Source organism: Camellia sinensis, chromosome 11 (genome assembly GCF_055761805.1).
Source record: "Camellia sinensis isolate YWXY chromosome 11, ASM5576180v1, whole genome shotgun sequence".
NCBI classification, from domain to species: domain Eukaryota; kingdom Viridiplantae; phylum Streptophyta; class Magnoliopsida; order Ericales; family Theaceae; genus Camellia; species Camellia sinensis.
In genome coordinates, this window is record NC_138971.1 from 52535235 (window position 1) to 52679413 (window position 144179).

The window sequence follows — 144179 nt, forward strand, 5'->3', positions numbered from 1 at the left end:
TGAGACATTTAGTCATTTATTTGGTAGAAAATTTAGGACCTCTAGCATTTTCCCTTAATTAATATAACCCCTCTCTACAAGTGGTTCTGACCTTCTTGGAAAATAACTTGTGGAATTAAATACAGTAAGTTGTTTTCCAACAACACATAGTAGTTTTGAGCAATAGACCTTCTTGGAAAATAACTTGTGGAATTAAATACAGTAAGTTGTTTTCCAACAACACATAGTAGTTTTGAGCAATAGGCCAATAGCATTTAAATTGAATGGGTAAATTTTTTTTAAATAAACATGAATAGCAATTTCATAATAAAATACCAAACGGTAAAAGAGAATAATATATATATATATATATAAAACTTCTGTAGGAGTGATTTCGAAAAGGATGAATAAATTCTCCTGATAAAAAATTGATAGGAATTCATTTACCTTGTTTGGTTTTGATTGATTTTTTGAAAATTGAGTTTTTTTTTCGTATTTTTTTTAATTTTTAGTGATTTTTTTAATATTTTAAATAATTTTTTTTACTTTTTAGATGCACATAACTTATGCACCTAAAAGGTAATATTTATGAAAAAATATTTAAAAATTTCAATAAATATACAATAATACAAAAATGTATTGAATTTTTATATTTTTTTTGTATTTGATAATTTTTTTAAAGATTTTTTCTATAAATATTATACTTTTTAAGTGTATTTAGGTTGATTAGGTGCATCTAAAACATTAAAAAATTCTTGAAATATTAAAAAATTTGACTAAAAAAAAACATGGGAAAAAAAATCAATTTTCTGAAAAATTGGCTCAATTTTTTGAAACCCAAACAAGGTGATTGGTTTTTCTTGGGTAAAGTAGGACAAATTGGTTATTTTCTAAATTTTTAGATCTCCATTTGTGCGAAAAATAAATAAATGAAAAAGTTTTTTCATGTAAACGATTTACGGTAAAAAAACATTTTGAAATAAGACATTAAACAAATAGTGTTTAAATTAGAGTTGACTCTTACATTATGAGTAATAGTGTAATTAACATCTATGAGAAATGATAGTATTGGAAGAAAGTACACTATTAATTAAGTTTTGCACTACTTTGGAATAAATTATTAAGTATATGACTCAATTGTTCAAGTAGAAAGTTGATAAGACTTGATTGTTATTGGTTATTTTTCTTTTTTAAAAAAAAATGATTTACCCAAGGTCCCAATTAAACTCTAATCTTGGAAACACCACGTGGCTATAGCAGCAGTAGAGGCGGCTCGAGTGCTATAAAAATAAAATAATATTAGATATTTTGAAAATTTTACCAAAAATTTTATCAAATATCTAAGTCTCGTATGAGTCTCACACTCATATAAGACATTTAATAAAAATTTTAATAAAATTTTTAAGATCTCTAATAATTTTAATAAAAATAAAACTTCTACCTAAGGTGAGGCAAAAGATGATTTACCTAAGGTCGAGATATCCACTGGGTGGAGCCAGAACTACTTTGTCTCTTGAAGGAGGTAAGGGGCAAATTTTGCTGGATAGATGGTGGGTTAGGCTGAGTTTTAATAGAATAAATTATTATTAAAATATTAATTAATATATACCAATTGGTCTAATAAAAAATTATAGGACAGCAGTTTCAATTTAAATATGCTAGTCATTTCTAATGCATATGTAATTAAAAAAATGTTTGGTGGTCCGAATTTATGTAATTTGAATAACTCGAATATGTCAAAATGTTGTCGTTTTGAGACATTCGAATTATTCGAGCCATGCAAATTCGGATCAATTAACATTGTTGATGTAATTATTTACATAATTAATACTCAATGTTCATAGACTTATAAAGCTTCACAAGTGATACAATTAAATAACTATAGCTCCACAAATGGTCCAATCAAGAACTATGTAACAGACCAATATCTTTTCTTTATTTTAATTGTTTTTCAATTAAAAATAATAATCTTAACTGCTTTTTATGAAAGTTGTATTGTTTAATATGATTCATATCAATTAAATAGTCGATATTTTTAATTAGTAAAAGAAATATAGAGTATATATTCTTATTTATCAGGATATTTTTTTAACATGTGATTGTCAATAAATTTTTAAGGAGGGCCAAATTAAATTTGTAGGGTTTATTTAGTAATTCCATTTGGCTACGATCTTATTCTAGCAAATCTCAGTATTGGTTTTTTTTTTTTTTTAAGTTTGCCATTTCAAGTATTGCTCCTGTTGGTATCATAAGGTGTTGGGTTAAGTCTTGCAACGGGCGCAACCTTCGTGTTTAGTTGCCATCATTGAGTTTGAAACTCTGAACAGATTGTTGGTGATAAGTTTTATCATAAAATTTCTTCAATTTGTAGCTGGTATGGATATATGGAATTGATTCAATTATGGAATCGTGAATAATTATTGGTTCGGTCGGTACATTTAACATGAGGTATTATTAAATTTTGAAAAGCAAACCGGCTATAAAATGGATTTTTCAATTTTTTTTTTAGAGATGCCAAATTTAATGTGGGAGGTCAATAGATGGGGTATATAATAACTTGGGCAAATTACACAAATAGTCCCTATAGTTTGGAACTCATGTCACTTTGGTCCCTGACTTTTCAATTGTGACACATTTGACCTTGAATTTCGAATCTTGTTCCAAATAAGGATAATTAAAAATACCATTGTTTAATTTCAAGGATAAAATCGTCAATTTAATAAAATATAAACTAATTTGACAAAAATAAATGTCAAAAAAATATTTTTAATTTTTTAAAAATTATTTTTATCCACCAATGATAAAATTATGTAAACTTGATAAAAATTAATAAAAATTACATGATTAATTTGTTTAATTAATTTTACATGACCACCATCCAAACACATAATAAAAATTAATTTGGTAAAAAAAATTAATAAATGTCTAAAAGATTTATCAATTTTACATAATTTTATTTTTAGTGGGTAGAAATAATTTTTAGAATTTCAAAAATATTTGTTTAACATATATTTTTGCCAAATTAGTTTATATTTTATGAAATTGACGATTTTACCCTTAAAAAATCTAATGATATCTTCAATTGTCCTTATTTGGAAAAAGATTCAAAATCCAAGATTAAATATGTTACAATTGAAAAGTCAAGGAGCAAAGTGAAACAAACTTTAAATTATAGGGACTATTAGTATAATTCACCCTAATAACTTTTACAGGATTATAATCTGCTGCCTTTGTTAGATGGGGTATATAATAACTTTTTTACTAACATACTCTAAAGTTGAAGTAACAAGTTGGTGATCTTACTGTGCTGCCTTTGTTAAATACAGATTTATCTTATATTTTGTTGGACGAATTACGTTAACAGTTTCTGAAAGATATTATTTGATTATGATATTATTTGATTATTTTGTCTTTTTGTAATTTGGAACTTATATTATTTTAATCTCAAATTTTTTAATTATGATATATTTGATTCTGAATTTTGAATTTTGTTTCAAAAAAAGACAACGAAAGATATTTCATTTGCAAACGGTCCATTTTAAGGGCAAAGTCTCATGTAACTTATTTTGTGTTAGTTAACTTATATGTTGTTTGACATGTAATGGCATTTTTTTAATGAATAATGTTGAAACTTTCTTAATTATAAAGTTATGTTTGATTTGGTTTTCACAATCTATTTTCAAAAAAAAAAAAAATTAAGAAATTAAAAATTAAATTGGTGAAAAAAAATTAAAAACATATTTATATAACTTTGTCTTTTAGGAGGGTATAAATAATTTTTTTTAAATAATTTTTTTTGATATTTATTTTCGTTAAATTAGTTTCTATTTTTTCAAAAGTTTATGGTGACAATTTTGATATTATTATTAAACCAATTCATTAAATCAAAAAATCCCAAACTAAAAATATTTCATATATTAAACATATCGATTACACATTAAAAGCCTAATAACCATCTATTACATGATAATCATCCAAAAATATCTATTAACAACAAATGCAACCATCTACTACATGATAACCATACAAAAATACCAACAAAAATAATCACCTATTACATGATCATCATCTAAACACATATTAAAAATTAATTTGGTAAAAAAATAAAAATGTGAAAGATTTATCATTTTTATATAATTTTATCTTTGGTGGGTAGAAATAATTTTTAAGAAATCAAAAATATTTTTTTGACATTTATTTTTATTAAATTAGTTTATATTTAATTAAGTTGACAACTTTATCCTTGAAATGGAGTAACAGCGTTTTCAATTATTCTTATTTGAAACGGGATTCAAAATTCAGAGTCAAATGTATCACAATTGAAAGATTAGGAATTAAAGTGATACAAACTCCAAATTACAAAGACCGTTAGTATAATTCACCCTATTTTGTTTCAATGAAAAATAAATAAACAAATAAATTTAGTCTTAGTTGTACGAGACTCTCACCACTACGGCCAGAAGAAGGTCAGATATACACAACCTTATTCTCTAAGAGAGAGACTATTTTCGTGATTTAAACTTATGATTCCCAATCACAATATAACAACTTTAGTGTTACTTACGCCAAGGCCCACCCCCTATCAATCTGTATAAATTATAACCACTCATTAGTAAATGGGCATTATTATACAAATTCAAAAATTAGACTCAATTTTCAAGCCCTATGATATGACAATCAATTAAGATATCTAAAGTAACACACTCTTCCTCATATTTTTTCTATTATCAACTAATTATATCACTTACACATTGTTGAATCTAAAAAATGAGTTTAAAAATTAGATTTGTACATCATTTTCCTTAGTAAATTTTATCACTCATCTCTACCAAACTGCAGCTCAGAGAATCAAACCTAAAGAAAAGTATTCTTAACATTTTCTTGAAATCAAATCTTAAAAATAATTAGTGTAGAACTAGATGTGAAAAGGTTTTATGCTTACAGCTTATTGATTCCAACACAAGCACCTGCGGTCATTTAAAGACAGACAAAAGAATCAGTATATATTTGCCCATTTACCACTTCTCTTTTTGCTTCTCTGTTGACTTCTATTATATATAGGAAAAATTACACTTTGCACCCCAATATTTCACATCTAATCCCACTTTATCCTTTGACCTTTTAATTATTTTAATCAATCCTCAAACTACAAGTCAAGTTACAATTTGACTCATTTATATAACCTCATTCTTAAAGTTAAAGGAGAACAACCACATGAAAGTATTAATTACATGTACTACCTTTATATTTTTATCAAAATCTCACTTTAACCCTACTTGATTCTTAGCATCCTTATATTTTTATTAAAATCTCATTTTAATCCGGACACTTCAGCTCCTCCGTCAATTTTTTAAATGAAATTATAAGACTAAGTCTAACTATTACTTGACTTAAAGTCTAGGGGATTGACTGTGATATTTAAAAGGTCAAGCGGCAAAGTAGAGATTGAATGTAAATTATAAAGGTGCAAAGTATAATTTATCCTTATGTATAGTATGACTGGTGTCAGTATGTGCTTGCATACCCTCAACACTATGGTAGCTTCAATAATTATGTGCATCATTTCTTACAATAACAAACAAAACATTCAATTACATAAAACAGTACAAAACACTCGTCGGAGTGGAGTGACCCAATTTTGGGATCCACTTTTTATGTCTGAGTTCTGTGTCTCACTTTTTATGCCATATATAATGATGCCCTACCACCAGTTTATCCAAATAACCTGAACCCAAAATGCTTAAACTAATGATAGTTACATACCCAAAATCATCAAGGCAAATCTTTAATATATCCTTCTCTTAATATTAATGGTAGTAGCTTCCTATTTGAAAAGAGGATATATGCCAGAGATATCAGTGATCAGGAATGGATTCCATAGAGAACAAGGCATCCACCTCCTTGACCTTTGGTGTTGGAATTAAGTCAATATGTAATTCCATTCCAATCCCTTTATTCTCCAATGCATGTCAATTAAAGTAAAGGCTACCCACAAGTATATAGCACGTGAAGTGTTATAAAGGGACTATAAATTCAAGAAATTTATTTGAAATTTTTATTTAGAAATAGTAATGTATGATCTAAATTTATATTATGTATAGACTCACGTTTTATCAATTTAATTTCCACTAATAAAAATTTGGAGACAAAAAATTAGATTAATAGAATTACACAGTATTATGGCACTACCGTTATTTTTTAATAGTCTCACCAACAAGAAGCATCTCAAGATTTAAAAGAATATCAATCAATGTTTATAATATATATACAGAATATAGATATTGGAGTGGATGTGTGGAGATTCTATTTACCTTGTAGCATGCATGGCATAACCTACACATTTCTCTACGTAAACCACTTGGCCACCTAAATTCAACTCTGCATATTATTTTTGAATTTAAAAGAATATCAATCAATTTTTATTAAGGTGAGCTCTATTGATTTGCGCCTAGAAGTGAGAAAATAAAACGAGAAATAAGATTATGCTTATCATTGCTCTTTGGCAAATTACAGACTTGCACTTTATTTGTTTTGGCAGATTTTTATTTTTTTATTTTTTTAGTATTTGATACAATGGAAACAAAAATTAAAAGAAAACATGTTTCATAGTCATTGAAAAAAAGCTTATTTGAAAATGTTTTCTAAACTGAATTCTTACCAAAACCACCACTGCTCTACCATCACCACTACTATTAAAATGTTAGATTTAAATGTGATATCACTTAGCGGTATCATTATCGTCCAATGAACATTATTGATTTATAATAGAGACCACAATATTATTAGATTAATGGGAGACGAGAGTTTTCACTTAATCCCATTTGTGACATTTTATTGAACAGTGACATTATGTAGAATGTCGTCACCGTTACACTCACAAACACTAATCATAAAAAAATTTATGCCATCCAGTAAAGATGAAAAATTAAACAGACCTGTGAACTATGGTAAGGTGAAATATTGACAAAGGGCCAAAAACATTGCTTGCTGTTTCTGGGTCATGCTCACTTAGTTGAAACTGTTACAATCATCAACTTCTGGTTAGGAGTTTGGATCTTCCATAAGATCAATTAATTATTTCAACAGAGCCTAGCCTTCAACAGTACCATCTCCATCTGTAGACCTAATTTTCAACTTCCAGAGATGGTATCTCACATAATTATGAATTGGAAAGACTTTAATGTATGGATTGGTTTATGGGTTTGTCACAGAAATTGAGGATGATCCTATATGATTCTGCTGTTTACAGCAGACACACATCCAGAAAGAAATTTTTTTTTTTTTTTTTTTTGTGTTGTAACTGGAACTGAGAGCTGCTAATCTTCATAATGATCAAAGTTGGAAGATTTCCTGTTCAGAAGGCATAAGAATGCATTAAACTTTGTGATCTAATATACATGAATGAAGTCATTTCAATATGGGATAAGGAAATGCTAAGAAAGATAGTCATAAATATAGAATTACATTGAGGTCTGCAGTATCAGTGAATGAAAAGGTCGCCTTCAGCAGAGTGGAGATTTTTCGATGTTCTGCTCTTGTTGAAAAAGAAATGGAATTCTTTAGTGGATGGGTGGGGAGGTTTGGTTCTTTGCAGAAATTTCATCATCTGAAATAGTGTATAGTAGAGTAGATCTCAAAGGTTTTTGGGATTCTCCATGCCAAAATTTCCAAATTTGAAGTTTTAATCCATCATCTGGATGCTTACAGAATTGAAGCTTTAAATCAGTTGCCAAAAAGGTCACTTCTTTCCAAGCTTTGCTGTTTATCCCAATATTTTTTGGCTGCTGCAATTGCATTTCGATTGGTTCTTGGGTATTTTTGATTGTTGTGTTTTTGCTGAGATTTAGCTGATAGGTACATCTTTTCTGTGTAATTTTCTTTTCTTTCTGGTTTTCTTCCAACTTTTGGAATGTCAAAACAATGTCATAAAGTGGAAAAAATCTCAGCCATAACAAAAATTACTCTAAAAAAATTACTTTAGAAGATCTGAACTAAAAAAAAAAATCTGTATTCCAAAAAAATTATCAAATGTTGTTGGACCATCATGTGGCTTGTCTGTGCCTAATATTACATAGCCCTATACTATTATTAGGTACATCACCACGAATCTAGATTTTCTGTTGTGCATGGTCTATATTGTACCCTATATAGTGCTCTAAAATGTCGTCATTTTAGGAGAAGGAAGAGAAAAGGGACATGTTTTGTTTTATTTATTTATTTTTTGTCCCAAAACGATGTCTTTTTGAGGTACTAAAGAGAATCCGAGTTTCCATGATAGTGCTATACGGAAACATCAAATGGGTGCAGAACATCATGTGATTGTGTGCCTGATCAATGGTATTTTATGATTTGTCTATAATTTTTTTTTTCCAAACCGTATAAGCATATAACCTATTGTAAATGGCCAGACAAAACCAATATAGTATTTCGAGAAGGCAAGATAATAACTCTTCGTTCATTAAAAGATTAAACTTCTGTTTTTGGTAGTTGTTGCACACCAACAATCCATAGAATTAGACTGTATGGTATTCCATGTCCATTCACAGTCACGAAATTAGAATTTTAATTAATTTTATTTAGAAAGATTAGATTGTATAATTGCGTGTAATGTACCAAACAAAGAGATGTCTTGTTGGGACAGAGGATCTTAATCCGAATTAGACAAACAAAAAACTTAGTAGACCTTGAGCAGTAAGTCGCTTATAGCATGGGAAGTATTATTACTAAACGTGCCTTACAAAAGGGACATATGATATACACTTACATATCAAAAAAATCTCATACTAAGGCCTCATTTGGGAACAGGCTAATTTAGTAACTTTTTGGCCATTTGGCTAAAAAGATAGGTAAAAGAAACTTGTATGTTTGGGATGACTTTTTAGCTAATTACGAAAAGATGTGCAAAAAGTAGAGAGAAAATAGAATCTTTGACTTTTTGGTATGAGTTGTTGGCTTTTTGGCTAATTTAATAACTTTTTGGCTAATTGGCTAAAATAGCCTCTTGCCAAACGAGGCCTAAAGCTATTTTAATTTATAAACAATGCATCACAAAGCCAAGATCATTTCAGTTCATAATCAAACACCCAACAACTTGTTTGGTGTAATTTTTAAAAATTCTTTTAGAGTTTTTTTTTTTTTTGGGGGGGGGGTCTTTTTTTCTTCATATTTTAGTCATAAAAAAAATTTTAAAAAAAGAGAAACACCTTTTAGATGCACCTAATGCTTCTAAAATAAATTTTTTTGTGAAAAAATCTTTTAAAAAAAAGTCACCAAAGACGAACAAAAAAAATATCCTTGTTTCTTTACTAAAAAGTTTTTAACGAATTGACTAAAATATAAAAATGTTCATTAAAAAACTTCAAAAAAAAAAAAAAAAAAAAAAAAAAAAAAAAAACCTCAAAAGCAATTTTTGAGTTTGGAAATAAATAATATTATTCATAACTAGGATTACAAATGAATAATGGTGTGAACTAGAGAATTTTCCTATCCGCAAAGTCTTTCATGGCCAAAACTTTGATTATTATTCCGAAGAGATAACATAGAATAATGTATGATGGTGATGCAGGTCGGATTCGATAAGGTTTTCCCAACACAAGTAGAGGGAAACCATCTCCATATAAATCCAATGATAGCTTCAACATTGTAAGAGAAGTGAGAAAGAAATCTACAAAACATTTGTCATATAAGTTAGATTGATCGGTAAAGTTTCCAACTGTCCTCAAAGGCTTCCAATATTCCCTTCAATATGGAATGTTGGGTCTTTGAGGGTGATTGAAGACTTTTTCTTCTGTGAATTATTGATATTTTTTCAGTTTACAGAATGCAATTGTTGTTAGACGTGCAATTCAGTCCTCATATGAAAATATTATCTGTTACAGAAGAGCCTAACAAGTCTCCATTGCAATATGGAGTTCAGATAAACCAAAGATACTGCAACAACATATTTTGTTCTTCTTCTTCTTCTTCTTCTTCTTCTTCTTCTTCTTCTTTATTTTTTTATTTTATTTTATAACTTTCCCAATGTATCTAAATTTGGTTTTTGAAAACACTAACTCACATATTTAGGTTCCCTTTGATTTGGCGGAAAATGCTATTATTAATGGAAAACAATTATAGGTTTTTGCATAAAATGTTGGGCACTCAGGTCATAAGATGAATCTTTTGGGCCATTAGGCCCAAGCTCTAATCTCTTTAGGCTAAAATGATACAATTTGTCCAAAAAAACAACAATATGATTCAAATCAACCTATCTGTCTATTTGTTGAAATTCACCAAACTAATTATCTGTTGAAATGTGACACATGTTACCCATTTAACAACCTATTTATTAAATATCACACATTTATCTACCTCACCACCACCCCCTACTACTGCCGCCGCTGGCGACTTTTTCAACCACGTTCTTATCACCAAACATGATTTTGCCTTAGATCTAATGCCTTATACCTCATTTGGGATGGACTTTTCACCAATTTTTCTAAAACGTCTTCCATTATTTGATTGCGACCTTAAAATTAATATACTAGTGGTGTAGTGATGATGGTGGTAGGGTGGTGGTAAGATAATGGCGATAGTGGTGGCGGTGGCCGCGAGGTGATAGAAAAGATGATAGAAGAAGGGGAGATGGAGTGGTGGTAGTGTAGTAACATTGATATAATTTAATTTGAAAAGTTTTTTTACCTTTCAAAAGTAAAAAATATTTTTCGCTCAAAGAAGTATTCTTTTAGTTGACTTTTGTTACCAAATACTAGAAAATGTGAAACAAACGTAGGTTTACATCTTCTAATTTGATACACTGCATACAAATATTTTCAAGTAGGTCCAAATTAGCCATAATCTTAGGTGATATTTGGCCACAATCTTAGGTGAAATTTGTTTGGATGGACTAGACTAAATGTGATTAGTACTCTTCAAACTATTAGTTATGAAATTATCAAGTCCTTTGGAATCTATATTCTATTCCATAATTGGATCGATCTAAGATAATACGAAGGGATTGAAAAAATCTTATTTAATCTTATGTTTGTTTGGAGAAACTGGAATGGATAGTATATGGAATACACGATATAATGACTATAATACCTCTATTATAATTAGTTTAGGACTGGTTAAACATCCAGCTAACCTGCTTAACCTAACCTCAAATGGACGGTTTCAATGTAACGAGGCAAACAGATGCGAGTCTAGTAATTTCAAAAAAAATCAGATTTCTAATGGGTGGTGAATATACAAGTTTCAATCCAGAAAACCCGACTCAACTGCATGGAATTAAAAAAAAATTCATAAATATTTATATACACAAATATTATTTATTTGTTCAATAAATAAAATACTAAAATTTAAGATGGATACTTTTCACTTTTAAAAAAAAATATTAACTGAACAATGAAGAGGAGTAAGGGTTCTATTTTTTTTCATTGTTCAGTTTTTTTTTTAATTTTTTTTTATAAATATGATTTTTTTAGTAAATAAATTAGAATTTTGAGAAATTTATTAGAAAATTCTCTTTCAATTCTGGAGTTGCACTTACTAAAACTCGTTTTGAAAGAGATTTCATTTTGGTCGAAAAATATTTTGTCCAAAACAGGCCATTAGAGGGTTTAAAGTTGGATCCTTAGAACTCCTACCGTAGAACTTGCACAAATTAAAACCCCTTGTTTTCATCATCGGGAGCTCAAAAGGGAGCACACAAGTCTAAAAGCTAGTAAAAAATGGAGTCTCTATAGTTGCCCCTCTTTGACAGAGTTTGGTGCGTTTTCATGATGTGGGTGAATGTCAAAACCCGAATATGACTCTTTTTTACAAGGCCATAAGACTTGGGCAAACAAACAAAATGCAGATAAAACTTGGTTGAACCTAAGGATTGCTTATGTATCCCTTTGCAATGAATCAAACCAGTGCAGCTTAGGGATAGAATGCAAATGTCATACTCGAAACATATTTTGAAAAGGTGGGCTTATGTAGCGCACGCTACCATGATTTGTTAATTAGGCTTACATGTACCACACTACTAGAGTTTGATGATGCGAACGCTACGGAAGGTGACAAGATGGAAAAATAGATAAATCTACAAAGATGACAAATGAAAGAGAAGAACCTCATGCAAATGACATGCAAATCAAGCTAACAACTGTGAAAAACATAATGAACGATGCGCAACACAAACAAGCATGTAGTGTATGAAATAAATACAACACCTATTCGCGCCGCGAAATGAGAGGAAAGAGAAAGGACGACCGCAGCCAAAGTCACCTATAACTGGCAGTCTCAACAACAAGGAACTCCACAGCACACTCCAAACATGCCTCGACATGGAGAAGGAAAAGATGGTGTTAACCGAGGGTGGTGTTAACCGCCAGCCTACGCAAGGAACGGTATTAACCAAGGGTGGTATTAACCGCTTGCCCCATAGAGGACAGTATTAACCGGATGGTGGTGTTAACTACCTGCCCCAAAAAGAATGGTATTAACTAGAGGGAGGTGTTAACCGCCAGCCCATGCAGGGGATGATATTAACCGAGAATGGTCGAGAGTGGTTATAACAGATAAGGAAACTCTTTCGGTGTGAGAAGGGGAGCTTAGTGGGAGTTGATTGAGAAAGAGTCCTCATCCATTGTAATCTCTTTGTAATTTCCATTATACAGTGAAAATGGTTACTCTCCCATGGACATAAGCAGTAATGCCGAACCATGTTAAATATTGTGTCTCTTTGTGAATCATACCAAGTGATTTACACCCCTCTCTCACTTTCATCAGTGGTATCAGAGTTTCTAAAGGAAATTTTTCATAATTGTTATACATGGTTTGAAGTTGTGTACACGGTTTGTACACAGATTGAAATCTATAAATAGATATTGTATTAGAATTATAGGAGGTGTAAGAATGTGTGAGATTGTAACAACCCCGACCTATGATTAACCGTTAAACCATGATTAAGAATTCTTAATGAGTAAGTAAGATGAAATTCTAAATTAATTGCATGTGTGTAGCATTATTTGTATTTCTATCTATCTATCGTAGAAAGATCTGTTCGTATTTCTATTTTGTAGGTGTCCAATAGCGAAATTGACTTGATTTATGTGTTATTTAGAATTTTTAGAATTTTATAGTAGGTTTAATTAAGATTCGATTTGGAACGAATTAAATTAAAATAATTAATAGCAATTAATTAGCCACTAATGACATTTCCTAATCAAACCTATATAAGACATAAGTAAGCTCTTGATTTTATTTTTTTACACTCTCATCCCCTCATCCTTGAGCTCAAAAACGTGAGAGAGAGAGAGAGAGAGAGAGAGAGAGAGAGAGACCAAGAGGGAAGTGATCAATAAGGGAATTGCTAGAGAACTTGGAGGTTTTGGCTTGGGACTTCAAACAATTAACCATTTAGAGTGTAATTGATCATCTAAGGTAAGAATTCAACCTTTTAGCTTTGGGATTGGGTCACTTAGCACATGAATTCAACGAATTAAGTTGTGTAAATGCTAGAACTGGTCTTAGATAGATGAACATGGGAGTATATCATACATGCATGCTCATTTTATCATGTTTTGGGGTTGTTTCCAAGAAATTTATACATGCATGTGTTCATTCTAGCATGGTTTTGACAATTGGTCTCATTTCACATCATTTGACATATTTGATCATGTTTTCAAAGTGTAGAACATGAACTAATACATGCATGTTATGGTTTTCACCATTTCAAATTTGGTTTGGTTCAATTGGCAAAGCTTTTGGACTTGATTTTGCGAAATACTTTTGAATTCACCATGTCTTATAAGTCTGTACAAGTTTCCTTCAGTTTTGACCCAAAAGATCATGAATTTCAGCTTTGAATTTGAGTTTTGAGCTTGGGAGGGCAATTTGGAAAATTCAGAATTTTGCCTCTCCGCTCGAGCGACAGACCCTGCGCTCGAGCGACCACAGCTGTTTTTGCACTTCCACTCGAGCGACCAAGAGTTGGCTCGAGCATAAATTGCATGCTCCCAGAAGTTCACACATTTTGCAGACCACTTGAGCAACAAGAGTTGCGCTCGAGCGAAAACCTCAGTCTCACACTCGAGCGACCATCGAGTGTGCTTCGAGCGGAAAAATCAAGCACAGTACTTTTGCAGAGTTTACAGACCGCTTGAGCAAAGGAAGTTGCGCTTGAGCGACCACACAAGAAGGAAGCTACGCTCGCAGGAGATCCTGTTTTCAGCAAATTTGTCTAAGTATTGAATAGCATGCCCTAGTTAAGACATAATAGTGAGGATAAGAAGTAGAAACATACCTAAAGAAGAAAGAACTGAGTTAATAATTTCGGGTGTGTTATTCAGTACGTATTTGTTTTGTAATTGTGTAGGTCATGTGCCGCAAGTTATCTGATTTGTCTACTCTGTTGTTTGCTTTGGAGCCATCTATGAGTAATAACTTAATAAAACTATGTTCAACTTTATTTACTTTCTATATATGGAATAAGATCTGTTTTATGAAATGTTATGTTCTATACAATGAATGAATGTCCAGTTTCTGACAAGTATTCGTGGCAATAATTTCGTGGCTCAAGTATGTTATCTGTTCCCGGTACTAGAGGTTCCTTTATGGAACTGGCAAATATGTTATTTGTTCCCAGTACTAGAGGTTCCTTTATGGAACTAGCAAGTATGTTATCCGTTCCCAGTACCAAAGGTTCTTTTATGGAACTGATAAATATGACCCTTAATGCTCTGTATTTGATATGTTAGCTCTAATGAATGTACCACATACGAACAAGAATGAATTCTGATTTCTATATATGATTCAAACAAGAATATGAATATGAATATGTTCTATTTTCTGTATTTGTTAGGGCATCATTCATTTAACTCTTTACTTTGTTATTATTCACTGGGCTTCCGCTCACTGTTTATATTATGTATGTAGGCGAGCAGGCTCATAACCAGGCCTAAGCTGCTACTTGAAAAGTCTTAGGGTCAGCCAGCCACCGTGCCTCCTGAGGAGGTTCCCATATACAGAAGTCGAGTTTTGTAGACCATGCTAAGAGTTATTTTGTGTATTATATTAAGAATGTTTATGTTTTGTTTTGTTTTTGTTTATCCGTACACTAGGCTAAGTCCCTTTTGAAAAATAAAAAAATAATAAATAAATAAAATAATCAATAAGTCTTACTTTCTTAAGGAAAAACAATCTAGTCCTAACAATTTTCAATTTTGAACAATTAAGTCCTGTACATAACAATTACACTATTACTTAATGTAATAATCAACTTTAATGTAGAACATGTTTGTTTGATGTTTTATTTCAAAATGTTTTTTATGTAAACCCGTTTACACGAAAGAACTTTTTCATTTACTTTTTTTCCCACAGATTGAGATCTAAACTTTTTTGAAGATATTATTATTTTTTCAATAATTGGCATGGTAAAACTTTCAAAACTAACTTTTATCAATAATGTATAAAGCCAACAACCCTTCTGGAATTAAATACAAAATGGTCTTGTTTTAATTAATATAATCCCTCTCTACAAGTGGTTCTGACCTTCTTGGAAAATAACTTGTGGAATTAAACACAAGAAGTTGGTTTCCAACAAAACATAGTAAAACATTTTTCTTGTAAAATCGTTTACTGAAATAAGTGTCAAAACTAAAAATTTGTGTTTGAAAATATTTTATGCCAAACAACTAGAATGTTAGTCTATAATCATAAATAGGATAATCAATATTTTTGCTGCCCATGTACCAAAAACATTGTGGTATACACTTCTCATTTCCCTGCCCGCTTGATTAGTAGTTTTGAGCAATAGGCCAATAGTATTTAAATTGAATGGGTAAAAAAAATTTAAATAAACATGAATAGCAATTTCATAATAAAATACCAAAGGGTAAAAGAGAAATATATATATATATATATATATAAATAGAACTTCTGTAGGAGTGATTTCGAAAAGTATGAATAAATTGTCCTAATAAAAAATTGATAGGACTTCATTTACTTTGTTTGGTTTTGATTGATTTTCTCAGAATTGAGATTTTTTATTTTTTTCGTATTTTTTTATTTTTAGTGAATTTTTTTTTAATATTTTAAGTAAATTTTTTACTTTTTAGATACACATAACTTATGCACCTAAAAATTAATATATTTGTGAAAAAAATATTTAAAAAATTCAATAAATATAAAATGTACTAAATTTTTATATTTTTTATTTGATGAATCCTTTAAAGATTTTTTTCTATAAATACTATACTTTTTAAGTGTATTTAAGATAGGTGCATCTAAAACATAAAAAAATCTTAAAATATTAAAAACTTTTGACTATAAATAAATAATAATAAAATAGGGGGCCAAAAAAAAAAAAAAAACTCAATTTTTGAAGCCCAAACAAAGTGATTGGGTTTTCTTGTGTAACGTAGGACAAACTGATTATTTTTCTAAATTTTTAGACCTCAATTTGTGGGAAAAAATAAATAAAAAAGTTTTTTTTTTCATGTAAACGATTTACGGAAAAAAACATTTTCAAATAATATATTAAACAAGCAGGGTCTAAATTAAAGTTGATTATTACATTATGGGTGTGTTTGATTGGACGGATTGGATAAGAGGGATTAGAATCCATAAGACTTGAATCCTGAAACTGTAAATCCCCCAAACTATTTGATTGGATTGGATATGTATCATGTGTTTGTTTTCTCATGGGATTAGATGTCTGGAAAGAACTATTTTTAGTGAATCCAATATTTGGTTGGACAGACTGGATAGAATAAATGAGGAAAAGACTATTTTACCATTTTTCAATTGTTTACTAAGTAATAGCAATATTAAACATATCTTTAATATTTTAATTATTTTTAGCTAGATTAAATAAAAAATTATTTTGTTTTATTTTTTACACAATTAAATAAATTTATTTTTAAAAAATTAAATAAATAAAATATCAATAAAAGTATATGTTATTTTTTTAATTAAAATTTTAAATAATTTTTTTAAAAAAATAATAATAATTAAACAATGAAATTAAATAAAACATCTGTTAAAATTTAAATAATGAAATTAAATAAAATATAAACAAAATTTTAAAATAAAACATCAATAAAATATCTATAAAAAATTATTTTAAAAAAATTAAATAAATAAAACATCAATAAAAAGTAAAGTAAAATAAAATTATTTTATTTTTAAATTGAAACATTTAAATTTTATTAAATTTTATTAAATATAATACATAATTAAATAGTAGAAGGTAAAAATGGTCATTTTACCACCTAATCCCAATAGTAAATAGTCCCTTCAAAATTGTCCCCCCCTCCCCGGGATAGTATAATCCCCCATATGGGGGATAAGGAGTCCGGCCAAACTCCATGTCCGGCGAACTAAAAAAAAAAAAAACAATGGACTTCTCACTCTTTCGAATAAGCAACCTGAACAATAAATAATCCTTTCCTAATCCTCCAATCAACATCTATAAGAAATGATAGTATTGGAAGAAAGTACACTATTAATTTTTAAACTACTTTGGAATAAATTATTAAGCATATGATTCAATTGTTCAGGTAGAAAGTTGATAGGACTTGATTATTTTTCTTTGACAAAAACATGATTTATTGGTTATTTAAAAATTTAAAAAAAAAAAAAGAAGAAGAAGAAGAAGAAGAAGATGATGAATCTAAACTTTTCACCTACTTCAACTCCCAGCAGAGGCATAGTGATTAAAAATTTTCAAGAGCTGTAGCAATAGCATAGGCGTTCGGGAGTTGCAGCATTAGCAGAGGCATGGTGATTAAAATATTGGGTTGTTGATATTGATGATTTAAAATCATGAGGCTTGCAGTTTAGGTGATTTAAATATTGGGTTGATTTTGGGTTGATTAGAGGATTTGCAGGAGCTGTTTGGGGGGTTTGGTGGGTTGATTTTGTGGGGTTTCATGTACTTTATTTTGTAGTTAAGTCCTTCTTAACTTTTTATTTAAAATTCGAGAGGCCAAGGGGTTGGTTGTATGGATGCGAGTAGCAGTAGTAGGGGTATTTTTGTACTTCCGAATCTCTCTCGATGCATGTCTTCTTCCTGTACCTTTAATTTCATGCTGTTAATGAAATTTTTCTTTGCTGATCAAAAAAAAGAAGATGATGATGATATAGCTAAGGTCCCAATTAAACTCTTATCTTTGAGACACCGCGTGGCTATGTACTGTTCAATACCAGCAGAAGTAGCTCGGGTGCTATAAAAATAGAATAATGTTAGAAATTTTAAAAATTTTATCAAAAATTCTATTAAATATCTCACATGGGTGTGGTCCTGTATGAGTCTCACACCTATGTGAGATATTTGATAAAAAATTTGAGATTTTTAGCATTTTTGATGAAAATAAAACTTCTGCCTATGGTGCAGCAAATGATTTACCTAAGGTCGAGATATCCACTGGGTGGAGCCAGAACTACTTTGTCTCTTGAAGGAGGTAAGGGGCAAATTTTGCTGGATAGATGGTGGGGTTAGGCTGAGTTTTAATAAAATAAATTATTATTAAAATATTAATTCATTTAGACCAATTGGCCTAATAAAAAATTATAGGATAACAGTTTCAATTTAGATATGCTAGTCATTTCTCAAGCATATGTAATTATTTCCATAATTAATACTCAATGTTCATATAGACTTATAAAGCTTCACAAGTGATACAATTAAATAACTACAGCTCCACAAATGGTCCAATCAAGAACTATATAACAAACCAATATCTTTTCTTTATTTTAATTGTTTTTCAATTAAAAATAATATTCTTAACTTCTTTTTAAAAAAAAAAAATTGTATTGTTTAATATGATTCATACTAATTAAATAGTCGATATTTTTAATTAGTAAAAGAAATATAGAGTATATATTTTTATTTATCAGAATATTTTTTAATATGTGATTGTCAATAAATTTTTAAGGAGGGCCAAATTAAATTTGTAAGGTTCATTTAGTAACTCCATTTGGCTACGGTCTTATTCTAGAAAATCTTAGTATTGGTGGTATTTTTTTTTTTTTCTTTTTCTTTTGTCAGTTTGTCATTTCAAGTATTGTTGATGTTGGTACCATAAGGTGTTGGGTCAAGTCTTGCAATGAGCGCAATCTTCATGTTTAGTTGCCATTGTTGAGTTTGGAACTCTGAACAGATTGTCGATGATTAATTTTACCATAACATTTCTTCAAGTTGTAGCTAGTATGGATATATGGAATTGATTCAATTATGAAATCGTGAATAATTATTGGTTCAGTCGGTATATTTTGCATGAGATATTATTAAATTTTGAAAAGCAATCCTTCTATAAAATGGATTTTTAAATTTTTTTGAGAGATGCCAAATTTAATGTGGGAGGTCAACAGATGGGGTATATAATAACTTTTACAGGATTATACTAATGTAAAAATGTGGTTTTTTTCTCCCGAAACCCCTAAGTTGACTTCATAACCAACATGAACAAGGGCAAAAATGTAACAAGGCCCCCCACAAATTCTTGTAATCCTAACATACTTTAAAGTTGAAATAACAAGTTGGTGATCTTACTGTCCGCCTTTGTTAAATGCAGATTTATCTTAGATTTTGTTGGACAAATTACGCTAACAGTTTTTGTAATTTGAAACTTGTATCATTTTAATTCCTGACTTTTCAATTGTGATATATTTAATCTTGAATTTTGAATCTTATTTCAAATAAGGACAATAAAATATATTTCCCTTGCAAATGCTCCATTTTAAGGGCAAAGTCTCATACAACTTATTTCTTGTCGGTTAATTTGTATGTTGTTTGAAATGTAATGGCATTTTTTTAATAAATAATGTATGAACTTTCTTGGTTATGACGTTATGTTTGATTTGGTTTTCATAATCTATTTTCAAAAAAAAATTTCTAAGAAATAAAAATTAAATTGATGAAAAAAAATTAAAAACATATCATTTTTATATAATTTTGTCTTTTAGGAGGGTATAAATAATTTTTTTTTATATTTATTTTCGTTAAATTAGTTTCTATTTTTTCAAAAGTCAAACATGACGACAACATTGATATCATTATTAAACCAATCCATTAAATCAAAAAATCCAAAACTAAAACTATTTCATATATTAAATATATCGATTACACATTAAAAGCCTAGTAACCATCTATTACATGATAACCATCCAAAAATATCTGTTAACAACAAATACAACCATCTAATAACCATACAAAAATATCAACAAAAACAATCACCTATTACATGATCATCATCAAAACACATACTAAAAATTAATTTGGTAAAAAAATAAATAAATAAAAATGTGAAATATTTATTATTTTTATATAATTTGGTGGGTAGAAATAATTTTTAAGAAATCAAAAATACTTTTTTGACATTTATTTTTATTAAATTAGTTTATATTTTATCAAATTGATGACTTTACCCTTGAAATGGAGCAACAGTGTCTTTAATTATCTTTATTTGGAATGAGATTTAAAATTCAGAATCAAATGTATCACAATTGAAATATTAGGAACTAAAGTGACACAAACTCTAAATTACAAGGACCGTTCATGTAATTCATCCTATTTTGTTTTAATGAAAAATAATTAAATAGCTAAATTTAGTCTTAGTTGTACGAAATTCTCACCATTACGGGCCAAAAGAGAGTCAGACATACACAACCTTATCCTCTAAGAGAGAGACTATTTTCGTGATTTGAACTCATGATTCCCAATCACAATAGAACAACTTTAGTGTTACGCCAAGGCCCACCCTCTACCAATCTGTATAAAATATAACCACTCATTAGTAAATGGGCATTGCTATGCAAGTTCAAAAATTAAACCCAATTTTCAACCCTTATAATGTGGCAATCAATTAAGATATCTAAAGTAACACACTCTCTCTCTCTCATATCTTCTCAATCATTAACTACTTATATTACTTACACATTATTAGATCTAAAAAATAAATTTAAAAAGTAGATTTATATATCATTTTCCTTAGTAAATTTTATCACTCATCTCTACCAAACTGCAGCTCAGAGAATCAAACTTAAAGAAAAGTATTCTTAACATTTTTTTGAAATCAAATCTTAAAATAATTAGTGCAGAACTACATGTGATAAGGTTTTATGCTTACAGCTTATTGATTCCAACACAAGCATATGTGGTCTTTTAAAGACAAACAAAAGAATCAGTATATATTTGCCCATTTACCACTTCTCTTTTTGCTTCTCTGTTGACTTCTATTATATAGGAAAAATTACACTTTGCACCCCAATATTTTACATCTAATCCCACTCTGTCCTTTGACCATTTAATTATTTTAGTCAATCCTCAAAATTCAAGTCCAGTTACAATTTAACTCATTTATATAGCCTCATTTTTAAAGTTAAAGGAGAACAACCACATGAAAGTGTTAATTACATGTAGTACCTTTATATTTTTTTATCAAAATCTCACTTTAACCCTACTTTGATTCTTAGCATCCTTATACTTTTACTAAAATCTCATTTTAATCCTTACACTTCAGCTCCTCTGTCAATATTTGAAATGACATTATAAGACTGAGTGTAACTATTACTTGACTTAAAGTTTAAGAGATTGACTGTGATATTTAAAAGTCAAGTGGCAAAGCAGGGATTGGATATAAATTATAAAGGTGCAAAGTATAATTTATCCATATGTATACTATGACTGGTGTCATTATGTGCTTGCATGCCCTCAACACTATGGTAGCTTCAATAACTATGTACATCATTTCTTACAATAATAAACAAAATATTCAATTACATAAAACAGTACAAAACACTCATATATAGGAGTGGAGTGACCCAATTTTGGTATCCACATCCTTATGGGTATTAAGAGCCACTTTTTATGTCTGAGTTCTGTGTCTCACTTTTTGTGCCATTTATAATGCCCTACCACCAGTTGATCCAAATAACCTGAACCCAAAATGCTTAAACCAAGTTACTTAATAACAAACTAATGATAGTTATATGCCCAAAATCATCAATGCAAATCTTTAATATATCATTATCTTAATATTAATGGTAGTAGCTTCCTATTTGAAAAGAGGATATATGCCAGACATATCAGTGATCAGGAATGGATTCCATAGAGAACAAGACATCCACTTCCTTGACCTTTGGTGTTGGAATTAAGTCAATATGTAATTCCATTCCAATCCCTTTATTCTCCAATGCATGTCAAAGTAAAGGCTACCTACAAGTATATAGCATATGAAGTATTATTATAGAGGGACTATAAATTCAAAAATTTTATTTAGAAATAGTAATATACGATTTAAATTTATTTTATGTATAGACTCACATTTCATCAATTTAATCTCTACCATATAAATCGATTCTGAATAGATTAATAAAATTACACAGTATTATGGCACTACCGTTGTTTTTTAATAGTCTCACCAACAAGAATCATCTCAAGATTTAAAAGAATATCAATCAATGTTTATAATATATATACAGAATATAGATATTGGAGTGGATGTGTGGAGATTCTATTTATCTTATAGCATGCATGGCATAACCTACACATTTCTCTACGTAAACCGCTTGGCCACCTAAATTCAACTCTGCATATTATTTTTGAATTTAAAAGAATATCAATCAATTTTTGTTAAGGTGAGCTCTATCGGTTTGTATCTAGAAGTGAGAAAATAAAACAAGAAATAAGATTATGCATATCATTGCTCTTTGGCAAATTACAGACTTGCACTTTATTTGTTTTGGCAGATATTTTATTTTTATTTTTGTTTTTTTAGTATTTGATACAATGGAAACAAAAATTAAAAGCAAACATGTTTCATAGTCGTTGAAAAAAAAGCTTATTTGAAAATGTTTTCACGTAGCGGTATCATCATCATGCAATGAACATTCTTGATTTATAATAGGGACCACAATATTATTAGATTAATGGGAGACAATAGTTTTTACTTAATCTCATTTGTGACATTTTATTGAACGGTGTCATTATGTAGAATGTTGTCACCATTACACTCACAAACACTAATCATAAAAAAATATATGCCATCCAGTAAATGAACTATGATAAGGTGAAATATTGACAAAGGGCAAGAAAACATTGCTTGCTGTTTCTGGGTCATGCTCACTTAGTTGAAACTGTTACAATCATCAACTTCTGGTTAGGAGTTTGGATCTTCCATAAGATCAATTATTTATTTCAACAGAGCCTAGCCTTCAACAGTACCATCTCTATCTATAGACAGTGCCAAATTGCAAATATTGATCCTAATTTTTTCAACTTCCAAAGATGGTATCTCACATGATTATGAATTGGAAAGACTTTAATGTATGGATTGGTTTATGGGTTTGTCACAGAATTTGAGGATGATCCTATATGATTCTGCTGTTTACAGCATACACACATCCAGAAAGAAATTGTTTTTTTGTGTTGTAACAGGAACTGAGAGCTGCTAATCTCCATAATGATCAAAGTTGGAAGATTTCCTGTTCAGAAGGCATAAGAATGCATTAAACTTTGTGATCTAATATACATGAATGAAGTCATTTCAATATGGGATAAGGAAATGCTAAGAAAGATAGTCATAAATATGGAATTACATTAAGGTCTGCAGTATCAGTGAATGAAAAGGTTGCCTTCGGAAGAGTGGAGATTTTTCGGTGTTCTGCTCTTGTTGAAAAGAAATGGAACACTTTAGTGGATGGGTGGGGAGGTTTAGTTCTTTAGCAGAAATTTCATCATCTGAAATAGTGTATAGTAGAGTAGATCTCCAAGGTTTTTGGGATTCTCCATGCCAAAATTTCCAAATTTGAAGTTTTAATCCATCATCTGGATGCTTACAGAATTGAAGCTTTAATCCATCATCAGTTGCCAAAAAGGTCACTTCTTTCCACGTTTCGCTGTTTATTCCACCATTTTTTGGCTGCTGCAATTGCATTTCGATTGGTTCTTGGGTATTTTTGATTGTTGTGTTTTTACTGAGATTTAGTATATAGGTACATCTTTTTGTGTAATTTTCCTTTCTTTCTGGTTTTCTTCCAACTTTTGGAATGTTAAAACAATGTCATGAAGTGGAAAAAAAAATCTCAGGCATACAAAAAATTACTCTAAAAAAATTACTTTAGAAGATCTTAACCAAAAAAAAAAAAAAAAAAAAGCCTGTATTCCAAAAAAATTATCAAATGTTGTTGGACCATCATGCAGCTTGTCTGTGACTAATATTACATAGCCCTATACTATTAGTAGGTTCGTCACCACAAATCTAAATTCTCTCTAGTGCATTGTCTATATTGTACCCTGTACAGGGGCGAAATATCCATTGCTTTCCGTACTCCTTGGACTCCAAGCTTCACGTGACGGCGTCTGACCTGGCAACACAGAGAACGGTGAGCTGCCCGGCGGTGGTGTGCCGGATAGACCCTCCGACGATCAAGTCAGATCACTTGAGGAAGAAGAAGGCTGTTAGAGAGAGAGCGTGTTTCAGATGGCGCAAATTGCTTACCTCTAACGTTCATCTTCCACCCCTATTTCTAGGCTGGCCATGCAGCCTCAATATTATGCGCGCACTACCTCTGTTGTCCTTCCCTGGACAGGTGGCAGTGCTCGCCTCTCACCACCTTATGCGTGTAAAGGCCTAGTCCTCCCACCAGTACACGCAGAACTGCCAAACGGTATTGACGCGTGCTTGGAGCAGATTTCCTCTCCCTCACGCCATTGGCCCAGGTGGCACACTCAACCGGAGTACCGCGACCGACCTATTCCTTGTGGAGAATTGCCATCACAGATAACAAAACCGAGCTATGTATCGCTGACCTGTCCCTTGATAAGGGGCAAGAGTGTGATGCTCATGGCCGAGCTGCGTAGGACCGGTCAGTCCTGGTTGACCGGCCGCGAGGCATGCCGGCCTTTCCCCGTTCTACCTTCATTCTTGGTTATATGAAGCTGGGCCATCTCGGCTGACGGGTTGGTGGCATGCCGACCCTCGCCTCGCCTTGAGTCTATCCCGGGCTGCCTTAGCTCGGCCACCTCAAATCACTGCGCGTCCAGCCGAATGCCTCCCCAGTCATAGCTCGGTCAAGCCTCAATCCATGCCTGGTCGACCAATCCCTTCGGATGTACACGACAGGTCGGGGGCCGCACCAACTGAGAACACAGCTCGGCACCGTGAGATTTTGACCAACCTGCGTTACCGTAGCTCGGCCGTACAGTCCGGTCCAAACCTCCCCTCTCAATTGCCCCTTAATCCCATCTGAGCTAATCGTGATTGGGGTTACCACCATAGCCGAGCTAACGGTCCTCTAGTTGCGCCAGTACCAAGCCGAGTGTGATCGGCTTCGAAGCCGTTACCAAGCCATCCCATTTGGTCGGCCAGTGCTTCAGCAGTCTTGTCAAGGGTCGCACAACTGTACTGACAGCCATCCTTTCGATGCCACGTGGCTTCATCCCATTGGCCCTGCGCAGCCCCAAAGCTGTCTTGTCATGCGCAAAATTCAAACGGTGCAGCCGTTTGGTTTTTCCCCCCCTTTTTATGCACAAACGAAGGGTCATTTGCACCCTAACTATTTACTTTCTTTCCAAGCAAAACCCTAGCCCCCAAGCATTCTAATCATTCCCTCCAAGCCTCCATCTCCACATTCATCCATTCTCGCTCCTGTAGAAGCCGTACTCAAGCCCGTGAGGCCTACTTTGCTTCGCATCTGCTTTTGGTAAGTTTTTCCATCCTTCATTCGTACTTTCGTACTCGAGTTCTTCGAGTTCTTCATTTTTTTGCCACTGTTCTTCGTGTTCTTCGCTTGGGGGTGTTGGGATCACAACAGTCCCCCTCCCTTTTAGACCAAAGATGATATACCCTAGAAAAACTAGAACTGTAGGAATGAATGGGGCCTTCGAGCCTCTACTTCTCCTTAGCTCGAATGAATGGGCCTTGAATTTAGGATGAACTAGATGAACACTGGACAGAACCGAGCTAGATATTAATTCAGATCCGCAAATCGGACTTAACCGAGCTAAAACTTGTTCGAGGTCTCTACTTGGGGCCTTGACCGAGCTAAATATTCAATGACATCCGTTTATACGACTGAACCGAGCTAAAGCTTGTTCGAGTTCTCTTCTTAGGTTTTGACCGAGCTGAAAATAGGGAGACAGAATCGAACTAGGAAGGCCAAATCGGCCAAGTTGTCTAGCCGAGATAGGGTCGAACCGGTCAAACACCCAAAAACCCTTCACCGAGCTAAAAAATCCACATTGAAGCCGTGCAATTTATGCCATGCTAACCCTTGGACTTGTTTCTTAACAATGCAGAACAAACTAGGACCGACCAGGCCAGTCCAGCACTATCACTGGTGGAGCTCAAAGTTCAAGCAAATACACCAAAATTTTTCACCGAGATTCAAATTAAATCACCGAATAAAACCGAGATAAATGGGGAAGTACCGATTTATGGTGAGCTCGCCCGGTGCTCTAGCCTAGTTTCGTAGGGAGTACAACATTCCAGACGATGTCATTTTAGAGCTGGCCAAGAAGGGAGATACCCCTTGGGGCGACCTAGACCGGTGCCCCTTCACGGTCGTGTCCATAGTCGAAGGAGGACTTTGCTTCCCAGTCCAACCCTTGATCTGCGAATTTTTGAGGCAGACAAGGCTTTGTCCAACCTAAGTGTCGAACAACACATACAAGATAATAAACGGCGTGGCCGAGCTAAACAGGAGGCTCGGTCTTAATCTCAGCCTCGCCGAGATATTTCATCAATACAGCCTCAGCAAGAGTAAAGGTGGGTTTTGCTGGTACCTAAAGGTAAAGAAGGGCCGAGCAAAACTCATCGAGGGCAACCCGAACAAGGAGACCAATGATGATGACTTCTTGTGGGTGTCCGGTCGCTACGAGGACACCGAGGCGCCCATACCGGGCTGGTATATTAGGAAAGATTTTGGCAGTGCTGGTGAGTAGCTCAGCTAACCGCACTATCTTTTTCCTGCATTGGTTTCTCTCTATGCCTGTCTAACACTTGTCTTCTTTTTACAGATTACAAACACTTGGCAGAGGACTACTACCGCGCCAACCAGAAAGCCATCAGAGTTCTGCTGCATCATCCCGCCGAGGAGCGTGAATCTCCCAAATTGCTCGGCTTCGAACTAACCTACAACTACAAGGCGCTGCGCAAAAGTCGGGTCACCGACTTTCTACGTGCGCCATCCCCAGAACCAGATCCAAATCTTCCACCGATCAGACTTGTTCCTCTCACCGCCGAGCAAGAAATGGCAAAAATCCGGGCAATCAAGTCCATGATCACCGGTGAGAAAAGTGAGTCCCAACCACCAAAGGCAACCGGAGGAACATCTTTCACTCCTGCCAGGAAAAATGAGGGGGCTGTGCTGGCTCTTGCCAGCGAACAACCAACTGGCCGGTCGAAGAAAAGACCGAGGAAAGACCAGACAGAGCAGCATCTTCTTGATGAGGACTCCGCCGAACATGCCTCCACCGAGCTGGGGGACCAGACCGAGCAACAACCAACCTCGCCATCCAAGAGTCCAACCTCCCCCCCCCCTCGTCTGGGCGCCCGAGATCAAGTACAAGGGCCGGGCAGTCTCCGCTGCCGATTCAGTGTATGCGGACAAGGATTATTCCCTTGGCTTCAACATGACCAAGGGGCTAATCCTTCCTGCTGACATGAAGAAGCATGATGAGCTGTCCGACCTGAAGGTGCTTTGCTCGGCAGCTAAGTCGATCGTGTTGGTAAGTCCTCCACTCCTTTCTTTAATTTTTTGCTCGGTTTTTTGCTCGGTTTCCTTAATGCTGACAATCTTTCACTTGTTTGCAGGCCGCGGAAAAGAACTATCTCGCCCATGAGCGCATGATCGCCGTGCGGTAGAGCCTGCGTGATGCCATTACTGAGAATAAAGCCAAAACGGTCGAGGTAGCCAAGCTAAAGGCCGCGCAGGAGGCGATTGAGGCCAAGTGAGATGCCCTAAGCCAAAAGGTGGACCGGGCTGAAGAGGACAAACAACGGGTCGTGAAGTCGACGAAGGCTTGGTATCTCGTCGAGCTGAGGAAACTGCGCGACGCCCATAAGGAGGAGAAGGATAAGGCGGTTGAGGACGCCGAAGACCGGGGATACGAGCAGGGCGAGAGGACCTATGAACGGCAGGTTCAGGCGACCAAGGACATCTTTTTCCAGTGCGGTTGGAAGGCTGCCGTGGAAAAAGTTGGCCTTGGTCAAGACGCTGAAATGTTCCTGAATTCCCCTGCGGCCTATATCCCGGTCTACATGCAGGCGTACGCTAATGCCGCTCAAAATCGGCTCATTGAAGAGGCAAAGAAAGCAGCCGAGGAAGAAGTCGCCGCCGCGCAACAAACCGAGCAAACTTCTCCCGAAGCATCTTAAGATGTCGAAGGTCAAGTGGCTGATCGAGAGGTCGTCGCGGTGGAAGGTGCTGACAACGAGGCCGTGGATGGGTTGTCCAAGCAAACGGTTGAGGTCGCTGAGCAGACGGTTGACCTTGAGCTAGATTGATGTGCATTTCCTTTGCTTTGTTTTTGTTTCTTTGCTTTCCTTTTTTGAATGTAACCGGGCTAGGCCCCCACATTGTGTAATGCAATTTCTTTGATCAATGAAATTTGAACTTTTGCTCATTTATCTTTGATTTCTGTGCGGTTGATACGTGCAAAATTTCTTCATTCAAACTTTAATGAATCACAACAGGTAGGTCAGCTTTGCCGCGCAAAACGCCAAGCTAAAATCAAAATTGCTTCGAGTTAAATGTTCGTGAATCGTTACTAGCAGCTCGGCTCTTTGAGTTTTCAGTGGAACCCAGCCATTTGCGTTTGACCGAGCAAAATCAGCTCGGCCTTAAATTGGGCAGAGCGTGAACATTTAGAGTAAAGCAAGCATAAATCAACTCGGCCCGAACATTTCATTCTGGCCGAGCGAAGCCAGCTCAGCCTGTATATTGGGCAAAACACCAATATTTCACCATGACCGAGCAAAATCAGCTCGGCCCTTGAGTTGGGTAAAATGCCAACGTTTCTTTTGGCCGAGCAAATTCAGCTCGGCTCTTATCAGTTGGACAAAACACCAACATATCATTTGGCTGAGCAAAGTCAGCTCGGCCTGTGGATTGGTCAAAATGCCAATATTTCATTTAGGTTGGTCATGACGCCAACTGTTTGTGCGGTCTGCTTCTATACCGGCGAGAGAAAATCAGCCCGATGTCGTTCAAGTCGGATTCCTTGCCCCTGGCATCCGTAGTGGCCCAGTATCCTTACGGTGTCAGTGTACAGAAAGATGTAATACAAAACAACAAGTGGGCTATTTTTCATTACAAAAACCAAGGCTATCCTTACATCAAATGCCAAAAAGCTAAAGGTCAAGAAAGCTAAGCAATACAAGCAATTACATCTTAAAAGTAAAAGATCTTAAGGTTGGCTGCATTCCAAAGTCTGGGGATAGCTTTGCCATCTAAATCTTCCAGATGGTATGCCCCTTTGCCAGCGAGACCATTCACCTTGTATGGTCCTTCCCAATTTGCACCGAGCTTACCTTCGCTAGGGACCACCGTGTTGCCCAGCACTTTTCTTAAGACCCAGTCCCCGATCTTGAACAGCCTGGGGTGCACAGCCTTGTTGTATTTCTTGGAGAGTTCTTGCTGATAGGCCGCTATGTGGATTAGTGCCCGCTCCCTTCTTTCCTCGGCAAGGTCTAGCTCCAATGCCATTGCTTCATTGTTCAAATCTGGCTGGAAGCTTTCAGACCGGATGGTTGGCATGCCAATTTCCAGCGGGATAACGGCTTCCATGCCATAGGCCAAGGCAAACGGAGTCTCTCCAGTCGACCGTCTCGGCGTAGTGCGGTACACCCAGAGTACATTAGGGAGTTCTTCAGCCCACTTCCCCTTGGCCTTCTCAAGCCACTTCTTCAACCGGTCCAGGATGGTCTTGTTTGAGGCCTCTGCTTGACCATTTAACTGAGGATAGGCCGGTATTGAATTGTAGAATTCGATCTTCAGCTCTTCGCAAAATCCGTGAAAGAGTTTCCCATCGAATTGAGTGTCGTTATCTGAGACGAGGGCCTTGGGTATACCGAAGTGAGTGATAACATTTTGCCAGACAAACTTCTTCACATCCTTTTCCTTTATGGTCGCCAGTGGCTCGGCCTCAACCCACTTGGTAAAGTAGTCAGTGGCGGCGATGAAGAATTTGCAATTGCCCGGAGCTGCTGGGAGTGGCCCCACTATATCCAATCCCCAGAGTGCGAACGGCCAAGGACTTGTAAGGGGGAGCAATTCTCTCGCTGGCTGGTGGATCTAGTGAGCGAATTTCTGACACTTTTCACACCGGCGAACATATTTCTGCGCGTCCGCCTGCATGCATGGCCACCAGTAACCTTGAGAAATCGCTCGGTAAGCCAAAGACCTGCCCCCAGTATAGCTGCTGCAGATGCCTTCATGGATCTCATAGAGGAAGGCTTCCACCTTGGCGAGGTGGACACACTTCAGATACGGCCCGATAATAGACTTCTTATACAAGGCTCCGGACGGGGAGAGCCAAAACCGCTCTGACGTGGCCCGGATCTTGTTGGCCGCCTTCTTTTCTCCTGGTAGAACGCTATCTTTCAGGAAGGCGATGATGGGGTCCATCTAGGAAGGACCCAAGTCGGTGCAGAGTACCTCGGTTACTTCTGGTTCCTCAATGCTTGGCCGAGGTAAAAATTCTATCATCAAGGGGTTAAGAAAAGCTGTCTGAGTAGAAGCAAGTCCGGCCAGTTCATCAGCCGTGTTGTTTTCTTCGTGGTTGATTTGTTCCATCCTTATTGCGGCGAACTTCTTGATCTGCGCGTACCAGCGCCTGATATTTAGCCATTCTTTCATCCCTTGCCTCATACTCCCTTGAGACTTGATTGACCACCAGCTTGGAGTCCCTGAATACCATAAGGGCTGACGCTTTCATTCTCAATGCGCTTCTTAGTCCGGCGAGGAGGGCGTCATACTCCGCCTTGTTGTTGGACGCTGGGAAGCCGAGCGTAATTGCCTGCTCGATAATCAGCCCATCCGGTGAAGTCAGCACGATGCCCAACCCGACCCCATGTCTGTTGGATGCCCCATCGACAAAGAGCTTCCACATCTTGCCAATAAACAGCTTCCAACAATCAGAGGGGTTCTGGGAGCTTCTCAATTCCAAGTCTCTGATCCGTTCATTCTGGTCTCTTTCCTTGTCTTAGTTAAGTCCGTCTTCCAAGAAGTCACCCGGCTCCTCTAGTTCGGTCGCTCTTCGCCCTTCTCTCACTTGTGAGCCAACACTTGTCTCTATTGCCAGAACCATGGGCTACGCTAAATCCGCTCCAACCAAATCAGCCGGGCAAACTGGATGCGTTCCAGGGGCGAATTCCGCCACAAAGTCTGCAAGAGCTTAAGCCTTGATTGCGGTGTGCGGGCGGAACTTGATATCGTACTGTCCAAATTCCACGGCCCATTTCAAAATTCTTCCAGTGAAGTCTGCCTTTTCAAAAAGCACATTAAGTGGAAACTCGGTTAACACAACTATTGTATGGGCATGAAAATAGTGCGCCAGTTTTCTTAATGCCATCATCAGGGCCAGCGCTAATTTTTCCAGTGGAAGATATCACGTCTCGGCCAGGAGCAAAGTCTTGCTTACATAGAAGATAGGCAAGTCCTGAATGCCTTCAGCGCGGACTAGGACGGCACTCACAGCATGTTGAGAGACTGCTAAGTAGAGATACAACTCTTCGCCCGGCCGAGGTGTGACTAAGATAGGGGCTGAGGAAAGGTATATTTTTAAGTCTGCCAGTGCACGGTCACATTCGTTATCCCAGGAGAACTTGGCCTTCAAAGTTTTAAAGAAGGGCCTGTAACGATCTGAAGACCGGCTGATAAATCTGTTCAGCGCGGCTGCCATCCCGACAAGATGTTGCACATCCTTCATGGAGTTTAGGTGCTCCAGCTCTTGTATAGCCTTGATCTATGATGGGTCAGCTTCAATCCCTCAGTTTGTGACCAGAAACCCCAGAAACTTCCCGGTGCCAACTCCGAAGGCGCACTTGAAGGCATTCAAACGAAGTTTGTGGTGCTTAAGTATGGCAAACATTTCTGCTAGGTCAGTGAGGTGTTGAGATTTTCCCTTACTCTTTACCACCATATCGTCGATGTAGGCCTCCATTGTTCAGCCTAAAAGATGAGCGAACATCTTTGTCACCATCCTCTGAAAAGTTGCCCCGACGTTCTTTAGTCCGAACGGCATGACTTTATAATAATACAGGTCTCTAAGAGTAGTGAATGACGTGATCTCTCAGTCCGGTTCATACATGGCTATCTGGTGGTAACCGCGATATGCATCCAGGAAGCTAAACCTCTGATGGCCAGCGGTCAAGTCCACCAGCTGGTCAATTCGATGGAGGGGGAAGCTATCCTTTGGGCATGCACGGTTAACCGTCTTGTAGTCAACGCAGACTCGCCACTTGCTATTCTTTTTCGGGACCACCACCGTATTGGATATCCATCGAGAGTATTGCACTTCTTCTATCGCTCCTGCGTCCAACAAATTTTTGACCTCCTCTGCCACTACCTCGGCATGGTGCAGAGCCGAGCGACGAGTCCTCTAAACGACCGGCCGTGCATTTGGGAAGACATTCAACTGGTGGCAAATAAAGCTGGGGTCGATGCCAGGCATGTCGTAAGGCGTCCACGCAAAAGCCTCTAAATTGGAAACCAAGAAGTTGACATAATCTATCCACTCGGTGCTAGATAAAGATGATCCCAAGAGGAAGAACTTAGTTGGGTCGTTTTCGTCGATGCGCACTTCCACCAAATCCTCGACCGATTTTTCCTCGGCCTTTCTTCCTACGTCTTCAAGGACCTCATTTCCCTCAGGTCCCACAATCATTTGGACAAACCCTTTCGCTACTCGGCTGCCATTTACCGCAACGAAGCATTGTTTTGCCATCACCTGGTCTCCCCAAACCTCTTCGGTCTGCCCGGTGGGCGCCGGAAAGCGCATAACTTGATAGAAGGTTGACGCAACTGCTCGCATGGCGTGTAACCAACCTCTGTCCAAAATTAAGTTGTAAGTGGATGGAACCTTGAGCACCCAAAATTCCACTTGCTTTACGACCGAACCCGCTTTGACCGGCAAAATGATCTTTCCGATCGGCCATTCTGGCTGAGAGTTAAAGCCAACCAAAGGGGACGTTGCAGGGGCCAAGTCCTTTTCCTCCAACTTCATTTGTTTGAACGCATCATAATACATAATTTCGATCGAACTCCTATGGTCGATCAAGATTCTCTTGATGTCAAAGTCTTTGACGCGAAGAGTTACTACTAGGGCATCATTGTGGGGCATCTGGATCCTTTCCAAATCCTTGCTCGAGAAGGTAAGGATGTCTTCCTCCTCGGTCTTTCCCTTTTTCGCAGCGGGCTGGACAAAGAGCACTTTCCTCATGTGCTCGGCTTTCTTAATCATCCCTCTAAGCTCGCAGACCCTTGCTGGTTCAATAATGCCATGGATGACGTTGATTACACCTTACGGCGTTGCGTCCAGGGCGGCTAGGCCGTTTGGTTGGGTTTGTCCCTGCGGGGCGGCTTTCATACCCCCATCTATGTATTGGTCAAGATGCCCCACGGCCACCAGCTCCTCCAGATGTTGTTTGAGCGGCAAGCAGTCCTCTATTCGGTGCCCCCGTTCTTCATGGAAGGTACAGCGATATTTTGAATTGAAGCCTCTCTGTGCACTTCCCAACTTGGCCGGCCAGCGAACAAAAAGCTCACCTCAGATCTCACTCAAAATGTGATAGATAGAGATTTTAAAGACCGTGGTGATTCCAGTCCGCGCCTTTAATTTTCTCTTGGCATCCTCCTCTACATCACGCTGAGCGTCAGTCCGATTATTTCTGCGACCTTTGTTTCTGTCATCGCGGTTTGGGCCACGACGTTGATCTTTTGACCGATCGCTTGGGCGGTTATCCTCCTGCCCGACCGAGTGAACTTTCCCTACCACCCTTCTGTCCGCTGCAATCGGATTAACCTTCTCGGTCGCGGAGGTGGCATCATCTTCCACACGAATGTGCTCATTAATCCGCTGCATCAAGGACTCCATGGTTGTGGGTTGGTGCATTGTGAGCGAATCTCGCAGCCTATGTCCGACTGGGAGACCCCGCTTGTATTGAGTGATCGCCAGATTGGTAGGGCAGTCAAGGATTTCGTTGTAAGTTTCCCAGTACTTCGCGTTGTATGCCTTCAATTATCCTCCTGACTCCATCTTGACGCCCAGAAGATGATTGACCTCCTTCGACGTTCAAGTGTTGGTTTTGAATCTGGTAACGAAGGCCTCCGCTAGTTACTGCCACCCCTCGATACTTCCCTCCGGGAGCCTTTCGAACCACTTCAAGCCTAGTTCTCCCAAGCTTGTAGGGAATATGAGGCACATCAAGGCGTCATTGCGCCGGTGGCCAGCCATTACTTGCCGGTAATGACTCACGTACATGTACGGATCCGTCTTGCCGTCGTACAAGGTGAACATAGGCTGGTGGAATCCGGCAAGGAGTGGTGTACTCTCGATTTCCGGAGACAACGACGTGGCTGTAAGTCTCGCCAGCTCTTTGTCCACTGGCGCATGGGCCATCGCTCTGGGCGCTAGCATCGCCACTTCTTCGTTACAATGAACTGGGGCGCTCAACCTCTGCAACACCGGCACTCTCTGAGCCTCTCGACGGTGCTCCCTCTTCTCCAATACATCCCTCAAGTCTCTGGAACGTGTGGAGAAAGAGTATCGCGACATTGGCGACGGGCGTGAGAGGCGGTAGGTGCTGTCGCGAGTGAGGGACCTACCCTCTCTTTGGTCAGAATCTCCCACCCCATAGTTCCTGGTGATGGAGAGAGAGTGAGTCCTCTCCTGGCGACGACTGCTAGAACGAGGAGACGGGGTGCGCTCACTGAGGTTGCCCTCTCCACCAACACCCTTTCCCTTAATCTGGCGCTTTAGCACCTCCATCTCCGCCGCCATTTGCGAATGAGGGCGTCTTGGTCTTTGAGTTTGTGCTCCAGGCGCTGCGCACGGGACTCCCCCCGACGTCGGCGGCCCTCTGGACTCTTCGAGCGATTAGTACTCCTTCTGCGTTTGTCTCGTGCACCTCGCGAAGAAGTTTCTAGGCCCGCCATGGCTGGAACATTCGGGGGGCCTTCTCTCCGTCGAACAAACTCTGGTGTGACGCCATCGATGATGGACAGTGGAGTTTCGTCATTGTTGGCCATGGAGATGGTCGAAGAAGCTTAAAAAACAAGGTTTGAGTATCAAAGAGATTCCCACAGACGGCGCCAGTTGTACGGGGGTGAAATATCCACTGCTTTCCGTACTCCTTGGACTCCAAGCTTCACGTGACGGCATCTGACCTGGCAACACAGAGAACGGTGAGCTGCCCGGCGGTGGTGTACCGGATAGACCCTCCGACGATCAAGTCAAATCACTTGAGAAAGAGGAAGGCTGTTAGAGAGAGAGCGTATTTCAGATGGCGCAAATTGCTTACCTCTAATGTTCATCTTCCACCCTTATTTCTAGGCTGGCCATGCAGCCTCAAGATTGTACGCGCACTACCTCTGTTGTCCTTCCCTGGACAGGTGGCAGTGCTCGCCTCTCACCACCTTACGCGTGTAAAGGCCTAGTCCTCCCACCAGTACACGCAGAACTGCCAAACGGTACTGATGCGTGCTTGGAGCAAATTTCCTCTCCCTCACGCCATTGGCCCAGGTGGCACACTCAACCGGAGTACCACGACCGACCTATTCCTTGTAGAGAATTGCCACCACAGATAACAAAACCGAGCTATGTATCGCCGACATGTCCCTTGACAAGGGGCAAGAGTGTGATGCTCATGGCCGAGCTACGTAGGACCGGTCAGTCTTGGTTGACCGGCCGCGAGGCATGCCGGCCTTTTCCCGTTCTACCTTCATTCTTGGTTATATGAAGCTGGGCCATCTCGCCTGACGGGTTGGTGGCATGCCAACCCTCGCCTCACCCTGAGTCTATCCCGGGCAGCCTTAGCTCGGTCACCTCAAATCACTACGTGTCCAGCCGAATGCCTCCCCAGTCATAGCTCGGTCAGGCCTCAATCCATGCCTGGTCGACCAATCCCTTTGGATGTACACGACAGGTCAGGGGCCGCACCAACAGAGAACACAGCTCGGCACCGTGAGATTCTGACCAACCTGCATTACCGTAGCTCGGCCGTACAGTCCGGTCCAAATCTCCCCTCTCATACCCTATAGTGCTCCAAAATATCGTCATTTTAGGGGAAGGAAGAGGAAAGGGACAATTTATAGTGGTGTGAACTAAATAATATTATTCATAACTAGGATTACAAATTTATAGTGGTGTGAACTAGAGAATTTTCCTATCCGCAAAGTCTTTCATGGCCAAAACTTTGATTATTATTCCGAAGAGATAACATAGAATAATGTATGATGGCGATGCAGGTCGGATTCGATAAGGTTTTTCCAACACAAGTAGAGGGAAACCATCTCCATATAAATCCAGTGATAGCTTCAACATTGTAAGACAAGTGAGAAAGAAATCTACAATACATTTGTTATATAGTTAGATTGATCGGTGAAGTTTCCAACTGTCCTCAAAGGCTTCCAATATTCCCTTCAATATGGAATGTTGGGTCTTTGAGGGTGATTGAAGACTTTTTCCTTTGTGAATTATTGATATTTTTTCAATTTACAGAATCCAATTGTTGTTAGACGTGCAATTCAGTCCTCATATGAAAATATTATCCGTTGCAGAGAAGTCTAACAAAAAATATCTAACTTGCCTAACAAGTCTCCATTGCAATATTAAGTTCAGATAAACCAAAGATACTGCAACAACATTTTGTTGTTGTTTTTTTTCTTCTTCTTCTTCTTTATTTTTTTATTTTTTATATTATTTTATAACTTTCTTGTGGGAGCCCAATAGGTGTCCATCCCACACTGTTCCGTGAGGAAATCATACTCGACTACATAAGTTGACTAACTCCTTCAAATTAGCACAAGGCATTTTCCTAAGAGAAGAACAAAGCCGTGAGGGTATGCCCAAAGCGGACAATATTGTGTTAATGGGGGGTTAGCTACTTCATTTGGCGCCATCTGTGGAAACTCCCTTCTCAAGAAGCCAGTCAACTGAGGAGGGTTAGTTGCTTCATTCCCCAATGGTATCTAAATTTGGTTTTTGAATTCATTCCCCAATGCTATCTAAATTCGGTTTTTGAAAACACTAATTCACATATTTAGGTTCCGTTTGATTTGGCGGAAAATGCTATTATTAATAGAAAACAACTATAGGTTTTCGCATAAAACGTTTGGGCACTCAAGTCATAAGATGAATCTTTTGGGCCATTAGGCCCAAGCTCTAATCTCTTTGGGCTAATATGATACAAGTTGTCCAAAAAAAAACATTTGATTGAAATCAACCTTGAAATTCATCAAAATAATTATCTATTGAAATGTGACACATATTACCCATTCAACAACCTATCTGTTAAATATCAGACATTTATCTACCTCACCACCATCCCAACTGTCGCTGCCGCTGCTGCCGCCAACTTTTTTGGCGACTTTTTCAGCTGCGTCCTTATCACCAAACATGATTTTGCCTTGGATCTAATACCGTATACCTCGTTTGGGATGGACTTTTCACTAATTTTTCTAAAACGTTTTCCATTATTTGATTGCGACCTTAAAATTAATATACTAGTGGTGTAGTGATGATGGTGGTAGGATGGTGGTAAGATAGTGGCGATGGTGGTGGCGATGGCCGCAAGGTAATAGAAAAGATGGTAGAGGAGGTGGAGATGGAGTGGCGGTAGTGTGGTAACATTGATAATAATTTAATTTGAAAAGCTTTTTTACCTTTCAAAAGTAAAAAATATTTTTCGCTCAAAGAAGTATTCTTTTAGTTGACTTTTGTTACCAAATGCTAGAAAATGTGAAACAAACATAGGTTTACATCTTCTAATTTGATACACTGCATACAAATATTTTCAAGTAGGTCCAAATTGGCCATAATCTTAGGTGATATTTGCCCATAATCTTAGGTTAAATTTGTTTGGATGGACTAGATTAAATGTGATACTCTTCAAACTATTAGTTATGAAATTATCAAGTCCTTTGGAATCTATATTCTATTCCATAACTGGATTGATTTAAGATAATAAGAAGGGATTGAAAAAATCTTATTTAATGTTATGTTTGTTTGGAGAGATTGGAATTGATAGGATATGGAATACATTATATAATGACTATAATACCTCTATTATAATTAGGCCACAATGGCATATTTAGGACTGGTTAAACATCCAGCTAACTTGCTTAACCTGATCTCAAATTGACAGTTTCAATGTAACGGGTCAAATATATGCGGGTCTAGTAATTTCAAAAAAATCAGATTTCTAATGGATGGTGAATATACAAGTTTCAATCTATAAAACTCAACCCAATTGCATGGAATTAAAAAAAATTAATAAATATATATATACACAAATATTATTTATTTGTTCAATAAATAAAATACTAAAATTTAAGAGGGATACTTTTCACTTAAAATATATATATATATATATATATTAACTGAACAATGAAGAGGAGTGAGGGTTCTATTTTTTTTCATTGTTCAATTTTATTTTATTTTTAATAGGATATGTTTAGTAAATAAATTAGAATTTTGAGAAATTTATTAGAAAATTCTCTTTCAAGTTTGGAGTTGCACCTACTAAAACTCATTTTGAAAGAAATTCCATTTTGGTAGAAAAACATTTTGTCTAAAACAAGTCGTTGGAGGGTTTAAAGCTTGATCCTCATAACTCTTGCCGTGGAACTTGCATAGATTAGCACCTCTCGTTTTCATCATCAGTAGCTCAAAAGGGAGCGCACAAGTCTAAAGGCTAGTCAAAAATGAAGTCTCTACAGTTGTCTTTCTTTGACAGAGCTCAGTGCGTTTTCATGACGTGAGTGAATGTCAAAACCCGAAGATGACTCTTTTTAACAAAGCCACAAGACTTGGGCAAACAAACAAAATGCAAAGAAAACTTGGTTGAACCCGAGGTTGCCTACGTATCCCTTTGCAAGGAATCAAACTAGTGTGTTCAAGGGTAGAATGCAAATGTCATGCTCGAAACATGTTTTGAAAATGGTAGGCTTACACAGTGCACACTACCATGATTTGTTAATTGAGCTTACGTATACCACACTGCTGGAGTTTGATGATGCGAATACTATAGAAGGTGACAAGGTGGAAAAATAGATAAAGCTGCAAAGATGGCAAATGAAAGAGAAGAACCTCATGCAAATTACATGCAAAGCAAGCTAACAACTCTGAAAAATGTAAAGAATGATGTGCAACACAAACAAGCATGTAGTGTATGAAAGAAATACAACACCTATTCGCGCCGCGACACGAGAGGGAAGAGAAAATGACGGCCACAGCCAAAGTCGCCCGTGACTGGCAATCTAAACAACAAGGAACTCCACAACACACTCCAAACATGCCACGATATGGAGGAGGAAAAGATGGTGTTAATCGAGAGTGGTGTAAACCGCCAGCCCGAGCAGGGAACGATATTAACTATGGGTGGTGTTAACCGCCTACCCCACAAGGGATGGTATTAATTGGAGGGTGGTGTTAACTACCTGTCCTAAAGGAGATGGTATTAACCGGAGGGTGGTGTTAACCGCCTGCCCTACAGGGGACGGTATTAATTAAAGGTAGTATTAAACGCCAGTCCATACAGGGGACAGTATTAATCGAGAATGGTGTTAACCGCCTGCCCCACAGGGGACAGTATTAACCGAGGGTGATTATAGTAGAAAAGGAAGCTCTTTCGGTGTGAGAATGGAAGCTTAATGAGAGTGAAGTGAGAGAGAGTCCTAATCCGTTGTAATCTCTCTGTAATTTTCATTATATAGCGAAAATGGTTACTCTCCCGTGGACGTAGGCAGTAATGCCGAACCACATTAAATATTATGTCTCTTTGTGAATCATACCAAGTGATTTACACCCATCTCCCACTTTCATTAGTGGTATCAGAGTTTCTAAAGGAAATTTTTCATAATTGCTATACATGGTTTGAAGTTGTGTACACGGTTTGTACACGAATTGAAATCTATAAATAGATATTGTATTAGAATTATAGGAGGTGTGAGAATATGTGAGATTCTCAACATATATGGAAACGAGAAGAAGTGTGAGTTCCTTTATGTGAGAGGAATCACGAGAGAGATTTCTCTATGTGTTGTATTGATTGTGAGAGATAAAGTGGGAGAAAATGTAATCTCCAAGTGTGGGAGATACAAAGCCATCTCCAGTCAGGGAGATTGGATTCTAAGAGAGTTTGACAGTTTGAGAGAGTTATAGAGAGTTGCTCTGTTCAAAGAGCTAAATCTAGATTTGTCCCATGATAAGTGATTATCAATTTAGGTAATCTAATTAAAAAAATTATATAACCATGATCAATGTAAAGAAGAGAAAGTAAGAGAAAATCATCCCACTACACAAAGATTTTTACGTAGAAAAATCACAATTGGAATCTACCAACTTGTGATAAAAAACCACGGCCCCTCGGCCAGATGAAAAATCCACTGTGAAAGAAAATAGTATAAGAGATACCTTACAAAGGCCAATCCGAGCACACGTGTTTGCTTAACCTACAAGTAACACTTCTTTCTTTACTGGATCTCCACTACGGTTGTCGAATTACCACGATGCCAATTCCTCTATTAGAGGAATTAGAGATACTACTTGTATCCAAAATCAGAAATAAAATTGAGTGTTTGTTCTTCCAAATTAAATTCTCAAAAATACATTGCGATCCCGTTTCCATATCTCTCTCATCAGTGAATTTAATTTTCCATCAATGGTATTAGAGAAAGAAAAGCCTAAATTTATTAGAAAATTAAAGAACATAGCAAAGTTCAAATTTGCCTATAAATCAAAGTTTTCAAAATTTATTTTTGAGTATACCAAATTGGAGTTGTGATGTCCTGGATCTTGCACCTGACTTGAACATGCCTTTCGGACCTACTTTTTTTCCTGTTCAGTACATTGATGGTTTGTGTCACTTTGATGCTTGAGAGTTCGGACTTGTTTAATCTACTTACCGTTGGATCGATTTGAATATTTTGAGTTTCAGGCGTAAGGACGAAACCGAGGGGACTGGGATCACCTCGAGAAATTCGTGCTGAGTTGGGTGGAACCGCAGGTGCGAGGGCTTAGGCCGCACGTGCGGATTGAGGGCCGCACATGCGGGATTGAGCTGGGTGGATGTTTTGGTTCTGCAATAATTGCACGTACTGGAAGCCATGTGAAACTATCTCGTTTTTTGTGCTTTTCAACTCTATTTTGATCATTGGTCCCTTTCCTCTCATTTTTCTAAATATGTCTCTCTCTCTATACAATCTGCCTCTCTTTTTCTCTCATGTCTCTGTACCCAAACCTCAAAACTTTACATTTTCTTTTGATCCCAAGAATCCATTGAGATTTTGGTACTAGTTCCTTATACAAAAACAACAAGCATACCAAGGGCTTCGTTTTGACCCGTGAAGATCGAATTCTGGCAAAGTTGATTTTTGGACTTTTCTCCTCTTCTCTCTTTGAGGTAGGGATTTCTTTGATCTTTTTCAATACCTCGTCTATAGATAGACATGTGGTAGGTTTTATTGCATAAAAACCATGTTGTTATGGAATTTTTTTTGAAAATCATGATAGAGGACCTAAGACTTGATTTTGAGTTTGAGATTTCTGTGAAATTGAATTGTTGTTTGGGTTAATTGGGATGTGGTTTAACATGTTGGTGTTGAGAAAGACGTAAAGCCCTCATTTTTGTAATAATGCTTAATGGGTAAAAAAAGGGTTGAAATTGTGAAATAATCATGTTATGAATTAAGGGATTTGATTAATAAATTGGCGATTAATTTGAGATTTATTGGGTCTCATGAATTTTAGTATGAACCTTGTGTTAGGCTATTCATAGTTAAGTATAACAAATTGGTAGCATGTTAATTGCTAAATAGGGGGTTTAACCATGAGATTAGAATCATTGGGTTACACTTTTTTTGCGTTGAATTGAAAGGATTATGGCTTGGTTACCCATAGATTGGGTTTTGGTTAAATGAAGAAAATGAGTTCTTTTTTTTATAGTTAGTGTGTTGTGAATAAGAAATTGTGGAAATTTATTTTTGGAAGAAGGAGTAATTATAACTCTTTCGAAATTAAGAAATAACTTTAAGTAGAAAATGAGAACCCTTGAATATTATTGTTGTTTTTGAACTTAATGCTTCATAAGAATTGGATAAGTGTATTAGGTGTATTTAATGTATCATGTCTAGAAGTTTTGTCCTTGGTCATCGGTGAAGGATGACATTGTGATGATGAAATGATTATGTGTATGTATTACACTCGAGTCATTTATGCTTGTTGTAAAAAGTGATAGTTAGAAATTGTGTAGGCGTTGAGAATAAGAGGTACCAGTACCTTCCAGCTAGCACCTAGAGAACTTGGCCGCGCTAAGAATGAGAGGTACCAGTACCTTCTAGCTAGCGCCTGGAGAGCTTGGCAGAGGTACCATTACCTTCCAGCTGGTGTATGGAAAATTGGCATTTTGTTGTGAAGAGATGTACCGTTGGCTTACCGTACTTAAGGCAGGTAAAATAGAGTGTTTATTATGTTGGTTTCAATATGACTGTGATATGTCTCGCGTTGTGACAATTAAGGTTCTAGGAAATCAGTTGACATACAAGTTAAGGAGGTAATGAATGGATATGTGTTGTTTTCATCTCTTGCGCTAAACAGTTATGTGTATATGTGGGTGCATCAAATTGATTATTGAGAGTATTTTCCCTGACATTGGGTTTTAAGGCATGGAAATGTAATAAAGGCATTTATGCATTGAGGTTATAAGAAACAAGGAAAAGAAAATCGGATCCTTGTGATTTGTTTCAAAGTCAAAGCAATTATTATGTAATATTTTGTTAAAGATGGGAAAATGAGAAGTAAATGTGAATTGATGTATTGTTGAATAAATTAGGGGATTTTAACAACAAATGAATCTATGTATGTATACTCTTTTTATAAACCGTCACAATATGTATATGATATAGTGTGAAACATTCATGATCATAGCTATCTGTATGTTGTTATTGTTTAGGATCACGGTGAGATCCCTACTAGATTTTATGTTCATCCCATGTTGTTAATTCTTTTTCATGTGAACATTGAGAAGTGTCTCAAGGTCACGGATCTTCTTCATCTTTTGGCCACGGGGCCTTTTATTTGTGGACAGAATGCCATTAATGTAAAAGGGTTAAACCCTTTCCCTTAATTTAAAAGATGTAAGTCTACGAGCAATTTATTTAACTATAACTCCTGTTGCATTCATATTGTATTCGGATGAGAGAATCTTTATTCATGTGTTCTTGTAAATATAAAGAGTTTCCGTATGTTATATCTGAAATTGAATCTATAATAATGGTTTGGTAATGGAATCCAAGTAAAAAAAAGTGGGGCATTACAACTTGGTATCAGAGTAAGCCGGGTTTGAATATCTTGGGCTCGTAGGAAGTGATTTTTTTTTTTTACCACAATGGGTTTGCTATGTGCGGTAAGGACATTGCATATAATTAGCATAAGTGTTAGGACTTATATGTTGCATTTATGTGAGCGTGGGATTAAGTTTCTTAGATAATATTTGTAGGCGGTGAACTTGCTTTAAGGCCTTATTAGAAACACGCCTGATCAACATGATTTCTTATAGGAATTCCCTGAGAGTTTTGAGATGAGTGGCTATCTTTGTGGACTTGATTCGATTATGTGTTTTGGTGTTTAGTTGTTTATATGCAATATAAATGTGTATTTTGGGGCTAAGTGTGTCTTGTAACTTAAGGGTGGTAAGTGTGTGCCTCTGGGAAGGCTGTTGTGTTGTGCACTAAGCTTGGATTTGTGTTTGGGTTTTATAGGATTTCTACATGAGGGAATAGAGGACGGATGGGTAGTAGGAGTGCCGATAAGGGCATAATGGTTCCTTTAGCACCTGTCGTTATAGCATCGGCTGTTAGCGAGGAAGTCGTACGCAAGATTGTGAGAGCAGTGCAAGATGCTCTAGCTTGCAAAGAGGGGACAATAGGCGTACCCTCAAGCTTACTAAGGAGTTTCTTCGTTCCAATCCACCAAAGTTTTTTGGGAGGCAAAACAACTGGAAGCGGAGGGTTGGTTGGAACAGATTACCAAGACTCTTGATATGCTCAAAGTCGTGGACGGGGGTTGAGGATTTCTTTGGCAGGTTTCCAATTGAAAGGAGATGCGAATTATTGGTGGAAGTATACTAAGAACACTGTAGATACCACGTGGGTTGCTTTTACCGAGGACTTTTTGGCCAAGTATTTATCTCCTTCTGCTCAAGAGAGGTTGAGGGAACAGTTTGTTGAGTTGCGCCAGGATACTACTCCTTTGGCTCAGTTCGAGATGAGGTTCACTAGTTTGTCGAGGTTTGCCCCAGAGTTCGTGGCAACAGAGGAGCGCCGTTGTTATGAGTTTAAGAGGCGATTATGTGATGATATCCGGGAGAAGGTGATTGGATCTATATGGAAGAATTATTTTGCTTTAGTTAAGGCGGCAGCCCATGTGGAGGCCATGGTTAGCAGTGTTGGTCGGGTTAGGGAGGAGGCCACTTTGGCAACTCCTACGGTTCATAAGCACCCTAGGCTAAGAGGTGGAAGCGAGCATATGCTTACTCCCAGACTCAGTCCTTGTCTTTGTCGGGGGTTTTGGACTCATCCGTTGGGAGACCAAGTGAGGTTCGGGCTCTAGGTCAGATTCAGAGTTGGGAGACTCCTGTTTATTTTGATTGTGGTCAGTTGGACCATGTTAGACGTTTTTATCCTTTGCATGCAAGTTCTTCGAGTGTTTCAAAACATAGTCAGACTCTGTCCCATCAGTCCAGTCTGGGATGATATCAGTACTAGACCCAAAAAAGCTGGCTTCAAAAGCTTCGCGACGGTCAACTTTTCAATCAGCGCAGTAGTATCACCCTTGGGAGGGACTTTTGTTTTAGAGACCGATGATATAAATTGTGAAACTTTTTTTATTGATCGGTGTACTGTTGGGTTTGAGACACCGTGGTTATGTGTTGTATATGTATATGTATTGTCATTTGTTTGCCCTCATCTGTTGGAGCATGTAATGAAACTTGAACACTCTTTTTGTACATGTAATGAGAAGTTGTTAGTGGGATTGATGATCCTAGTGTTGTTGTATATCAAATTTTGAATTATGAGATGGTCATGTGATGGTCTTTGATCCTTATCCAGTTGGAACTTATTTGTGGAGAATGAGAAATCCGTGAAATTTTTGTGAATAGTGAGGTGGTATGATAACGGCCAAATTATCAGGCTTTGAATGTGTTGAGTCTAAGGGAATGTGGGACCTTAGAGTTTTGTGAAATCAGTGGAAGTTATGTGGGAATGTCTAAGGGAGTGTGAGATTCATATCTCGGCATAATGAGAATAGTACTTGGGTGTGTAGTTTAGTGTCTTAAGTTGTTGATTAGTGAGTTCGTTGTGGTCCTATCGATCGTAAATAGAGACAGTGTTGTACCATGGGTAGTTAAAATTTATTATTTATGTGTGTGTGGAATGAGTTCATGGTGTTATTAGATTTTGGGTGGAGTTTTTAGTGGGAAGAGAATTTCAGGGGTAGATGCTCTAAGTATTACCTAGAATGATGAATGGTTTGTGTTTTAGGTAACGAGTGTATCACTGGTAGGAATTGTCTTGTGTGACCGGGATTGTGTGATCGTTGTTGATCTATTCAGTTTTGTGTTGTCATATAAGGGTAAGTTTCCCAGCTAGGCGTATGAATAGAAATTCCTTTGGGAATAATAGTGGTGTAGTCTGTTTTGAGGAATCCAAGGAGATTCTAGAAGTGTAAGGAAGAGTGTTTGACACCTTGTCTCCGAGTAAACGGGGTGGAAGGAGAATGTAGATGTTTGAGTGCCGAGAGCGGGAATTCTTGGGTAATTAGCAAGTTGATCAGTATCCAGGTGGGTTTAGAATGGTTTAGATGTGAGTTGTGAAGTTGGACTTTGGAAACTCAGCACTGATTTAGCTATAAGGTGGTGTAATACCATGGGTTATGTCTAGGGACGTTGAGCCTTGCTTATGTGTGTGTGGTTACCGATGTGCGCTTCTCGGTGTGAATTTTGAAACTCGTGAGTCGAGGTAAAATGTTAGCTCCTTGGTTGGGAACACTCATGAGCCTTCGTGTATCGATGGTCGTTTGTTTAGTGTTTGTATTGATGTGAAACTTTCAAGATTTGGAAAGTCATGCATGTTGTATTATCTATTTTGGCACTGTGTTTATTTCTATTTGTTGTTGTTATGAAAATGTGGTTGCTGTATTGTGAAATCACTGTAGGTGTGATGGATGTGATTTGGTGATGGTGGGGATTCACCGGTTGTTTGTTGAGAAAATAAATTGAAAAGTGATTGTTGGTTTTTGTAACCTTTCATGGCATTTTTGTTTCAACTAAAACCTTGGGGTTGATATTTTAAGGTTTGTTTTCGGAAAAGGTTTACAAAAATAATTAGCTTTACTCGAAGTTGTGACATAAATCTTTTGTTAAAAAACGGTGTGAGTTTAGGTAAATTTTGAGAAAATGTGTAAGTGCGAAAAAAGAGTTTTCTTTTAAAATAGTATGAAAAACCCTCGTTTTAACAAGCTTATGTGACTGTTTCGCTACGTTGTGTGGGTGCTAACTTATGTTGGTAATAATAATGATCATGGCTGAATGATATTACAAGGTCGTGGTATTTTGTGTTGATGGCATAGTGGTTATTTTTGTTAATTGTTATTGTGGAAGTGTTATGTTAATGTTGGTTGTGGTGTCACCGTGTGAGTGATAGGCATTATTGGGTGATGGTAGAGACTCACTGGTTGTTATATTGGAAACAAATAAAATTTGGGTCTTGAGCACCTTTAGGAAAATGTTTGGCATGCAAAGAAATGATTTTTTTTACCAAGAATAGAGAAAATTATGAATTTTTTTTTTTCAAAGTTAAGTTGTTAGTTATTATACCTTTATGGTTGGGATAGTGTAACAACTTTATTTGAATTGCTAATCTTGGGTCTGTATGTTCGATTATGTGGGTTGATTGGCGTTGTAAGGGTTTGTTAGGCCAGAGTTTTGCCTTGGGCCTAGTTTTGAAGTAAATGCATTCTTTTCTAGTGAGTCCACCAACAGTCCTGTTGCGAAAAATTATGTTCCTCCATGTTTGGGTGTTAAGCACTCGAGAGTGTTTGGACGTGCCGTGGTGGTTGTCTTTTGGTGGATACCTTGGGTCTACAAGTTATTGTTGTCATTGTTCTTGTCTAATGGGCCTAACGAGTGGTATGGGCCGAGGAGACGTCAATGACCTCTCCTTTGTGTTCTTATTAATCCAGGTGTCCTTGGTGCTCCGAGGTGTCGGACCCAGAGTCGGGAAAGTATTCCAAGTTTGGATGTAGCCTGGAGTTAGTATCGTGTTCCCTTGGTTGGTTGGAGAGGTCTTCCTCGGTGCGGCGTTTCCTTCTTGAGGTGTTGGCTTTACTTTTTAACATTTGTTTAATTTCAGGGACGAAGTTTCCTAAGGTGGGGAGGTTGTGATGTCCAGGGTCTTGCACCTGACTTCAACGTGCCTTTCGGACCTACCTTTTTTCCTGTTCGGTACATTGATGGTTTGTGTCACTTTGATGCTTGAGAGTTTGGACTTGTTTAATCTACTTAACGTTGGATCGATTTGAATATTTTGAGTTTCGGGTGTAAGGACGAAACCGAGGGGACTGGGATCACCTCGAGAAATTCATGCTGAGTTAGGTAGAATCGCACGTGCGAGGGCTTAGGCCGCACATGCGGATTAGGGGCCGCACGTGCAGGATTGAACTGGGTGGATGTTTTGGTTCTACAATAATTGCACGTGCGGTGGAAAATTCCGCACATGCAGGAAGACACGTGAAACTGTCTCGTTTTTTGTGCTTTTCAGCTATGTTTTGATCATTGGTCCCTTTTTCTCTTATTTTTCTAAATATGTCTCTCTCTCTATACAATCTTCCTCTCTTTTTGTCTCATGTCTCTGTACCCAAACCCTCAAAACTTTACATTTTCTTTTGATCCCAAGAATCAATTGAGATTTTGGTACTAGTTCCTTTTACCAAAACAACGAGCATACCGAGGGATTCATTTTGACCGGTGAAGATCGAATTGCAGCAAAGTTGATTTTTGGGCTTTTCTCCTCTTCTCTCTTTGAGGTAAGGATTTCTTTTATCTTTTTCAATACCTCGTCTATAGATAGACATGTGGTAGGTTTTATTGCATAAAAATCATGTTGTTATGGAATTTTTTTTGAAAATCATGATAGAGGACCTAAGACTTGATTTTGAGTTTGAGATTTTTGTGAAATTGAAATGTTGTTTGGGTTAATTGGGATGTGGTTTACAATGTTGGTGTTGAGAAAGAGGTAAAGCCCTCATTTTTGTAATAATGCTTAATAGGTAAAAAGGGTTGAAATTGTGAAATAATCATGTTATGAATTAAGGGATTTGATTAATATATTGGTGATTAATTTGAGATTTATTAGGTCTCATGAATTTTAGTATGAACCTTGTGTTGGGCTATTCATAGTTAAGTATAACAAATTGGTAGCATGTTAATTGCTAAATAGGGGGTTTAACCACGAGATTAGAATCATTGGGTTACACTTTTGTTGCGTTGAATTGAATGGATTATGGCTTGGTTACCCATAGATTGGGTTTTGGTTAAATGAAGAAAATGAGCTCTTTTTTTTATAGTTAGTGTGTTGTGAATAAGTTGTGGAAATTGATTTTCAGAAGGAGTAATTATAACTTTTTCAAAATTGAGAAATAACTTTAAGTAGAAAATGAGAACCCTTGAATATTATTGTTGTTGTTGAACTTGATGCTTCATAAGAATTGGATAAGTGTATTACGTGTATTTAATGTATCATGTCTAGAAGTTTTGTCCTTGGTCATCGTTGAAGGATGACATTGTGATGTTGAAATGATTATGTGTATGTAGTACACTCGAGTCATTTATGCTTGTTGTAAAAAGTGATAGTTAGAAATTGTATAGGCGTTGAGAATAAGAGGTACCAATACCTTCCAGCTAGTGCCTAGAGAACTTGGCCGTGTTAAGAATGAGAGGTACCAGTACCTTCCAGCTGGCGCCTGGAGAACTTGGTAGAGGGACCATTACCTTCCAGCCGGTGTCTGGAAAATTGGCATTTTGTTGTGAAGAGATGTACCATTGGCTTACCGTGCTTAAGGCAGGTAAAATAGAGTGTTTATTATGTTGGTTTCAATGTGACTGTGATATGTCTCGCATTGTGATAATTGAGGTTCTAGGAAACCTGAGTTGTCGTACAAGTTAAGGAGGTAATGAATGGATATGTATTGTTTTCATCTCTTGCGCTAAACGGTTATGTGTACATGTGGGTGCATCAAATTGATTATTGAGAGTATTTTCCCTAACCTTGGGTTTTAAGGCATGGAAATGTAATAAAGGTATTTATGGATTGAGGTTGTAAGAAACAAGGAAAAGAAAATCGGATCCTTGTGATTTGTTTCAACGTCAAGGCAATTATTATGTAATATTTTGTTAAAGATGGGAAACTGAGAAGTAAATGTGAATTGATGTATTGTTGAATAAATAGGGGGATTTTAACAACAAATGAATCTATGTATGTATACTCTTGTTATAAACCGTCACAATATGTCTATGATATAATGTGAAGCATTCATGATCATAGCTATCCGTATGTTGTTATTGTTTAGGATCATGGTAAGATCCCTACTGGACTTTATGTGCATCTCACATTGTTAATTCTTTTTCAGGTGAATATCGAGAAGTGTCTCAGGGTCATGGATCTTCTTTATCTTTTGGCCCCGGGGCCTTTTATTTGTGGACGGAATGCCATTAATGTAAAACCTTTAATTTAAAAGATGTAAGCTTATGGGCAATTTATTTAATTATAACTCATGTTGCATTCATATTGTATTCGGATGAGAGAATCTTTATTCATGTGTTCTTGTAAATATAAAGAGTTTCCGTATGTTATCTCTGAAATTGAATCTATAATAATGGTTTGGTAATGGACTTCGAGTAATAAAAAGCGGGGCGTTGCAGGAGTTCTTGTCGATAAGATTCCAACGATGCAAAAATCAAGCAAATCAGAGCTAAAACGAAGCGGTAATCGCCAGTCAAAGTTTTACCCAAAAAGTCTCTTGTTGTTGGAGAAGAAGAATAGCAAAACCAACAAAAAGAAATTATTCAATGCGTTGTGGGCAAAGTCATAATCGAGCCATCAAACCAAGCCACAGAGCTGAGCCATGACGTTGAGCCATTGAGCCAAGTTGTCAAGTTGAACCGCCAAAACCAGCTACTAACGTCATGCTGACACGAGCTGACGTAAGCTGATCTAGGAAAAATTATCCAGTACTTCGCAGAGCACAAATCTCAATAGATCTAAACCATCAAATTATTTTTGGCTAAATCTAAGCCATCTAGAGTTCGATTACAAGAATCCAATAATCGTTTCTAACTATTTGGATCATTGTGAACACATCCATGCGGTCAAAATTTGCAAATTTAATTCATAAAAATTGCAGATTTTATTTGAAGACCAGCCATAAAAAATGGAGTACGAAACGAGAGAAAAATTAATGTTCTCTAATTATCAGAGAAGGGAGATTGAGCTTTATACTTACTTCGGAATATGTGGTCTCGAAGACGTGTTCTCAAAATACTTCTTGTATAGACGATTGCCTAGAAGAATTCAAGACAAGAAAAAAAAAAGATTACTTTGACTATTAAAAAAGTCAATACATTCAAAGTTTTCGAAGTATATTGAAGATTCCAAATGCCCACAACAAGTTTGGAGATCACTTGACAACATTGTCACCAAACATGTAGGAAAAGTCCTAGCTATAGAATATTGGGTCAGATGTGTTGAAGAAGATGAGTTCAATTTCGAGAAGGGCTGAAGTTGCTAGAAAATGAGAGAACAAAGAGCAACAAAGGGGGGGGGGAAATAGGTTTTATGTTTAGAGGGAGTTTCCTTGCTTGTGGGAGCATTTTGTGTTTGTAATGGAATTACCAAAGGGGGAGATTGTTAGGATTTTCAATCTTAATTTTGTGCATTACAATCCTGCTCCAAAGACAAAATCATTATTTTTTATTTAAATCATTTTTGTCTTATTTGTTGCTTGAATCAAGAAATCTTGTGTTGAAATGACTTATGAAGTTTTGTCCTAACATTGTGAAATAGGGAGATTTTTAGGATTTTTATCCTAAGAAATTTAATGAGTCGTGTTTTGGAAATACCTTTTGACAAAACTTATTTTTTACTATTGATTCAAGGTATTTTGATTAGTTTGGTTTTGTATATATTTCATTTGCTTCAAAGACATGATCACCATGTTTATTATATTATTGTCTTATCCACCTTGAAATAATCGAATTGGTGTTTGTGGAAAAGTTTGACAAAAGCATACTCATAGATTTAAAAGATCAAACATGTGCTTCTCATCTCATATTGGTAATTGATTGTGCAATATTTTATTATATATATTTAATCTAACTTTTTTGTGAAAAGATGGTCAAAATCTTGTGCAAGTTGGGATGGCAAGCACAGGCATAAGAAGGCTGGTTATCTGATGAAAATGTGCCTTAAATCATGGAGGAAAAATAGGCCTCAAAAGCATGGTGCAGAGCCCGCGAACTTATACCTTGCGCCCGTGAATAAGGCAATCGCACCCATGACCATAATATTCGCGCCCGCGATATCGAATGTTCAAAACTCCGGCTCTCGGTACCTTTCTCTACAACCCGCAAAGGCACATTGAGCAAAGACCGCGCCTGTGAAAAAGAAGTTGGTGCCCGCGGCTTGGCTCTACCTCTAGTATATTTAAAGGACCCTTTGTTGATTGGTTTGATATCTGTGACGACCTCGACCTCCGAACTAGTATATTATGTTGTTTTAATGAGCCTAATTGTATGATTGTGTGTTTAATTATATGATTACATGTTTAATTTTATAGCTATTTGTTATTACATGGATTATCTGTTCAAATTGACGACTTAGGGACAGAAATTGAGAACCTAAACGGCTTCAGAAACTGAAATTGATCAGGTTAATAGACTAATTAGAATATTTAGAATTTTATGACAACTTTAATTAAAATTTGATTTGGATCAAAATAATTAGAATAAACTGATTGAATTAATTAGAATTGAGCCTAATTACTTAACATTCATCATACTTGATTAGGCTAAACTAATCACACCATATAAATAGCTATAATTAAGCTTAAAGGCTCATATTTACATCATTTGAGTTGAGATTTTGAGAGAGAACAAGAAAGAGCTCAACATCTAGAGATAGAGATAGGAAAGCTTGAAGGAAATTGTGAAGAATTGAAGAATTAAGCTATACAACACTTGCATTCACACATTAGGTATGAAATTCAACCCAAATTCTTGGAATCAAGACATGTAGAAACTAAATTCATGGAGTTATAAGATCATTTGCTTGAATTTGAGTAGATTGAGCATGAATTACCATGAATATGATGAATTTGAGTTGAATTATGCACATCCATGCTTAATCATTCGTCTTTGAGTTAAGATTTCTTGAAATTCATACATGTATGAAGCTTAGGAGGCATGAACTTGAAGATCATCTATGAATTCATGCATTTCATATCACTTAGTGGTGTTTTAACGTGAAGAGGACTCAATCCATAACATGCATGGTTTTAACTTGATAGTATAAGCTCAAATTTGGACAATTGGGGCATGATTTTGAATAAATGGTATCCAATTGGAAGTATTTTCATGTTGTATAATGATTCTCCATGTGTTTGTACCAAAAACATAAGTTTTGAGGCTTTTAATATCATGTTTGAACTTCGAACACGGTTCTGAAAATTCCAAAATTCGTCATGTCCGTTCAAGCGGAGAAAGTGTCGCTCGAGCATGAAAATCGAGCTCCCAATAGTTTTGCAAAATTATACAGGCCGCTCGAGCGACTAAAGTGGCACTCGAGTGAGGACCCTTTTCACTCAGTCTTCCACTCGAGCGGCAGAAATTGTGCTCGAGTGACCACCTTTATTTTGAGCTCCCGCTCAAGCGAAGGAAGTTACGCTCAAGCAGAGACCCTGTTTTTAGCAAATTTTGATAAGCTCTTTTAAGTGCATAATTGCATCCTCATGCCACTCCAAGTGTTCTTAGGCACCATTTAGACTCATGTAATCATAGAATAAGTTATAAACACATGAGAAGAAATTAATTAAAATGAATTGGTTCTTCAACTGTACTTCTGTTATGTGTTTTGTTTAGGTGGACGTCCAAGGCTTAGTGACAACTCAAACCATTGTGAGTAGTAACTTTATAAAGATATGTTCAAGTAATATTATCTTTGAAATTGTTATTATTCTTAAAATCAATATGTGATTGATTGGATGATTATTGAAAAGTTATTTTGTGTTGATGAACAAAGTTCATTTTCGAAATGTATTTGTGGCATCCATTGAAGCTTGGCCCTTGCCTGGGGGTAACAATACCATGGCTAGTATGGTCAGTTATCATTGGAATGTTGTCACTTCATGGATATACCACATAAAACGATATTGAAAGAATCTTGATAATAGAATGAAATTTGGTTTGGCAATATTATTAAGCTTCATTCATATAACCTCTTTATTCTGTTATTACTCACTGGGCTCCAACTCACTATTTGTTTATATATATATATATATATATATATATATATATATATGTACGTTGGCAAGCTGAACCTCAAAGTTAGGAAAGCCTCGAGTCTACCCAGGTTAGCCTTTTGAGGAGCTTCCAAGTTAAGTCATCAGGCTCAGGTGCAACCATGCTAGTTGAACCCCTTTTTGTTTGTTCAGTGATTTTGTACTTGTGCATTGTTAGGGCTTGTATAATTGCAAGACATGAATTTTGTACAATGGTGATAAATGTACTTTTGAAACAATATGTTGCTTATTATATTAGTTCTCCTCATATACACACAGCTCAATGGGTGATTTCTATGTTATTTTAGACTTCCACTAAGCCCCGTACTTTATATTAAGAGGTTCATTTGTATGGAGGCCGTAGGTAATCTATGATTACTGGCCGGTCATGACGCTAAACCTATAGGGGTGGGTTTGGGTCCTAACAGAGTGGTATCAGAGCACGAGTTATATCCCACTCACTTGTCCATTGAGCTATAGAGGGTCTTGAAGAGACTTCAAGATTGCATTCATGTGTATTTAAATACTAGAATGAGACAATGGTATGATTACATGTTTTGAATTTATACATGTAGATATGTTTTATTTGTTGTGCTTATCATAATACAAGTTTTATATAGAAAATGGTGAGGACAAAGGGCGATAAGCTAGAGGAGGCAACCTCCTCAAGATTGGATAGAATGGAACGAATGATGCCGGATATGGCTAAAGCCATAAGGCAACAATAGCAGTGGCAACAACAACAACAACAACTACCACCTCCACCTCCAATGTCTGTACCACCTCCAGCTCCAGGGTATCGGCCGAAGACCTATACTGTTACTTTGACTAGAGAATTTAAAAAGATGAAGCCACTAGTGTTTCATGGTGGAATTGAACCATTGAAGGCCGAGGCTTGGGTCTTAGGGATTGAGAAATTGTTTGAAGTGTTCCCATATACCGAAGCTCAAAAGGTACAACTAGCTGCATTTACATTGGAAAATGATGCAAGGCGTTGGTGGATGTTGGTTCGAGATGATAATAAAGATGTTACCTAGGCCCGTTTCCTAGAAATCTTTTACGAGAAATACTTTTCTCAATGTGTGTGGGATATAAAAGTATCTGAATTTATGGAACTCAAGCAAGGAAACAAATCAATTGCCGAGTATGAGGCTCAATTTACAGAATTAGCTCGCTTCGCACCCCATATGGTAGATTCGAACTACAAGAAAGCTAGACAATTTGAGGGAGGTTTGCGTGACCCAATTTTGGATAAAATCAATGTGCTCAAATTACAGATGTACATGGATGTACTTGATAGGGCACTAATAGCAGAGAGAAATGTGGCCAACCATAAACAGAACTTCGAATGGAAAGGCAAAAAATAGAATTTCAATAAAGGGACTACGACAACAAATAAGAAGTTCAAATCCGGGAATTCTAGCAATACTGGTTCAAGCCAAAGTGGTAATTCAACGCCAACTTGTACCACATGTGGAAGGAAACATTGGGATGTTTGCTACCGTGCATCAAGGGCCTGTTATCACTGTGGAAAGTTTGGGCACATCGCCAAGGATTGTCCACAATCACATCAGGTGGGAAACTGAGTCAGTTCCCATAACAAGACTAGCTGCAACACCGTCTACCACAAGAAATGAACAAAGGCAAGGAAGAGTTTTTGCACTGATTATGGGGGATACTCAAAATACTGAGGCTGTAGTGTCAGGTACAATCTCCATTTGTGGTAAACCTGCTTATACTTTAATTGATTCAGGGTCTACACATTCGTTTTTTTCTATGGCTTTTGCTAAAACTTTGAATAGACCCATGGAAACATTGAATTATATACTATGTGTTGCATCACCTACGAGGGGATCCATACTATGTTCAACTGTATTTGTTGCATGTGAATTATTTCTCAAGAATGCTGTTTTGTATGCTGATTTAATACCTTTAGATATAGGACATTTTGATGTTGTTTTGTGTATGGATTGGCTAGCTAAATACTATGCAACTATTGATTGTGCTTTGAAATGAATAATATTCCGATCTCCCGAACAAGATGAATTTTATTTTGAGGGAAAATGGGTAGTTTCACCACCATACCTCATATCTACCATGAAAGCCCAAAAACTAATAAATAAGGGTTTTCAAGGGTATTTGTGTAGTGTAATAACTGAACCAACTGTAGACATTACTCTAGACAATATACCAGTGGGGAGAGATTTTCCTGATGTGTTTTCGGATGAATTACCCGGCCAACTTATTGATAAAGAGATTGAATTTACAATTGATATAATACCAGGAACTCAACCAATTTCTAAAACTCCCCACCGCATGTCTACCACTGAAATGAAAGAATTGAAAACTCAATTGTTAGAATTGCCTGATAAGGGGTTTATCAGACCAAGTACATCACCATGAGGCGAACCAGTACTTTTTGTGAAGAAAAAAGACGGCATTCTTTGATTATGCATTGATTACCGAGAACTCAACAAGGTAACGGTGAAAAATAAATACCCTTTGCCACGTATTGATGACCTGTTTGATCAGTTGCAGGGGGCATAGATATTTTCGAAAATTGACTTGAGATTGGGATATCATCAACTGAAAGTTAAGGCTGAGAACATTGAAAAGACTGCTTTCCGAACCAGGTATGGACATTATAAGTTTTTAGTCATGCCTTTTGGAGTTATAAATGCACCTGCAGCATTTATGGATTTAATGAACAGAATTTTCAAACCTTTCCTAGACGACTTTGTTGTCGTATTCATTGATGACATCTTGATTTATTCCAAAAGTAAGGATGAACATGAACAACATCTAAGAATGACTCTTCAAACACTTAGAGAAAAACAATTGTATGGGAAATTTAAAAGTGTGAATTTTGGCTTGATGGAATTGCATTTTTGGGACACATCATTAATAGGGATGGTATATTTGTGGATCCTCATAAAATTGAAGCAATCATTAATTGGCCTACCCCAACTAATGTATCTAAAGTTTGTAGTTTTATGGGATTGACAGGTTATTATCAGAGATTCATTAGAGACTTTTCAAAAATTGCTATGCCATTGACTCAATTAACTCGGAAAGGGGAACCATTTGAGTGGACGGATCAGAGAGAAATAGCCTTTCAAAAGCTGAAGACAAGACTGACTACAACTCCAATTCTCACTATTCCCTCAGGTACCGAAGGTTTTGTGATCTTTAGCGATGCATCTTTTAAGGGCTTGGGTTGTGTTTTAATGCAGAATGGCAAGGTGATTGCATATGCATCTTGACAATTAAGGCCACACGAAAAGAACTACCCTACACATGACTTGGAACTTGCTGCAGTGGTGTTTGCATTAAAGATATGGCGTCACTATTTGTATGGGGCCAAATGTGAAGTGTATACAAATCATAAGAGCTTGAAATACTTTTTCACTCAGAAGGAATTGAACATGTGTCAAAGGTGATGGCCTGAATTAATCAAAGATTATGATCTGCAGATTCACTATCATCTAGACAAAGCCAATACTGTGGTAGATGCACTTAGCAGAAAGAATGTGGAAAATCTTGCCTGTTTGCTCATAGATCAAAGAGAACTGCTACTGGAGTTTGAAAAACTCGAAATTGAAATGGTGCCTTTTAAACAAGATAGCATGATAGCCGCAATGTCTGCCCAGTCTGCCATTATCGAGGAAATTAAGCAAAAATAAATGAATGATGAGCTTTTGAAAAAGAATTGTGATGAACTTGACACCAAGCCTAAACCGGGGTTCATAGTTAAAGATTCCGTGTTGAAATATCAAAGGAGATTATGTATTTCGAATAATGTAGATTTAAAAAGGAAAATTTTGTAGGAAGCTCATAAGTCAATGTTTGCTATGCATCCAGGAAACACCAAAATGTACCAAGACTTGAAGTTAGTATATTGGTGGCCCAACATGAAAAGGGAGATTGTCGACTTCAACTCTACATGCTTACAATGCCAGCAAGTAAAAGCGGAGCATCAGAAGCCAGCAGGTTTGCTTTGGTCTCTTCCTATTCCAGAATGGAAATAGGAACATATCACCATGGACTTTGTTGTTGGCCTACCTCAGACACCTAGAAATATGGACTCTATTTGGGTTATAGTCGATAGATTGACTAAGTCTGCTCATTTTCTTTCTGTAAAGACTTCATTTACTGCATATAGACTTGCTACCATCTACATTGATGAGATTATTCTACTGCATGGAGTCCCAGTGTCTATTGTATCAAATAGGGATCCTAAATTTGTTTCTAGATTTTAGTATAGTCTGCAGGATGCTATGGGAGCAGAATTGAGATTTAGTACAGCATTTCATCCACATATCGATGGGCAAACCAAAAGAACTATTTAGACCCTAGAAGACATGTTTCGTATGTGTGTTTTGTATTTTCAGGGTAGCTAGGAAACTTACTTACCATTGGCTGAATTTGCTTATAATAATAGTTTCTACACTAGCATCGGCATGGTGCCATATGAGGCACTGTATGACAGAAAATGTAGATCACCAATTTGTTGAACAAAGGTTGGTGATAGGGCTATTTATGGGACTAAACTTGTGCAAGAGACAACTGAAAAGATCAAAATCATTCAGCAAAGGCTCAAAACTGCATAGAGCAGACAGAAAAGCTATGCGGATCAGTGAAGGAAAGACTTAGAATACGAAGTAGAAGATCATGTATTCATCAAGGTGACACCAATGAAGGGGCAAATGAGATTTGGCAGAAAGGGAAAACTGACTCCTCGCTATATTGGACCGTTTTAGATTTTCGAAAGGTTAGGTCCTGTTGCTTACCGTATTGCTTTGCCCCTGGGAATGGAGCAAATGCATAATGTCTTCCATAGATCCATGCGTCGTGGGTATCTTAGAGACCCATTCCATATGATTGATCACCACCGGATTGCTTTAGATAAGAATATGATGTATAAAGAATGGCCCGTGCAAATCATTGATCGGCAAGTGAAGCAATTGCAAAACAAAACTATCCATATGGTGAAAGTCGAGTGGACAAAACATTATGGGAAGGAGGCCACTTGGGAGGAGGAAGAAAAGATGCGGCAATGGTATCTGCATTTGTTTCCATCTGAAGGTAACTTAAGTTTGGAGGACCAAACTTTCTAAGGGGGAGAGACTGTGATGACCCCGACCTCCGAACTAGTATATTATGTTGTTTTAATGAGCCTAATTGTATGATTGTGTATTTAATTGTGTGATTACATGTTTAATTTTATAGCTATCTGTTGTTACATGGATTATCTGTTCAAATTGACGACTTAGGGACAGAAATTGAGAACCTAAACGGCTTCAAAAACTGAAATTGATTAGGTTAATAGACTAATTAGAATATTTAGAATTTTATGACAACTTTAATTAAAATTTGATTTGGATCAAAATAATTAGAATAAACTGATTGAATTAATTAGAACTAAGCCTAATTACTTAACCTTAATCATACTTGATTAGGCTAAGCTAATCACACTATATAAATAGCTCTAATTAAGCTTATAGGCTCATATTTACATCATTTGAGTTGAGATTTTGAGAGAGAACAAGAGGGAGCTCAACATCTAGAGATAGAGAAAGGGAAGCTTGAAGGAAATTATGAAGAATTGAAGAATTAAGCTATAAACACTTTACTCTCAAAAGCTATACAACACTTGCATTCACACATTAGGTATGAAATTCAACCCAAATTCTTGGAATCAAGTCATGTAGAAACTAAGTTCATGGAGTTATAGGATCATTTGCTTGAATTTGAGTAGGTTGAGCATGAATTATCATCAATATGATGAATTTGAGTTGAATTATGCACATGCATGCTTAATCCTTCATCTTTGAGTTAAGATTTCTTGAAATTTATACATGCATGAAGCTTAAAAGGCATGAACTTGAAGATCATCTATGAATTCATGCATTTCATATCACTTGGTGGTGTTTTAACATGAAGAGGACTCAATCCATAACATGCATGGTTTTAACTTGATAGTATAAGCTCAAATTTGGACAATTGGAGTATGATTTTGAATAAATGGTTCCAAATTGGAAGTATTTTCATTTTGTATAATGATTCTCCATGTTTTTGTACCAAAAACATAAGTTTTAAGGCTTTCAATATCATGTTTAAACTTCAAACACAGTTCTGGAAATTCCAGAATTCGTCATGTCCATTCGAGCAGAGAAAGTGTCACTTGAGCGTGAAAATCGAGCTCCCAGAAGTTTTGCAAAATTATGCAGGCCGCTCGAGCGATCGTTAAGCGAGAATTTCATGCAACCAGTAGTTTTGCCAAGTTTGCAGACCGCTCGAGCGGCAGAAGTTGTGCTCGAGCGACCACCTTTGTTTTGAGCCCCCGCTCGAGCGAAAGAAGTTACGCTTAAGCAGAGACCCTGTTTTTAGCAAATTTTGAGAAGCTCTTTTAAGTGCATAATTGCATCCCCATGCCACTCCAAGTGTTCTTAGGCACCATTTAGACTCATATAATCATAGAATGAGTTAGAAACACATGAGAAGAATTTAATTAAAATGAATTGGTGCTTCAACTGTACTTCTGTTATGTGTTTTGTTTAGGTGGACGTCCGAGGCTTAGTGACAACTCAAACCATTGTGAGTAGTAACTTTATAAAGATATGTTCAAGTAATATTATCTTTGAAATTGTTATTATTCTTAAAATCAATATGTGATTGATTGGATGATTATTGAAAAGTTGTTTTATGTTGATGAATGAAGTTCATTTTCGAAATGTATTTGTGGCATTCATCGAAGCTAGGCCCTTGTCTGGGGGTAACAATACCATGGCTAGGCCCTTGCCTGGGGGTAACAATACCATGGCTAGTATGGTCCATTATCGTTGGAATGTTGTCACTTCATGGACATACCACATAAAACGATATTGAAAGAATCTTGATGATGAAATGAAATGTGGTATGGCAATATTATTGAGCTTCATTCATATAACCTCTTTATTTTGTTATTACTCACTGGGCTCCAACTCACTATTTGTTTATATATATATGTAGGTTGGCAAGCTAAACCTCAAAGTTAAGAAAGCCTTGAGTCTACCCAGGTCAGCCTTTTGAGGAGCTTCCAAGTTAAGTCATCAGGCTCAGGTGGAGCCATGCTAGTTGAACCCCTTTTTGTTTGTTCAGTGATTTTGTACTTATGCATTGTTGGGGCTTGTATATTTGCAAGACATGAATTATGTACAATGGTGATAAAAGTACTTTTGAAACAATATGTTGCTTATTATATTAGTTCTCCTCATATATGCACAGCTCAAGGGATGATTTCTATTTTATTTTAGACTTCCGCTAAGCCCCGTACTTTATATTAAGAGGTTCATTTGTATGGAGGCCGTAGGTAATCTATGATTACTGGTCAGTCATGACGCTAAACCTATAGGGCGGGTTTGGGTCCTGACAATATCTCTCTAAGAATTTCTCTTGTGCTTATTTTGAACCTCTCACATTCTTCTCTAGAGCTTAAGATTGACAAAAATAGAGAGAGTTTATTTTTTGCAGAGAGAGTTATTTTTGTGAAAGCATTTGTAGTGAGGATTATTTGTATCCCTCATTTGCTTGATGATTCATTAGCTATAGGAGCTTCAATGCTAATCATCAAACTGCATATGTTGATTACACCTTCCCAAAAGTGAACCTTCTTAGTGGATTCCAAGATTGTAGGCTTCGGTGGATTCCAGAGTCATTGGCGTCATGTGATTCGACAAACCTTCTTGGTGGATTCCAAGATTGTAGGCTACTATAGATTCAAAAGCCATTTGGCGTCGTGTGGATTCGACAAAGTGGATATCCAGTGGAGAATGTGGATGTACCTGTAGAATGAGCAAAGACATGTGCCGTGTAGTGGACTCATGTGCCTAGGTTGGCCTTTGTAAAAAATCTCTTGTACTACCTAAAAAATCTAAACTTGTGTGTGGTTGAGTTTTGGAATTATAATTTGAGTGTGGAGTTGTGATTTGAGTGTGGAATTGTGAGTTGAGTTTTGAAAAGAGAAAAAATTGTTTGGTTATAAGTTTTGAATAGTGTTTTGAAAAAAAATTTGAAAGGAGTTTTTTAATTTTGAATTTTGAAAAGAGTTTTGAGTTTTGAAAAGAGTTTTGAGTTGTATTTTGAGTTTTTAGTTTTTGAATTTTTAAATTTGATGGATCTATTTTTTTAAAACATTAAAAAATGTTTAAGAAAATTTTATTTTTTTATTTTAAATATATAATTTTATTTAGATATTTTTTAATTTTTTATTTTAAATATTTTAATTTTAATATTTTAAATTCAAAATACAACTCCACACTCAAATTGTAACCAAACACATAAATCAAAACTCAATTCAAAATTTATTTTCAAAACTCATAGCTAAATACATAACTCGAAACTCCACACTACTTTCAAAACTCTACACTCAAATCGTAACAAAACACCTAACAAAAAAAATTAAAATATTTAAAAATATTTTTAAAAAATAAAATAAAATATTTAAAATAAAAATTATATATTTAAAATTTTTAAAAAAATCAATTTTTTAATATTTAAACAATACAGCACAAAAATGTATGAAATATAACGGATTGGGTCTAGCTCGTCGTCTGCCCGGTTGACCGAAACAGTGCAATTTATTTATTTATTTTTGCAATTGCGACCTGTTATTTAAAAAAAAAAGTATTTGTTTTAGATTATTTTTAATATAGAAATTATTATTTTTTAGATTTTTTATAAAAATAATTTAACAATCTCATCACTAACCATATTCAACACTATATCATTAAAACAAACACACTTTCACCTAATCCCCTTACTAACAATTCCCTCACTAGCAATATCATCCAACCTAATTTGCCAAACAAATGTGGCCAAAACTCTTTTCAAAACTCATAACTAAATAAATTTTTTCTTTTTAAAACTCATAACTCAAAACACGACTCCACACTCAAATCATAATTCTAAAAATAATTTTAAAAAATAAAATAAAAAAATAATTTTTTTAATAATAGAATTTTGAAAAGAGTTTGGTTTTGAGTTTTGAAAAGAATTTTGAATTGAGTTTGGAATTGTATGTTGAGTTGTGTGTTTGGTTATCAATTTTGAAAATTTTGTGTTGGAATCATGATTCTAAAGGTTAACCAAACATAGCCTAAAAATCCCGGAGATATTAATTTGTGATTATATTTTAATTTTTAAATAATAAATAATAATCTCAATCAAATAATCAAAGAAAAATTGATACAACGATTTAACGTGAAAAAATCACAATCGGAGCGCCTCCAATTGTAGTAAAAGACCATAGGCTAAAGCCACAAAATAATCCACTAAGAAGACAAAAAGAAATTATACAAGTGTACCCTCAATTACCTTGCGAATCTACACCCGAATTGAACCGACCCCAATGTGTCTCTTCCACCACCATCTTCACCTCATAATTGTCTTGCCCAAAGTTAAATCCACAATACTAATGCTGAATCCACGACGATGAGCCACTCTGGAATCCACCAAAGCTTTAGGCCCAAGTTCCTCGGAATCTACCAAAGAACAACTCTCTCTTTTGTGAAACAAAAATAAATAAACAAACCCCTTGATAATGTTGATATAAAGTTTATGGATCCATTGATCACTCTTAAATCATTAAGGAAACACTTATAAAGTACCCTTTAATATAAAACACTTTATTTTTTCTTTCTCTCTGGAAAATTGGATGGCTCAAGCCCTAAAACATGCCAACAACGCACTTTATAGTAACCTGGAACGTGAAGACCGTCCGAGTGCACATTTCACTGCTCGAGTGATGTGACTAAAGATTGTGCGAAACATATAGGCTGACCTCTCAAGTGGAACTTTCACTGCTCAAGCAGTAAAACTTTTTTCCCAAAAGTTTAGCTCGATCCCCATACATAGTCAGCGAAGTGGCAAACATTAAGGCCTCAAAATCACAAACTCCTCTGCATAGACACAATTCAGGTTGGATTTGCATCTAAACACTCATAGCCTCACTGAAATAAAAGAGGAAATAAAATTATAACTGAAAGGAGTTTTGTCAAATGGAATTGCCAATTACAAAAACCTAACACTACCTTTCTTTCATAGTAGATTATTCGTCTGGTCAAGGACCCCGTGGTTTTTTATCACAAATTGGTGTGAATTCCAATTGTGATTTTTTCACAAAAAATTCTTTTGTGTCATGGTTGTTTTCTTTAACTCTCCTCTCTCTACATTGATCATGGTTGCATATTTTTATTAGATTGCCCAAATCAATAATCACGTTAACTTGGGATGTATCTAGATTTTCCAAAAGAGATTTCCACACAAATCTAGATTTTTCACATCCTATCAAAGATTGTCCTCTGCTAATTCTTGACATGAGATTCATTACCAAAATATGCCCATATTCTGATTATTAAAACTATCTTTACTACTCGAAGCACGCAAGTATAGAGTAAATCACCCACTTTGGAAAGCTTTTATCTCTCTCGTAATGAAAATGAATTTGTCGAGAGTCCTCTAAGGAAGAAGGAGAAAACTCTTATTAAAGAGATAAAGGCACTTCCAACTTACGCGAAATGCCCTCCAATCAAATAAGCAAACACGAAGATATCTCAAGTAAGCACATACCATCATGGCAGCATGATGGACATAAATAAAGAAAGAATGCACAAATAGGGTGCGAAGAAAGAAATGAGCTTGCCTAATACTTATCAGCACCAAGTCAAGTGCAAAAATGGTTAAAAAATATGCATGATCCTAGATGCGAAGGTCTAAGATATGAGATGCAAAAAAAGGAAGAATGCTTACCCAGTATTTCTCATCACCAAGCTAAGCACAAAAAGAGTTAAGAAAACATGCACGATCCAAGATACAAATATCTAAAAATGCAATGAAAATCATGGCATGAATCCTAAGGGCCCAGTTGCCACTAAAATGATACGTGAATCATTTCAAGTATGGGAAGCATTTTAACACATAATTAACATCGCATAATAGTAACAATATCTAATAAAACGCAATAAACAGGACCCAAATGCATAAACCAATCTATGATCATGAATGTGAAATATAAATAAGAAATAAAAAAGGAAGAGATAGAGATAAGAGAAAAGGAGAAGAGGAAGAGAAAAGGAAAATAAATGCACAAGAAAGCTATAACAATAAGAATCACAAGTAATAAAGGGATAAAGAGTAAACGAGGAACAATCTAAAGTATAATGCAAATAAAGGAAAGTGAGTAAAGTAAAATGATTAGAATCAAGAGAACAAAGAGAGGGAGAAATGGATGAACAGTGGAATGAATCTATTCCAAAAGTCATGGAAAGAGGCATAAAGCATAGCAAAGGCCTCAATCTATGAAAAGTAACTTGAGTGGAATGATCCAAGCCAAAACTCAAAAGAAAGGAAATTAGACCCCTAAAAAATGTAGAAATCTATACCTCTATGAAATGCCCAAATCCACATGGTAAGAGGGCGTAAAAGGGTAGATTCCAACCATTCTCTCATCAAAGAGAGAACTCAAAAGAGGCTAAACTATTAAAACTAAAGACAGGATAAACTTAAAGGAAATGGAAGAATTTGCTTATTCTACTCATGGAAATGAGCATGAATGCTCGAAGCCATGTAATCAAGGGGTGAGAAAAGAGATCTCAACATTTCTTTCAAAAAGAAAGCAACACAAACCAATCTACTAAAAGAAAAGACAAAACAAACCTAAGAAAAGTGGAAGAATCTCCTTCTCCTACTCATAGAAATGAGAATGAATGCTCGAATCCATGTAATCAAGGGGAATGAGAATAGATTTCAACCATTTTCAAAGGGAAAGCCTATGTTTAGCTTCCTAGCAAATGAAAGAGAAAGTGCTAAGAAAGATCAAGAAAGTAATAAAACAAAGACATTAATGAAAGGATTTGGCTATATTTCACTATATAAGCCATTTACTCAACTAGAAAATGAAAGAAAAGAAAGCACTAGATAGTGTTTGGCAACTAAGAAAATAAGAGAGAAAATGCTAAGAAAATGAAGGCAATATGCAATACAACACAAGATATGAGGGGTGTGGCAAGGATCCTCAAGTAACCTCAGGCCCAACACATCAATAATCTCTCAATAGAAGCAATATATAAGTAGTGTTTGAGAGAATAGAAAGGAAGAGGAACAAAAAAGAAAAGAAAAGAATAAATAGATGGAAGAAAGGATTACCTCTAAGCTATTGGGCCCAAGCTGGTGATGGATTCTCTTCCAAACTCCCTCAAGTCTCCAATGATGCTATGTCTCATCAAGTTCCAACCATAGAAGAAGAAAAGGTAAGTATATGTATGTGTATGAAAGTATAGAGAGAGAGAGAGAGAGAGAGAGAGAGAGAGAGAGAGAGAGAGAGAGAGAGAGAGAACTATGGTGCTCAATTCTCCAAATCAAGGCAAAAATTTCAAGGACCAAAATTCAAGGACCCTTTCTCTCTACCCAAATAGATGTATTAATTTATAGGCCTTTGATGCTCTAGAATATACCATTTCGCCAAAATATCTCAAGAATGTGCAAATGACCTATTCCAGGATGTTGGGGGGACAATCTTCTAGAAACTGTTTGTGCCGCACGGATTGGGCGGCCGCAACATTGTTTTATAGTTGTAGCTTTAGGCTATACCCGTAGGAAAATACAAGACTACAACTAAACAAAAGCTACGACTTTAACAGAAGCTACTGCATTTTGAGAAGATGAGGTTGAACAAAAAGTTGCAATTTGAGCAGTTTCTAGAGATTTTTTTTCCCTTTCTTGCATTTCAACTTTGTCCTTAACCATTTTCAAGAAGAAAATTTTTTTTTTTTTTTTAAAAGTAGGTTTTTTTTTTTTTAATAAATGTAGAGCTTCGTACTTAGTTGAATGATTAAAACGACATCTCAAACCTTTGAAAATCATTTCGAAAATAGTTTTGAAGGTCTTGACAACATTTTGGCCAAAATGAGCATAAGGTTAGGCATTCTCTCCTCATCCATAACTTGTTCTTGAAGGACCTAAAACATCACATTCTTGTTTTCATCATCGAGAGATTTTGGAAGACAACCAAGTCTTGGGGCTAGTTAAAATAGGGTGTCTACAGTTAGCTAATATTCTGTCTAACTTCCAATAGCTAATATTTAAAATTAAGATTATAAAACTTAATAAAATCACTTCCAATACCTTTTTTTTTTTTTTTTCCCCTTTGCTTGGAGCTTTCTCTTCTTGGGCTAACACTTGTTCTCTTTCTTTTCTTTGCTTCAAGAAAATATTCAACCTTTGGTGCATGTTGCTAGAGCTAATTGAACACTTCATCTAATATATATATATATATATATATCCAACTTGCAATATATAAATGACATGAAATGCAGATGCATTTCATTTAAGAGCAAATTTGGCATTTTATGGCCCTTAATAGATGACGTCACCATATTCCGTTTGGTTAATAGACGTCTGACCAATAGGACTTTAATATTACATGAACTCCTAAAGTATGGAGTGGCAGTGTGATTTCAAGAAATAAGGGAGGTGTCAGTGTGATTTCAGAACATTGGGGGTGTTAGTGTGACACCTGGGTTTTTCGGACCGCTCGAGCGACACTTTTTTCACTTGAGCGTAGATCTTCAACTCCCAGTAGTTGTCAATTTACAAGTGGGACAGCTCAAGCGGTGGAGTTGTCGCTCGAGCGTAGAATTCATACTCCTAGTATTTTTACTGTAGCTCTACAAAACTTCTAGGACCTCTTATTTTTCACTCGAGCGAAAGAAGTGTCACTCGAGCGATCCTTCCAAATTTGTATTGTTCGCTCAAATGAAGGAAATTGCGCTCGAGCGATCAGTCGGGAAGCAAATTTTTAAAAGTTGATTCTTATTCCTTTTCTCTCCACTTTTTCATATCACTCTCTCTCAAATCTTATTTTTTGAAAACCCTAACTCACAAACCTTAGATTTCTCTTACTTCAACCCAAGATTTCCTCAAAATCATCCAAGGAAAGTTGAAAGGAAGTCTAGATCAACATTTTTACCGATTGTTTCGCAAGCTCATCAACATTTCAAGTGTGGTTCTCAAGCCTAGCTTCTTATTTCGAGGTAAGGGTGTCTTTAACTCGCTATATCTTCAATTTGAAACACTTATGTGGTAATTTCATTAGCCATTCATGTTGTGTAAATATATATGTATATATGTATGTATATGTATAAATTGCATTGCTAGTAAATGATTTTGGAAAATGTGGTGATATTCTATGATTATGGATGAAATCATGTTTATTATTGAAAATTATAGAAATGATGATGAAAGTTGATCTCCAATTTGTACATTAGAGAGAAAACCCCAAAATTTTTCCTAAACCCTAACTTTGAGATTTATTCAATAAAAGAGGGGTTTTGCTTAATTGGTTTCAAAAACATGAAAATTGAATGTATTTATTTAACTTTAAAGGTGGAATGTAAGATTTGAAGCTCTTCCTACTACAACATATCAAAGTTTTAGAGACCAAATGTTTTGGTCTTTAAAAGTGAAAGACATTTAGGGACCAATTTCTATCGTCATGAGGATAGTCGCTAAAAGGTTGTCCCAAAAAGTCAAAAATATGGCTTTTAGCGACAAAATTTTGAAAATGTCACTAATAAATAAACTTTTAGGGACAGCATAAATTGGTCTCAAAATGGTTTTTTTTTTAGATCAAAAATTTGGTCCCAAAAGGATAATAATTCATCACTAATGTCTAATTTTCGTTGCTAAAATTATAATAACGGCGCTTTTCGCAATAAAAATATTTGGTCCTTAAAAAATAATTTTGTCCCTAAATTTTGGTCTCTAAAACCTTAATTTTTTGTAGTGTCCCCTATATAATCCTTGATGATAATGAGAATTGCTTATAAGATATCCTTCATTATTGATGTGAGAAATATGAATTGTTATGTTTTGGAATTATCTTAGGGAAAATTAATGGTTTCAAAATTCATGCATCATATGCATCTTACATCCTCTCTTGACATCATAATTAAATGAAGGTTAAAAGGTTGTAAAAGGGTAAATTGTCTATGAGTCCAGGTAGTGAGTCGGGTTGAGTTGAGTTGTGTATTGTAATTGGTACCCGTGCGGGGAGTCAAGATGTCCAATTGCCCTGTCTGTGCATATCACCGAACAAATGTGGGAAAATATTTTTGGGTGTCCACGAGTTTGCCTTTTTTGGAGCCGGAAAATGTGGAAAAACATAGTTTTGGGTGTCCACGTCCCCAACGTTTATAGAGCCGGCAAATGTGGGACTATTTTCTATATACAAAATTATAACTATATATATATTTTTTGAATTTCAACTCTTACTTGGGATGTTGTAGTATGTTTACCATCTGAAGTGAGTGTGAGAAAGATAGAACAAAGTTTATGCATTGCATCTTTTCTTTTACATACATAGACACTCGTACCCATTTTCATTTCTATAATTCAAATGTTACATTGCATGATCATATGTTTTTCAATTGACTGTATAACCTGTTAAATTCATCACCTACTGGGCTTATGCTCACCACAAAAATAACAATTTTAGGAAATGAAGATGACGTATCCACTAAATGATGGCATTCATAAAAAAGGACTCTTTTGGAGTTTGATGACATAGCTATTGAAGTTTTGTTGGGTTTGGCTATGATGATTGTAATTAAAGGTTGATTTTGTGTGTTAATGTAGTAAAGGGCATATTCTGGAGAGAGGTCCATTTGGACTTTATTTTTTTATTTTTTTTGTATATGTTTCTTGCCTATTGAACTATTTTGCTTGTTGGGGATGTAAACAATATTGTAACTTTTGGGAAATAGCTCAATGGAAAAGAATGCTATGATCTTGTTACTATGTTTATTCTTTTTTATGCGTTGTGTGTTGGTAATGCTTGGGAGAACAGGATCTAGAATGGTTCTTTCAAGGACATTACAGTTAGTGTGATTTACCCTAGATTTTTTAGTTGTCTTTTAGTAATGAGTATGATAGAGAAACAGTAAAAAGATGCGTATCTTACACTTTTTTTTTTTAACTACACCACAATAATTTGTAACAAAATTATAATAATTCATAATTTTTCTCATTATAATAGTTCAAAACCTTTTAATATTCATAGCATAACTACAATAATTCATAATTAAGTCTTACTAACACCACAAAAAATCATCTTCTAATGGTAAGAAAGTGTGTGTTATAAATTTTTTCTCAAATAAAAGAGGGAAAGACTAAAGAGAGAAAACCGAAAATGAGAGATAAATCAAAGTGAGATGAATGAGGAAAAAAAAAGAGTAATAATTAATTATTTGAAGGAAAAAATACCTTTAAAAGGGACCTTGTGTGTTTATAGTATTTTAAGGAAACTCCCTTGCCTAGAACTATCATTCTAGACAGTCTAATGGTATCCTAGATCTTGGGCATAGCTGTGTGGCTTAATAGGAAAAGAAAAAGGTGAATACTTCCACTAGTTGGGTAGAAGTAGACAACCCTAATGAATCAACTATGAAGGTAGCTAACATATATGTATAATCCAACAGAAGATTGATGTATTTTTGACCTAAAAAGTCTAAAATTTGGAATGATTATCACAAAAATTTAGAAATTAGATTGATGATCTGAGTGCCTTATAATAAAGTGATTTTTCAAATCTCAAATTCATCATATATATTTATATATCACATTAGATTTGCTATCTCATTTGTTCTCATTACATTGGTTGAATGAGTTTCATTACTAATGTCTATTATTAATACAGTAATGACACATTACATGATAAACTAAACAATAATGCTTGAGACCACTAAAAGTAGTGCTCTAAAAGCACCACTAGTGATGTGGTAATGGACGGGACCCACTGCTTGTGTCTTGTTTTTTTTTTTTTTTTTTTTTTACATGCTTGCCAACTCATTAGTAGTGCTTTAGAACACCACTTTTAGTGAGATGTATCATTACCCTAAACTAAATAACTATATAAATATAATTATTATAACATTAATCTTTGTACAAACTTCGACCTATCACCTAATACAGAGCATGTGTATTAAACAACCAAAAATTTGTTTTTCAAAAATTAAACTTATTTTTTGAAAAATGAAAACTCGAAACGTACATATATGATTAGTTGTTGTTTTTTTTTTTTTTTTCCAGTATTTTTCCATGGTTAAGGTTGTACATTTGACCATTTTCAAATTCTGTAACATTGAGAACTTTGTGCATGGGACTGCTTTCAACACTTTGGCGCCCTCCAAATAAATTTTCTGACTTCGTCCTGAGAACTGAGATTAGTAGATTGAACTTTAATGAGTTGAGCTTAAACAATTTGATTTTTTTTTTAATACTAATAGTAGATATAGCTTATCGAGAAAAGAAGTAGGTTGATGAAGTTTAACTTGAAAATTTAATGAGTTTAAAATTGTGTTTAAGCTTAATTTTTATATAATGAACCGAAGTTGAATATAAGTCAAACACGAGTTCAATCTAAATTTAAGAGAACTTGACAATCCAGTGGGGGCCACTATGGGGCTCGCTTTGATGATCGGTTGTTCATATTTTGTAAAGTTCTCCATGTATATTGCCTATAAATTAAAAAAAAAAATTAGGTTAAATCGATAATCATTTTTTTTTCTGTTCAATTTATCATGTTTGTTTTCAAAAAAATAGATGACTCGTCTTTTAAAAGCATACTTATCGTTTATTTTTTTTAAAATCAAATAAAATAAAATAAAAGGTTGTGATTATCTGATCGACCTAATCTTCTTTTTTTTTATAAATAATATAATAATAAAAAATCTTATAAAACAAACAGTTCACATTGGCTTATCGTCTATTACTTAGTGATTCATTATTACTTAACCTTACTTGCACGAAAAAACTTAATGACAGTTTCCAATACCTTTTCATCTTCTCCTCTGCCTTTTGGATTCAGCAATAAACCACATTAATTAATCAAACTTGTGCTTAAGCATATACAATCGGAGACAATCATATTCTATATCCTCTCCTTTGTAATGTGACAAAGTAAGATCAAAATTTAATGTGACTGACCAATCAACATCTCAGACTAAACATAATGTGACTTCTTAATAATCTGAGTGGAAGAATAGATAACATCAGCTCGACTAGCTGTTACATAAAATACTTTTTCCTCTTTTCAGACCATCTCTATAAATTCATTCCTCTCCTCCAACTTTTCATCATCATATCTATCTGTGTCTCTTTATATATCATGGAGCTCAAATACATCATACTTTTCTTGCTCTCAACCACATCTTTCCTGGAAAATGCAACTGCAGCTAGGGACCTGCCCATTGAACAGGGCTTGTTCGCCACACTGGAATCCGATGGAGGTTTGGTAGATTGCTGGAATGCGCTGGCGGAGATTAAAACATGTTCGAATGAGATTATTGTTTACTTTGTAAGCGGCACCACCAATATAAGCCCTCCCTGTTGCAAAGCCATTAGTATGATCACTCACCATTGTTGGCATTCCATGTTGACTGCCCTCGGTTTCACAACCGACGAAGACAACGTGCTTCGAGGCTACTGTGATGGCTCCTCTGCCCCTGCAGCTGCTGCTACTCCGCCAGTCCAACCTCCGGTAGATTTAATGGGTGATGTTTTAGTCTGATAAGATTAATATGCTGGACTGTTAATTACCATAGTTGGGATTGCTAAGATTACTTAACTTTCATGTTTAGTTTTGGTTTTGGTTTGTGTTGTCTTAAATCAAATTCTCTGGTGGAGTTTTCGATCGTCAAGGGTGATTGGTGTTCTCTTCCACGTTGTTATGGGTGTGTATATATATATATTTTTGAATTTAGATCCTCTCCATTTCATTCTATTCATGGAGATCTCTACTGGTGACAAATCATAAGGTATAAGAAAATGAAATTTTTTTAATAACAGAATCACGTGTCAAAATGACATGACAATGGTCTTGCGGTATAGTGATAATTTGATAGCATTGAAGTATTGTTCTACGTCATTTATTATTTGACACTTGTCTATTTGTTCATCAAAAAACCAACAAAAAATATTGAATCCCACTGTTTTAACCGATCAATATCATATCAAGTTCGAACACCACATAACAGAGCAAAAAAATAATCTCCTTCTAACAAATAAAATGCATCTTGATGTTTTAAAGTATTTTTAAAGCATAGTGATTCGCACAAGATAACCATGATGTATCAGTTCTCAAAAGTAATTATGAACTTCTATTTAAGAGGTAAGAAAATTTCCAAGTAAAAGTTGTCATCTTAAGTCATGCAATGTATGTACTCTCTAATAAATACCCACATGTTTGTTTTAGTTTTCATTACACAAGCAACTTTAAGATTAGTTATCCTTAAACGGTAAACGTAACATGTACCAGTATGTCCAAATTACTAATACCCTATGGTGTTGTTTGTTTGAAGGGATGCAACTATGGAATAAGACTAATAGTTCATCCGGACTAATAGTTCATCCGGACTAATATCTAGAGAATCATGTAAGAGTGGTAGATTTCATATTTTGCATTCACATGTCTTCACGTGTGTCTTGTTAAACTTTCAACAATTTGTAATCATATTTATTGGTTAGAACATAAACACATTATTAAAGCATAGTGATTCACACAAGATAACCATGATGTATCAGTTCTCAAAAGTAATTATGAACTTCTATTTAAGAGGTAAGAAAATTTCCAAGTAAAAGTTGTCATCTTAAGTCACATGCAATGTATGTACTCTCTAATAAGGCCAAGTTTGGCAATCTAAAAATAATCTATCTTTTTATTTTTTTATCTTTTTTCCATCACATCACCTCTCTACTTTTCTGCACATCTTTTCGTAAAAAGACAAAAAATAGTCATCCCAAATAACCCCTAAATACTCACATGTTTATTTTAGTTTCATTGCGCAAGTAACTTTAAGATTAGTTATCCTTAAAAAGGGAAACCTAACATGTACCAGTATGTCCAAATTACTAATACCCTATGGTGTTGTTTGTTTGAAAGGATGCAACTATGGAATAAGACTAATAGTTCATCCGGACTAATAGTTCATTGTTTGATTGAAAATTTTTGTACCGGCCTATAAATCTCAAATCTATGAGATTATTCTATCCCATAAGAGGGTGGGACACAATCCCTAAGATAACTCATCTCATAGGATTAGATAGTGAAATTAAATTTTTGACCCTTTACTATTTAATATCTTTTTAAATATAAAATTTATTTATTAAATTATTTATACTATTATACTTGTTAAATTATTTATTTCAATAATATGGTATTAATTATATTTAGTAAAGTAAAATAAAATTTAAAAATCTCAACTACAAATTAAAATAGATTTATGTAATTTTTATTAATATTCTATTTATTTAATTTTTTAAAAGTTCTAGTAAAAAAGTAAAATAAAATTTATTATTCAAATTTAATATTCCTATTATTTAGTAAATAATTCAAAAGGAAAAAATAGTCTTTTAAACATTTATCATTCTCTATAATATTCCAAACAAACATTAGGATCCAATAGAATAATTCAATGCAAACATCTAATCTCATGACTAAACAAACGTAGGATACAAATCCAATCTAACCAAATAGACAATGTATCCCAGGACTAACAGTTCGGTAGATTACAATCTCCCTTATTCAATCTGTCCAAACAAACATGTCGTATGACTAGAACTTCTAAGAATAAAGGACCAAGAACTACCAATCTCCATGCTTCTCTTTAATAGCATATTTTATTTTTTATTTTTTAAAATCAATTTTGATTCTATGAACTTATTTTAGGTAAACAATAAATAATGTAAACAGGACAGTTTATTTTACAAGATAAATTAAATAGCCCTAAAGTAGATCTCCAAGGTTGACTTTTAGGGCATCCTACTAAAATAGTACAGACTCTACATCTAGACAATCAAATAATATTTTTGAAGAACCAAAAATAAAATGGTCCATTACAAGTCTCTAATATTATATATATATATATATATTCATAAATTTAGTTCTCTGATATTAACAAGTATATGTCAAGCATCTTTCCTTCTTTCTACTAATCAATTACAAATAAAGACTAGAAATTGGCAATAGCATGTTTTCGCAACAAAAAAAGTATGAAGCCACTCAAGGAACAATAAAATCATCAAAAGATAAACAAACAGCAAAAGTAAATGAAAGTTACAATTTATTTTTGATAAATAAATCGGGAAAGTTGTATTTCTTGCCATTGATTTCTTCCTGTGCATTCAGAGACAAAATGTGGATACACTGAACCCCGAACCACACACAATGAGAGTTCACCTCTTTCCTTTCTCAAACCTATTCATTTCCCTTGAGGATGTTGTATTTGCAGAGCGGACATGTTGCGTTCATCTTAAGCCATTTCACGATGCATGAAGAATGGAAATGATGGTTACAGGGAAGAGCATGAAGCTCTGCTCCATCCTCGTATGGGTTGAGACATATAGAACATTCCTAGAAAAAACAAAGGACAAAAAATTGAAACTGAGTCTTCCAATTCAAGTGCAGAGGGAAAGTACTAATGTGTCCATGACAAAAGTAGCAACTGACAAATATTCATACTGATCAATATCCATTTATGTTTTTTTGGGTATAAATCCACATTTACATATATCTTCCAGTCACTATTTACAATCCATAATAGCATCTGATTTGGTGCTGTCTCACATTCCATGTGTGCATGGCTGTTTGAATCCATAATTTCATGTTAACTCCTCTCTACATCTACTAGCCATTAACACATACCCATAAAACCGCATGTAATTGGCCATGCTTCGTTCATGGTTTGATATTCTGGTGTCCTAGGCATAGAGGAAGCACACCAATCCATCCTGAACTTGGTGGTTGAACTCTACTGCAGTGATGATGTTTGAATGGTGGAGACTTGTTGGGTGTTCTGGCTTCATGCTATTAAATGCTCTTGACAGAATTCAGGGGTTTTGGTTGCAAATTTGCAATAAGAAAGCAAGTTTTTTGTGGGATTGTGTCTCTTGTGCAATATTTTGGGTTAGTTGGTTGAAGCGTAATACTAGGATTTTTTAGGAAAAGAGTGAGGTTGATTCTTTATGGGAGAAAGTTCATCATTTCGCCTATTTTTGGGTTTTGGTATTTCCCCCTTTTGAGGGGATACCATTGTTCTTGATTTCTAGAGATTGGACGATGGTGTGTGATTTATATTGAGATTCTTTCTTTTTGTTCATCTCTGGACGACTCCTTGTTCTCCCATCCTTGTACTGCTGCTTCTTTTTTTGTTCTTATTTTGTTGCCAATCAAAATAAATAAATAAATCAATCAAAAAGTAAGGTGCAACCAGACCAAACATCAAACTCATAATCTCCTAAACATGTCATGACAAGGGTAAACTTTAGTGCTCAGGACTATCCACAACATGGACCCTGTTGAAAATGGCAGTTTTACGAATTGCTAATAATTTGATTTGCAGAATATTTATGTTTAGTTCCCAAAAGAAATGAGCTAACATAGCCCATAGTCCGTACAACACTGAATATAACAAAATGAGGACTTATGTCCAACACTTTACAAGTTTGTTGGGAAGTTTTGTTACGTTGGGAGTTACAGGATTGGGAGTTGATTGAGCTGATGGGGTTTCTTGAAAGGTTGTATGGGATATCGAGCATAGGGTAGAGGGAAAATTCTCCAAGATGGAGGTTAACTACATCGAGAAGTTGACAGGTGAAGCCTTTCTATGAGCCTTTGATTGGTTGCCATAATTCTTCTACTCTTTGGAAACCAATCTGGGGATGCCTCCCAAGGTGGCTGTTTTTGCTTGGTGTGTAGCTCATTAAAAAAAAAAAAACAAATAAAGAAGAAGATCCGAAGAAAGCAGGTGATTGTGAAACGGTGTTAAATGTGCAAACATGACAGAGAATTGGTGAATCACCTCCTATCTGTAGCCAAGCAGCAAGAGATCTTTAGAGTTTGGTCCTTCATTGGTTTGGGGTGGAGTGGACTGGCCATTTTTCCTTACAGGGGGAAGTGGAGGAAGAACTTGTGGCTATTGATTCCCCAATGCTTCTCATGGATTATTTGGGATTAGCAGAATTGTAGGTCTTTTGAGGGTACAAAAGTTCCTTCTTATAGGACAAAGAAATCTTTTACAAGTTTTTTTTATGTTGAGTTGGGAGTCGAGAGTTGTTAATCCATCTCTCAAGTTATTGATGGACTTTCCGTTTTGAAGGAGACAGGTTCACTTAGTGTGATTTAATTTAAGAGTCAATCCTTCCATGTCGAGGATTAATATAATATCTTGGGAAAAGCAATTTCTTCATGTTTCTTGGCCTTGTCTTTATTGGGTTGTCTCGAAGCATGCCCCTATCATGCTTGATTGTGGGAGAATTAGATTTGGGCCTATCCCATTTCGCTTTGAAAATATAAGGCTCAGAAAGTAAGGCTCTCTAGATTTGAATAAAGGGTGGTGGAAGGATTACAGAGTGGTTGGCTCTCCCCATTTTGCTTTGAAAATATATGGCTCGGAAAGTAAGGCTCTCTAGATTTGATTAAAGGGTGGCGGGAGGGTTACAGAGTGGTTGGCTCTCCCCATTTTTTGCCCAATAAATACCGCTACAAACGAACCAAAATGTTCATGAACAACAACTCGACTCGGTTAAGCTAGGCTCATTATACTTGTATCAGTATATTTACCAAATTTGTACCAGATGTGAACACCAATCGATAATTTATAAAGATGGACATTATATAAAGAGTGGGATGCATTATTCCTCAGTACTCTTGCCGATGTGGGACAAGAGAGCCATACTTTGTTTTAAATCACCGGCATACTATTTTATAAGAGATAACAGGCCTCATGGAGCTATGTCCTGTCGATGTGGGACAGAATAGGGACAGCACACTTACTCATCAACAATGCCATGCCATCAACAAAATGTTATGTGAACATGTAAATGAACTTTTCATTTTCGCCCATTCTAACATATTTTCAATTGTCTTCCAATGAAATGGTATTATTATAATTCTACTTATTTATATATGTATATATTTCTGAACACACATAATCCCATGAGTTATATATACAGATAGGCACATCACCTATCGTTTCTTCCACATAAAGCACACAGTTACTTTCAAGACAAACACTACAAAATCTCCAAGTCTTCTTTGCAGAGATGCACCTCTTTCTAAGGAGGAAGAAAACGGGTAGCTTTAAGCGAACAAGAAACTGGGTTAGAACAAGAAAAGGCAATTAAGAAATTGGGTTTGGTTTGGTTCCAAATTTCAAGGAACCGTAGGCAGTGGTTTGGTCGTTGGTTACTACTAAACCGAAACATGCTCACCCCTAGTAGCTTAGAAAAAGAAACATCAATTCGGATAGTCTCAGACTTCATTGAATCAAACTTACCCAAACTCAGTTCCCCTCCAACCCCCACAATTTCACCATAAACCCACATTTTCAACTCTACAGGAATCATGGGGTGCAAACAAGCAGTTCCATTGTTCTCACTGTTCGGCTGGTTTGACGCTCAAAGTTCATTCCCATTGAACCAAGATGTAAAATTTGATGTATATTATTGATTGATGTATTGATTGTTGATATTTGATTCTGTTACAATTGATTGATTATATAGATGTAGGTTAGGTGGTGGTAGGTGAGGAGTAGGTGAGTGTAGTAGGTGAGTGTGTGGTAGGTGATGGTAAGTGTGTGGTAGGTGATGGTAAATTCTAACAGCCCCCCGCAAACTCAAGGAGGATAGAAACTAACCAACTTGAGTTTGAAGAGAGGAACAAAACAAGAAAATACATAAAAATAAAAAAGGATAGGAGACACTGTATGGTCGTGTCAGACCATTGGTGAAGACACTGTATGGTGGTGTCATAACGTTGTAGATGACACTGTATGGGGGTGTCATAACGTGGTAGAGGACACTGTATGGTGGTGTCAGACCGATATAGAAGACAGTTTATGGGGTCATGTCGGACCGTTGTAGAAGACAGTTTATGGGGTCATGTCGGACCGTTGTAGAAGACAGTTTATGGGGTCATGTCGGACCGTTGTAGCAGACAATGTTGTGACAGTTGTTGTGACAGTTTACGGAGTCTTGCTGGACCCTTGTAGAAACTAACCGGAATCTATGTCGGGACAGTTTACAGAGTCTTGTCGGACCCATAAAAAATCGCATCCTCAAAAGGTGCGCCCAATTTTTCAAAAAAGGCGTGCCATCAAAAGGCGTGCCCAATTCATAAAAAGGCGTGCCATCAAAAGGCGTGCCCAATTCATCAAAAGGTGTGCCGGACATGATGGCGAGGCACGTGGGCGCCTTGGCTTGCGTGCCCGTTTGTCGGCTGGTGGCAAGAGGCGCGCGATGCGCGTGGCTGCCTCGGCTATTTAACGGAGGCTGAGGCCGAGGCAGAGAAAAGCTGCGAAAAACCTCTGAAAAAAACTTCGTTGTGCTGAGAGAGAGAGTCTGAAAAACTCTTCGTTGTGCTGAGAGAGAGAGTCTGTAACACTCTGTTGCGAGAGATATTCTGTAACACTCTATTGCCCAGAAAATGGCCTCGTCCTCGTCTTCCCGTGGACTGCTCACCCTCTTTCCCGACCTCAACGAGTCAACAAGAGAGAGAACTGGTGCGGTGGCACTGGAACCTCAACCAAGCGCCCCGGAGTTTGCCCCGTTGAACTTTCCGATGCGGTCTGTGGAGCAAAGAATGGCAGTGCAGTCGGATGTGGAGGCCAATCAGTATACTTTGAAGGCATGTGTGGAAAGCATGACGGCGGTCACAAATTTGTCGAACCGGCTGCAGAGTAGGACAAATGAGGTGCAGCATTTAAACTCCCAGCTGGCTCTGCTCCAACGCATGTATAAGGATGCGCGAGCAGAGATAAGCGTGCTAAGGGCAGAAAACAAGGAGCTAAAGCGGAAGGCCACCGTGATGTTCCGATTTGGAGGGCCGCCATATGCTGCAGTGGAGGAGCAGGGAGTAGTGATCGTGCCCAGTGGAGTGGGAAACACGGAGGCAACACCGTCAAGGGCCGCCCAGGACGGAGGCAAGAAGAAGAGACCAGCAGCAGAGTAGAGAAGAAAAATCCCGCCTGTGGATGTGTTTTGTTGTATTTTTTTATTTTATTTTTTTTTTTATTTTTATTTTTGTGTAAAAAATGTGATCGGGGTTGATCCCTGAGATGAAGAAAAGATGGTTTGGTGTGCAGGTCGTCTTCTTCTGCTCCGGTTTTTTTTTTTTTTTTTTTTTTTTTTTAATAAAAAAAAAAGAATAAATAAATAAAATAAAGAAATAAATAAAATAAAATAAAAGAAAGAAAGTGGAGGGGGGTATTAAAAAAAAAGATGAAAGGTGAGTGCATAGATGATAAGAAACATATATATATATATATAGAGAGATTAAAAGAAAAGAAAAGAAAGGTGAGTGGGGTATTAAAAAAAGATTAAAGGGGAGTGTCATGTAAAGTGATGAAAAAGAAGGTGTTTATCTGAGAAAGGTGCTGCAGCTCTGCGGCGATGTTGATTAAAAAAAAAAGATAGTAGGTTGATTAAAAAATAGATTGTGGGGTGGAAAGTGTGAATTGAAAGATGAAATAAAATAATAAAAAGAAAGTTGGGTGATAGGAGAGAGAGAGAGGTTGGCCTGGCCTTGGACTTTCTGCAGGCTCCCGATTTCCAATCTACCCTACGAGATACAATCCCCAATGCAAGATTTCGAACCTCATCAAAGACTAGATTGATGAACCTCAATGAAAGTAGGAGAGTAAGAATAACTTCGGCCACTGGAACACCGAAATTTATCAAGGGAAGCATAAACCATTGCAAAGCCCATGCAAGCTGCTCAGGGGTTGTGGTGGTTAGGCAGAGGTTCACACTCTGGAAGGTAGAGAAGGCTAAACAAGCAGATGTACTTGCTACTGACAAGCCCTTTCTGGTAAGTTGTAATGGTCCTAACTTCATTATCACATACGAATAACCTTCATTGATTGGATTGCCGAATGTTCCAACATCTTTCGATAGGTGATTAATCCAACACGTATCGTCATATTTGACCTTGCTGGTAAAATAACTAGAGCAAGGAGCCATGCCCATTTAATTCTGGGATCAACAGAATGCAAGCACGTAGTCAGAGATGATATGTACTGAAAAATGGGACTGGAGGTTGCACCAGAGATCAATCTCAGAACCTTATCAGCTGAAACAATATTTTTGGGTATCCATTTATCCCAATTTCCAGTACTAGCGCCAGTGTCTTCTGTACATCTGATTTGGGGCCTTAACAGAGTTTGATTGAGAGAGAGTTGTGGTGTATGGTGAAACCGATCGGAGCTGACGTAGTGGCTGGACCGGCGAGGTTTCGCCGTCGGGTGAGTCGCCGGAGATTTGTCTTCTTCGTTCTCAGATCTGTGAAAGTCTCTCTCTGGAAGGTACAGTGTTTGTGATATGTGTTGAAAAAAACTCCCGCGGGCAGCGAAGGCAAGGTTGCCGGCCGGCTGCCCGCCGGAAAGAAATGAGTATAGGCCTAAATCTTATAGCTCTGATACCATGTAAAATTTGATGTATATTATTGATTGATGTATTGATTGTTGATATTTGATTCTGTTACAATTGATTGATTATATAGATGTAGGTTAGGTGGTGGTAGGTGAGGAGTAGGTGAGTGTAGTAGGTGAGTGTGTGGTAGGTGATGGTAAGTGTGTGGTAGGTGATGGTAAATTCTAACACAAGATGCTACATTAAATTGGCATAGTTATTAGTTAGGATGGTATTCAATGAGTGAGGGCAAGTGCCAATATCCTGACTGGCTTTTTGGTCAGTTTTTGTGTAAAGCAGCAATTATGGGAAAAAAATGGCATTTCCCACATAGATCCCCAACAAGCTTAATAGACACCATTTTATATATATATATATATATATATATAACTGGGAACCGTGTCCTAGGCACGGACCTTTGGACCCACCCCAAGAGTGTAAACCCAAGGATCAAGCGACACCCCTAATCACATGATCCGGGCAAACAGGAGGAGCCGACAAGAGACTCAGCACTCTTATATAAGAGTGGGGCCTGACAGAAGACCAATGGTGATCCTTGCAGCAAGACTTGGGTCATCAAACATGAGTTCCTTTGGAAAAAAAAGTTTAATTTTTTGAGCCAACTCAAGCTTGAGCTTTGCTAAAACTTGACGAACTGAGTTCGATTTTGGCTCGTTTGGCTCAACTAGAGCTCGAGCAAAGCTTGAACACATTGCAAAATGATCTAGCTGAGCTTGAACAATGTAATACTCAACTTGGCTCAGCTCATTTGCAGCCCTACCAACAAAGAAGTGGAAACTGCTTAAAGATGACTTGAAGAAATAGAATAAGTAGGTGTTCAGGAAGGTGCAAGCTAAGGTGGCCAGTTATTGGAACAAACTAAGCTATTAGATGAGAATAAGGGGGTGTTAGTCTTATATATGAAGAGTTGATGGACATAGTTGCAAAAGAAGAAGCAGAGAGGCTAATGATTTTCGAAGAGGGGAGTTGGAGACAAAAATCTAGGACGATATATATATATATATATATGAAAGGGATACGAAGCAAAAGAATAAATGGAGAGGCTTGTGATTTCAGAAGAGGGGAGTCGAAGACAAAAATCTAGGATGATACATACATACATACATATGCATATATATATATATATATATTAAGGGGATAGGAACACTTCGTGTTTTTGAGAAGGAAAAGAAAAAGAAAAAAAAAGGAAAACAGATTTTGAAAAATCAACCAAACAATTTTCCCATGGGATGGCAAATACTCATAGCAGCTCCAATCACATTGGGAGCTTAATCATTGATGAGAGGAGATCACTTGGGAGGAGGAAATTTCTTTGGCAAATGTAGATTTCTGTGAACCCCTTAAGAGACATGGATTAGGAGACCTTTGCTTGAAGCTGTGGAGTTAGCTTAAGCACGTCAATTTTTGAAGAAGTTTTGGGGGGTCTTTAAGCAGCAGTCTCAATGGTGAGAAAATGGCAAATCTGGATGGGTTCACTATTGCATTCTTCAGTTCCATCATTATTCGATGTCATGCGACAAGATGTTAAGGATGCTATGCAGAACTTGTTTGAAACCAGGGAGTAAAGGCAGACGTGGGCCGGGCCAGGGTTGCACTCAAAAGAAAATATGCTGTTGAAATCAATAAATATCTCAACTTATGGGCTTTCGAACCTTAACTCCTCCAATGAGAAAGACTAACAATCCTACTGCTCCATCAATCATCTGTACTTCAAAACCCAGGGCTCATGAAACTTCTGTGTAGAGATTACACTAATCAAGACTAGTCTCGAGAGAGATACGACTCCATTATCTATTACCCCACATTGTTGCTTTTCACATCAAGTAACACATTCTAGTTTCAAAGCTGAAAAATATTTTTAATTCATCTATGAGACCCATACAACCTCAAGGACAGTAAGAGATACAGAAATAGTTTTTTATTTTTTATTTTTTTGGGTAAGTCAAAACTGGCAAAACACCAGAAACAAAAATAATGATCTGCATATAGAGGGTCAGTAAAAGGAAAGTAGAATAATCTCTCAATTAAACATCCTTTACCTTACACATTTAGCTTCCCTTCTCTTTTTCCTGTTGCTATTTTTTTTTTTTTTTTTAATTCAAAAAATATCTTTGAAAAATCATTAAAATTTTAAGCATTCAGCTTTCACCTTCCTTGTCTATTTAAAACCTCATGGAAAACCTTTTTTCTTGTGAAATTCTTCAGTTTTCCCTCAACAAAACTGTGTTTGTCTTTCAGACAGAACAATTAACATAAAGCACAGTATAGACACATGAATTGAAATGCTTAAAAGGGCTAAATATGAGGAAAAATAGTATCTCTAATTCTTTCCTTCAACGTGTGGTGCCTAAAATAAAATTTAAAGAATGAATAAATGGGAATTCCACTTAAATAGGTGATCATGAAGAAACATAAGCAATTTTTTTTTTTTTTTTCCTTTTTTTTTGGGAACCAAGAAACATAAGCAATTGATCATGAAGAAACATAAGCACTTAACATTTCATCATAAACCAACAACTTACCGCGTCCTCAGGTAAAAGAATACGTTCATTAGCCAAGTATTCACTACTTGTTTCAACAGGAACCATTCTACCTGCTCCAATGCCAGTCTTTTCCTCATTGCTATAGGTTTGAAATCTGTATTTTGGAAGGATACTGAGTTCTGCTTCTGATGCACCTTCCTGCATTTTCACATGAGAATTAACATCAGCAGAAAACTATTGAACAATGACAATCCACAATCTACTTTAGATATTGTGTCTGTCTTGTTAATTGTTCTTTGTTACCTGGCCCGCAACAGCATAAAGAACTGCAATAATGCAAGGCAAGCAGCAACAAAGAGCGATACCAATCAAACATGCCAAAACAACGCAAAAGACGGCAAAAAACACATCAAATGCTAGAAAAACCACGGCCAACCTGCAACATTCAGAATAAGAGATCACTGGAGTCTTCCTCTGCAACTGATAGTTGCATGCTTTCATAACAAATATAGACTTAAAACGAGGCAAACCATGGTTTATGGGCTATTAAGTCAGGGAATAAGATAAACAGAAAACTGTTCTCTGTATTACATTGGTTTTATTTATGCATCTTTTGTTATCGCAACAATATTATCATCACTGAGAAAGCTAGCTGTCAACTTATTCACTGACATAGACAAATTAAAGGATCTTGAAATTAGATTAGTTCAACACATACCAGTACAGGCGTGGAGCATTTTGCAAAAGAACATTACCACCAGAAACAACCCAATAGAAGCCAACTATCCACCAGAGAAATGATGCCATTGTATTTACAGACTCACATCGTTTAGTCATACTGAAATCCACAAAATTAGTAACAGATCAAGAGTGAATTCATTCCAGAGCAGATACTCTAGCGGCATAGACAACAAAAACTGAGGAGAGTAATAACACAGTCGGAAGTTTATTAGTTCAGATTAGTAGAGACATTTAGCCATCTTAGGAGTGCCATGATTTCAAATTGTGGCAATGGTCAAGATAAGGGTTACTTACTGCCACTATGTTACATGAACTTGGGTACAGGCGTAGGGTGTGGCTATGAGTCTTGAGTGTCTGATTCATCTAATGCCTATGTCCAAGGACATAGGGACGCAACAAAATATTCATATTTCCTATGAAGTTTTTATTTTCTAGGGTGAAATAATGTTCTCAAGGTGTCATAGAGTATTTCATATATAATATGGGGTTTGTTGTATTGTTTTATGATTAACTCAAATTACTAAATATGCTTGCTAAGTGAATGCCCTACTAAACATGTCAGACCATATCTCACATACCTTGCCCAAGTGTTGAATATCTAACATGAGTAATATGTTGTAAAATGAGAAAACCATTAGCAAAGATGTGAATTCTTTTTTTCACATGCAAAAACTGCAAAATTAATCAACGTGGATATTTTGACTAGATTTTAATGGATAGTGGGACATTTCTAGATGCCAAGATATGATTGATTATAAATACTGCAGCCTGAGTCAACATCAACAAGAGTCAAGGGTGAGCAGCAATGGAGGCGATAGGCTAGGCAAGCATGGGTGAGTTCTGTGTCATAAGAGATGAGGGAGACCGGAGCCAGTGTTGCATTATTGGGTATACATATGTATGTGCGTGTATAATGTTAGGAACTAAAAAGCACAAACACAGACATAGATACAGATGTGGACATTAACATAGACATGGGAATTTCAAAAAAATGGGGACACTGATACAGTGAGGACACAACAATAAAAAATATTATATATATGTGGGTGTTTGGGAAGTGGATTTTTTTGTAGGTTTTTATAGTTGTAAGATATTATTGAAGAAAAAAAATTTTGTGTTTGGGAAGATAGTTGGGTTTTTTTGTGGTTGGATGTGATATTTGTGATAGAAAAAGTGAAATGATTATGAGGTTTGACGTGATATTTTGTTTGGATTTGTTTTTTTTTTGTTTTGTAAAACATTTGTCTTGTAGTAAAAAAAATAAAAAAAAAATCCAAAAACCAAGTTCCCAAACACCCCCCATATATATATATATATTATTTTCTATGTAGATCAATATTACATTTATAAGCAATCAAAATTAAGAAAAACTATCACTAATTCAATATAAATAATAAATAAATCTCACTCTTAACTCATATTGTTTATATCTTTTTTATGGTGATCTTTTAATTATTTAAATTTAAACAAAAGGTAATAAACATTCAATATCAAACATCCATCAAATCGGAATTCGTGTCGTGAATCGAAATGGCCTCATATCGAATTGTGAATCAAATCAAATCATGAATCGTAAAGATTCGGTCACTTTTTCTAAATTACTTAAGAACATATATCTATATATTTAGCTATTAAATATATCTTATGAATATGAAATATTTAGACTTAAATCAATGAAATATTATTTTCAATGATAATCACGTAATTTAATAGGTAAGAAGTTAAGAAAGGTTTCTATGTAAGATCACCATCTTACCTTTTTCTTTTTTAGATATTTCTTATCAACCAGTCTTAATAAATATAATAACCAAATAGACAAACTATCAATTTCTAAAGTAACAATAATTAAGAACGATATTGATAATTGGACAATAAGTATACATACTTTTCTAAGTAACAGTAAGCAAATCATAAGAAAGAATTATTTAGAATCTTTTATTTTAAAATCCAAAACATTTTAAAAGGTATGACTGACCTTACACATGTAATATTCAATTTATTAAAATAGCAACAGATAATTCATAATATAACTTTAATTTTAAACATCTTTAGAAGATATATTATAATTTTTTAAAGAGGAAAAAAATGAGAAGAAATGTTAAAAATATGTAGGGACTGACTGAATTTGATTGGATCCTATTAAAAACTCCATGATCACTAAAATAACAACAAATCATGTGTATATGTTGGTTATTTTGGTACTAAACGCTATTAGAAGTTGCATTATGTCATTTTCACTAAAAAGATAAGAGAAGAAAAGAGTCAAAAATATGTTGGACACAATAATTTCAAAAATTGCATGAATCGTAAAAAGTGAATCAAATCGTGAATCGATTGTGAATCGTGCGATTCACTAGAGATTCACTTCTAAAATAGATTCACCTATAGATTCATATCGATTGTGCAAACATTGCGAATCAAATCGTGAATCGAATCACCAATTGTAAGATTCTGATAACAGAGGTTTGATTTGGTTAACCAAAAATAAAATTGTCTTTGACAAGGCAAAAATTAACTAGGGGAAGATTATTTAGTAGGTAAAATTGAGTATGAATTTTCGGGTGAAAATAAAGCACGAAAAATTATCAGTTAATTTAAATGAATTCTTATACAACATTAAAGGGGTTTGATGTTTGAAACTATGGAGGTGATGATATTATTGTTGGAATGACTTTGTGCTTCACTTGATATGGTTATGGGCTTATCTATTTCTGCTCTATTTGATGTGTTGCTACTGTTAGTTACCCTGGTGTATCTTTGTGAGCTGAGAAATTATGTTGTGTAATTTCTGGTGTACAAGCAGTTGGAATTTATGTGAGATGGTTTGACGTTGATGTTCACTTCCCCAAGGGCAATTTTGTGCTGCTGAATGTTGCTCTTTATTTGATTTGGGCTTGCGTATGGGTGGACTCTTAGTTTCTTCATCTAACTCTTGATAGATGCTGCCTCTGGGTATAATAGAAAAGAGAAAAAGGAATAATGCAAGGGTAAAATAGTCTTTTGACGGCTAGCGTTAACATATGTTGGATTGCAAATCAGTTTAAAATCACAAACATAGGTAAAGTGCTCTAGGCTCAAAGTACAAGAGATAAAGTGAATTTTCCCTTTATTTCACAACATTACAAATTTCTTATTAAAGAAAACATTAATCACTTCATTGAGATTTTGACTTAAAAAGGGTTTCAAAATCATTAAAGTGGGCACAGAAGAATATTTGATACCAAAAGCCAGGCAATTCTTCACCTATCCCAACATGCCTCACGCTCAATATGCCTCATGCTAAACCTTGTCGTCCTCATCCTTACCTACTCAATACAAAGTACAATTGAAAAGTCCAGCCCACACTTCTTAAAATCTAGGTATTAAAGAGAAAAAAACTGGAGCCTTATAACCAGCACAGATGAAGCAATTTCAGGCAATGTAGGACACATTCCAACGCCTCCCCCTAGACCACAACATACAGTAGCTGGACAAACAACACACCAGTCACAAGCCTAACTAAGGCCAAGTTTGGGAAGACTAAATAAGTGCACTTTTTGTCTTTTTAGACTAAAATGTTGAGGTTGAAAATATGAATATTTGGGTTAACTTTTTGACTTTTTATGGAAAAATGTGTAATAAAAAATTGTAAAAATTGATTTGTAAGAGAAAATTAGAATTGGGAGTTGTGCAGCCGTAATTGTTGACTTTTGGTGAATAGTGATAACTTTTTAACTTTTTTGAGTAACTTTTTGGCTTTTTGGCTTTTTGGGGTGTTCCCAAACTTGGCCTAAATTCTGATACCAAAGTGAAAAGTCTAACCCATACTCCTCCTTAAAACCCAGGTATTAAAGAGAGAAACTGGAGCATTATAACTGGCACAAATAAAACAACTCCAGGCGATATGGGACACATTCCAATACGACCTCCTAAACCACAACATACAGTAGTCAGACAAACGGCACACCAATCACAGGCCCAATCAAGCTCTGATACCAAATTGAGAAGTCCAGCCCACATTTCTCCTTAAAGCTCAGGTATTAAGAAGAGAGAAACTAGAGTCTTATAACCAACACAGTTGAGGCAATTCCAGGCGATGGACGACAACATACAGTAGACGGACAGACGGCACACTAATCAAGTTGAATTTTGCAATTGCCGTTGATAGAGTCAAGTAGAGAAGAAGGATTCATGTAGCCGAGCCCATTTGATAGGACTTAAAGCTTGGTTTGGCTTGGCTTGGTTTGGTTTGGTTTGGTTTGGCTTGGTTTGGCATTAAGGTTGACTATAAAGAGACAATAGAGACAAAAATGAGAAAAGAAAGAACACAAAGGTTTAATGTGGTTCAACCAATATTGGCCTACATCCACACACACAAAGCCCTAGAGGGCTACATCTTTCATTCTCTCAACTTAATACTCTTGTTTTTATGATACACCATATATATAGAGTAGGAAATGCAATCAAATCTCTTCAGTTAAAGAATTGAAATAAATCAAAGGTACAAAAAAATCATAATAAGCATAAATCATGAAATCTCAATATATTCTAATATTTTCCATATCTTGTAATGTCTTTGACAATATAATCTTATATCCAACACTCTCCCTCAAGTTGGAACACGGAACGGTTGAAGTAAAGTATCTAACTTGAACTCGAAAATAAAATGATTATTACAAACAATTACAATGAAGTTGCGAAAAGACAACAATTGTCATAACTCCCTTCAATGAACGTAGCAAGGAATCAAGATCTTGCAACAAAGAAATGTGCATTGAATCAATCATGATGGTAGTAAGAGAAACTAACTGAGAGAGAGAAAGCAACAAGGCCAAAGCAGCGGCAAATCACCATAAACAGAAAGGCTGAAAAACGGCATCCCACAAAGAATGCTACCGAACAAACTAGTAACAAATTATAAATAAAAAAGAAACAAATATGTGTTTATCATACCAACATAAGGACCCTAAAAGGGTAGAGAAGTAGCTGAAAAACTCAGTGTATCACAAAATAATGCTATCGAATCCACCGGCAACCCCAAAATAAGTAAAAATCATAAAATTTGCTTATCATATCAGCAAACTAGTGATCAACTCAAGAAAGAGGGAAAAACATCTCGATAACAAAAAATGTGGAATGAGAGAGTTCTCCATAGAGAAACATACCTAGGGTTCAGTAGACTCTGATACCAAGTTGAAAAACCCAGCCCATACTTCTCTTTAAAACCCAAGTATTAAAGAGAGAGGAAAACCGGAGCTTTATAACCAACATAGATGGGAAAACTCCATTGGGACACATTCCAACAAGTACAACATAAGAAATTTTCCTACTTTAACCCAATTTTCTAATTATGGCCCTCTGGCTACTAATATAAGCATTCTCTTCCATATTAATGCACTCATCTCTCCAAATTCATATCTACATCACCGTATTCCTTTAATTTAAGTGCCTTAAATTTTTCAAGACATCTGAATTGGGAATAAGCTAAACAAACACATTAATATAACTTAATACTATAATAAATGTCTATCATAAACTAAAAACACTGGAAAACAAGTGATAAATTTAACCCTGGCTTCAAATTCAGAACTAAAATGGGTTTTATTAGCTGACCTCGCTCGATTAGTAATCCCTAAAGCCCCAACAGTGTCATCATCATCATCAGTCTCATTAGAATCCAAATTCGAATCAGGCCGCACTGCAACAGCCACCGCCGCCTCCTCATCCCGGCGGAACCTCCTCCTGTTCCTCCTGCTATACTCCAACCACACCAGAACCACATGCACCGAACACTGCAAAGCATAGCCACAGATCCAAATCCTAATCGGCACATTAGTCTTCTCACTCATTGAGCAAAACATCACCACCACCGACACCACCACGAACGCCATGTTCCACATCATGTCCAGCGCCACTACCGGCGGAGAATAACCCCAGTCGGCCCGCCGCTCCTCCAGCTGCTGCGCCGCCGTCTCCCTCACCAGCATCGACGCCCCCCTCCGCCCCGTCGCGCGGCCAAGAAGCAGCGCCAGAGTCGTCGGCCTCCCCGCCTCCTGCCTCGGCCGAAGCAGCGGCGCCACCGTGTCACTCTCCGTCGCCGCCGCAGAGGTCTCCGCCATTGGAAATTGAATTCTAGAGAGAGAAACTCGGAGGAGGTTGAGGTCTAGAGCGAAAACAGATATCTACTACCAGTACCATTTGCACCGAATATCTGTTTCCTGGGTTGAAAGGTAGATGGGAGTGTGGGACGACGTTTCAGATAGAGAATTTAAAGATTCTAAAATTTTGAATGGTTAAATTACACTTTAACCCTGTTTGGTATTTTTAACTTATTTCAGCTTTCAACTTAATTTAAACTATTTTAATGTGTTTGATTTAGCTTAATAATGCAATTTATAATTTTTTGTAAATCAGAGATCAGCTTATTCTTTGAGTGGAGTAGGAGAAGCGTAATTTATAAATCAGAAATCAACTTATGTTCATAGTTATAAGCTATAAACTGTTAAAGCATAAGTTATAAGCACTTTCTCACAGTTTTACCAAACAGGACCTTTGTCCCATTTGATTTTTAAAATTTATTTTTTTTATGTTTAATTTTTTTAAATTAATTTTTATTTAAAATTAGATAAAAAAAAATATTACATTAACTGTCATACACTAACATAAAAATATATAGTGGGAATGTATGGAAACTTGGATTGCGAAGATTTTTTTATTAAAATAGTCAATATAAACAGAATAAATTAAAATAATTAATAAAATAAAATACCACATTTAAATCATAATCATTTTATTTTTTCTTTTATAACTATCAAATCAATTAAAAAAATTAATTATTATTCTAAACACAACTTTTTTAGTCAAATTAAAATAATTAAAAAAATTAAAAAGTTAAATAGTTATATTGATATTTGAATTTGTATAAGATACATTAATTATATATAATATTAAATATTTTTATATCACGAAACTGTCTATGTGTCATTAACTTTTGGAGTAAAATGAAAAAAAAAATTAAAACATAAAGACTAAAGTGAAAAAAAAAAAAAAAAAACTTTTAGAGTCATACCAAGAAATAATTAAGGCCAAGTTTGGAAAAACTAAATAAGTGCACTTTTTGACTTTTTATGAAATATAGGTTGGATTTGGGTTGGGTTTGAAGTGATGTGTTAGAGAGGTGATGTGACTTAAATAAGATGATGTGACTTAAATATGATAGTGACTTTTTGACTTTTTAAATTTTTTGAAAGATGCCAAACTTGACCTAAATATAGAATGGGTAAAATGTAATTTACCTTTTTGAATTTATCGGATTTTCTTTCTCGGATAAAACTACACAGTTTCTAGAAAAGGGTGAATTATAGGATGTGATAGTGGGTGTGATGGTTTAGTACATTTTAGGGAGTAGAGAATTGTTGGCCGTTGAATTGTAGGAGTTGTAAGATTAGTGATGATGTGGCATTTAGATGATGTGTAGGAAAAATTATTCATTGTCTCCGGATAAATGTAAGTGTGTCACAATCTAAAAGTTATTGGTTAAAATAGTAATTTTCACTATTTGTTTGTCTTTTTTAGAGAGATAATTAGATATTTGTCTAAATATCAATAGTGTGAAATAATGTGTGTGGGACAGTGAATAATTTCTCAAATGTTTAGAAAGTTTGATAGGATGGGAAAGTGATGCATGGAATAATTTTGATAACTACAAGTCAAGGGGTGAACGTGCCGAGGACCGTGGGAGTTAGGAAAAGAATGAAGGGGGACCGGATGATAAATTGAACTTCACCTCATATAGATTTATTCTCATTTTGATTGTTATTGATAGGATTATGCAACATATCGTTTAATTTGTTCGTATCATTTTATACTATCTTATTTATTAATCGCGAATTAAATTTTAAAATTTATAATTTATTTTTAAAATCGTCTCGTTCTATAATAATTAATACATATATATTTTTTGATTTTTAATAAAATATCAAAATAAAAATGAGTTTAAAAGAAATTTAAGATGTAAAATTTATTACAAATTAATAGTTATATATATATAACATATTATATAAAATTAGTTTGTGTTATATATATAAAAATTTTATACAAATTAATGTTATATATTATATAAATGTTTGATAATATTCTTCAATCCGTCAATCCGTCCAAAATCGCTTAACCCGTGATTTATCAATCTGTCAAACCGCCAATCGGTTTATAGTTTTACTTTCAAACTGCCCAAACCGTATTGAGTTGATTAATCGAGATAAGCTCCTTTTATAACTCATCTTTTCATTTTTTTTTTTTATAAGTTTCAATTTGTATTCATATCAATCATTCGAATCGTTCATCTTATAGGTCTTACAATAAAGGTCATTTATGCAAAAAATTAATTTCATCAAAAAATTATAAATATAAAAATAAATCACATTTTATTTTATAAAATGAGTAGTAAACATAATTAAATTTAAACTATCGATTTTATAAAACAAAATGTGATTTGTTCCAATGTTTATAATTGTTCGATGAAGTTGAGTTTTTGCATAGATGACCTTTATTATGGAACTTACGAGATAGACGATTCGAATGATCAATGCAAGTCCAAATTAAAAATCATTATAAAAAAATAAAAAAAGTATGAAGAGATATAGAGAGATAAGGTATAGAAGGGAGCTTAACCCTAATTACTCACGGGTGCTGCTGTTATAAAGACATGTGGATCATTAAGTCCCATAAATGTTTATATTAATTAAAAAGTCATTCTGCATATTAAAAGATTCCTTCCTTCTCTTTCTTTTTTTCCGTTTTTGATAGGAAAACAACCGACAACCACTGATTGGGATTCAACAACCACCGATAGCTTATTGCGGCCACTCCTTCACCTCATTGGCTTTGCCCTCACCTCTTTTGGCATCAGCAAACCCCTCCCTATGTCCTCTTACACTTCCTTCTCTGTTTCCATTGCCAACTGGAGCTCCATCATTATTGTTCTCTATTAGATTTAGGCTAGATCTACTACATATTCGGCCAGATCTAAATAAAAAATGATCGTCGGAGTATAACCCTTTCTCTCTATGTGTATCTCCATCATTCGATCTATCATTTTTTTATTCTTTTTCTCTAGTACGCACTTCTTTTTCCTATTTTAATGAAGAAAATTTTCAAGTTTTAAACAAATATTTTTTCAGTTTTAGTTAAAGATCATGAAAACTAGAAAATTTTATAATTTTTTCTGTTTTAATTGTGTTTTGATAAATTACAAACAAGCAAATTGATAATTTTTACATTTTTTAAACTGCAAATTTATACAGTTCGATGAACAATAAATTCAAACTCCAATTTTACAATTTTGTGAACTAAAAATTATGTTCTCTATATGATAAATTGTTCTTTTTTCGTATTTTGTGGTATTGGAGAGGATGTGATTAAATTTTGCAATATTTTCTCTCTAATTTTTTTTTCTTTCTTCTTCTTTTTTTTCCAGCAATATTTTGGACATTCTAGTGAGCTTCTAACGATGTTCTCGATGTCCGGCGACTTACGGTGACGTTCAAAACATTTCAGCGATTCTCTAGCAACTTTCCAGCGATGTTTTGAAATATTTTGAGTCTCCAGTGACTGTTTGGCAGGAGTTCAACGATGGTCCGACGGTGATGGATGTAGCAGTGATAGTGACAATGGAACATAAGAACTTGTTGGTAACACTCAAAAATGAACATGACTTTTGGTGCACCAAAAAATCATAAGGACTTATTGGTACACAGCCTCCTTAACAAGACTTTTTTTCTAATTTAATTGGACTTTTCAGCCAATGCCTCATTATTATTTTTTCTTTTCTAGTTTAGTCTTTAAATTATTATTATTTTTTTATTTCAATCTTACTATGTTTGATTTTGAATTTTTTAATGGGATTCTTTTATTCAACTCTTTATAAAAGATTTTGTATTAGTTTAAGGACAATTAAATTATATTTGTTAGTTGAAGGATATTAAATTTTTTTAGGACAAAACTACCCTTAGTGTACTTTCATTAGCCCACCAGCTTTTGAATATCTCTTTCACTGTTGATGACTACCTTCAATCGGGAGAAGAGAAAAAAGAGAAGAGAATAGGAAAAAGAGAGAAAAGGCAAGAAAATTCAAAGAGCTAAGGATTTAAGCTTAGAAATTCCAAGAAAATCACTACGAGGTAAGAAACTCGACCCTCTTCCATATTCTCATATCAAAACATAGCCAAAAATTGATTAGGAATACGTTTTGGAAGATTGAAATAAGAAGGAAGTAGGAAAGTTTGGAAGTTAGGGAAGAATTTGAGGAAATGATAGAAAAACTATGTTTTGAACTAATTTTATGTAAGATTTGAGCGAGACAATCATTATGCTATGAACCTACACCTTTTTTTGTGATTAATTAGTTTTAAAACTTGATTTTGAAGGATTGAAATCATTGAATGACATAAAAGGATTTAAAAGGTTAAGAAACTTGAAATAAATTATTTATTGCTTGTTAAATCCTTAAATTCATATATAATACCAAAGTTTTATTACTCTTTCATTATATATATGATTATTAGGATGTTATAGATCAAGATTTGGGATTTGAAAGCTTGAAAATTGGATTTGGAAGTCCTAGAACAGCTTGGAACAAAGTAAACCACGAACTATAGAAATCTGCTCTGTAGATCACCGCTTAAGCGGTGAAAAGACCACTCGAGTGGACCGCCCTGAAACCTGGTTGAGTCAATTAACTGCTCGAGCAGTTGAAGGGTCGCTCGAGCGCATTTTTGCAACTCTCAGAATCTAGTCTTGTAGACCTGAACTTCTAGAAAGATTCATTCACTACTTGAGCGGTGAAGAGACGGCTCGAGCGGACTGGTCATTTTTAGCATAGTTTTGCATCTTGTTTCACTTGATTTCCTACCTTTCTTTGGACACTTTTAAGTGTGTTTTGACATCTAGACACAAAGGTAACATAATTGGAAACCCACTTGAGGCATATTTAAATAGAAAATAAAATTAAAGTTTAATAGCGTGACCAATTGATATAGGAAGATAAGGATTATTCAAATGTTTCAATGTTTTGTTCTTGTCATGTATAGGTCAAGCTTGAGGAGGTTCAAATCCTTATTCACGGAGCTCATAGTGAGTAATAATTTAGTAACGCTATGTTGACAAATTATGTTTTCAATACCAAACTTGATTATGTTTACAAGCTTATTATGTTTTACTATGAATGAACATTCTATATTTTGAATCATGTATCAAGATGGCATTCTTGGACCTTGTCCCACGATTAGGGGAATATCCAATCACCTTGTTATGGCCAAGCTCATCTTGTTACGTTTAGCCAGTACCCGGGTCAGTTAAACACCTTGTTTTCCTTTAATGCTCATCACTATGCACTTTGTATGCAAGTCAAGCTATGCTTTGTCTTGTACAAGAAATTATGTTATTTTGAAAGAATGTTTAAAACTCTCAATGTTCATTCATTTACCGCCTTACTTTATTACTATTCACTGGGCAATAGGTCACCCCTCTCCCTTATATGTATGTAGGTGAAGACGTGGACTAAGGACCTAAAGAGGAGTTGTACTAGAACCTTTTTCTTTTTATCTTTGGAAGAAATTGTAGCTTTGGAACCAGAGTGTTGTCTTTTTGGTTTGGTCTTTGTAAGAGTGACTTTATGGTTGTATCTTTCCTTTTGTTGTGAGGATATGTGAATAACAAAGTAAATAAACAGAATGTATGCTTGTGTCAATCTCATCTTACTTATACAACAAGAATATAAGTATCGATAAAACGAAAGCAAAACAATTGAACCATCTTAACTTAATTTTTTCTTCTCTAACTAAACATAATTTAAGTCGGTTTCTAGCTATGTTTAATTTTTGTTTAGGTTAAGCGTGTCTGGTGGGTCAAAAGAAGCGAAAAGAACTCAAAACGGACAAATGCCCTGTCTGGCCACTCGTGTGCCGGAATTGGACCATACAAGCGGAGGGTCATGCAAAAGGTACACAAGATTGGCCACATGTGCACCGGCCTCAACCGCACTATAGACGTCCCCGAACGCCTCGGGAGGATGAGTCCCGTTCTATTCATTTGTGGGTTCACTACAGTTCAGGACTCTTAAATTGTCACGGTTCTTAATCTGAACCAAAGAGTCCAAATCCAGCAAATCGTTTTGAAAAACTGATTTTTTAGAAAGAAGTGCCAAACATGGACTGCTTTGCCAGATACAGAGTCGCCACCTAAATATTTTATTTTGGGAAATTTAGGAAATCCTGACTCGGTGCCAAAGGCCACGTGTCCATCATCACCAAAGTTGCCTCGGCTCGGGAACTTGGGTACGATTGGAGAAGGTCAGCTATGAGCACCCCCTCTCGCCCGATCGAAGATCGGCCTCTACTAACCATGATATCTTGTTTTGAAAACATTACATGTTCCTATTCCGGTTATTAGCCTAAAATTACTATATTATGCGCACAGCAAATAAGTATAGACTAGATCGCCTAATTCGAAACGAAGCATCGCATATCCGTTTGTTTGGAAAATGTTTTGAAATTTGCTACTCGTGAGTAGGCTAAAACACGGATTTTGATGAGTTGTTCCAACTCAAGCAATCCAACCTTCACCCACAGGCATTCAGGCAGTTCATCACATAAGCAAGTAGCCTCATGGTAAGCATGCTGTCATGGCAACACTCACACGCATGCAAGGATGCTAAAACATAAATGCTTACCGAGTACTCCAAGCCAAAACAGAAACTAGTTAGTAATCATATGCATGATCCTAGTTCATGTTAAGATAGCTAATGCAACACATGCAAGATGCAGCTACAATAGGCTCGGCTAATCTATGGATGGCATATGATGATGCTACAACTAACACGTATTCAACTTGGAATTGAAATACAATGCAGTTAGTATGATGCGCCGAGCCCGGTGCATGCAAGACAAATGTATGGATGCACGCATGCATAGCATAAGGTATGCTAATTTAAATATGACCTAATACTAACCATCAAAAGCAAGTAAGTAAAAGGGAGAAAGAAGTGGGGGTTGGAAGACATGCACACACGCACCTACACTTATTACAAATTCGCCCTCGCTCGGAGGGACCAAAAGAATAATACAAACCGAATAAGTAATTAACTACTCTAGCTAATTAAATATTACAAACCCTTAATTAATTAAACAAATTAACTAAGCTACTAAAGCAGTAAAACAGCCTCGGGAAGAGGGATGAATGCATGCTCGGATTGGCTTCGCTCGGAAATCCATTGCCATGACACATGTTGCCTCTGTTTTCACTGTTTGGCACCTCTGAAGACTACACAAGTCCCAAGGTATGCTCTCTGCACACTGTAGAATGCCACCGGCCAAGGTAAATGATCACCGGCTAAGGGAATGTGGTCATCGGCCACTGGTGTGACTCTCGGCCAGCAATACATGGTCGGTCAGCACTGTATGTAGTCGACCGGCCAATTCTTCCTGCAGAACCTGTTTTGACAGTAGCAGAGGGCAAAACAAGGCATGGCAATGCATTTCAAACAAATGTGTGCACCAACACACCTCTTATCATGTTTATGACTCAAAGGGGTATGGTACTCGATTCTCGAACCACCAATCGCGCATTTCAATGCGTGATGGCCCAAGAAACCAAGTTGTTCATTTTAATGTCAAATATAATGCACACAAACACACAATGAACTTAACCTCTATCATACTCAATTCAAGAGGCAAAGCATGCATGCCAATGTAATGCAACCTAGGCATGTGAGCTAAGTGTGCAACATGATCATGCAAACAACAAAATCATGTGCAATAGGCACATGAACTAAACAAGTAAGCATGCAAGGCATATAACATCAATGTTAATGACACACATGCAACAACATGAAAGGCATAACACATGTAAATATGCAAAGTGACTTAATACAAGAAGCATGCCAAATGCAATGACACTTAAACATGCAACATGTTAATAGGCTAAGTACCTAAAAATACAAACATGTATAACATGCAACAACATGCCAAAGGGATGGTCTTAAACTAATTTGGACAGTCGTCTACTAGGTCCAAAACAGTGGCCAACATACTCAAGAATGGAAGCCAAAACACATACAAATAGGCATGCATGCAAGGTCCAACACTTAGGCACATAGAAACAACTTTTAAGCACACTTAAAAGAGGAACAACATGGGCATATGGCATGCAATGTAAGCTCTAAAAATCATGTTAATGATGGTGCCAAAACAAGCAAACAAGACGAGCATAGCATACAACAAATGATCTAAAGCCTAAGGCTCACCAAAGAAGCATTGAACTACACTTAGTACAACCACACATGGCATGAATTAAGTGACTGAAAACAAAGATGTGACATGCTAAAATGAGCCTCAAAACCCACCTAAATGGCATCTAAATGGCTTAAGTATGGAAGTATGCACAAGGGCCCAAACAAGGAGCATAAGACAACAACCTTTTAACACATTAAAGGATATCAAATGCAAGCATATAGGCATGCCACAAGGACTGAAATAACATGACAAGTGGTTCCAAACCACTGAAATGATGCAAGGATAGCATGCTAGAGGGGTCAATGCTCAAGGCATACAAGAGAGTTTGCATGGTAGCTATACAAAGCAAAGCATGGATGACTCAAATGACCAAAAATAGTCCCTTAGCATACTAAAACAAGCATAAAAGCTTCACAAAGCTAGGCCAAAACACATGAGCATGGTAGTCTAAATGCTAGGCACATGTTAAGACAAATCATGGCATTACAAGACATGTATACAAGCTAAGCATGGTGTGTCTAAACCAAGTAAAAACAAAGGTAATATATGGAAAAATACTACCAAATAACACTTAAGACATGGCCAACATGCACTTAGAAATGATGCTCACACATGAGGCTATAATGGCCATTATTGAAGACAACAAGGAGATGGGATGGCCCTCTCCTTCTTAGGACCTCAAGGTACCATCCTCACCACTAAAATCCCTCAAGATTTCAGTGGTGAGGAGGCCCAAACAAAGTGGTCCCGGAGCTCACCAAAAACACAAAAATAGGGCCAAACAAGGCCTAAGAGGGGGTAAACAACCTCAAACACAAAAGTGACCTTAATGAAGTAACTTAAACACAAAAAAAAACTGAACTTTTTTATGTTATACACAAAGCTCAAATCAGTAAAAAAGACAGGCTAAAAGTGTGTGCAAAAACGGGGAATAAAGAGGAAACGGGAGTTACCTTTGTAGCCAAAAGGGGACAGCAGCCTCTTGGTCCAAAAAAACAGTCTCTTAGCCTCTGAAAATGGCCTCCAAGCTCCTTAGGTTGATGATGGAGGTGTTGTGCTAGGAGGTGTAGTTCAAATGGCCAAGAACTAGACCCTTTTGCACCCTCTAACCCACACAAATGTAGAGAGAGATGGAGATATATATGATATATATCAGATTTTTCTAACCCTTGAAATGGGAGGAGAGGCCCTCTATTTATAGAGAAGATGAAGGCTTGAAGCTTCTAAGGGAAGCTAGGCAAAAGGGTCAAGGGGGTCAAGCTTCTCTTAGAAGCTTGAGGAAAAGGTGCAAAAGGTGCAAGCTTCTCTTGGAAGCTTAGAAGGGTTCAAGCTTCTTGGAGAAGCTTGGAGCAAAGGGTTCAAGCTTCTTAGAGGAGCTAGAACAAAGGTTCAAAAGGTTCAAGCTTTTCCAAGAAGCTAAAACCAAGGGTCCAAAAGGTTTAAGCTTCCTCAAGAAGCTAGAACCAAGGGTTCAAAAGGTTCAAGCTTCCTCAAGAAGCTAGAGCCAAGGGTTCAAGCTTTCTCAAGAAGCTAAAACAGGGGTTCAAAAGGTTCAAACCCTCTCAAGAAAAGGGCTCGGCCAGAAAAAGTGGCCGATTGACCAAAATCAGTGGCCGGCCGACCAAACAGAGTGCCGATCGGCCAAACATTTGGCCGATGGCAACAAAACACAGCCGGTGGCCTCAAGACATGACCGGTGATGTGTGGGGATGGCCATCAAGCCACTCCCTGCCCCTCAAAGGCAAAACACAAGTGTTTGGTGCAAAATCAACCACAAAACAGTCGAGTCGAGAGATCTTGAGGCAAGGCGTGTAGCCGAGACCTCCGGGAACTCAAGACGAACACAAACAAGGATAATCACCGAGTGTTCAAACGATGACGCCCAAGTCTTGAGGACGGTCAAAAATGGGGTGTCTACACGCACGTGCAGTGGCTGGGCTGCTCGAGCAGTGGCCTAGGCTGCTCGAGTAGTGGGTCAAGTTGGGACAGGTTGTGTTCTATGTTGATGCGCCCAATGGTGGCCGCTTAAGCGCCGAGCAAGCAAAAATAGAGACTGAAGCTATTCTTCGAGTTCTTGGGCTTCCTAACTTGATTTTCTTCATTCCCAACCTCTAACATGATTTCTAAGGTACAAAAACATATATTTATATATGATGCACAATCCATGGGAAAATTTGTTTATGCATTGAATTCAAAGTTTCAAAGATCAAATCAGGATTTTTCTTCAAAAATTCTTCAAGATTCATTCTTTTTCAAACTCTTTCTCATTCCTTCACTTTCAATCTCTAAAACATGATTTCAAGGCTTCAAAACATGAAGTAATGATGCAAAACCAACAAAAGCTCATTTGTATGCAAAAATTTCAAAGCGTAGACAACTGAAAACAAATTTCAATCCATGAATTCATCTAACCTAGTTTCATTTTCATATTTTCTTCATTTAAATCCTTCCAAGTCTTAGCCTAAATGAATTTCTAGCTAAAGCAATAATACTAGGTAGAGGGTTGAGTTCCTTACCTATTGATGATTTTTCTTGAATTTCTAGGCTTGAATTCAATCTCCTTTTGATTTTCTTCTTCTTTCTCCTTCTTTTTCCTTTCCTTTTCTTCTCTTCTTGCTCTCAAGAACCCAATTTGTCCCAACTTCTCCATCTGTCTCTCTTTTGTAGGACTTAATTAGCTTAAGTTACTAATCACTCCATTAGCTAATTAACCAAGCTTAACTCTAAGTAATCATACTTAATCTCTAATTCTCATTAGCCTAATTAAACCTACATAGTCCCTAACTAATTCTACTTAACTTTCATTAATCCCACTTAATTTTTAAATAAGTGCTCATTAAACTCTACTTGTTAGACTAAGATCATTAAGCTCCCCACTTAAAATTTTCCAAATTATCTGATTCAATTCTCCAACTCAAATAATTCCCCCAACTTTTCAATACTTGCCAAGTTTTCTATTTTAAGGTTCCATATTCAAGTTTTTCTAAGCTACTCCATTTAGTTTAATTTTAAAATCATGATTTGAGTGTAAATTGTGTTTTGTGTTGAGTTTTGAAAAGAAAAAATTTGTTTGGTTATAAAATTTGAAAAAAACTTTGAGTTTTGAAAAGAGTTTTGAGTTGTGTTTTGAGTTTTGAGTTATATTTAGAAATTTTTTGGATTAATTTTTTTAGGGTAAATATTTTTTATTGTAAATATTTATTTATTTTTTTAATATGCACTATATTTACTACATGTGTGCGCTATATATTTTTTTTAATATTTTAAATATTTAAAAATTTAAGATGAGTTGTATTTTTTTTCTTTTAAATATACAATTTTTATTTTAAATATTTTTTTTAAATATTTTAATTTTGTTTTAATTTTAAAAATTTTTGGATCACCCATATATATCTAAATCGTAACAAATTATTTGGCCAATACTTAAAAAAATAACAAAATAATTTTTTCAAGAAAATAAAAAAAATAAAAAATATTTTTCTTCAAAAATAAAAATAAACAAAATATTTTTTGAAATTTTATATTTTTTTCAAAAAAAAATAAATACAATAAAAATTAATTTTAAAGAACAAAATAAAAAAAATGATTTTTTTTTTAAATAGAGCTTTGAAAAGAATTTGGTTATTAGTTTTAAAAAGAGCTTTTGAATTGAGTTTTAAGTTGTGTTTGGTTATGAGTTTTGAAAATATTTTTTGAATTATGTGTTTAGTTATGAGTTTTCAAAAGAATTTTAAAATTTTTTTATTGAAATCACGATTCCAAAACTAAATCAAACACTACCTAGATTTTCTATTCATACGCCACAAGGTCTAAATTCTTTTCTGGCTAGCGTATCACATGTACATATAAGTTCACATAATCAAATTCTTAATATGAATAAACGTATGAATGCAATGCATGACTCGATTGTCATACCAAGTTTTTCAGAATCCACCTAAGAACACTTCCTTTTTTTTTTTTTTTGTGAATGAAAGAACAAATCAATCATTGATGATAGTCAATATAAAACTCGTTGATCAATCAACCACCCTCAAATTTTATTTATTTTATTTTATATTTTTATAATTTATACAATTCCTTTATTACGCTCCTCTCTAACCTTCCTCCTTCTCTTTACATCCAAAACCTAAAAAACCTTAAGCCTAGTTTTCCCATCACCACCACCTCCATCGGCCCACTATCGGCACCACCACACCACCACCCTTCGCCTCACCGCCGCGACCATCACCACTATCACAATCATTTCTGTCTCGATTCTCACCAAGACTATGACAATATCCACATCAATTCTTGGGTATCAATCGTTTTGAAGCTTAAGGTCTAAGAACTCGCTCTGTTCTTCGAAAAAACCTATTGTGGGGTTATAATTCGTGGTATTTTCTCTTGGACAATGCTTGTTCATTTGTTATTTCTTAATGTTTCGAGCTCAGTTTGTTGTCCCAATCTCAAGAGTCTGTTTTTGGATTCTATTCAATTCTTCCATGGTGATTCTTTGGAGAGGGTTCTTGCTGGCTACCCTGTTCTTGAAGAATTAAGTCTAAAATGTGTTAAATTTGATGATATTGAGGTTTTTAACATCAATTCGCCTTTTGTTAAGCTTTTGATGATGCGTAATTGCCACAATGAAAGTCAATTTGAGTTGGTGCTTGATGTCCCCAAACTTGAATTGCTCCATTATAATGATTTTGTAGCAAAAGGGTATGCGATGAAGAATATGAAAGAATGTGAGAGAAGAAGGTGATTGGAGGTGATGGTGAGAGAGAATGAGGGTAAGGGTTAGGGTTTTTCAGGTTTTGGGAGTAAGGAGAATGAGAAAGGTTAGGGAGTAGGGTAATGATGGAATTATAGAAATTATAAAATAAAAAAAAATTAGGAAAATGCTATAGAACCCAAATGAATTACCAAATATTCTACCAAATCTCTCACATGTGTATGGGACCCACACACATATGATTTGTGTGAGTCTCATACCCATGTGAGAGGTTTGGTAGAATATTTGATAATTCATTTGTGGTCTCTAGCATAAATAAAAAAATTAAACTTTGACGGCTGTTGGCTTTTTTGGCTTTCGAAGGTTGGTATTGTAATTTTAAGCATGCCAGCAAGGATCAATCAGTCATTACAGAAGATTAATTGCCAACCAATTATCAAGCGATTGTGTTTTAGTTCTTTCAGCCTCAATGAAAAGAACTTTTACTGGTGGCTTATTTAGGAGAATTTAGTAAACAACAATTAAGTGAAGAAAATCACAGAATTTCATTAAGTAAAATGAAAAACTTACAATGATCTGACTCAGTCTCGTAGAGGTCTACAGCAACAAGTTATTTGAAACTACTCCTATGAATGAAGTGCAATACAGGAATTTGAAGTACAAAAATGTAAAGAACTGCAAAAACTAGAAAGGAAAATAAAGTAGATAAAATTAGTTTTTTTTATCTAAGTCTGGATCCTCCTTTCTGTGGCCTTCTCTGCTATTTGTACTTCTCAATGATAACCGTCGAAGTGGGCTCATGACCGTCGAAATGTCCCTCCATGATCACTGAACATGCTCCTCACATTCAGTCCCACTACGCCATGTTTGCAGTTAAGCTTCTCCCCTGATTTTGAATTTGAACCTTATGAGTAACCATTTAGGCCACATCACCTTATATCTCTTGATCATTCCAGTGCTACGCAAACCCATTATTACCAACATGGGTTGACACGTGTCAGACTGTGGTTAGCACTTTGCATTACCTCTCCAAATTGCCCATTTCATGCGACGTGCCGAATTGTGATTGGCTTAAATAAATTATACAGCCAACATTATCTCTTGCACTAATATACCCAATACTTGGTGATATTAGTGGATCAAAGCACTTTACCCACGTCCTAGGACGTGCATGGGCTTTAAATCTTCTTAGAACTGCAACCGACTGCATTAAATTCTTTTCTACACCTTGAACATTTCCCACTATCTGAGCATTCGAAAAGACTGGTACAGCTCACATGGCCAAACAAACCTTCTTTGACATAGATCAAGCATACGAAGAGTTATTAGATAATGGTGTCCGCTCTCAAAAGAATTTCCATGCATTTATTAGCCATACCTATCCATCTCCATTTATTCAAGTCATGGTAGGTTTTGCAAATCATCGACCTTTGGATCACGAACCTATTGTTCATAATTCTTTAGTCCAAGACTTTGTAAAAATGGATATTGAAAGCTTTTCTTTTACCCCAAAACCTTCTGCATGGAATGAGGTTGTGGCTTCTTCTTCTTCTTCTAAAGCTTCTGGCTGGGGAAGTTGGCCAGAACTTGAGGAATCTGAACTAAGAGAGAAAATTAACCATCGATTTGTCGAATTCGCCGATCCTCTGTCTTTTCCTCCCTTTGCTCGGAGCTCGGTGGTTTACCCCTATGTATCCATTGATTATTGACGTAGTTTGGAAGACAACTTACTTATAGCACGGTACACATCTTCCATGCCTACGAAGATAGTGCAAACCACTCGTCGTCCAGAGGAAGCACAAGGTTACAGCACGCCATTCTTAGCCCAGAGGGCAAAATTTTGCTGTTCTGACTTCCTAAAATTGTTTGATTCCTCAGTTTGCTGAAAGTACTCGCTATCATATCTTCTATCTGAAGTAGTGTCAAATTTAATTTCTGTGCTTGAGGCTGAAGCTGCCCATCCACCTGTTCGTTTAGCTCCATTTGTGGACCCATCGGGGACCGCTTCAATCCTCTCTTCAGCGTAGAAACTAAATCAGTTCGAGCCTCAAGTTCCTCTTTTGAAAGCCCTTTGACCTTTTTAAGAGCAAGTCATTGCAATTTGGGGGGTTCCGGGATCAATCGAGCCTTGGTTCGTCAAATCTCGGCGTTGATGACCACAGTCGTTCCCTGTTTTTCTCCGTTGGTACAGATTCCAATCTCTGGAGGGCTTGATCGAGGTCGGAGTCGAAGATAGAGTAGAGATGACCGAAAGCATCGTCGCTGGAGACGTTGACCTCCTTCTGCTTGTCGATGTTGTACTTTTCATATTTCTTACATATCGCTTCCACTCGAGTTATCAGGTCGATCACACTCATCTTCTCTCTCTCTACAACTGTATATAGAATATATGTATGTATAACTATGGATAATTTATGACAGATATGACAGAACGATCTTAGGTCCAACATATAACATCATGGATAATTTATTAGAGGATGTCACAATAGATAAACAAAAAGGAAAGCTCATTCATTCTTAGCAAAACATATATAATTTTTGTAAAACTTATCATAAGCATTTCGGAATTTCATAGCATATCTTATCATGTCAAAAAATACTCGTATCTGAACACTTATCATATTGGAACATTTCATAAATAATATACATATTACATAAAACATCTCATGTTATAGCATTTTCAAAACCATTTCTACGAAAATATTTTTACAAAAATATTACTCACAGTGAGTCTAATTTCGGTAAGTCTTCTTATATGACCAACTTGCATAATACACATAATTAAATTAAAAAAAAAAGCACTTAATTAACTTTAGTTTCCTTCATTCAATCAGTTTAATTAGAGTCGATTTCTAAGTATATTTTGTTTCCTAATTAGTCGTAATATATGCGTAGGGGTGTTCGGAAGGTCAAAAGAAGATCAAAACAGACACTCCCTATGTTCTGCGCGTGCGGGAGTCCCAGCCGCACATGCGGTTATTTCAGAAACTGTGACTGTGCTGTTCAAAAGTTCATCAAGGATCAAAGCTTCACATGCACAAATTCTTACCAAACCTCATGCAAAACCCTTCTTAAATTATGTAATTTTATAAAGAAATATAAAGACATGATCAATTTCCAAATCATTTTCCTTAAAATGTCTTTAACTGCATGATTGAAGCTAAAAATCCCATGCATGAAATATTTGCAGAACTTTTTCTCTTTTTCTTTACAATCTGAAATTAAAGCCATAAAACTCTTAGAAAAGCATTTGCATGTCAAAATATTTGTCAAAATCAAACCAATTCTTGATTGTCAATCTCAAACCATAATTCACTCCTTAACTTGTCCATGTTTAGATTTAATTAATTTTCTTCATATCAAACCCAATTTCAAACCATTTACATCAAAACTCTTTTAATTTGTCAAAATTAGAATCAAACTTTACGAGCTCATGATTTTCAAAACCTTGTTCTTGTTTCTTCAAAACATGAAATCGATTCTTAGAAATCTATGATGTATGTATAATTAGAGTATTAAAACTTGTAGAATTTGTTCATACTTGTAAAAATGAAACTCAAATTCACGCAAGACATTGAAAATCAAATCCGAAATAATTAATTTCCTTAACCATGAACCTAGATCAACTTTTTCATCTTTTTGCCAATTCCTTTTTAATTTCATGAAATTAAACCCATTTACTTCTTAATTTCAGCTTTTAGGTGACTTGTCTACAAGATTCAAGCTTCAATTTCTTGACAATTTCTTCACTTCTCCTAGCTTACTTAGCTTTTCTTCAAGATTTTCAGCAAATGTGTTCTAAAGAATTGAACTCACTCTCTCTCTCTCGTTTTCTCCAGCAAAACAATTAAAATGAATAGGCCCAACACTCTTAATTAAACTCTCATAAAACTCTACACATTAAACTGATTCAATTCAATTAAGCTCGTCACTTATTTCTTAAATGATATCGATTTTCAATTTTTAATTCAATTCATAATACCCCACTAAACAAATCACTATACACATTTTACAAGTAACATATGAATTATAATAAATTAATCATGTCTAACTCCATTCAATTAGAATTAATTCTTAATTTCCCTCTCTAAATTAAAAATTCTTCCCGTCATATTAATGCTATTAAGCTTCTCAATTAATATTTCTAAGATATATAAACATTTCAATTTTAAGTTTTAAATTATTTCTTAACTTAATTTTAATCCATTAACATTTATTCAAAGATTGTTCTTAAAATTGATCTAATTTCGTAAGACTCATAATTTTTGACATATATATATATATATATATATATATTTATATATATATTCCCAATCAATTGGATTTCATTTCCATTTAATTTCCTTTCATTAAGTCACATTATATTCCTTAAATAATATAAGGTAATCAAATTCAATTAAATATTTTTATTCATGTTAATGATTATTTTGTTTCCAACTCATTAATTATATTCTTTTCCAAGTATCAATTTAATTATTCCATACAGCCAAATAGGCTTATTTTGATTCTAGGCATTTAAAGGTGATCAATATTAATTATTGTAATTGGCATTATTTGGAGTGTTATAATCTTCCCTCATTTTAAAATTTCATCCTCGAAATTGATTTATGGTACTGTTCTTTTTGTTTCCATTACGCACTCTAATATAATTATATCCTACTACTCTTTTTGGGTCTTGAGCTTGATCTTCGCCTTACATCTCAAACTTCCTTCTTTTTAATTTTTCTTTCCTAGTCTTTGGTTGGATCTTTGCTTTCAATTTCAAATATTTCACAATGTCTGATTCCTTTGTCCTAATTACAATTTTACGAACTAGTATACTTTTGTTAAATCAAAATTTTCTATTTTGACAATCTTTTTTATACTGTTAGAAATTGGGCGCCCATGTGGCATGACCTTTTGAACCTTTTGAACCTGAACCTTTTGAACCTTATCCATGTAAGTTTGAATTTGAATTCAAACATATTTGGATAACCATTCAGGATATCTATATCTATCATATCAATAGATATGGATAGATGTATAGATAGATATTGGTTATATATCAGATTATACGGTAGTCTAACATATTGATATCAGATACGTTATGTGGTTTTTACCCATAACCTTTTTTTTCCAGACTCTCTCTCTGACTCTCTCCCATTAAACAACGACGATTAAGCCATTTTGCACTGTGACTTGTGTGCGTGATGCTCATTTTGTAGTATCACTCCACTCCTGGGTTCGTTGTGCGGATTCTGGAAGCACGTGATTTACCCACGAGGTTCTATCACCTAAAGGTATGATCTAAATGTTTTGCCCGCTGCGTTATAATACTTCATGATTTACATTGGTATCAGAGCCAAAATGGGTTTTTTCGTGCTTATTTTTTTATGCATTAAAATATGTGTATATTTTTATATAAATATATATACTCATTAGACGCATGAAAATTAATGGAGGAAGATGAAGTGCATGGTTTCTGCACTTCCACTCTCATTAGATTGAGAGTGTAAAAAAAAAATCTCATTTTTATGTTCATTAAATATCCTTTTTAATGCCATAAATGTATTTATTTTGGAAAATGAAGTTCGGGAGTACCGAAATTGGACTAGAAAACACCCCAGAAGGCGGAGCGTGTTCCTCACGCACCAAATGATGCCGTCAGCGGCCGACACGCGCTACCACGCGCCTCCACGCGCTCTCACGCACTAAGACGCGCCTCCACGCGCTCTCACGCGCTGAGACGCGCCGCCACGCGCTGACACGCGCGCGCCGTCCGCGCTTAGCACACGCGCGCCGGGCGCTGAGCCGCCTCTGAGCCGCGCCGTTTTTTCTAGCGCCGGCTTGGCTGCTGATGTTAAGGGTCTGTTTGTTTTGTTTTAAATTCTGAATCGCGTTAAATGGTCATAATTAATTCGTTATAGCTTTGTTTTAAGTGTGATTGGGACTGTTAGACTCAGAATTAAATTTTCTATCTTATGTAAAATTTTCAAAATTTTATGAAAATAAAAAATATTTTTCCTGAAATAATAATTCATTATTTCTACTTTAAAATGCATCTGGTGTTGCATGATTAAGTTTCTGGGGCTAAATTTTTTATTGTAGACTATTGTTGTAGTTTACTATTTACTGGTATGGTTATTGCATTTTACCAGATTCTGGAATATTTATTTCTAATTTTATGTGTGTTTATTAGTTATTTAAAATTTCAAAAAATACCAGAAAATTTCAGAAATTTTCAGAAGTGATATACTTTCTGTTATGGCATAATTTGAATATTAAATACAACATATTGTTGTTTTTTGCCAAGAGTTTCTAATATGTTGTAATTAGAATAGCATGATTAATTATTATTTGTTTAAATTCCATTATTAATATTGACATAGCATGAGTTGGTTGTGAATCTATATTATGATGCTATTGTATGGAATTAGGATTTTTTTTTATCATGCTTTAGACATGCCATAGTCAGTGGGAGGTTATTCGGTTGAGAGAAATCTTTGTAGATTAACTCCCGAAAACCAATATTTTGCGCATAAATTAAATTAATTTTTGGATAATTGTCACCTGTGGCGCAAGAAATGATTACGAGCATAGTGGATTTTCGAACTTGCGACTTGTGTAATATTGTCACTATTTAATTTAGATTTTTGCGGCAAAATTATATTATGCTAATCAAATTAATCCCAATGCGAATTTCTCTCTAAATTGACTTAGCTTATGGAAGTTAATTTGGTGTAAAGATGTTCAAATGTGAACAATGTAATTCTATTCTTTAGATGAGCAAAAGTCTTGGAGACTTTAGGTCAGACCTTAATTGAGCCAAAGTAAGGAAACATGACTCAAAGTCGCCGTGTTTTTTTTGTTGCCTTGTTTGGCACAATAAAAACTAATGTGTGCGCTATGATTAGCAGCACGCTAAGTAGTTTTGATTGGCGAGTTTTGGAGTTATGAAATTAGTAAGCCCTCAATAGATCTGTATATGATCTTGACTATTGAGCTGCGCGAATTGACTTTGTAATTTGACTTGTAAATAATGTACATCATTGGATGAAGTAACATTCAAGAGTCACGTCATCCAAGAAATGCGAGCTTAAATAAATTAGTCATTAAGTGTAAGACGAGTAGCCAGTATGAGCAGTGTTTTGATTTCTACCCAATTATTGGGAGTGGATGGAGCAAAATTTCATGCACTATAATAGTGTGCGTTGAAATATCACATGAAGCTAAAAGATTAGCGCTTAGTGGCTGCAAAATCTATTTGCATTGCCAACTTGTTTAAGTCTAGACACTTACTGTTTCCACACTTGAGTGTGAGACATGAGGAGGGGCTTCTTTGTATGATTCCTTAGCTAGGCTAACGTTTTTTTTTTTAATAATGTTTACCACTAAGCGCAAACGTTGCAGCATAGTAATGAAAAGGTCAAGGCCGACAAGGTTGTTATGACTCTAAGAATTTGACGCATGGCTCGTGAGAGCATTGCGTTGAATTAGACTCTTTAGCCTAATTCGCACTTAAGTTACTTCAGGAGCTGTCATAGTTGATAGCTTATTCTCTCCTTCTTGTGCATAGTAGAATTAATTGCAAGTAACTATGAAGCGAGAAATAGATATGGCAAGAGGAGTATCATCATCTTTCAACTAGATGCATTAAAGTGTATAGAGTATAAAATTGACTTGAAGGTGCAGGAGATTAGAACTTACTAGTTAAATTTGTGACTTAGGCGCACTTGATATCTCCATGGCATCCTTTTATGATCTAGTGAATATGAATTAGTCGCGAGTTATTGCGTAGTTGGGCCTAAACCTTTAAAACTTGTCTTCAAAAACTCACACATTAGGATGATTGGAATTAGTTTATGACATTGGTCATGAACCGGTGGCTTATTATACTTAATCACATTAATGAGAAGATGCATGGATGTTTTGAGTAAGCCCTCTTGGGCCCACTCGCGTGTGACATCCTGCTCTCATATGAATGTGTAACTTTGTTCGCAATGGTTGAGCACAAATAAGTAGGAAAGCCGTAGAAGGTCATTTGTATTGGCGCATTTAGTCCACTATGATATTTGTGACTAGATATGTGTAAGGGTATGATAGCTAAGCCTCAATCTTGACACATTTATAGATTACGATACGCATCTGAGTCAATACTATTTGATCTCTCATAAGTCAAAAGTTTTGAGATGTTTTTTTGACATTGCACATATGAGGTCGAGATCAATTAGATAAGAGCTTTTGTGCTTTTAGTTTTGACCAAGGTGACGAGTATCTATTTGAGTTATTTTAGAAAACTCTATGAAGAGAAATGGATGCTTAGAAAATTGTTTATTCCTAGTACTCAACAACACAATGGTGTAGTAGAGAGAAGAAATTAAGTATTATTAATGTTAGGTGGATAATGGCGCAAAATGTTTCCCAATTGGGAATTGCACTAGTTTGTTGCCTATATCCCTAATTAAGTGCCCTCCATATCAAATTTTACACTCCATTTGAGTAATGGGTTAGTGGAGAGCCATCTATGGGCGATCTGTAACCATTAAGCAGCTTATCTTTATTTTTACTTCTCATAAGGTTGCGAAGTTAAGACCTAGAGTTCTATGGTGCATTATTGTATGTTGTCTTGTAAACACATATGGGAGCGATGTGCCTACTAATGGATTACTCCATTAGAGAAGAATACTCTATATTCTTAGTTGCGTGGTAGTGAATATGAAAATTTTCCACGTCATCACTGGGTGATTGAGAAGGAAACATTCATGATTGCTCCGCAAGATGATAAATAGCCTAGGATAATGCCAAAGGCTTTAGTCCCCTGTTTTTAGAAAGTGGATTAATGTTGCGCAGTTTAAGACAAAGTCTTTGAGGATTAACAATTTCTATAATTTGGTTGACTTTCCATTATGACGCGAAACTGTTCTGAGGTTATGCGCAATTTGGATAGTCATTGTTGAGGCATAAGGCTCGCTAGATACCGAAAAGTTGCACCATTGAGAAAAGTGTACACCATGAGAAGACTTCCTCCTGGAGAGTGAGGTTATTTCGACTTAGGCTATGATTGACATAAGTTCGGAACATTGATTTGTGGACATTGTGACCCAATTTTCTCGTTAGAGAATTGGATAAGTAGATCTATAGGGATTTACCTTCTGCTTTTATGGTGAAAAGTTAGGAGCGCAAAAAGGTTGCTAGTTCCAATAAATCTTTTACAGCCTAAAATAGTTATCCAAATAGTGGTTCTTAGATTTCGTCAAGCCATGATAGGCCAACGATGATCGATGAAGACCACTGAGGCATGATCAATGGTCCAAAAGAAGTTTTTTCCTTACTTAGTCATTATGAGCCAGGAATTTATAAGGTTGTCGCCACCTAGGGTGGGCAATCCTTTATTTTAGATATGATGGACCTGGGTGATGTAATTTATATGCTCGGATGTACGATCCTTAGGGATTGTTTTGGGAAAATTTTCGGTTTGTTTTCGATGACTTATATAAGGAATATCCTAGAATAATTCTAGATGCAAAATTGCAAACCCATTGACTTACCTATCGGTAAAAGCCAGAGCCTTAGCTATTGAGTGTATCCTCGGATTGTCTTTGGGAGAAACAGATGACCTATATTCCTTGATCTTTTTTGTTGTGGGAGCCTGAAGTACGCTATGTGGGCGTATTCGGCATGCTAAGTGTTATCTTTGGTAAATGGTCAACTGAGTTGTTTAGACATTGACCTTGCTCATTAGACTGTGGATAGAATGCTTTACTAGTAGTATATTAATTTGCTCCTTGTAAGATTCAATGCGCTAGTTGGGCGCATCTGCGCTAGTTGGGCGCATTAAGAATGAACGCAAATTGGTCACCAAAATATCTTTAGAGAGGTAATTGCGCAAGAGGTAGTGATCTTGAACCACTTCATGTGAGGCGCAACTGGTGGATTCCGTTGTATATTCTTATCGCAAGAGGTGCTGATAAGGCATATGCTTGGAATCTAGAATTGCGCAGACTGTGGTTGTGTTTTTTAAAATCGATCACTTATTTGTTGTGAGATGATGGGATGTTGACACTATTATGGTTTGTGTCATAATGATTAGCATATGATGATGTCAGCAGGCAAGATTGGCTCACTCACACGAGCAATCGCCTTTGGCGCTTGGGAGAGAGCAAGGATGAGACTAGTGGCTTATTTTTATTTGGAGCCGAGAGAGGCTTAAATTATCCACTATGCATGTCGCCTTGGTTATAACCAAGATGAGGTCGTGTTAAGGACCAAACATGGATGTTACTTTCCATGTTGTGCCTGTTATGATTAGCCAGAAGCGAGATCTCATTTGGCGCCTAGAAGGCGAGCAAATAGAGAATTCGGGTTAGGCGCTAGAAAGCGACTAGACTAATATATGTACGGTGTATCAAGTATGACGTCACTCTTTTGGAAGAGTTACTCCGCCGTAACATGTATTCATACTACATGTGCTAGGCGACCGAGTAATGAGGTGAGAGAATGAATCCCTATTTCCTCACTGTGTGAGTCTTATGTGTCATTATTGATATGACTTTCGTTTATGTACCCTTTTGTGACTTTTGACTATGTCATAAGGTAAGGGGTTGATGTTCTGCTACTTTGGTATGTTGCCTGCGGTCATGTATGATTCGGCCTTAAGGGACATCACTAGGAAAGCGGTCAATCTTAAACTAAATGGCATGAGGGCAAAGTGAAGATCATCTAGTATTACACCACTGTTGTATATTCACTGCCGGCAACTCACATCGCTCTGTATGAGAGGCGGATTGAGTGTGAATATATTGCAAGAATTGAGAGGGTCAAACATGCTTTTTTTGAGGGATTAGAGATGTTTTTTGGACCGGTGTAATTAGATGGGTCTGGGGTATATGAGACACTATTTCTGTTCTTTTTGGGTTGATGTCTCTATGCTGGCTCATTTTGAGTTTCTAGTATAGAGCTCCCACATGTAGGTGTTCTCAGCAGTCGCACGGTGCATTGGCTAGTATGAGATTATTCTTTTTTGGGGAGATTGAGATAGAGATGTGGCAGTGTCATGCCAACTCATGTTCGAGTGGGAGATGTTAGAAATTGGGCGCCCATGTGGCATGACCCTTTGAACCTTTTGAACCTGAACCTTTTGAACCTTATCCATGTAAGTTTGAATTTGAATTCAAATTTATTTGGATAACCATTCAGGATATCTATATCTATCATATCAATAGATATGGATAAATGTATAGATAGATATTGGTTATATATCAGATTATACGGTTGTCTAACATATTGATATCAGATACGTTACGTGGTTTTTACCCATAACCTTTTTTTCCCAGACTCTCTCTCTGACTTTCTCCCATTAAACAACGACGATTAAGCCATTTTGTACTGTGACTTGTGTGGGTGATACTCATTTTGTAGTATCACTCCACTGCTGGGTTTGTTGTTCGGATTCTGGAAGCACGTGATTTACCCACGAGGTTCTATCACCTAAAGGTATGATCTAAATGTTTTTCCCGCTGCATTATAATACTTCATGATTTACATATACCAAATGATTGTTGAAACTAATTCATACTTTCATCATTTTAGTTCTTGATGCCATTCTAAAATAATCCATATTGTCGTTTCTAATTCAACAAATTGATATTCAAATTCTTATACATACATGACTCTTTTCAATTATCAAATGACAAAAAAACTATTATTAAATTAGTCTTGAGGCTAAACTCCTATTTTGTATTTAGTCAATTAAGATTTCCACATTTCAAAAAGGGTGTGATACAAGTGTAATTCTACCAAAGTGGTGTACAACTCTTATCTTACACAAACATGTCCACAAAAGTACATGACGTAATCAGACTTAATAAACTTGACAAAACAGAAACAAAAGCAAAAGCCTCAATTATCATTCCGCGTCTAATAATTGTTCATATACGAAAATTACCATGTCTTCCTTTTCTGAGAGGTCAAAGTATTTTTCTTCCAATGTTGACAATATGGTCTTAATAAATTAAGTTGTTCTCATTCTAACATTAAATAGGCTTAGTTTCATTGGTTTAAATCTTAGTCATATAGTACCAATTCTAGCAATTTCGGGGTCACATTTCAGATGGCCAAGTAAATGGATCCTGAATTTATCAAAAATCGAATAAGACAAATACAAATAAAGACATATATATATTCAATTTCTAACTTAAGAATTCTTGCATGTACTTAACATGTTCCCATTGATCTCTTCATTAAGTACTAACCATTGATCTCTTTATTAAGTACTAACCTTTAAAGTGATTGAATAACTTGAGATATCCTTAAGTCTTTGGACAATTCTTCACTTGATGCCCTATTTCTCCACATCTAAAACATGCTCCAGTAAGCCAATGTCACAACCCCCTATGAGACTTGAAACACGTTGAACATATTGGGGCAGACCTACTCCGTCTACAACCTTGCTTAGAATTACTTGCCTCTCTTACCACAAAATTCCTAGACGTACTCTTTGGTTCCTTCCTTGTCATCACGCCCAACTTCGTCTTTTGATCTTGCAATTTATCATAGCATTGCTACATAGCTTCCATTACACCCTCAAGCACTTCTTCTATTTTATCTAATCATTCTGCCAAGGACTCAACTTCTTTTTCATTTTTACTTTTCACCGTCCTTCCTAAAGGCACAATAAAATGGTTAATGATATTTAGGCTAATATAGACTAACTTAGAATATAACATAAAACACACAACATATACAATTAAACATAACACATACAATCGTACAAGGACATTTGTAGGGTAACCTATTGAGGAAATATCATTTTCCCTCCCAAACTTTCACGTGTTTTTCAATTTGACCACCAAACTTTGATTAGTATCAATTTTACACCCAAACTTTTGAAATTTTGATCAATTTGGCCCATGTCGTCACATTTTGTCTACAATTGGATGTAATGTGCTAACGTGGCATCAAAATTCATTTGGAATTTTATTTTACCCCACAAATATTTTTTTTAAATAAATTTAAATATTCAATAAATAATTTTTTATCTCAATAATGAAAAAATTAAATTTTAAATAATATATCATTTGTAAAGAAAATAATAAAAAATATAAAAATTCTCATTTAGAATTATCTTGAGACTATGAAGCATGAATAATTTGACAAATATATTGTACTCGTACCGAACACAAAACATGTACTCAAAATTTTTCTTCTTAATTTTTGGCGTACCTAGACATATCTAGTATATACCCAAGCAGAGCCATACTTCACTCAAAACAATATTTTCTTCTATTACAAAGATAAAATTCTTTTTACTAGACTTCTTTTTCATTTTTAGTTTTGTGCTTAGCATGGTTTTAAAATTAAGCTATGATTTGTAAGTTATTTAATATAATGATATTTAATTTTGGTTTATCTTATACCTATACGTTTGACATTAAATGTCAATTGTGTGTTGGATTTAACAAATTAAACCATTTAATCATTTTTTATATTATTCCAAATTAGAAACAAATATTTTTTTACAAATGTATTAAGTTACACTTGTACCTTACTTTTTTTTTAGATTTTACGGTGTCAACGTACCCGTATCGTACCAATACAAGTACTCATACCCGTACCAGTGCTTCATAGGTCTGATATTATCTTGAGTCGATCCTGGAGAAACTTATTGAGCTGAAAGTTTCTTAGCTACTTTATGTGTGTGTGCGCACACAATTGTAACTAGTTTACTACCCAAATTAATTTCATTAGAATTGATCTACTAATAGTAATTTCAAAATTGAGTGGGAAAAAAATTTCAAAATTTGATAAGCACCCGATACGGGTACGACATATTTGTCGAAGCACCCATGCTTTGTAGTTTCAAGATAATTCTAAATGAGAATTTATATATATATATATTTTGCAGAGTATATATTATTTAAATTTTAATTTTTTCATTATTGAGATATAAAAAAGAAAAGAAAAAAAAAACTTATTTATTAAATATTTAATTTTTTTTTTATATTTTGGGGGCAAATTGATTTTTAAGGTATAGTTTGGGGGGTAAAATGAAATTCCAAATGAATTTTGGTGCCACGTCAGCACATTCATTCCAATTGTAGACGGAATGTGACGGCAAGGGCCAAATTGATCAAAATTTCAAAAGTTTGGGTGTAAAATTAATATTAATCGAAGTATGGCGGTCAAATTGAAAAATTTGTGAAAGTTTGGAGGGTAAAATGATATTTCCTCTAACCTATTCATTCCCATGGAATTTACTTAGAATTTTCGATTCGTAATTATGCTGGCCAAACATGATTCCAATCAAACTTTCAAGGTTATTCAACAAAAGTATGAGACTCTAAGGTTCAACATTTCACACAATAGATTCCTTGCTAAAACAATAGACCATCTTACATACCAAACAATTATATCACTATCACCATAATCTCATACACTTCATTTGATTATCAAATAATTCCTATAGCACTTCGACTTTCTCCAACATTCCCAAAATCTGATATACATATAACCAACATAACTCCCATCGAAGATTCTAATTCCTTGCAATATCAAATTCCCACAATACTTCTCAACTCTTATGTCTCAACACTAAACTTAGATTACATATAACACACTTAAGCACAAACACATTCATAACGTGAAAGCATTCCTAAAATTTCATTCTACAAATTCTTAATGCTAAAATGAACAAGTGCGTAAGAAAGTAATTTGTGCTCTGATACTACTTTGTCACGACCTCAACCCACTTCTAGAGGTTACAGTGGTGACCAGCCAGTAATCATAGATTATCTACTACTTTTGTCACGACCCAATCCCCGTCCCAAGGGATTAGTGAGGTGACTGGCCAGTAATCCGTAATTACCAAAGGCCTATTTAGATAGAAACATAATTATAGGGGCTTGCAGAAGCATTCAAATTAAAATATAACGTCCAATGAGTTGTGCAAACTTTTATGAGACAGAAGAAACTTGCAAAAATATATACATACATAAACGTAACATCATAATATTATACATATAATACTGTCATGAGATAAGGGTTAAAACTCTATATACAGAAATATTGTCATCTCCCTTCAAAACAACTTAATTATATATTAAGAGGGATAACTCCACAAACACAAGAAGCCTTGACATTTTCGAAACCTCGATGTGAGGCACAAAGGTTGGCTTTACAAAAACAGAGTTCAGACAAACGCCTCTAAGCTTGGTCTTGCGCACGATCACCTACAGACATATATAGATAAGGTGAGCTATAGCCCAATGAATAACAACAACATAAAGGGTTGATGAATAATGTCCAGAAGTATAAATTCCTGAATCAGAGTTTTAGTTCATAACAGAAACATACTCATACTTGTAACAAACATACGTGGTACATCCAATAGCAAAATAGAGCAGATGATCATATAAGACCAGAACAAATTAGACAGATGATTATGCAAAATCAAAATAGATAACCATTGAGGTTAGACAGATAGTTCCAAGAGTTGGAACCAACAGAGATCTCTGATAACAGATAACATAAACAACTATTAAAGGATGCCATGAATACATTTCAGAAAAGGACAATCATTCATTCATTACATAAATTATCAGTTTTGAAACATAACATAACTTGTAATTCTGAAAATAATTTTAAACAAACGTAACTTTACAAAGTTATTACTCACAGATGGCTCCTCAGAGAAGTTGGTCAGAACATAGCGTATAACCTGCACAACCACATAACAGAGTTACATTGAAACACATGTTTCCAAGCAATGTTCTAATTATTCCAATCCTCTTTTAATGTATTTTTAACTCAGTTTCTTATTAAGAATGCCTATACAATGCCCAATGATGCCAATGAGAGCATGAGGATGAAAACTTGCAAACGGGAGTGTGTTTCAAAAATGCTGGAAACAGGGCACTTCGCTCGAGCGCACCTTTGGTTGCTCAAGCAGTGTGGTTTGATTGCAAAAGTACTGGATGGGGTCAAAGTGAGCTCAAAACACGTAGAAACTCACCCAAGAACAAAGACACAATGCCAATTTGCAAAATCAAAGTTCAAAACTTGTTAATTCTTCAAAATCATGCTTACAACTTCATACTTAAAACATGCATATAATGAATTTGAGTCAAAACATGAACAACTGAGATAGTAAGTCAAAAATCATGATGAATTCTCAAAACTTGGCAAGTATAGCCTCACGCATGTAAAGAATTGATGAAATTCTAACTTAGGGTGATGAATTATGCACGCATGTGTGAATTAGCACCAATTTCCTCATCCTAAGCTCAATTCTTATATTTAATCACATAATCCTCTTAAATTCACATCTTTACTGACTTAATTTACTAAATTAAGGTTCAAAAGCTTACCTAGGGCCTTTAATTGAGCTCTCCTTAGCAAATTCTTGAGTCAATTCTTCTATTCTCCTTCAAATCCTTTCAATACTCCTCCCTCTCTCTCTAGGTGATGTTCTCACTTTCTCTCTACAAGTGTTTAGCTCAAAAGATGATGAAGAAAATGAATTCAATAAGCTCATATTTTATTTTTATAGTCTAGATTAGTTTAAGCTAGTTAATCTAGCTTAATTCTAATTATTTTGTTCTGAATCAAATTCTAATTAAATCTTCCATAAGATTCTAAATATTCCAAGTAGTCTATTAGACTAGTCAATTTCGGTTTCTATCACCGTTAAGGCCTTAAATTTCAGTTCCTAACAGAATTCACAATGGATATTCCTACATTTAACAGATATGAAGACAAAAATCATAATAAACACATAATTAACATCGAAATTCACATTAAGCACTTAAGTAACATTCAAAATTAACAATTAACAGCATAATACGTGTCACAGTTATTACAGCCTTCTTAACAAATCACAAAATATTTAAGTGTAATGGGGCTTGAAGTGGAAGCAACAAAAATAATTTCGTCCATTGAGCAATGCATAAATGATATAACAAATGCATACATATATTATTAAATACACATAACATATATATATATATACATCCAACAACATTTACATTTATAAATTTACAAATCTCGACGTCTTAAAAACTTTCCAAAGAAAGAAATCACGGGCCTCGGCTCGGGTGACATTTCCAAAAGCTTCACAAAGGTTGACAAGAAAAACTCTAAACTTGAAACTTTTGTTGAATACTTACATACATATAAAGGAAGAGAGTGAGCTAAAGGCCAATGACAAACATCAATATAAAAGAGTTAATGAATGAGTTCCAAATTTTTGAAAACATTCTTATCATATTCAAAACATCGTTCAGAGATATAACATACATAAGTTTCATCAAACTTCTCAAAGCTAAGCAAACTATGTGGTACATCCAATAGCATTAAGAAAAGTAAACAGAACAACCTCTGGTCCAATACATGGCAGAACGACCTCTAGTCCAATATCTGGCAGAACGATCTCAGGTCCAATATATAACAGCTGTAACAGAACGACTTTAGGTCCAACATATGACAAATATGACAGAACAACCTTAGGTCCAATATATAACATCATCGAGAATTTACTAGAGGATGCCACAACAGATAAACAAAAGGAAAAACTCATTCATTCTTAGCACAACATAATTTCTATAAAACTTATCATATCATAAGCATTTCGGAATTTCATAGCATATCTGATCATTTCAAAAAATACTTGTATCAGAGCATTTATCATATCGGAACATTTCATAGACAATATACAAATTTCATAAAACATCTCATGTTATAACATTTTCAATACCATTTATACAAAAATATCTTTACAAAGACATTACTCACAGTGAGTCTAGTTCTGGTAAGTCTCCTCGTATGACTGACCTACATAATACACACACAATTTGATAAAACAAAAGCACTTAACTAACTTTAGTTTCCTTCATTCAATTAGTTTAATTGGAGTCGATTTCAAAGTATATTTTATTTCCCGATTAGTCTTAATATATGCATAGGGGTGTTCGGAAGGGAAAAAGAAGATCAAAACACACATTCACTATGTTCCGCACGTGTGGGAGTCCCAGCCACATGTGCCGTTATTTTAGAAACTGTGACCATGTTTTGGTTCGTACTGAACGTGCGGGGCTCACAACCGCACGTACGGTTTTGGGAATTTTTGTGCTATTCAAAAGTTCATCAAGGATCAAAGCTTCACTTACTCAAATTCTTACCAAACCTCATGCAAAACCCTTCTTAAATTATGTAATTTCATGAAGAAATATAAATGCATGATCAATTTCCAAATCATTTGCCTTAAAACCTCTTTAATTGCGTGATTAAAGCTAAAAATCCCATGCATGCAATGTTTGCAAAACTTTTTCTCTTTTTCTTTACAATATGAAATTAAAGCCATAAAACTCTTAGAAAAGCATTTGCATGTCCAAATATTTATCAAAATCAAACCAATTCTTAATTGTCAATCTCAAATCATAATTTACTCATTAGCTTGTCCAAATTTATATTTAATTAATTTTCTTCATATCAAACCCAATTTCAAACCATTTACATCAAAACTCCTTTAATTTGTCAAAATTAGAATCAAACTTCATGAGCTCATGATTTTCAAAACTTTGTTCTTGTTTCTTCAAAGCATGAAATCAATTCTTAGAAATCTATGATGTGAAAGTTTGCGGCTGTAACGCCCTCAAAATAATACATAAAACCCATCACTTTAGACATGCATTGATATAAAAGAAACCAACCATTTCTATTCATCAGAGTAATTCTTACAACTGTATTACATGTTAACAACAAAAGCAAATGCCCTATAGGCTTACAGCTTTCCAAGTCAACACCTGGTTACACAAAAGGAGAGTACTAACTCTATACAAAATAGCCCTTGGCTTGATATACATGCAATACAAACAAAATAAACAAAAAAAGTCTTCAACTCTCATCATCATCCAAGCTATGTCTTTGGAGGTGGCATACTACCTGTACCTGAAAATAATGTCCCATAAAGGGTGAGCCAACGCCCAGTAGAGATATGCTAAACACAGTATGGGCAATGACTAAGACATTAGCAATTCATAAATGTTCAATTTCCATAAACCAATTCATAACCCATTTCCATTTCATGACCACTATGTTCATGTTTCATTTCAATTTCCATTTCTTATCAATTTCACAATTTACGCTGAAAATAATGTCCCATAAAAGGTGAGCCAACGCCCAGTAGAGATATGCTAAACACAGTATGAGCAATGACTAAGTCATTAGCAATTGATAAATGTTCAATTTCCATAAACTAATTCATAACCCATTTCCATTTCATGACCACTATGTTCATGTTTCATTTCAATTTCCATTTCTTATCAATTTCACAATTTACATCAACGGCTCAGAACCTGGCCAACCACTTATATGAGACAGTGACTCATATTAAACATTTCCCATTTTTACAATAGATAAACATACTAGTTGTATCAACATCTCAACAGATAAGCATACAAACTGTATCCACATTTCAACAGATATGCATATTAGTTATATCAACACTTCCAATGATAAGCATATGAGCTGTATCAACACTTTCAAAGATAAGCATATGAGCTGTATCAACACATTATCTGACAAGCATATGAGCTGTATCAGTGGAGTCCATCCCCTATCTCCTCCCAAACAACATCCGGTTTAGAGGTCCATCCCCTATCTTCCCCTAAACCATGGAGTACATCCCCTATCTCCTCCCACACACACAACGTATATACACAAAGGTCATATACACAATCAATCAATACATAACGTTAATGTATTCTATCAACCGTCATACTCTATAACATATCCAATTGATTAGTTTTAGTTTGCCTAATCATCATGCATTGTCTACAACAATCAAAACTACCTTCCACCGGTAGTCCAAGCAATTATTTCTAAACAGATAATAAAAGCTCCAACAGATAAACTATCAATGTTTTCAAAAGTAAGCGAATAATAAATCTAACTCCACTATTCTACCATATAATGAACCAATTTCATTATTTCCAACTCAATTCCATATAGCTACAATTTTCCCAAATTAATTATACCAATTAATTTTAAACAACAAATTAGGGCTTTTACCCCCAACTCTCAATATCAACTCAAAGGTTCAAATATCACCAACCAACAACTATATCATCATTTTGAAACCCAAAATACATATTATGAGCCCAAAATCACAAAACCATCTTTAACACATTTTGAAACCCTAAGTCTCAAAATCAACCATTTAAACAATAAGCTCAAAATCTAGGTTAAAACCCATAAGAGTGAGTAGGAATCCCTACCTCAAATTCGGAGCTCAAGGGAAGAAGGTGAAGAAACTCAACGTGCTCCAAAACTCAATATTCTCGGATCAATGGATAGCCCTCGACGATCAACCCAACTTTTACAAAGGCCGGAGGAAAAGGAAACACTCTAACTAGATCAAACCCTAGAGAGAAGGGAGTTTCTTGAGAGAGGAACTCTCAAAATGTCTTTTTAGAAAGTAAGAGGGAGAGAGAGAAAGTAAAAAGAGAATTTAAAACGCCCAGCTGCCAACTGATATACGACATTCCCGCTCGAGCAGAGAACACAACGCTCAAGCGTCAAGAATAAAAAACTAGGTACACTCGAGCGCAAGAAGGCCCGCTCGAGCGCCAAGACACAAGAATAAAGTACATCCGCTCGAGCGCGAAAACCAGTCCGCTCGAGCGTAGATTTCCCCCTCCCAGAACTTACACCAAAAAGTACTACCCGCTCGAGCACCACCGCTCGAGCGTAAAGAAACCCGCTCGAGCATGAAAAACATGCTCGCAGAAGTTCTGCAGAGCACCAAAATACTGGGAGCGTGTAATCTCCGCTTGAGCGCAAGAAGACCCGCTCGAGCGGACCTCCAGAAAACTGAGCAACAAAGAATTGAAACCAAAGCCTAACCAACCTGTAACAACTCTGCCCAATACATCCTAAAACTCAATCAAGCGGAATTAAAGGACGACAACAAGATAGATACAACTACCAACTTCACGGAACTGAGTCCGGAATACAACAGAACAGTAAAGGGATAACCGGGATCGCTATAGCGGCAAAATTTTATTTGCAAAAACAATCTTTCAAAGAAACACCACCTAATTACAGAATCTAAAATACCTCAATCCAAGCGTGTTGTTGTTAGTTTCTCACCAAGCGATCCAAATGTCTCACCTCCAAAGTGATTCACATTGCACCCTCTTGCTTTCTTTCTTTTTTTTGGTGTATTTTCTACAAACTTTAAAAATTTTAATAGCCAATTTTTGTATCAAATACGTCTGATATATGCACAATACATGATAGAGTTTGCATGTAGGTGGGATCCATAAGGATCTCTATCTTTCAGTTTTGGGCATAAAATATAATATGTATCTTTTATTTTGAATTTGCAGGATACAACTTATCCAATTTTTCATTTAATTATCTTTTAAATAGATAATATAGAACTTCCACTAATTGCAATAATGTCCATCAACACGTTACAATTAAATCCCTAAAAGTAGAGAATTACAAGTGAGGCCCTTTCTTACAATTGGTCACAAACTTCCTTCCACCAAATTATATTCCACATGAGCTACTAGGTATGGACAAATTCATCACTATCAAAAAACCCTAGCTCATGTAGGCGAATTCTAAATTTTCCCTTCTTCTAATTGGATGCCATTTTTCAAAAATAGTACTTTTGTAATTATACATGTATAAAAATATTTTTATGAAAAATTATAGGCCGGTTTTCTTTTGGTCCTACATTAATAGGAAGAATTATTTGAATATATTTTCTCATTTTGAGAATGGTGGATTCCATGTTAAGCACCTATATAAATCAATCACCACTCACATAACCCAACATGTCCGTGTATAGCCTTTGATTTGGCATCACTGATTGACAATATCAAAATTAAATGAATAGTTAATTAATTTATACAAGCCTCTCATATCACCCAGTTCTTGAATTGTTAGGACAACACCCAGTTCTTGAATGAACTTGCGAATCCAAATAGCTTCCTTTGCAGCTTCACTTGTAGCCACATACTCTGATTCAATTGTAGAATCTGCAGTAGTATCTTGTTTGCAACTTCTCCAACTTATTGCTCCCTTTCCAAGAGTGAACACAAATCCAGAAGTGGATTTTCTATCATCGATATTAGATTGAAAATCTGAATCAATGAACCTTCAACAACCAAATTAAAACTACCAAGCACTAGAAAATAGTGTTTAGTCCTTTTCAAATATTTCAAAATGTGTTTCACTGCTGTCTAATGCTCTGGACCTGGATTGGATTGGTATCTATGCACAATGCTCACTATGTAACAAATGTCAGGCCTAGTACAAAACATTGCATACATGAGACTTACCACTGCCAAAGCATAAGGAATATTTCTCATTTTCTCTCTCTCCCCTTGTGTTTTTGGTGCCATTCCCTTAGAGAGACGAATTCCATGCCTAAAGGGTAGGAAGCCTTTCTTGGAATCTTGCATGCTAAATCTTGCCAAGACTTCGTTAATATAATCGACTTGTGAAAGACCAAGTAATCTTTTCTTTCGGTCTCTAAACAATTTGATCCCGAGTATATAACTAGCTTCACCAAGGTCTTTCGTTGCAAAGTGATTAGATAACCAAACTTTGACTGATGACATTATTCCTACATCATTCCCAATAAGTAGTATGTCATCAACATAGAGAACCCAAAATACTTTGGCACTCCCATTGACCTTCTTGTAAACACAAGGTTCATCCATATTTTGCAAAAAAACCAAACGATTTGATTGCCTCGTCAAAACAAATATACCAACTCCAAGATGCTTGCTTGAGGCCATAAATGGACCTCGTTAATTTGCACACTTTATTTTCTTCACCATGAGATGTAAAACCTTCTGGTTGGTGCATATAAATTTCTTCTTCAATATAGCCATTCAAGAATGTGGTTTTAACATCCATTTACCAAATTTCAAAATCATGGTGTGCAACAATTGACAAAAGAATCTTTACAGACTTTAGCATGGCTACTGGCGAAAAAGTTTATTCATAATCGATACCAGCTCTTTGGTTATACCCTTTCGCCGCTAGTCTTGCTTTGTAGGTCTCTACCTTTCCATTGGGTCCTAATCTTCTTTTATATACCCATTTGCAACCTATGGGTTTAATGCTGTCAGGTTTATCTACTAAGGTCCAAACCTTATTAGAATACATTGAATCCATTTCAGATTCCATGTCTTTTTGCGAATGCCCAACATCTTTGTCTTTAATTGCCTCTTCGTATGTAAATGAATCATCATCAGACAATCCTGATTCTATCTGATAAATCTCATTTAATAGCGATAACTTAACTGGAGATCTAATAATCCTTTTACTACGCTGAGGTTCTTGTGCAACAATTGGTTCAATGGGCTTACTTATTTTGTCCTTCACTTTGACTACTTGCCTCATCAATTGAAATGTCAGTTACTTCTTCAAGGACAATTCTTGTTCTATTTTCATTGAAAATGTAATCCTCTTTTCTGCTAACAATAATTTTTTGTCCTTTAGGATTATAAAAATAGTAACCAAATGCGGTCTTAGGATATCTAAGGAAAATGCATCTATCAGTTCTCAATTCCAGTTTATCAACATCTTGCTTTTTCACATGTGCTGGACAAACCCATATCCTAATATGCTTTAGGCTAGACTTTTTTCCCAATCCATAATTTATATAGAGTTTTAGGAATTGATTTAGTAGGAACTCCATTTAACAAATAAGTAGCAGTTTATAATGCAAATTCCCAAAAGGAAATTGGCAGTTCTAACATGCTCATCATTGAACAAACCATATCTAATAAGGTTCTATTTCTTTTTTCTGCCTCCCCATTATTTTGTGATGTGCCTGTGGGGATTAATTGAGATATGATACCATTCTATTTTAAATAATTTCAAAAATCATCTAAAAAGTATTCTCTCACATGATCTGATCAAAGAGCTTTGATGCTTTTTCCAAGTTACTTTTCTACTTCACTACGAAATTCATTGAACTTTTAAAAGATTTTAGACTTATGTTTCATTAGGTACAAATAACCATACCGAGAATATTCATCGGTGAATGTAATGAAATAGTAAAAACCACCTCTTGCCATGTGATTTATTGGACCACAAACATCTGTGTGTATTAATCCCAAAGCTTTTGTGGCTTTAATTCCTTTTCTTAGAAATGAAATTTTAGTCATTTTTCCTTGCAAGCAAGGCTCACAAATTGGATAAGACTCAACTTTCAAAAAATTTAAAGGTTCATCCTTGACTAATCTATTTAGACATTCTAAATTGAAATGACCAAGTTCAAGTGCCACATGTAAGTTCGAATTACATCCCTTTTTCTTTTAAGGGGTAACATAAGGGTGGATATATCATTCTCAACACAAATTAATAGAATTATCAATAAGACTAATAAAGTAAATACCATCTATTAAAATGCCAAAAACCACAAATTTATTATTGTGCTTAATAACAACTTTCAAAGAACAGGAGAAACAATATCCCAACGAAATTAACTTTGAAACAGAAATTAAATTTCTACGAACATTTGGCACAAATAGACAATCTTTTAAAACTAGAGTCCTATTAAATGATAATTCTAAATAAGAAGTTCCTATAGAAACTATAGCAACTGTTACACTTGTTCCCAACTTTATTAGCATCTCCCCCTTCCTTAAGCCTTCTGGTCTCCTTGACCCCTACAACACATTGCAAATATGTGAGGTCGCACCATAGTCTACACACCAAGCATTAGGAGGACCAATCAATAAATTGGTTTCAATAATAAACAAATTTAACATACCTTCTGAAGGTTTGTCCTTTTTCAACATTGCCAAATAATGACAGGCAATTTCTCTTCCAATGGCCAAGCTTTCCACAATAGAAACAATTTCCTTTGCTATTCTTTTTATCAATGCCCTTTATAAAAATACCATGTTTTCCAGAGAACTTAGAGCCAATAGATTTCTTATTAAAATTATTCTTGCCTTTAGGCTTGAATTTTCTTGGACCTTCCTTCTCACCCATCATTATAGTGGGTTGGCTCTTTAATAAGATCCTTTGTTGCTTGCAACATATTTAGCAGCTCTGATGGTGCAACGATCATCTTATTCATGTTGTAACTCAAAATAAATTGATTATAAGAATCTGGTAAAGATGAAAGGATCGCATCAATTTTAGTTTCACTTTCAATATCTACACCCAAAATTTCCAATATGTAAATGAAAGATATCATTTTCAGGGCATGTTCCCGTACTAGAGTACCTTCCACCATTTTGGTGGACATCAAACCTTTCATGGCAATTTGGCATGCATTTCTGCTCTGTTCTCCAAACATTTCTTTCAACCCTCATGCTGCTTTTGCAACACATTGGTCATTGAGGCAAATATGTAGCATTTTGCAACATCATCCGCCTCATGCCACTTACTAGCAGCCTCACGTTGTTCATCAGTGTAACGCCCCGAAAATTGAGCATGATATATCTATTTATGCAACAAAACTCACCTGATAGACAAACACATATATATATATATATAGCTAACTAATCCATACACCCATTTCCATTAAATCCCAAATGCCAAATACATGTTGTTCACATCTCAATGCCCCAGTTCTAATCCCAAACATGTATTTTACAACAAGTATGAAATGGAAGCCAAATAAATAATAAGTGCCCTACAGACTTACAAATTTATCCAAGAACATTCTTGGTTACACAAAATGGAGTTTCAACTCAACACAAATACAATCCTGGGCTTACATTCAACAAATAACAATAAAACAAAAATGAAGCCTCAGCTCCGAGTCCTCCTAAGTCAATGCCTTGGGCGGGCATAGCACTTCTACCTGAAATGGTTTTCCTTATAGGGTGAGCCACAGCCCAGTAGAGATATACTACACAACATATGAACAATGACAAAACTAAAGAGTATGATCATGCCATGCTCATGATAAAACAATTTATCTCTCTTTTTATAAAGCATGCAATGCTGAGATAGAACAGCAAATATAAAACCATTTCCATTTTAAATCATATCTGTTACATGAATATGACCCTGTGAATCTCTAGGTGAGTGTCTGCAAGTAGGCCCTAATGCACTACCACCGTCATTTTTACTAGTAAACTGGAAAGCTCGACACCTAATCGCGCAGTTCTACAACCCCTATCCAGATTCACCAAGTATTCATCTTTTCGCAAACAGATATATTTCTAAACATTTCTAAAAAACAGATACATTTCCAATGAAATGAATGTAATGCAACGTCCAATGCAACAAATGAGGAACGTCGTTCAATTTACCTAAGTCTCGTGCATTTGTACAACAATCATGGCTATCCTCCACCGATAGCCCAAAATAGATATTTCTAAACATATATTTAAACAATTAAATTCCAAAAATTCCGATAAATACAATCCATTACACATCTCATTAAATATGAACAACTACACTAGTTTTCATATCACAATCACGTCCGGTAACCTCTCAAGGTCCATTTCTAACCGTGTCGGTTTTATTTCAACAGATACATTAAGCAAAATAATACCGTTAATGCCCAAGAAAATATCATTTTCTTTCCAAACTCATTCTCCAAGTATTATTCAATTATGACATCCTATTTTGATCAAAAGCCCCAAAAGTTAAACATAATTCCTTTATTTTCTTTAAAAATGCTCTTTTGGTCGCAAATCGGTAAAAATTCCAAAACCGATCGAGTCGAAGTCCGTTTTCTTCAAATTTAAAACATAGCTCTTTCATAATCTTACAAACATATTCCAAGTTTACACTTTCGCAATTTGGGCATCAACTTTTTATTTTTCTCTAAATTCTCCTTTTAAGCAAATAAATCACAAATTTTTCAAAAATTCTAATTAAATTATATACAACTCTTAAGCTCCATATAATCAAGTAAAAGTACATGAAGAAATATAGGAAAAATCCCTACCTCAAGCTAGAAGAGGAAACAAGCAAAAATCCAAATTTTCGATTTTGCTGGATTTTGATCTCCACCGATGAAAATGTTTCTCACCAAACTCTTCTCTTTGGCTTCAAGAACAGGTTAAACAAATTAAATTAAGAACAGGTTAAACAAATTAAATTATATACTAGAGAGGTTCTAGCTCTCATGCCCAAATACACTAACGCACAAAAAGATGGAAGGTGAATGTGACCTAAGCTGCTGGGCTGTCTCCTAGATAGCCACTGAATAGAGTTCCTTTGTTGAACTAACAATACTTTCTAAATGTAAAAACAAGAATACTGATCAGGCTTACAAACTTTAACAGTTATCTCAAATTATTCGTAATGTGCCAATATATAGTCAAAACCAACAAACAAAGCTTGCTACAACATCAGGGACATATTACTTAAAATTAATAGGGGAGCTCACAAACTCAACTACATTGTTCCAAAGTATGTGACATGAATGGCACCACAAACGATCAAAAACTACAATGCTTTCATAAACCTGTATGCAAAGGCATGTGCTTAAGCACCTTGCTTATTAAACTTTAACTTAAAGAACCCTCCGCGTCATATAGTTACATTTAAAGAGTCATCCTTAGTCCAATGATCCTGTAAGCTTACAGAGCGCAGAGCGCAAACCTCTCAGTAGAATCAAGGCTGTGTGCAATATGAATTGTGATCATAAATTATTGTCATACTATGAAGCATGAATATGAAAACTTGATACCATAAAGATAAACGAGATGGAATATGTTGATACCACAAATTCAAAAGCAGATCTATTTTTGGAAACACAAAACAATTCATTTTATACACGGTAGGACAATAATCAACTTCCACAAGGTTTAGAAATGTAGTAGTTGTACATTGCTTTGTAATTATATGTTCAACTATATTTCTTAAAGAAAACATTAAATACACTATTCATGTATTTCCACAAATGAACTCAGATAGACAACAAAATCAATGCAATTCACCTCGACGAATGTGATTGGCAGCAGCATAAAAACAATAATTGGAGGTAGCACAAGCGGTTGATATTGAATAATTTGGTCCCATACAACCAAGCTCAATTGCAAGCAAGGCTGAGCCCATATTTGTTATAGCATAAGGTATGAAAAAGTGGAGTCATTTTCCTGTAACTTCCCTCTATCTTATCTCCTCATGATGTATCTATAGTGTGTATAGTTTATTTTCCTGTATACTCTTTACACCTTTTGAACCCCACTACAACACCTTTTTATTTTATCATTCACTCCCCCTCAATCTCTCTTATAAATAAATCATTCTCCACCATCAAAAATCATAAAATCTCCCACCACCGAAAACATCATGCTTATTCCACCCTCTCTTTGTTTTCTCCTTCCCCCAAAAATTCCCTGACTGTAACATCTTTTCTTTTTATTTTTTTATTTTTTACTTTTTTTTACTATTTTCTCAAATCATGGTCCGAGCACTTAAAACTAAAATTTTAAATTCTGCACCGACTATTTTTTTTTTTAAAAAAGTTTGGGTCATCACAATCAGTGGCATCCGCTCCAGGGAGCGCAGGTGGATCAGTGGTTAGAACAAGGTTCAATTTTTCAGCAATGAGGACAATTGTCAAATTTCTCTTCCAATCCACATAGTTTGGTAAACATGTGTCCGAAGAATATAAGTATTGCATTGTATATAAATCCGTAGGATGCAGGGTTTTTAATCTACTATGGTAATGCTCACTAGAATTATCATTCAAACAATCATAAATATTTTGTAACCCCACAAATAAAACACTTATATTTAAAACATTCATAGTGAGCATTGGGAAACCAATCCTACATGTACAAAAATTTCTTTTGAAATAAATGAACATACCATGAATGGGTGGATAGCTACTGCCCATCATAATATCATCTCATGTTATCATTTTTCTTTCTTTTAGGAAAATTAAATTTATTTATAACTCCCAATTTTTCTTTTAGCCTCCAAATCAACTCATATGACACCTTTTGATTACCAGATAATATTTGTCTAAGTGCAAACCATTGTTTAGATACATAGCATAAACATGTAAGATTATGCCTTCATTTTAACTGACACTCCCACTAGTCATACTTATACTTTTCACAAAATAAATAAAACAAACTAATTAATTAAAACCCAACCAACTCTTTTGGTATCAATTAAATCTCAATTAATTAGAATTTTTATTTACCAGCAATGGAGGGCCATAGATTTTATTTTCTTAAAATAATTGTATTTAACACTTAATCATCAAAATGGGATACCAATAACATTTATAACTAATTTATTCCCATAAATTAGCAAACTAATTTTTATGTTATCAATAAACTAACAAAAACAAAAAATAATCGCTACAGTGTCTTACAGAAACCAGCCGCCCCTTTTTTTTCGGCCCATCATAAAGTTCTGATTTGAACCTATAATCATGTCTACAACAAACTGATTTTTTTTTCAGTCCTTTTTTTTCTTCTTCTTCTTGCTTACTATTTCGGCCCCCTTTCATTTTTATTCATTTATATTTTTAATGAACGAATAATACAAGGAAAAAAATCAATTATATATTCACAAATTATATAATCGGCAATCACCCAAGACAATATCGAATATTTAATATTTTCATCAAAATGAAAAACAAAAATATAGACTCATGTAATCAAAGTAGTGTGGCTCTGATACCAATGAAAGTTTGCGAAACAAATTTATTTGAAAAAATAATCTTTCAAAGAAACATCACCTATTTACACAATCGAAAATACTTCAATCCAAGCGTGTTGTTGTTAGTATCTCACCAAGCGTCTTGCCTTTAAAGTGATTCACATTGCCCCCTCTTGCTTTTACTTTTGTATTTTTCTACAGACTTTAAAAATTCTGTTGGCTAATTTTTGTATCAAATACATCTGATATATACACAATTCATGATAACGTTTGCATGTAGGTTGGGTCCATAGGGATCTCTATCTTTCAGTTGTGGGGATAAAATAAAATATGTACATTTTCTTTTGAATTTGCAAGATACAACTAATCCAATTTTTCATTTAATTATCTTTTAAATAGATAATATAGAACTTGAGATTATTTCATTTTTACCGCTATACTTTTACACGATTTTAAATGACCCCCAGACTACTCTTATTTTCACGCGTACCCCCATACTATTTAAATTACTATCAATTTTGCCCCTGCCATCAGATTTGAAACGAAAAACGTTAAAAAAATTACATTTTAGCCCCAAATTTCAAAATAAAGATGCAAACTCACCATTTCCTACCAGCAAACCACCACCACCAACCACCACTTTAAGCCCTTCTATCTTCTTCCTCAAAACTCCTTTTTGCCTCATTTTTACGTCGTTGGATTCAACTCACGGTCTAGTTTTCATATCACGTATCACACGTCTCGTTCTTCCTCTTTTTGCATACTATCGGAGCTCCGAAAGTTGATAAAAAAAAATAAGACTTTTCTTCTCAAAGTTTTCGACTTTTCTTCGAGCCATCTTTCAGACTTCATATCTTTCTCGATTCTTAACGATTCTACTTCATTCTTTCGTCATTCTCCTCACCTCACTTCCTACTTCTCCCTACATTACCTCACTTTCTCACTTCTTCGTGTAATGGGCGGTTTCGGTATGCCGAAAGTTGTCCGAAAACTAATTTCGAAAATTTCAAAACATTCATCTTTTGTTTCTTTCTTCTCCATCTTCCTCATTCTTCTTCTTCTTCATTTATAAAATGATGTGAAACTTGGTTCTAGGTGGTAATGGAGCTGGTGATGGTGGTGGTGGCGGTCTAGCGATGGCAACGGCGCTCGCGATGATGGTGGTCATGGAGTTTGAAGGTAGTAGTAATGGAATCTGCTTGTAAAAGAGGGGGGTTTGGTGTTTGAAAGGTGGTGGTCGTGGTGGTGGTGGTGGTGATGCTGATGTGGTGGTAGTGAAGGTGGTTCGGGTGGTGATGAGAAGATAATACAAAACTAAAATAGGCATTGGCATTCCATTCCAATTTTCAACATACCAAACGTTCTCCAAATCTTATACAACCAGTGATTAAGTCCGAATGTGTTGCACCTCATGAAACTAGACCAAGAGACCTCAAGAAATTATCTATTATTAGAAAACCACATTCAACGCTATTAATCACTGAGCTACCCGTGTGGGTTAAATCTATGGAACATGTCATATTTTTTCTAATTTCAACTGAAAATTTATCACTATCTCTATTGTCAATAAATATATGAACAAGCCAATCATTTAAAATTAGAAAAATATATATATTAAAAAATATATATATATAACTATATATAGATGAGAGAGAAAATAGTTTTCTCAAAGCTTGAATACAAATACATGTCTTTAAATTACGTCACTTTTAAATCAATAATATCAATTTCATACAATATAATCACAACAAAAACTAGGTCCTCATTTGCGACAAATCTTTGTGATGACAAGTCTTCGATGGGTTGTACGTTGAAAGTCACGTTTGGTGTGTTTTGTTCAGGGTGGTGATGTTGGTAAAGTTGGTGGTTCGGGTGTTGATGTTAGAGAAGTTGATGAAGTTGGTGGTTCGGGTGGTCGGTTACCCCCTAGAACCATGCTCTACATTATGTTATAAGTGAAGAAGAAGAAGAAGAATGAGGAAGATGGAGGAGAAAGAAACAAAGGATGAATGTTTCGGAATTTTTGGAATTAGTTTTCAGACAACTTTCGGCATACTAAAATCGCCCATTACACAAAGAAGTGAGAAAGTGAGGTAGTGTAGGGCGAGGTAGGAAGTGAGGTGAAGAGAATGGTGAAAGAATGTAGTAGAATCGTCAAGAATCAAGAAAGATATGAAGTCCGAAAGATGGCTCGAAGAAAAGTCGAAAACGAGTAGAAAAGTCTTTTTTTTTTATCAACTTTCAGAGCTCCGATAGCATGCAAAAAGAGAAAGAACGAAACGGGTGAGATGTGATACAAAAACTAGACCGTGAGTTGAATCTAACGACATTAAAATGAGATGAAACGGAGTCATGACGAAGGAGATAGAAGGGCTTGAAGTGGTGGTTGGTGGTGGTAGAAAATGGTAGGTTTGCATCTTTATTTTGAAATTTGGGACTAAAATGTAATTTTTTTAACATTTTCCGATTCAAATCTGACGACAAGGGCAAAATTGATAGTAATTTAAATAGTATGGTGGTACGCGTGAAAATAATAGTCTGGGGGGTCATTGAAAATCGTGACAAAGTAAAGGGGTAAAAATGAAATAATCTCATAGAACTTCCACCAATTGCAATAGTGTCCATCAACACGTTACAATTAAACCCCAAAAAGTAGAGAATTACAAGTGAGGCCCTTTCTCACAATTGGTCACAAACTTCCTTCCACCAAACTATATTCCACATGAGCTATACTAGGTATAGACAAATTCATCACTATCAAAAAACCCTAGCTCATGTAGAGGAATTCTAAGGGTAGCGTTTGATAGAGTTTCTAAATATGATTTGAGAATATAGTTGTAATTTAAGTTTGTAAGTTTTGGAATTATGATTTGAGTGTGAAAAATTTAGAATTATGATTTGAGTGTGGAAAATTTGTTTGGTTGAGTTTTGGAAAGAGTTTTGAATTGAGTTTGAAATGAATGATGTGACATATGATATTTAATTAAAAAACTTACAACTCATAACCAAACACACAATCCAAAATCCTATTCAAAGCTCATAAAAAAAAATTAAAAAAAATTCTGAAATTTTTTTTACTTAAAATATAAAAATAAAAGGTGGAAAAAAAAAAAAAACCGTACACTGTTCCGGTCAACCGGCCAGACGTCAAAAGGTACGACCGGGTTAGCCAAATTTTCCTGCCCGACTATAACCAAACACCACGTGCAAACCAAGAGTTGGAATTACAATTCCAAAGCTCTTCCAAGTAGAGCCTAAATTTTCCCTTCTAATTGGACCCCAAAAGCATTTTTCAAAAATAGTACTTTTGCAATTATACATGTACAAAAATATTTTTATGAAAAAATTACAAGCCAGTTTTCTTTTGGTCCAAAGTTAATAGGAAGAATTACTTGAATATACTTTCTCACTTTGAGAATGGTGGATTTCACGTTAAGCACCTTTATAAATTAATTACCACTCATATTACCCAACATGTCGGTGTATAGCCTTTGATTCGTTGTCATCGATTAATAATATCAAACTTAAATGAATAGTTAATTAATTTATACAAGCCTCTCAGGTCAAAGGAAAATAAGTGCATCGTAATAAAACTACTTTTTAAACTGACAGTGATCATTCTATAAGTGTTCTCAAAACATGAACTTATTGTATAGCACCCTACCTATTTGCCTAAGGTCACTACCTCAAATGATGAAGTAATCATTCTATCATATAGAAGCAAATCAGGTGTAGACCATAATAATACGACGCCCAATCAACACCCATAGCTTATAACAATAATTGGGTCAACAAGGCGCTGAAAAATCGTAACTCCCAACTTTTGGTTCATTAACCATTAGTATGTTTTTCTGCAATGTTATCCAAGGGACCTTATGTTTATATCATATGTAACATTAAAAATAACATTACCCAGAATAATAATATACAAATCCAAAATAAAATGTCAAGCAATTTAATCAGTTAAATAATTTCATTCAAAGTCAAGGTGGGCATCACTGTGTTAGTGTAAGGGCTTTTGAAAGACTAGATAATGTTGATAATTTCTATGAGATGCATATGAATCCCAATATTTGGCCATAACCTAACATTGCTTCTCCAATAGTACCAGTGTTCAGAGTGCAAAATGATTTCCAATTTTTTGTGGCTGTAGAAAAATGTGGACAACCTCTGGAAATATTCTTGAGAAAACAAGTGAATAAAACGACATTCTGTGATGTCTTAAAATACAACGCTGTGAAAAAAAGAAGAGGCTTTCCTCAACCTCAAAAATGGAGTGCAAAAGACCGGTCTATTAGGATAAGGATTTCTCAAGTTTATAGCTATCATAAGGTCTCTAAATCTACTTCTGATAAAATTTGACTTATATTCTTTTCATAAAGTTTTAATTTTATTTTTGTATTAATATTTAGATATGTTATTTGGTGCAGTGATGTAATACAAGTAAACATTCACCTCCAAAATGCACCTTTTATGTGTATTTTAAATTTGCAGAGTGTCATGATTTATAGTATGACACAAAGTGAAGATGATGGTGCTATAGATCCTTTTATAAAAATTACTGAATTTAAAATACTTGGTAAGTTATGAAAATATATATAAAACTTCTTTTACATATTTTTATCAATATGTATATATATAAACATTAATATCTTTCTTGTAATAGATCATGCTACAAATGGCGAGAAGTAGCTAACACTACTAAATTTGATAAGGAATATCATTATATAATGCTCAACTACAAAATTTCGAAGGCTTGAAAATGGGAAAATCAACATCTCACGTCCCGATTTTGAAGGTTTTATGTTAATTTCCCTATTTCCAAGCCTTTGAAATTTTGTAGTTGAGCTTTACCATTGATATCCCTTATCAAATTCAGTAGTGTTAGCCACTCGTCATTTGAAGCATGATCTATTACAAAAAAAAATATTAATGTTTATATATATACATATTGATAAAAATATGTAAAAGAAATTGTATATATATTTTCATAACTTACCAAGTATTTTAAATTCAGTAATTTTTATAAAATGATCTATAGCACCATCATCTTCACTTTGTGTCATAATATAAATCATGACACTCTACAAATTTAAAATACACATAAAAGATGCATTTTGGAGGCGAATGTTTACTTGTATTACCTCCTTGCACCAAATAACATATCTAAATATTAGTACAAAAATAAAATAGAAACTTTATGGAAAAAAATATAAGCCAAATTTTAACACAAGTAGATTTAGAGACCTTATACAGGTCTTTTGCACTCCATTTTTGAGGTTGAGGAAAACCTCTTTTTTTTCACAGCATTATTTTAAGAAATCATAGAATGTCATTTTATTCACTCGATTTCTCAATAATATTTTCCGAAGCTGTCCAACCTTTTCTATAGCCACAAAAAATTGAAAATCATTTTGAACTATAAACACCGTTACTATTGGAGAAGCAATATTAGGGTGTGGCCAAATATTTGGGTTCATAAGCATCTCATGCAAATTATCAGCATCATCTAGTCTTTCAAAAGCCCTTACACTAACACACTCATATCCACCTTGACTTTGAATAAAATTATTTAACGTTGGATAAGGAAGACAACAATGTATCCAACGTCAAATGATTTCATTCAAAGTCAAGGTGGACATGAGTGTGTTAGTGTAAGGGCTTTTAAAAGACTAGATAATGCTGATAATTTTTATGAGATGCATATGAATCCCAATATTTGGCCGCAACCTAACATTGCTTCTCCAATAGTACCAGTGTTCAGAATGCAAAATGATTTCCAATTTTTTTGTAGCTGTAAAAAAAGTTGGACAACCTCTGAAAAATATTCTTCAGAAAACAAGTGAATAAAACGACATTCTGTGATGTCTTAAAATACAATGCTGTGAAAAAAAGAAGAGGTTTTCCTCAACCTCAAAAATGGAGTGCGAAAGACCGATATATTAGGATAAGGATTTCTCAAGCTTATAGCTATCATAAGGTCTCTAAAACTACTTGTGTTAAAATTTGGCTTATATTTTTTTCATAAAGTTACTATTTTATTTTTGTATTAATATTTAGATTTGTTATTTGGTACAGTGATGTAATACAAGTAAACAATCACATCCAAAATGCACCTTCTCTGTATATTTTAAATTTGCAGAGTGTCATAATTTATATTATGACACAAAGTGAAGATGATGGTGTTATAGATCCTTTTATAAAAATTACTGAATTTAAAATACTTGGTAAGTTATGAAAATGTATATAAAATTTCTTTTACATATTTTTATCAATATGTACATATAAAAATTAATATTTTTCTTGTAATAGATCATGCTACAAATGGCGAGAAGTGGCTAGCATTACTAAATTTGATAAAGGATATCAATGATAATGTTCAACTACAAAATTTCGAAGGCTTGGAAATGGGGAAATTAACATCGCACGTCCCAATTTTGAAGGTTCGATGTTAATTTCCCCATTTCCAAGTCTTTGAAATTTTGTAGTTGAGCATTTTCTTTGATATCCCTTATCAAATTCAGTAGTGCTAGCCACTCCTCGCCACTAGGAACATGATCTATTACAAAAAAAATATTAATGTTTATATGTACATATTGATAAAAATATGTAAAAAAAAATTTATATATATTTTTGTAACTTACCAAATATTTTAAATTCGGTAAATTTTATAAAAGGATCTATAGCACCATCATCTTCACTTTGTGTCATAATATAAATCATGACACTCTGTAAATTTAAAATACACATAAAAAGTGCATTTTGGAGGTGAATGTTTACTTGCATTACATCCCTGCACCAAATAACATATCTAAATATTAATACAAAAATAAAATAGAAACTTAATGAAAAAAATATAAGCGAAATTTTAACACAAGTAGATTTAGGCACAGCATTATTTTAAGAAATTACAGAATGTCATTTTATTCACTCGTTTTCTCAATAATATTTCCCGACGCTGTCCAACCTTTTCTACAGCCACAAAAAATTGAAAATCATTTTGCACTCTAAACACTGGTACTATTGGAGAAGCAATATTAGGATGCGGCCAAATATTGGGGTTCATAAGCATCTCATACAAATTATCAGCATCATCTAGTCTTTCAAAAGCCCTTACACTAGCACACTCATGTCCAACTTGGCTTTGAATGAAATCATTTAACGTTGGATAAGGAACAACAACAATGTATCCAACGTTAAATAATTTAATTCAAAGTCAAGGTGGACATGAGTGTGTTAGTGTAAGGGCTTTTGAAAGACTAGATGATGCTGATAATTTCTATGAGATGCTTATGAATCCCAATATTTGACCGCACCCCTACATTGCTTCTCCAATAGTACCAGTGTTCAGAGTGCAAAATGATTTCCAATTTTTTGTGGCTGTAGAAAAATGTGGACAACCTCTGGAAATATTCTTGAGAAAACAAGTGAATAAACGACATTCTGTGATGTCTTAAAATACAACGCTGTGAAAAAAAGAAGAGGCTTTCCTCAACCTCAAAAATGGAGTGCAAAAGACCAGTATATTAGGATAAGGATTTCTCAAGCTTATAGCTATCATAAGGTCTCTAAATCTGCTTCTGATAAAATTTGACTTATATTTTTTTCATAAAGCTTCAATTTTATTTTTGTATTAATATTTAGATATATTATTTGGTGCAGTGATGTAATACAAGTAAACATTCACCTCCAAAATGCACCTTTTATGTGTATTTTAAATTTGCAGAGTGTCATGATTTATATTATGACACAAAGTGAAGATGATGGTACTATAGATACTTTTATAAAAATTACTTAATTTAAAATACTTGGTAAGTTATGAAAATATATATAAAACTTGTTTTACATATTTTTATCAATATGTATATATATAAACATTAATATCTTTCTTGTAATAGATCATGCTACAAATGACGAGGAGTGGCTAGCACTACTGAATTTGATAGGGGATATCAATGAAAATGCTCAACTACAAAATTTCGAAGGCTTAGAAATGGAGAAATTAACATCTCACGTCCCAATTTTGAAAGTTTGATGTTAATTTCCCCATTTCCAAGCCTTCGAAATTTTGTAGTTCAGCATTATCATTGATATCCCTTATCAAATTCAGTAATGCTAGCCACTCCTCGCCATTTGGAGCATTATCTATTACAAGAAACATATTAATGTTTATATATATACATATTGATAAAAATATGTAAAAGAAATTTTATATATATTTTCGTAACTTACCAAGTATTTTAAATTCAGTAATTTTTATAAAATGATCTATAGCACAATCATCTTCACTTTGTGTCATAATATAAATCATGACACTCAGCAAATTTAAAATACACATAAAAGGTGCATTTTGGAGGTGAATGTTTACTTATATTACATCCCTGCACCAAATAACATATCTAAATATTAATACAAAACAAAATAGAAACTTTATGAAACAAATATAAACCAAATTTTAACACAAGTAGATTTAAAGACCTTATGATAGCTTTATAAGCCTGAGAAATCTTTATCCTGCTGTACCGGTCTTTTGCACTCCATTTTTTAGTTGAGGAAAAACTCTTCTTTTTTTCACAGCATTATTTTAAGAAATCACAAAATGTCATTTTATTCACTTGTTTTCTCAAGAATATTTCCAGAGGCTGTCCAACCTTTTTTACAGCCACAAAAAATTGAAAATCATTTTGCACTATAAACACTGGTACTATTGCAGAAACAATATTAGGGTGCGGCCAAATATTGGGGTTCATAAGCATCTCATACAAATTATCAGCATCATCTAGTCTTTCAAAAGCCCTTACACTAACACACTCATGTCCACCTTGAATTTGAATGAAATCATTTAACGTTAGATAAGGAAGAACAACAATGTATCTAACGTTAAATGATTTCATTCAAAGTCAAAGTGGACATGAGTGTGTTAGTGTAAAAGCTTTTGAAAAACTAGATGATGCTGATAAGTTTCTATGAAATGCTTATGAATCCCAAATATTTGGCTGCACCCTAACATTGCTTCTCCAATAGTACCAGTGTTCAGAGTGCAAAATGATTTTCAATTTTTTGTAGCTGTAGAAAAGGTTGGACAACCTCTGGAAATATTCTTGAGAAAATGAGTGAATAAAATGACATTCTGTGATGTCTCTGTGAAAAAAGAAAAAAAAAAAAGAGGTTTTCCTCATCCTCAAAAATTGAGTGCAAAAGACCGGTATATTAGGATAAGGATTTCTCAAGCTTATAGCTATCATAAGGTCTCTAAATCTACTTGTGTTAAAATTTGACTTATATTTTTTTCATAAAGTTTTTATTTTATTTTTGTATTAATATTTAGATATGTTATTTGATGTAGTGATGTGATACAAGTAAACATTCACCTCCAAAATGCATCTTTTATGTGTATTTTAAATTTGCACAGTGTCATGATTTATATTATGACACAAAGTGAAGATGATGGTACTATAGATCTTTTTAAAAAAATTGCTGAATTTAAAATATTTAGTAAGTTACGAAAATATATATAATTTTGTATATTACTATTCTGGGTAATGTTATATTTAATGTTACATATAATGTAAACATAAAGTCCCTTGGACAACCTTGCAGAAAAAAATACTAATGGTTAATGAACCTAAAGTTGGGAGCACCGATTTTTTCGGTGCCTTGTTGACCAATTAATGTTATAGGCTATGGGTGTTGATTGGGCGTCGCATTACTATGGCCTACACCTGATTTGTTGCTCTATGATAGAATGATTTATTTCATCAGTTGCGGTAGTGACCTTAGGCAAATAGGTAGGTGCTATGTAATAAGTACATGTTTTGAGAACACCTATAGAATGATCACTGTTAGTTTAAAAGGTAGTTTTATTACAATGCACTTATTTTCCTTTGACTTGAGAGGCTTGTATAAATTAATTAACTATTCATTTAACTTTGATATTGTTAATCGATGACACCGAATCAAGGGCTATACATCGACATGTTGGGTAATGTGAGTGGTAATTGGTTTTATATAGGTGCTTAACATGGAATCCACCATTCTCAAAGTGCGACAGTATATTCAAGTAATTCTTCCTATTAACCTTGGACCAAAAGAAAACCGACTGGTAATTTTCTCATAAAAATATTTTTATACATGTATAATTACAAAAGTACTATTTTTGAAAAATACTTTTGGGATCCAATTAGAAGGGAAAATTTGGAATTTGCCTACATGAGCTAGGATTTTTTGATAGTGATAAATTTGTTCATACCTAGTAGCTCATGTGGAATATAGTTTGGTGGAAGGAAGTTTGTGACCAATCGTAAAAAAAGTTTCACTTGTAATTCTCTACTTTTAGGAGTTTAATTGTAACGTGTTGATGGACACTATTGCAATTAGTGGAAGTTCTATATTATCTATTTAAAAGATAATTAAATAAAAAATTGGATAAATTGTATCTTGCAAATTCAAAATAAAATATACATATTTTAATTTATCCCCACAACTGAAAGATAGAGATCCTTATGGATCCTACCTACATACAAACTCTATCATGTATTATGTATATATCAGACGTATTTGATACAAAAATTAGCCATCAAAATTTTTAAAATCTATAGAAAAATACACACCAAAGTAAAAGCATGAAGGTGTAAGGTGATTCACTTTAAAGTCAAGACACTTGGATTGCTCGGTGAGATACTAACAACAACACGTTTGGATTGACTCAAGATAATTTCAGACCTATGAAGAGAAAATAATTAATAAATTTTAAAGGGAAAATAATCAATAAAACTTATTTTATTCCCTTTGATAAGACTCTAGTAATCTTAGGAATAAAATGCGATTCATTGATTATTTTCCCTTTAATTTGACAGGACTCAATAGTAATCTTAGGAATAAAATAAGATTTTTTGAAATAAGTTTATCCAGGATCGACTCGAGATAATTTCAAACCTATGAAGCACAGGTACAGGTATGAGTACTGGTATTAGTACGACACGGGTACATTGACATGGTAAAATTTATAATAATAATAATAATAAAAATAAAAAAAAAGAAGAAGGTACTGGTATAACTTAATACATTTGTAAAGAAAATAT

The 144179-nt window shown here is 35.2% G+C and overlaps 4 protein-coding genes, 2 long non-coding RNA genes and 1 pseudogene across 13 annotated transcripts in view; 1 reads left to right on the forward strand and 6 right to left on the reverse strand.

Annotated features, from left to right (window-relative positions):
* Positions 1 to 32554: 32554 nt before the first annotated feature.
* Positions 32555 to 33415, reverse strand: LOC145802328 (uncharacterized). Its single transcript, XM_082895023.1, has one exon. The coding sequence runs from the start codon at positions 33413 to 33415 to the stop codon at positions 32555 to 32557; it is 861 nt and encodes a 286-aa protein (XP_082751149.1).
* A 21476-nt stretch (positions 33416 to 54891) lies between these two features.
* Positions 54892 to 57465, forward strand: LOC145802329 (uncharacterized). Its single transcript, XM_082895024.1, has 5 exons — positions 54892 to 55138; positions 55263 to 55487; positions 55953 to 56171; positions 56789 to 57024; positions 57256 to 57465. Exons 1-5 carry the CDS (start codon positions 54892 to 54894, stop codon positions 57463 to 57465), a joined length of 1137 nt encoding a protein of 378 aa, XP_082751150.1.
* Positions 57466 to 71723: 14258 nt separating this feature from the next.
* On the reverse strand, positions 71724 to 72382 carry LOC145801952 (uncharacterized). Its single transcript, XR_014343897.1, has 2 exons — positions 72234 to 72382; positions 71724 to 72128 (listed from the first exon to the last, which is right to left on the reverse strand). It is a non-coding gene; the product is annotated as an uncharacterized LOC145801952 (long non-coding RNA).
* A 2335-nt stretch (positions 72383 to 74717) lies between these two features.
* LOC114312094 (E3 ubiquitin protein ligase RIE1) lies at positions 74718 to 90780 on the reverse strand. Its single transcript, XM_028258274.2, has 5 exons — positions 90118 to 90780; positions 84503 to 84622; positions 84088 to 84220; positions 83824 to 83982; positions 74718 to 75227 (listed from the first exon to the last, which is right to left on the reverse strand). The coding sequence occupies exons 1-5, from the start codon at positions 90621 to 90623 to the stop codon at positions 75072 to 75074; spliced, it is 1074 nt and encodes a 357-aa protein (XP_028114075.2). The 5' UTR covers positions 90624 to 90780; the 3' UTR covers positions 74718 to 75071.
* A 14527-nt stretch (positions 90781 to 105307) lies between these two features.
* On the reverse strand, positions 105308 to 105860 carry LOC114311883 (syntaxin-71 pseudogene; annotated as a pseudogene).
* Positions 105861 to 118431: 12571 nt separating this feature from the next.
* On the reverse strand, positions 118432 to 120634 carry LOC145801953 (uncharacterized). Its single transcript, XR_014343898.1, has 3 exons — positions 120504 to 120634; positions 119156 to 119197; positions 118432 to 118709 (listed from the first exon to the last, which is right to left on the reverse strand). It is a non-coding gene; the product is annotated as an uncharacterized LOC145801953 (long non-coding RNA).
* Positions 120635 to 127906: 7272 nt separating this feature from the next.
* LOC114312090 (protein VAC14 homolog) overlaps positions 127907 to 144179 on the reverse strand; it is a 21108-nt gene continuing 4835 nt past the window's right edge. For 2 of the 8 annotated variants that reach the window (XR_014343902.1, XR_014343904.1), the window contains 3 exons: positions 130421 to 130521; positions 128279 to 128622; positions 127907 to 128174 (listed from right to left, as the gene is read on the reverse strand). Coding sequence is in view for 2 of the 8 variants with exons in the window: in XM_082893898.1 (XP_082750024.1) it covers positions 130427 to 130521; positions 130647 to 130713 (162 nt within the window). In the remaining 6 variants the exon portion in view is untranslated. Of the gene's footprint in view, positions 128175 to 128278; positions 128623 to 129010; positions 129323 to 130420; positions 130522 to 130646; positions 130714 to 144179 lie in introns of those variants that run through there. The other 6 variants (XR_014343901.1, XR_014343903.1, XR_014343899.1 and 3 more) reach the window with 5 other exon arrangements.

Bases quoted from the DNA above. Each gene is read 5' to 3' on its own strand.
- LOC145802328 (XM_082895023.1), bottom strand. From the start codon at position 33,415: ATGATTAAGAAAGCCGAGCACATGAGGAAAGTGCTCTTTGTCCAGCCC.
- LOC145802329 (XM_082895024.1), top strand. From the start codon at position 54,892: ATGGAACTCAAGCAAGGAAACAAATCAATTGCCGAGTATGAGGCTCAA. The intron at 55,488-55,952 runs GTACAATCTCCA...AACCAACTGTAG, and splicing joins TACTGAGGCTGTAGTGTCAG to ACATTACTCTAGACAATATA. The intron at 56,172-56,788 runs GTACATCACCAT...TGGGATTGACAG, and splicing joins TAAGGGGTTTATCAGACCAA to GTTATTATCAGAGATTCATT.
- LOC114312094 (XM_028258274.2), bottom strand. From the start codon at position 90,623: ATGGCGGAGACCTCTGCGGCGGCGACGGAGAGTGACACGGTGGCGCCG. The intron at 84,623-90,117 runs GTCAGCTAATAA...TGTGGATTTCAG, and splicing joins GGGATTACTAATCGAGCGAG to TATGACTAAACGATGTGAGT. The intron at 75,228-83,823 runs GTAAGTTGTTGG...TGTTTTTTCTAG, and splicing joins TTCTTTTACCTGAGGACGCG to GAATGTTCTATATGTCTCAA.